The sequence below is a fragment of the Thalassophryne amazonica genome, chromosome 6, assembly GCF_902500255.1.
Source record: "Thalassophryne amazonica chromosome 6, fThaAma1.1, whole genome shotgun sequence".
In the NCBI taxonomy this organism is placed as follows: Eukaryota; Metazoa; Chordata; class Actinopteri; order Batrachoidiformes; family Batrachoididae; genus Thalassophryne; species Thalassophryne amazonica.
In genome coordinates, this window is record NC_047108.1 from 75,345,120 (window position 1) to 75,468,286 (window position 123,167).

The window sequence follows — 123,167 nt, forward strand, 5'->3', positions numbered from 1 at the left end:
AACTTGTTTCAAATGAAATCTGACATGAGTTTTACAAACATAGTTATGCTTTGTTTTGCTTTTAAAGTCTGTGCACCTCCTCTGGCTGTGTAAAAACGGGACCTGTGGCGAGTTGAAAAAACAAAACAACTAACGCTTTGCTTTTTTCCACGTTCGCCCTGTTGATGTATCCCATAATCTCTTGTGCGCCAGAGAGGCGCTGCAATCAAAACGACATGGCGAAACCACATGATAACAAATTGCACTTGCTAAAACATATATTCTAATATTCCACATGAAACTTCATAAACCCAAACTGAATATCAGACATCTTATACACATTGCTCTGGAACAAACAGCACAAGCAGTGTTGTAAAGGACAAAACATAATGTGCAAGTGATGCCATGGATCATGTAATATGTGCTTACGGAGCCATACTAGATGGCAACTTCCGCATTGCATGAAGGGCAAATGATTGAACCTTAAGGCCCCTTCACACATAGCACGCGTAAGTAGGAATCAGGGCGAACCATGGCGAAACACCCGAATGAGTGAACCACGAAAACATCGAGCTGATGTCGGGAGGGACACACAGTCGGTCAGGTGTGAACGATCCCGCTGTGGCGATTTGGTGCACACGCACCAGTGTACACCTAACCATCACAGCAGGAACACAGTGCAAAATTAATAAAGTAAAAAATACATGCCACCCACGGGATTCGAACCTGCAATTTCCAAAAGCTTTGATTAACAAACAGAAACTTTACCACTGCATTACTGCTGTCCAGTAACATGAGCGTAAGATGCCTTAAATCAACAAGGAGATAAACGGATTTAAAAAAAAAGAGAAATTAGACAATGAACGCAGTGAAAAAGGTGCTGTAATTGCTCCTGTTGTGGAGGAAAAAATAAAACAACACACCCTAAGAAAACATTGCATTTTACTGAATCCCTCTTATCGAACAGACAATACAAGTATGATCTGTCTGTTCCTCTATAGATGACCCGTGATCATAGATGTACAGTCATGATATGACATGAATGAAGAAGTGTGCTCTTATCATGTCAGTATCTACTGGACCGGTGTGTCCAGTCCTGCAGGACAGACACCGCTTCATGTGGAACAGAGCTCACATGGGTGACATGAAATTCAGATCACCCGCCGCTTGTTATAACCTGACGGTTCATTTCACCTGAGGTAGCATATCAGTGTGCAGGCCGTGCACTCGCTCGTTACACCCGGTCACAACAGCAATATATCTTTTTATGTATGTCCATGTGAGGACAGCAAGCAGACACACGTGTGTCACAGTGGACAGTTGTAAGGTCTTGTCCGTCCAAACACGGTACGTGTTCCCCAGCCGTAATGTCCATAACCACAGCTCTCAACAGCTGCTGTCGGCAGCCACGCCCCAGCTGTCAGTTCAGCGCACAGACCAATGTGTCACTCTCGTCTATGTTATGTGATCATTGTTTTTTAGTTGTTATGTAATTGTGTATGTAGGTTGTGTAGTACATATTAATATATCTTTCCTGTCTGTGATCTCTGTGTTTTTAATGTGACACGTTGTGTGCACTGAGCCGTCATTTGTAGCAGTCAGTGAGTCTCTGGTCGGCAGCTGGGAGGCGGCTCGCAGGTCAGAGTGCTGTGTGTGTTCTGACCTGGCTGTCCGGCCCCCATGTGATCATGTCTGTACATACATATCGGCATTTTATACAAGTGTGCCCGCCCCCGGCACACCACATGTGCTGCTTTTTTGCAACTCCACACTCGTGGGGGCACTTAGACAAATTTCACATGCAGCTCGAAAGTGATCGTCTGCTTACTGTTTTCATGTTCAATCAATCAATCAATCAATCAATTTTTTATATAGCGCCAAATCACAACAAACAGTTGCCCCAAGGCGCTTTATATTGTAAGGCAAGGCCATACAATAATTATGTAAAAACCCCAACGGTCAAAACGACCCCCTGTGAGCAAGCACTTGGCTACAGTGGGAAGGAAAAACTCCCTTTTAACAGGAAGAAACCTCCAGCAGAACCAGGCTCAGGGAGGGGCAGTCTTCTGCTGGGACTGGTTGGGGCTGAGGGAGAGAACCAGGAAAAAGACATGCTGTGGAGGGGAGCAGAGATCGATCACTAATGATTAAATGCAGAGTGGTGCATACAGAGCAAAAAGAGAAAGAAACAGTGCATCATGGGAACCCCCCAGCAGTCTACGTCTATAGCAGCATAACTAAGGGATGGTTCAGGGTCACCTGATCCAGCCCTAACTATAAGCTTTAGCAAAAAGGAAAGTTTTAAGCCTAATCTTAAAGGTAGAGAGGGTGTCTGTCTCCCTGATCTGAATTGGGAGCTGATTCCACAGGAGAGGAGCCTGAAAGCTGAAGGCTCTGCCTCCCATTCTACTCTTACAAACCCTAGGAACTACAAGTAAGCCTGCAGTCTGAGAGCGAAGCGCTCTATTGGGGTGATATGGTACTACGAGGTCCCTAAGATAAGATGGGACCTGATTATTCAAAACCTTATAAGTAAGAAGAATAATTTTAAATTCTATTCTAGAATTAACAGGAAGCCAATGAAGAGAGGCCAATATGGGTGAGATATGCTCTCTCCTTCTAGTCCCCGTTAGTACTCTAGCTGCAGCATTTTGAATTAACTGAAGGCTTTTTAGGGAACTTTTAGGACAACCTGATAATAATGAATTACAATAGTCCAGCCTAGAGGAAATAAATGCATGAATTAGTTTTTCAGCATCACTCTGAGACAAGACCTTTCTAATTTTAGAGATATTGCGTAAATGCAAAAAAGCAGTGCTACATATTTGTTTAATATGCGCTTTGAATGACATATCCTGATAAAAAATGACTCCAAGATTTCTCACAGTATTACTAGAGGTCAGGGTAATGCCATCCAGAGTAAGGATCTGGTTAGACACCATGTTTCTAAGATTTGTGGGGCCAAGTACAATAACTTCAGTTTTATCTGAGTTTAAAAGCAGGAAATTAGAGGTCATCCATGTCTTTATGTCTGTAAGACAATCCTGCAGTTTAGCTAATTGGTGTGTGTCCTCTGGCTTCATGGATAGATAACGCTGGGTATCATCTGCGTAACAATGAAAATTTAAGCAATACCGTCTAATAATACTGCCTAAGGGAAGCATGTATAAAGTGAATAAAATTGGTCCTAGCACAGAACCTTGTGGAACTCCATAATTAACTTTAGTCTGTGAAGAAGATTCCCCATTTACATGAACAAATTGTAATCTATTAGACAAATATGATTCAAACCACGCAGCGCAGTGCCTTTAATACCTATGGCATGCTCTAATCTCTGTAATAAAATTTTATGGTCAACAGTATCAAAAACAGCACTGAGGTCTAACAGAACAAGCACAGAGATGAGTCCACTGTCCGAGGCCATAAGAAGATCATTTGTAACCTTCACTAATGCTGTTTCTGTACTATGATGAATTCTAAAACCTGACTGAAACTCTTCAAATAGACCATTCCTCTGCAGATGATCAGTTAGCTGTTTTACAACTACCCTTTCAAGAATTTTTGATAGAAAAGGAAGGTTGGAGATTGGCCTATAATTAGCTAAGATAGCTGGGTCAAGTGATGGCTTTTTAAGTAATGGTTTAATTACTGCCACCTTAAAAGCCTGTGGTACATAGCCAACTAACAAAGATAGATTGATCATATTTAAGATCGAAGCATTAAATAATGGTAGGGCTTCCTTGAGCAGCCTGGTAGGAATGGGGTCTAATAAACATGTTGATGGTTTGGATGAAGTAACTAATGAAAATAACTCAGACAAAACAATCGGAGAGAAAGTCTAACCAAATACCGGCATCACTGAAAGCAGCCAAAGATAACGATACGTCTTTGGGATGGTTATGAGTAATTTTTTCTCTAATAGTTAAAATTTTGTTAGCAAAGAAAGTCATGAAGTCATTACTAGTTAAAGTTAATGGAATACTCAGCTCAATAGAGCTCTGACTCTTTGTCAGCCTGGCTACAGTGCTGAAAAGAAACCTGGGGTTGTTCTTATTTTCTTCAATTAGTGATGAGTAGAAAGATGTCCTAGCTTTACGGAGGGCTTTTTTATAGAGCAACAGACTCTTTTTCCAGGCTAAGTGAAGATCTTCTAAATTAGTGAGACGCCATTTCCTCTCTAACTTACGGGTTATCTGCTTTAAGCTACGAGTTTGTGAGTTATACCACGGAGTCAGGCACTTCTGATTTAAAGCTCTCTTTTTCAGAGGAGCTACAGCATCCAAAGTTGTCTTCAATGAGGATGTAAAACTATTGACGAGATAATCTATCTCACTTACAGAGTTTAGGTAGCTACTCTGCACTGTGTTGGTATATGGCATTAGAGAACATAAAGAAGGAATCATATCCTTAAACCTAGATACAGCGCTTTCTGAAAGACTTCTAGTGTAATGAAACTTATTCCCCACTGCTGGGTAGTCCATCAGAGTAAATGTAAATGTTATTAAGAAATGATCAGACAGAAGGGAGTTTTCAGGGAATACTGTTAAGTCTTCTATTTCCATACCATAAGTCAGAACAAGATCTAAGATATGATTAAAGTGGTGGGTGGACTCATTTACATTTTGAGCAAAGCCAATAGAGTCTAATAATAGATTAAATGCAGTGTTGAGGCTGTCATTCTCAGCATCTGTGTGGATGTTAAAATCGCCCACTATAATTATCTTATCTGAGCTAAGCACTAAGTCAGACAAAAGGTCTGAAAATTCACAGAGAAACTCACAGTAACGACCAGGTGGACGATAGATAATAACAAATAAAACTGGTTTTTGGGACTTCCAATTTGGATGGACAAGACTAAGAGTCAAGCTTTCAAATGAATTAAAGCTCTGTCTGGGTTTTTGATTAATTAATAAGCTGGAATGTAAGATTGCTGCTAATCCTCTGCCCCGGCCCGTGCTACGAGCATTCTGACAGTTAGTGTGACTCGGGGGTGTTGACTCATTTAAACTAACATATTCATCCTGCTGTAACCAGGTTTCTGTAGGGCAGAATAAATCAATATGTTGATCAATTATTATATCATTTACCAACAGGGACTTAGAAGAGAGAGACCTAATGTTTAATAGACCACATTTAACTGTTTTAGTCTGTGGTGCAGTTGAAGGTGCTATATTATTTTTTCTTTTTGAATTTTTATGCTTAAATAGATTTTTGCTGGTTATTGGTGGTCTGGGAGCAGGCACCATCTCTACAGGGATGGGGTAATGAGGGGATGGCAGGGGGAGAGAAGCTGCAGAGAGGTGTGTAAGACTACAACTCTGCTTCCTGGTCCCAACCCTGGATAGTCACGGTTTGGAGGATTTAAGAAAATTGGCCAGATTTCTAGAAATGAGAGCTGCTCCATCCAAAGTGGGATGGATGCCGTCTCTCCTAACAAGACCAGGTTTTCCCCAGAAGCTTTGCCAATTATCTATGAAGCCCACCTCATTTTTTGGACACCACTCAGACAGCCAGCAATTCAAGGAGAACATGCGGCTAAACATGTCACTCCCGGTCCGATTGGGGAGGGGCCCAGAGAAAACTACAGAGTCCGACATTGTTTTTGCAAAGTTACACACCGATTTAATGTTAATTTTAGTGACCTCCGATTGGCGTAACCGGGTGTCATTACTGCCGACGTGAATTACAATCTTACCAAATTTACGCTTAGCCTTAGCCAGCAGTTTCAAATTTCCTTCAATGTCGCCTGCTCTGGCCCCCGGAAGACAATTGACTATGGTTGCTGGTGTCGCTAACTTCACATTTCTCAAAACAGAGTCGCCAATAACCAGAGTTTGATCCTCGGTGGGTGTGTCGTCGAGTGGGGAAAAACGGTTAGAAATGTGAACGGGTTGGCGGTGTACACGGGGCTTCTGTTTAGGGCTACGCTTCCTCCTCACAGTCACCCAGTCGGCCTGCTTTCCCGGCTGCTCGGGATCTGCCAGAGGGGAACTAACGGCGGCTAAGCTACCTTGGTCCGCACCGACTACAGGGGCCTGGCTAGCTGTAGAATTTTCCACGGTGCGGAGCCGATTCTCCAATTCACCCAGCCTGGCCTCCAAAGCTATGAATAAGCTACACTTATTACAAGTACCGTTACTGCTAAAGGAGGCCGAGGAATAACTAAACATTTCACACCCAGAGCAGAAAAGTGCGGGAGAGACAGGAGAAGCCACCATGCTAAATCGGCTAAGAGCTAGTAGCTCCGCTAAGCTAGCGGATTCCTAAAAACACGCAAAGTCAATAATGTGTAAATAATTTAGAGGTGATTCAGCAGAAGGAGAGTGAGTGCAGTGAGAGCCAACCACCAGTAGAGGCAAGCAACCAGCACAAATGGCCACACATTTTCTGAGTGCCAAGCGAATGGTGTTGGATGTTCATGTGTGTCACCTGGAATTTGGCCGACACCTGTCACGAAAGGGATCGAATGGGCTCTCACAGGGCACACTCTGTCTTTTGGATGCTAGTGTGTGTGAATAATTGTAGCGACAGGTGTACGAGGTGTTGGAGGCAGCTCTGATTTTTCACGAATGGCATGCAATTCCTTCTTTGTGTGCTAGTCGGCCTCAATTGTGTTATGTTTGAAGGGGCCCTTATGTTTAGCAGGTGTGCTCTTTCACTTTCTTTACGTCTGTCTACACAAATTATACCAACATGATGTTTCATTGCTGTGCATATGATTGCATGAGCCATCAAAAGAAGGGCTCCAGAGTTCATTTTTATCATTTTCCCGCTGATAAAGAGCAGTGTGAATAGTGATAGTTTATAAGTTCTCTGTCGTGTCTTCATGCAATTTTGCTGGACTATGATTTTTCTGGATTAATTTGTCTCTCAACGAGCACTTCTTTCTACAATCAACCTCTAAACCAAAGGTAAGGTGTACAAGTTCATCCATGAATTGCCGGTCATTTGAGCGTCTTTGTAGTTTTTTAACTCCATCTTGTAAAGTTGGACTTTTCTGCCACACGTATTTGATCCATGATCGAAATGTAATCAACAGGCGCACTGCAAAAACTTTTAAAATATGGCGGGAGAGGATGGAGTGAAAGTGGAAAAGTGACAAATGACAGCCTTTTACAGTGTCTGATCCAGCAGGTGCATGTCAGACTGTGGGTCCTGTGTCTGAGCACGGTTTGGAAAAAATAAACGGCCAAGATTTTAATCATGGAAATACGAGGGCTGTCAATAAAGTAACGGTCCTTTTTATTTTTTTCAAAAACTATATGGATTTCATTCATATGTTTTTACGTCAGACATGCTTGAACCCTCGTGCGCATGCGTGAGTTTTTCCACGCCTGTCGGTGACGTCATTCGCCTGTGAGCACTCCTTGTGGGAGGAGTCGTCCAGCCCCTCGTTGGAATTCCTTTGTCTGAGAAGTTGCTGAGAGACTGGCGCTTTGTTTGATCAAAATTTTTTCTAAACCTGTGAGACACATCAAAGTGGACATGGTTCGAAAAATTAAGCTAGTTTTCAGTGAAAATTTTAACGGCTGATGAGAGATTTTGAGGTGATTCTGTCGCTTTAAGGACTTCCCACGGTGCAAGACGTCGCTCAGCGCTCTCAGCCGCCGTCGTCAGCCTGTTCAAGCTGAAAACCTCCACATTTCAGGCTCTATTGATCCAGGACGTCGTGAGAGAACAGAGAAGTTTCAGAAGAAGTCGGTTTCAGCATTTTATCCGGATATTCCACTGTTAAAGGAGATTTTTTTAATGAAAGACGTGCGGGCGGATTGCAGCGTCGGCTCGCAGCCGACGCAACGCTCCACCACAGGAAAAACACCTCTGTTGGAAGCCTTAAGGACAAGTTGGAACATGTTCTGCTGTTAAACAATTTCTCATATACTCACTCCACTGAAAGCCATCAAAAGCCGCCTGGATTTTACAAATGGTTATCAACACGGAGGTGTTTTTCCTGTGCCGCCGCACCGCGTCGGCTGCGTCCCGACGCGCGGATCCGTCCGCACGTCTTTCATTAAAAAAATCTCCTTTAACAGTGGAATATCCGGATAAAATGCTGAAACAGACTTCTTCTGAAACTTCTCTGTTCTCTCACGACGTCCTGGATCAACAGAGCCTGAAATGTGGACGTTTTCAGCTTGAACAGGCTGACGACGGTGGCTGAGAGCGCTGAGCGACGTCTCGCTCTGTGGGAAGTCCTTAAAGCGACAGAATCACCTCAAAATCTCTCATCAGCCGTTAAAATTTTCACTGAAAACCAGCTTAATTTTTCGAACCGTGTCCACTTCGATGTGTTTCACAGGTTTAGAAAAAATTTTGATCAAACAAAGCGCCAGTCTCTCAGCAACTTCTCAGACAAAGGAATTCCGACGAGGGGCTGGACGACTCCTCCCACAAGGAGTGCTCACAGGCGAATGACGTCACCGACAGGCGTGGAAAAACTCACGCATGCGCACGAGGGTTCAAGCATGTCTGACGTAAAAACATATGAATGAAATCCATATAGTTTTTGAAAAAAATAAAACGGACCGTTGCTTTATTGACAGACCTCGTACAGTGCCCACTTTCCTCGAATCAGTGCGTGTGAGTGCTGAACTTTAATTCTTTATCTCTGTTATTGGACACATCCAGACTACTCTGTCCAGTACATTTGAGGGTTTTTTACTGGAAATGCATTGCGGTTGAACAGGACGTTTTGTCTGATGTGAGGGAAAATCCATTATACAAAATCCATTATATACAGTTTTTATTACATGGAAAACCATACAAAAGTAATGAGTCGAGCGAATATCTGGTTTATACGATGACAGTTTAGGCAAGTTTTGCTGTAGTTGCTCTGGCTTCTATTACTGAGATGTGATCAGTAACCCAACTGATGATCACATTCTGCACCCATCCAGTCGTGAAGAAGCTGTAGGTATCCAAACTTTATATGCCTTCAGGGAATATATGAAAGTGATTATGCAACTGGAAAAAAAGGATGCATAATTTGCACATCTAAGAGAAAGATGAGAAAATTCTGTTATTTGGACACCTTCTGACTATGTACAACTGATTTACATATTTAGATCATGTAAATCCAACAGACCTTTTTTCAGTGCATACCAAATCTCCGTCGTGTAGCCTCTACCCCTCCAGATCCCCGATGTAGTGTTGGAATGGGCGGTCTGGAAAGAGTGTTCCCGTGGAGTTTTGCGTGTGCGCGTGCGCGCGTGTCTGTACGAGAGAGAGAGAGAGAGAGAGAGAGAGAGAGAGAGAGAGAGAGAGAGAGAGAGAGAGAGAGGTGTCCGTGCTCGCTGTTGTGACCGTTATTGTGGCAGCTTTGGGACGCAGCAGGACCTCAGAGCTTTTACAGTCATCCAGGCGTCATGGGGAAGGTGGAAGGAGGGATGAAATGTGTCAAATACCTTTTGTTCGTCTTCAACTTCATATTTTGGGTAAGTGCGCGTCCGCTGCGGCTGGTGATGGTGGAGCAAGCGCGCGGAGCAAGTGCAACCAAGTGCGCACGGCTCTCGGTCCGCACATGACTTCATTGTGTAATCTTAGAAACAATTGCTCAGATCCTTTCCATCCTTTCTCTGTGTGTGTGTGTGTGTGTGTGGTGTGTGTGTGTGTGTGTGTGTGTGTGTGTGTGTGTGTGTGTGTGTGTGTGTGTGTGTGTGTGTGTGTGTGTGTGTGTGTGTGTGTGTGTGCGTGTGTGTGTGGAAGCTATATAGTCCTGCGTGGGTTCTGCGTGGCGCGGAAAAGGCGACAGCCAGAGGTTTACTTTTGGCTCACCGCGCTCAAATCAGATTTTCCACAGAGGAAAAACCCGCCCCCTTTTCCCCGGGAAAGCGTGTTTTTCAAAGGAAGACTGAATGAAAAGACAGAGAGAGAGAGAGAGAGAGAGAGAGAGAGAGAGAGAGAGAGAGAGAGAGAGAGAGAGAGAGAGAGAGAGAGAGAGATCACGGAAACAAACTCAGCATTTCGCGTTTTGTGCCACAGCCTGATTACGTAAGAACCGCTGATTGATAAAAGGAAGTTAATGAAGTCATCGTCCAACTTAAACCTGCTGCACTCACCAGCATCAGCTGTGCAGCGTGTGCAGCGTGTTTAATTTTTTCTTATTCCTTATTTCAGTTTGTTGTCACTTGTGCTGGTTTGTCTGTTGTAAAAGTTTGTCCGGCACTTTGCAGAAATTTTACAGAGAGATGTGTGTCATTTGACCTTTTTAAGTACACACTCTGTGATGTCATAAAGCTTCATAAATATCCAGCTTTTGTTCCTCTCGTCTTTGTTCCACTGCCCAAAAGAAAGAGTAGGGGGGAGTTTATATGAGGGTGATTCTTTAACTACGGGCACTATTGGCATTGTAAATGTAATTTCCACCACACCATTGCCTGACAATATAAAGTGCCTTGGGGCAACTGTTTGTTGTGATTTGGCGCTATATACATGTGCTCTGATGTTACTGTTTATCTCCATAGAAACTACCCACACAATCTTTCATACAAACTTTTTAAAGGGACATTATTGTTGTGGTGGAAATTACGGCAATAGTGTGGGACAATTACATTTTGTTTAAAAAAATCACAACAGTTGTATGACATTGAATACCCCAGTTATGTTTTGATTATTTTACTGATATTTTATTCAGAGATATTTTAAAACATTAGAAAAAACATTTGTTTACTATTCATTTTTATCATTGAAGATCATAAGTCTGGGTGTGGGACAAGCACAAAACGGCAATATTTGCATATAATGATGCTGAAAAAAGGTGAAAAAGTCATCATAGACTACTAGGACAAATTTCTTCAAACACTTTCATTGTAAAGATAACTATAAAAGTGTGAAATTTCCACTTTTTTCTTTTTTCATAAAATATGATCAAGGGACATAAAAGTGCCCGTAGTCTAAGAATCACCCATGAACACCTTACTCTTGTTGTTGCTGTTCATGTGTTTGTTTGCTGATGTTCAGACTGAAAAAGTGATTACCGAAATGAATTGTGAAGAGATGGTGTTTGGGTCAAGGAAGACTTTTGCTAATTTGTTGATGACCTCACTTGGTCTCAAAATATTTACTTTTCATTTTAACGTCTGCAGATGTAGGCTTTCCTTTTATCTTATTCATAGCATTTTCTCATGTTCAGCTGAGCCGCTGGGATGGGCTGTCCCACACAATTAGCATTTTTGAGATAATGGTATTTACAGCATTACCAAAATATTCCTGGAGGGGATGCCAAAATAACCTCATGAATCAGTATCATACTCATAATAACCTGGATGGCAGCATTGTTTCCCTCACAGGGGTAACCAGGTGCAGCTAACTGAACTGTCTAGTTAGCTAAGAAGCTAGTCGCTAGTTGCTATTGTCGACTGTTCTTAAATTTGTGAGATACAATTTGGTGTAACAAGATGTCAATCCAATCCACTTTATTTATATAGAACATTTAACAACAAAGACGCTCCAAAGTGCTGCACATAGAATCACCATGGATGCAATTTGGTGGGGTATGGGGGGGACATGTCCCCCCACCTTTTCAACCAGGGGGACAGAATATGGTATCCCCCCCCCCACCACCACCACCACCACCACCTTCTGACATACAGTAGTGTTCAGAATAATAGTAGTGCTATTTGACTAAAAAGATTAATCCAGGTTTTGAGTATATTTCTTATTGTTACATGGGAAACAAGGTATAGATTCAGTAGATATCACACGAATCCAACAAGACCAAGCATTCATGATATGCACACTCTTAAGGCTATGAAATTGGGCTATTAGTAAAAAAAAAAGTAGAAAAAGGGGTGTTGATGCTACAAATTCAAAACTATTATGTTCAAACTGCTTTTTTAGCAATCCTGTGAATCACTAAACTAGTATTTAGTTGTATAACCACAGTTTTTCATGATTTCACATCTGCAGGGCATTAATTTTGTTGGTTTGGAACCAAGATTTTGCTCATTTACTAGTGTGCTTGGGGTCATTGTCTTGTTGAAACACCCATTTCAAGGGCATGTCCTCTTCAGCATAAGGCAACATGACCTCTTCAAGTATTTTGACATATCCAAACTGATCCATGATACCTGGTATGCGATATATAGGCCCAACACCATAGTAGGAGAAACATGCCCATATCATGATGCTTGCACCACCATGCTTCACTGTCTTCACTGTGAACTGTGGCTTGAATTTAGAGTTTGGGGGTCGTCTCACAAACTGTCTGCGGCCGTTGGACTCAAAATGAACAATTTTACTCTCATCAGTCCACAAAATATTCCTCCATTTCTCTTTAGGCCAGTTGATGTGTTCTTTGGCAAATTGTAACCTCTTCTGCACGTCTTTTATTTAACAGAGGTACTTTGCAGGGGATTCTTGCAAATAAATTAGCTTCACACAGGCGACTTCTAACTGTCACAGCACTTACAGGTAACTCCAGACTGTCTTTGATCATCCTGGAGGTGATCAATGGGGGAGCCTTTGCCATTCTGGTTATTCTTCTATCCATTTTGATGGCTGTTTTCCGTTTTCTTCCACGTCTCTGTTTTTTTTTTTTTTTTTGTCCATTTTAAAGCCAACCCAACTATGCAGACTCAGAATCGAATTCCCATACCGGATCGGTACAACGTCCGCCACCGGTGCTATTGCCCAACAGGGTGCCAGTGGAATTTGGGCTACTGCTGGGCGAAGACGATGAAGAAGAGGAGGAAAACATTGCCACGAACAGCGGGAGAAGAAGAAAACTAGAAGGGTGGAAATGAGAGTGGGGACTTTGAATGTTGGTAGTATGACTGGTAAAGGGAGAGAGCTGGCTGATATGATGGAGAGGAGAAAGGTAGACATATTGTGTGTGCAAGAGACCAAGTGGAAGGGAAGTAAGAGCAGGAGCATCGGCGGTGGGTACAAGTTGTTGTACCATGGTGAGGACAGGAAGAGAAATGGTGGTGGGGTCATTTTAAAGGAAGAGTATGTTAAAAGTGTGTTGGAGGTTAAGCGAGTGTCTGACAGGGTGATGAGTGTGAAGTTGGAAATTGAAGGGGTGATGATGAATATCATCAGTGCATATGACCCACAGGTAGGTTGTGAGATGAAGGAGAAAGAAGATTTCTGGAGTGTGTTAGATGAGGTGGTGGAGAGTGTGCCCAAGCATGAAAGAGTGGTGATAGGAGCAGAATTCAGTGGGCATGTTGGTGAAGGGAACAGAGGTGATGAGGAAGTAATGGGTAGATGTGGTATCAAGGATAGGAATGGGGAAGGACAGATGGTAGTTGATTTTGCAAAAAGGATGGAAATGGCTGTGGTGAATACCTACTTTAAGAAAAGGGAGGAGCACAGGGTAACATATAAGAGTGGAGGAAGGTGCACACAGGTGGACTACATTCTTTATAGGAGATGCAAGCTAAAAGAAATCACAGACTGTAAGGTGGTAGCAGGAGAGAGTGTCACTAGACAGCATAGGATGGTTGTTTGTAGGATGACTTTAGAGGTAAAGAAGAAGAAGAGAGTGAGAGCTCAACAAAGGATCAGATGGTGGAAGCTGAAGGAGGAAGACTGTTGTGTGAAATTTAGCAAGCAGGTGAGAGAAGCACTAGTTGGAGAGGAAGCAATTTTGGACAACTGGAAAAGTACTGCAGATGTGGTGAGGGAGACAGCTAGGGCAGTACTGGGTATGACATCTGGACAGTGGAAGGAAGACAAGGAGACTTGGTGGTGGAATGAAGAGGTCCAGGAAAGCATAAGGAGAAAGAGGTTGGCAAAAAAGTTTTGGGATAATCGGAGAGATGAAGAAAGTAGACAGAAGTACAAGGAGATGTGGCGTAAGGCGAGAAGAGAAGTGGCAAAAGCAAAGGAAAAGGCATATTGCGAGCTGTACAAGAAGTTGAATAGTAAGGAAGGAGAAAAGGACTTGTACCGATTGGCCAGACAAAGGGACAGAGCTGGAAAGGATGTGCAGCAGGTTAGGGTGGTAAAAGATGCACATGGTAATGTGCTGACAAGTGAGGAGTGTGTGCTGAGAAGGTGGAGGGAATATTTTGAAGAGTTGATGAATAAAGAAAATGAGCGAGAGAAAAGGCTGGATGATGTGGTGAGAGTAAATCAGGAAGTAAAAGAGATTAGCAAGGAAGAAGTGAGGGCTGCTATGAAGAGGATGAAGAGTGGAAAAGCAGTTGGTCCAGATGACATTCCAATGGAGACATGGAAATGTCTAGGAGACATGGCAGTAGAGTTTCTAACCAGATTGTTTAATAAAATCTTGGAAAGTGAGAGGATGCCTGAGGAGTGGAGACGAAGTGTGCTGGTTCCTATTTTCAAGAACAAGGGTGATGTGGAGAGCTGCAGTAACTACAGAGGCATAAAGCTGATCAGCCACAGCATGAAGTTATGGGAAAGAGTAGTAGAAGCTAGGCTTAGAAAACAGGTGAAGATCTGTGAGCAGCAATATGGTTTCATGCCGAGAAAGAGCACTACAGATGCAATGTTTGCTCTGAGAATACTGTTGGAAAAGTACAGAGAAGGACAGAAAGAGTTACATTGTGTGTTTGTGGACTTAGAAAAAGCTTATGATAGGGTACCAAGAGAAGAGTTGTGGCATTGTATGAGGAAGTCTGGAGTGGCAGAGAAGTATGTTAGGGTAGTGCAGGACATGTACAAAAATATTGTGACAGCGGTGACATGCGCAGTCGGAATGACAGACTCATTCAAGGTGGAGGTGGGATTACACCAAGGATCAGCTCTGAGTCCTTTCTTGTTTGCAGTGGTGATGGACAGGTTGACAGATGAGATCAGACAGGAGTCCCCATGGACTATGATGTTTGCAGATGACATTGTGATCTGTAGTGAGAGTAGAGAGCAAGTTGAGTCTAGTCTGGAGAAGTGGAGATATGCTTTGGAGAGAAGGGGAATGAAAGTCAGTAGAAGCAAGACTGAGTACATGTGTGTGAATAAGAGGGAGCCCAGTGGAATAGTGCAGTTACAAGGAGTAGAAGTGGTGAAAGTATATGAGTTTAAATATTTGGGGTCAACTGTTCAAAATAATGGAGAGTGTGGTAGAGAGGTGAAGAAGAGAGTGCAGGCAGGGTGGAGTGGGTGGAGAAAGGTGGCAGGAGTGATTTGTGACCGAAGAATATCAGCAAGAGTGAAGGGGAAAGTTTACAAAACAGTTGTGAGACCAGCTATGTTGTATGGTTTAGAGACAGTGGCACTAACAAAAAGACAGGAGGCAGAGCTGGAGGTGGCAGAGCTGAAGATGTTGAGATTCTCTTTGGGAGTAACAAGAATGGACAAGATTAGGAATGAACATATCAGAGGGACAGCTCAGGTTGGACGGTTTGGAGACAAAGTCAGAGAGGCGAGATTGAGATGGTTTGGACATGTGCAGAGGAGGGACCCAGGGTATATAGGGAGAAGGATGCTGAGGATGGAGCCGCCAGGCAGGAGGAGAAGAGGGAGACCAAAGAGGAGGTTCATGGATGTGCTGAGAGAGGACATGCAGGTGGTTGGTGTGACAGAGGAAGATACAGAGGACAGGGTGAGATGGAAACGATTGATCTGCTGTGGCGACCCCTAACGGGAACAGAAGAAGAAGAAGATTAAAGCATTGGAGATCATTGCAGATGAACAGCCTATAATTTTTTGCACTTGTGTATAAGTTTTCCCCTCTTCAATCAACTTTTTAATCAAACTACGCTGTTCTTCTGAACAATGTCTTGAACGTCCCATTTTTCTCAGGCTTTCAAAGAGAAAAGCATGTTCAACAAGTGCTGGCTTCATCCTTACATAGGGGACACCTGATTCACACCTGTTTGTTCCACAAATTTGATGAACTCACTGACTGAATGCCACACTACTATTATTGTGAACACCTCCTTTTCTACTTTTTTTTACTAATAGCTCAATTTCATAGCCTTAAGAGTGTGCATATCATGAATGCTTGGTCTTGTTGGATTTGTGAGAATCTACTGAATCTACTGGTACCTTGTTTGCCATGTAACAATAAGAAATATACTCAAAACCTGGATTAATCTTTTTAGTCACATAGCACTACTATTATTCTGAACACTGCTGTATATGTGTGTACTTGAAACATGCAATGCCAGTCTTATGTGCAAACCATGTCAGAATAGTATCTTTGTTTCTGCAAGTTTGTATTTTTAGCAGCATTGACTTGTTTACAACACCTGTTTCTTGTTTGTCACATTCGGAATTTTCTGTGACTGCATTTGCCCAGATTTGAAACCAAAAATAGTTGCCTCTAGGGACTAGTGTCTACACATAAGTATCAATGGACCATATGCTAATTTACTAAATTCTGAAAGTTAGAAAAGGAAATCAGAAAAGCTATCTGGGACCTCAGAAAGCCCATCTGCAATTATTGCCTGACCTCCAAAATCAGTCTATGCAAGCGAAATTATGTTCAGGATGAGTGTTGTCATTAGTGCCACTTCGATAATTAAATTCATGATAAGTAATTTATCCTAAACTTATGATATGTTGTTTTTTCAAACTTATGCAAAAACAAATCTTGAGAAAAAAAATACAGTATGCGATAGTTAATAATTATTAAGAGCCTGTTCTTTCATATTTATGAATACATTTTACCACATTGCAGTTGTTTTTTTTAATGAAAACTCAACCTATCATTCTTTTTGAGTTCTACACATGTGGTGATACCTTATTTACACCAGGATGTTAATAAAATCAATACTGGCTATTCTCAGAATAAAATACTTATATCCTCAGTTTCAAATTGCATAAGTTAAATGGTGTCCACTTTATGGTCTTCTGAAAACATTAAAATTACTGTTCTGGATGCTCAGAATGCATCTGAGCTTATCTAGAAACTGTTGGCTTCTGGGGGCCTATAGCGGCCCCCAGACCCCTGGCCTATGGGCTTCGGCCCTGCGGGCCTCACACTTTGTCCCCCCCAATTTCTAGTTCTAAATTACACCTTTGAAAATCACGATAGATAAAACCCCAATAGTCAAGAAATAATTAAAAATAAGAAAATTAACAATAAAAATAAGTAGAATATGCAAGATAAATAAATACATACAGCATACAAAAGATAAAAACAATAAAATCTACCAAAATAAAAACAAAACCAATAAAACAGAGGACCACATAACTCACGCAGTGTTAAAAACCAGATAATAAAATTAGGTCTTCAGACGAGACTTAAAACACTCCCCTGTGGGGGCTGTTTGGACATGGAGGGCAGAGCGTTCCAAAGTCTGGGGCCATCCACAGAGAAAGCCCTGTCCCCCCTGGTTTTAAGTCTCGTCTTAGGTACCACGAGTTGGAAATGGCCCTCAGATCTCAGAGCACGCACTGGAGAGTAAATTTGTACGAGGTCAGTGATGTATTGAGGGGCCATTCCATTCAAAGCTATAAAAACAAACAATAAAATCTTAAAATCAATTCTAAGATTAATAGGAAGCCATTGCAAAGATGCAAGAATTGGGGTTATGTGATCATGCTTCCATGCCCGTGTTAAAAGTCACGCTGCAGCGTTCTGGACTAACTGCAAACTGGAAAGAGCCCGTTGGCTGATGCAGAAATAAAGTGTGTTACAGTAGTCCAGACGACTTGAAATAAAAGAGTGCACAACTTGTTCAAAAAGGTTAAAAGACAAAAACGGTTTTACCTTTGATAAAAGACGAAGATGATAAAAGCACGATTTCAAAACACCATTGATTTGTTTATCAAATTTAAAATCGCTGTCTATGGTGACGCCAAGGCTGGTGACTTTGGGACGTACAAAATCCTTGAGAGGTCCCAAGTCAATGAGGGCACTTCCAAACAGCATAACCTCTGTCTTGCCCTCATTAAGTTTCAAAAAATTCTGTGACAACCAAGCCCTGACGTCACACAGACAGTCGAGTGGGGTGTCAGGGGGCAAAGGCTGTTTGTAGCGATAGGCATGTAGATTTGACAATCATCAGCATAAAAAATGGTAGGCCACGTCATGTTTTTTAAAAATCTCTCTGAGTGGGAGGAGATATAGAGCAAAGAGGATGGGTCCCAGGATAGAGCCCTGGGGGACTCCACAATGAAGATGGGCTGAAGACAAGGTCATGTGTAATATTTCAATAATTTAATGAGATGGAGAAAAAACAAAATGTTAGCTTTAAGGAAGCCAGCCACGTGTGCGCTACTCACATGAATGGAGCTAATTGTTGTTTCGGGTTAGAGTTAAAGGAGGTTTTAGGTAGTTACTTATTAGGTTTTAGGAACATTTTGCAGTTTGATCAAGGTTTCTCCAGCCAATGAATGCCTGGTTACACATATGTCCCCAGAAGAGACAAACCATAGCTGATGTGTGTATGTGCGTTAGCTTTCATAAACTTTAATGCTCTTGGTTCTCCTGGTGCAAGTTGTACACTGTACATGTGTGAGAGCGGCAGAGCAGGAAAGAGACTTTTCCACTCAGCATCTGTGGAGTGGATCAGGCAGTACGTGCGGTGTGAATGGCTCCATTGTGACAGTGGGACAATAGCACAACTTTAGTCTGCTTCTCCTGAGTGGCAAAACTTCTCAGAGTCCAAAATGCTGCAGCTCCTCCAGTCCCACTTGGGTGTTGTTTGGTTTCACTAAGTGCGGTCATATGGAGAAACAGAAAGGGGGAATCATAGACCACAGACAGGTGCAAAATATTAATTTCACAGACGGCAGGATTTTGCTAGACAAAACAGGAACTGTGGCAGAGAAGAAAAGGGTCAATGGGAGATTGAGAGGCATATCTATGTGTGTGTCAGCCACACTCACACGCTTAAAGAGGGACAGCTGGTATGATTTTGACCCAGATAAAGATGGATAAGTAGAAGGATATTCTGGGGGTGCTGTTTGTGTGTATTTTACATGTTGCCCTTGATCAAAGAACTACAACGGCGTTTTAGGGCCACATTGAATTTTTTTTTTTTTTTTTAGACTTTGAGAAAAAAGTCATAATATTACAAGAATAAAGTCGTAATTTTATGAGAAAAAAAACCTCATAATCGTGAAAGAGAAAAAAGCTTGATTCCGGAAATGAAACACTGACAGCTCACAGAACAGCCTCCGTGACTCGTCTCTGTTGCACCGCATCCACGTCAAATTTCTATAAAACGGTTTTGCTTGTTCATAAACCCAAGTTTGAGGCACTGTTTAGTTAACTACTTCTAAGGCTGTTTCCAAAAAAACCTTCTAAGGCTGCTTCCACATGATAGCGTTAGCCTATGTTAGCTGTGCTGATGTGTGTCGACCGGGAATCTTGTTTTTTCTCATAAAAATCCGACTTTATTCTCATAAAATTACAACTTTATTCTCGTAATATTACGAGTTTTTTCTCATAATATTACAACTTTATTCTCGTAAAATTACAGTTTTATTTTCAAAGTCTTAAAATTCTGACTTTATTGTTGTAATATTACGACTTTATTCTCGAAGTTTAAAAAATAATTCAATGTGGCCCTAAAATGCCATTGTAGAGAACCACCAAGATGTTCTTGCAGTTTTAGGAGTGTCCTGTCTTTGTGTGAGTTGTGTCCATTCCCTGTATTTTTTCATCCAGCTGAATGATAATCACCCTCCATCCTCACACTCTGTTAATAATGAAACCATCCCAAACCCCGCCAGCCTGCGGCTTCTGTTTACTGCTGATGGACTGAGAGGTGATGTGTGTTTGGTGAAAGTGGGTCATAGTGTCTCCTGAGTGGACAGGAGAGCAGAAACAGACTGTTCAGGTCATAATAATCTGAACCTTTGACGTTGATAAAGAGGGAATTCCAGTTTTAAACTCCTCCCAAACGTGGTGGCAGAGGCCTTTTGAATTTTTAAACCAATTGCTTCACAAAATGATTCACAGTTCTGAAACGCTACAAACAGTAAATGAAACAATGGTTTCATTAGAAATTCAAAACACAAAGTGAACCAGTGCTTTCAATGTTTCTTTTTTTGGAAACATTTGAAAATGAATGAATCAGCAGCATTGAAAAAAAAATCAGTTTTCAAAATTCTCAAAATAGTAAATGAAAAATTTACTTCTAAAAATAATTCCCTGCTTCAAAACTGTTAACACGAAAGGTATCAGAGGGGCAATGCATGGCCTGTGCTTGCACAAAAATGTTTTTCTGACAATAATTATTATAATTATATATAATAATTTCATGATTCCATAAAAAATACTGATGGGTGTAAGGTTTCTGTAGCCATTTTGATTGCAGAGATATCCTGGAAAATGGACTTTTGCTTCAAAAGTTAATCATCTCAAACATTCCTCGCATGTTTGATGAAAAGTCTGCTCACCAGTTTTTGAGTTGTTTTCCTCTCAGACAGACATGAGCGAGTGCAGTACCCTGCAGTCCCGATGGCTCGCTCCATGAATACTGTAAATTAAACAACCTGATCTCATGCCAAGTTGGAAAAGTGGTTTAATTTATTCGTTTGTCATCACGAAATGTATTACATTTTCATGACAGTATCACAAAATTATTTGGTGATGGTATTTTAAAAATAGTGTCTGAAAGTTGACTGTGTCACAAAAATGTGATGCAATTCATGACTATCGCAAAAATAAATAAATGTGAGACTCAGCTAAATTAAATGCATGAATCAGAAAATATTTATTTCTAAACGCTCCAAACAATCGTATCAGAAAATGATTCGTTGTTTTGACATACTTAAAATGAATGAACAAAATGTTGAAGAAAATGGTGTATTTATTTTATTTAATTTTTTGAAACACACAAAATGTGAAACTGCTTCTGAAAAAAACTGTTTGAAACACCAAATGAAACAGTGACTTCAGAAACACCCAAAGCTCGAGAATCATCAGTGACATTTCAGAAGTACAGCAGCAATTTGGTGTCAGACAAATTCTAAATTAAAAAAAATTAAATACTTCGATACATGAATGATGAAGACAAGCATTAAATAAGTAACTGTTACCTTCATGCATGCCAACAGGTCAGTATAGAAACAAATCTCATCAAGCAAACATTTGGGTGTTATTTCAAGAGCACATATAAAATTTATTTGTAGAAGGTACGCCAGTGCATTTACTTTCTTCATAGACTTAAGTCTTTTGGATCCAGCTGCCAGACCCCCCCCCCCCCCCCCCCACCCTGTGTGTTTTTAGATCATTGATGATTGTACACTGTAGCATGCCATCCTTGTCCAGCCTACTACTGCATCTGCAAAATGTAAAATAAAAGTAAATAATCAAATTCTAATTTTTTGCAAAGGTTATTGTCCACCCGGCACTGCACACTTTTCAGGAAACTCTCAAGAGTACTAAACAAAAATCAGTGTGTTGGTAATTGACACCTACAGTAGTGTTCAGAATAATAGTAGTGCTATGTGACTAAAAAGATTAATCCAGGTTTTAAGTATATTTCTTATTGTTACATGGGAAACAAGGTGCCAGTAGATTCAGTAGATTCTCACAAATCCAACAAGACCAAGCATTCATGATATGCACACTCTTAAGGCTATGAAACTGGGCTATTAGTAAAAAAAGTAGAAAAGGGGGTGTTCACAATAAAAATAGTGTGGCATTCAGTCAGTGAGTTCGTCAATTTTGTGGAACAAACAGGTGTGAATCAGGTGTCCCCTATTTAAGGAAGAAGCCAGCACCTGTTGAACATGCTTTTCTCTTTGAAAGCCTGAGGAAAATGGGACGTTCAAGACATTGTTCAGAAGAACAGCGTAGTTTGATTAAAAAGTTGATTGGAGAGGGGAAAACTTATACACAGGTGCAAAAAATTATAGGCTGTTCATCTACAATGATCTCCAATGCTTTAAAATGGACAAAAAAAAAAAACAAAAAACAGATGCGTGGAAGAAAATGGAAAACAACCATCAAAATGGATAGAAGAATAACCATAATGGCAAAGGCTCACCCATTGATCAGCTCCAGGATGATCAAAGACAGTCTGGAGTTACCTGTAAGTGCTGTGACAGTTAGAAGACCCCTGTGTGAAGCTAATTTATTTGCAAGAATCCCCCGCAAAGTCCCTCTGTTAAATAAAAGACGTGTGCAGAAGATGTTACAATTTGCCAAAGAACACATCAACTGGCCTAAAGAGTAATGGAGGAATATTTTGTAGACTGATGAGAGTAAAATGTTCTTTTTGGGTCCAAGGGCCGCAGACAGTTTGTGAGACGACCCCCAAACTCTGAATTCAAGCCACAGTTCACAGTGAAGACAGTGAAGCATGGTGGTGCAAGCATCATGATATGGGCATGTTTCTCCTACTATGGTGTTGGGCCTATACAGTGAGGAAAATAAGTATTTGAACACCCTGCGATTTTGCAAGTTCTCCCACTTAGAAATCATGGAGGGGTCTGAAATTTTCATCTTAGGTGCATGTCCAATGTGAGAGACATAATCTAAAAAAAAAAAAAATCCAGAAATCACAATGTATGATTTTTAAATAATTGTATGCTACTGCTGCAAATAAGTATACTCAACAAAAATATAAACGCAACACTTTTGGTTTTGCTCCCATTTTGCATGAGATTAACTCAAAGATCTAAAACTTTTTCCACATACACAATATCACCATTTCCCTCAAATATTGTTCACAAACCAGTCTAAATCTGTGATAGTGAGCACTTCTTCTTTGCTGAGATAATCCATCCCACCTCACAGGTGTGCCATATCAAGATGCTGATTAGACACCATGATTAGTGCACAGGTGTGCCTTAGACTGCCCACAATAAAAGGCCACTCTGAAAGGTGCAGTTTTGTTTTACTGGGGGGGGGGGAAACCAGTCAGTATCTGGTGTGACCACCATTTGCCTCATGCAGTGCAACACATCTCCTTCGCATCATCCGTGAAGAGAACACCTCTCCAACGTGCCAAACGGCAGCGAATGTGAGCATTTGCCCACTCAAATTGGTTACAACGACGAACTGGAGTCAGGTCGAGACCCAGATGAGGACGACGAGCATGCAGATGAGCTTCCCTGAGACAGTTTCTGACAGTTTGTGCAGAAATTCTTTGGTTATGCAAACTGATTGTTCCAGCAGCTGTCCGAGTGGCTGGTCTCAGACGATCTTGGAGGTGAACATGCTGGATGTGGAGGTCCTGGGCTGGTGTGGTTACACGTGGTCTGCGGTTGTGAGGCTGGTTGGATGTACTGCCAAATTCTCTGAAACGCCTTTGGAGACGGCTTATGGTAGAGAAATGAACATTCAATACACGAGCAACAGCTCTGGTTGACATTCCTGCTGTCAGCATGCCAATTGCACGCTCCCTCAAATCTTGCGACATCTGTGGCATTGTGCTGCATGATAAAACTGCACCTTTCAGAGTGGCCTTTTATTGTGGGCAGTCTAAGGCACACCTGTGCACTAATCATGGTGTCTAATCAGCATCTTGATATGGCACACCTGTGAGGTGGGATGGATTATCTCAGCAAAGGAGATGTGCTCACTATCACAGATTTAGACTGGTTTGTGAACAATATTTGAGAGAAATGGTGATATTGTATATGTGGAAAAAGTTTTAGATCTTTGAGTTCATCTCATACAAAATGGGAGCAAAACCAAAAGTGTTGCGTTTATATTTTTGTTGAGTGTATTTGAACACCTGTGAAAATCAATGTTAATATTTGGTACAGTAGCCTTTGTTTGCAATTATAGAGGTCAAATGTTTCCTGTAGTTTTTCACCAGGTTTGCACACACTGCAGCAGGGATTTTGGTCCACTCCTCCATACAGATCTTCTCCATATCTTTCAGGTTTGGAGTTTCAGCTCCCTCCAAAGATTTTCTATTGAGTTCAAGTCTGGAGACTGGCCAGGCCACTCCAGGACCTTGAAAAGCTTCTTACGGAGCCCCTCCTTAGTTGCCTTGGCTGTGTGTTTGGAGTCATTGTCATGCTGGAAGACCCAGCCATGACCCGTCTTCAATGCTCTTACTGAGGGAAGGAGGTTGTTTGCCAAAATCTCGCAATACATGACCCCATCCATCCTCCCTTCAATACGGTGCAGTCGTCCTGTCCCCTTTGCAGAAGAGCACCCCCAGATTATGATGTTTCGATCCCCATGCTTCACGGTTGGGATGGTTTTCTTGGGGTTGTTCTCATCCTCTAAATATGGTAAGTGGAGTTGATTCCAAAAAGCTCTGTTTTGGTCTCATCTGACCATGCAACCTTCTCCCATGCCTCCTCTGGATGATCCAGATGGTCACTGGTGAACTTCAAACAGGCCTGGACATGTGCTGGCTTGAGCAGGGGGACCTTGCTGCCCTGCAGGATTTTAAACAATGACAGCATCATGTGTTACTAATATAATCTTTGTGACTGTGGTCCCAGCTCTCTTCAGGTCATTGACCAGGTCCTCCTGTGTAGTTCTGAGCTTTTTCAGAATCATTCTTACCCCACAAAGTGAGATCTTGCATGGAATCCCAGACCGAGGGAGATTGACAGTCATCTTGTGTTTCTTCCACTTTCTAATAAATAGTCATAACAGTTGTTGTCTTCTACCAAGCTGCTTGCCTGTTGTCCTGTAGTCCATCCCAGCCTTGTGCAGGTCTACAGTTTTGTCCCTGGTGTCTTTAGACAGCTCTTTGGTCTTGGCTATGGTGGACAGGTTGGAGTGTGATTGATTGAGTGTGTGAACAGGTGTCTTTTATACAAGTAACAAGTTCAAACAGGTGCAATTAATACAGGTGAAGAGTGCAGAATAAGAGGGCTTCTTAAAGAAAATTAACAGGTCTGTGAGAGCCAGAATTCTTGCTGGTTGGTAGGTGATCAAATACTTATTTGCAGCAGTAACATACAAATAAATTATTTAAAAAATCATACATTGTGATTTCCGGATATATATATATATATATATATATATATATATATAAATATATAAATATAAATATATATATATATATATATATATATATATATTTTTTTTTTTTAGATTATGTCTCTCACAGTGGACGTGAGACCTAAGATGAAAATTTCAGACCCCTCCATGATTTCTAAGTGGGAGAACTTGCAAAATCACAGGGTGTTCAAATACTTATTTTCCTCACTGTATATCGCATACCAGGTATCATGGATCAGTTTGGATATGTCAAAATACTTGAAGAGGTCATGTTGCCTTATGCTGAAGAGGACATGCCCTTGAAATGGGTGTTTCAACAAGACAATGACCCCAAGCACACTAGTAAACGAACAAAATCTTGGTTCCAAACCAACAAAATTAATGTTTTGGAGTGGCCTGCCCAATCCCCGGACCTAAATCCAATTGAGAACTTGTGGGATGACATCAAAAAAGCTGTTCCTGAAGCAAACTAAGAAATGTGAATGAATTGTGGAATGTTGTTAAAGAATCTTGGAGTGGAATAACAGCTGAAAGGTGCCACAAGTTGGTTGACTCCATGCCTCGCAGATGTGAAGAAATCATGAAAAACTGTGGTTATACAACTAAATACTAGTTTAGTGATTCACAGGATTGCTAAAAAAGCAGTTTGAACATAATAGTTTTGAGTTTGTAGCGTCAACAGCAGATGCTACTATTATTGTGAACACCCCCTTTCTACTTTTTTTTACTAATATCCCAATTTTATAGCCTTAAGAGTGTGCATATTATGAATGCTTGGTCTTGTTGGATTTGTGAGAATCTACTGAATCTACTGGTACCTTGTTTCCCATGTAACAATAAGAAATATACTCAAAACCTGGATTAATCTTTTTAGTCAATAGCACTACTATTATTTTGAACACTACTGTACATTCAAAATAAATATGCATTGTTTGTCATTAATGTTTTTCCTTTTTGGATGTTTATGGAAAGTGTAATTTATATTCATTTGCATTTTCTGCCGGTGGCAGCAGAATAAGCAGCTCATCCCACACTTCCCCATCCTGGGCCAAGTCCTGTCACTCTTCCCAGGGGATCCCTCCAGTGTGTCCCGGGTCTTCCCCGGAGCCTCCTCCCAGTTGGACGTGCCTGGAAGACCTCCTTAGGGAGACAACCAGGGAGCATCCTCACCAGATGCCTGAACCATCTCAACTGGCTCCTTTCATTGGGAAGAAGCAGTGACTCTAATCAGAGTCACTCCCGGATAGTCGAGTTTCTCATCAGGAGTGTAAGCCCAGATACCCAACGGAGGAATTTAATTTCCGCAGCTTGTATCAGTAACTTATTCTTTTGGTCATTACCCAAAGTTCATGACCATAGGTGAGGATCGGAGTGTAAATTGACTGGTAAATTGAGAGCCACGCCTTCTGGCTCAGCTCCTTCTTCACCATGATGGTCTGTCTGGTACAGTGTCCATAAAACATCAGCCTCCACCCCAATCTGTCTATCGATCTCCAGCTTAACCCACTTGTGAACAAAACACCAAGATACTCCTCCGCTTGGGGCAGTAGCTCTCCCCTGACCCAGAGGGGACAGTCCACCCTTTTTCTAACAGAGGACCATGATCTTAGATTTGGAGGTGCTGATTCTCATCCCAGTTGCATCACACTCAGCCTCAAACCTGTTTAGTGCACTCCCTTATGATGCCAACAGAATGACATAATCCACAAAAAGCAGAGAGGACACTGATATCTTGTGTCATTTATATTTTATTTACTTAGCAGCAGTCCAATTGATGCTAAATGAATTTTTGTCTTTAATGATAAAGATGCATCATATCATATCATATTGAATTGTATGTGATACAAATAACTGTATGTATTTGAAAATTTATGTCACATCATCACAATGCAAAGAGACACACATAAAGCTTTAATATTAAGCTGGCAAAATATACTGCAGCCAAAACACTTGCATGTATACTGATATGGAGGAATTAATGACACATTTAAGTAATTATTTAATGGTGTATTTATTGATTTAAGTTTGGCACTTTTACTCCTCCAATTTCAATTCATTAATGACACATTTAAGTAATTGTTCTCCAGGTTTAATTAATTAATGACACATTTAATTAATTAATGACACATTTATGTAATTATTTAATGATGCATTTATTGATTTAAGTTTGGCACTTTTACTCCTCCAATTTAAATTAATTAATGACACATTTAAGTAATTGTTCTCCAGGTTTAATTAATTAATGACACATTTAATTAATTAATGACACATTTAAGTAATTATTTAATGGTGTATTTATTGATTTAAGTTTGGCACTTTTACTCCTCCAATTTAAATTAATTAATGACACATTTAAGTAATTATTCTCCAGTTTTAATTAATTAATGACACATTTAAGTAATTATTTAATGATGTATTTATTGATTTAAGTTTGGCACTTTTACTCCTCCAATTTAAATTAATTAATTACACATTTAAGTAATTATTCTCCAGTTTTAATTAATTAATGACACATTTAATTAATTAATCACACATTTAAGTAATTATTTCATGATGTATTTATTGATTTAAGTTTGGCACTTTTACTCCTCCAATTTAAATTAATTAATGACACATTTAAGTAATTATTCTCCAGTTTTAATTAATTAATGACACATTTAATTAATTAATCACACATTTAAGTAATTATTTCATGATGTATTTATTGATTTAAGTTTGGCACTTTTACTCCTCCAATTTAAATTAATTAATGACACATTTAAGTAATTATTCTCCAGTTTTAATTAATTAATGACACATTTAATTAATTAATGACACATTTAAGTAATTATTTAATGATGTATTTATTGATTTAAGTTTGGCACTTTTACTACTCCTATTTAAATTAATTAGTGACACATCTAAGTAATTATTTTATGACATTTATTTATTAGATTTTGGCACTCTTATTCCTCCATATGCTGATAGTTGCAAATAATAATAAATAATAATAATAATAATAAACTGTGCTTAAGAAGCTGTGAATATCTTGCCTGAGTCTGGCTTGTGCACTGTAATTTCACTCACTGCCCCATTTAGGTAAAAAAAACAAACAAGAAATAAAGGTTTTGAGTTCAGCAATGAGGGAAAACATTGCCTCATAGTGAGACATGTATTTCTAGGCAAACTCATTTTCCATGAATTTTCCCTGAGCTTTCTGCTTGGCATTAAAACAACTCATATTTTGGTGTGTTGTGTCACCTGTCAGACAAAATAAGCAAGTTACATAGGTGTTTGTCTATTTTGATTTGAATATCATAAAAAGCTTGTGTTTGTTGTTTTGCTCATTTTCTTTGATTATTAGATCAACCAACCATCAAATAGGGCAGAGGTGAAAACTATACACACCTCCAGAGAAGGAGCAGAGGCTATGTGATTATGCCAGGTTGTTTAGTTTTAGAAGATATGCTGAAAAGAAATAATGATATTTTGTGGTCATTCTGATTTGAAACAGGAATTTGTATTCATTTTTTATTATTTGTGAATCAGGCTTTCATTTGAGCTCTTCTCCAACATTCTTACCGAATGCCATCATAAAAAATTCCTTCTTTCATCACATCATCGGCTTTCCTTCCATCTGTTCTTTAGCATTCTTGCCTTATGACATTCTTTAATAGTAAGATGTGTTTTTCTTGCTTTATGATGCCATCAAAAACCTTTCCTCAAATTTCTCTTTTCCATTGTGAGATAGTCTGATTTAAGCTCTTCTTCTTTGAGCTCATTCTTCTTTGATGGCATCATAAAAATCTATTGGTTCACAATGAAATTATCCCGCCCACAATTCCATCACCTTGATTTATGTTCTCCTTCTGCCCTTCACTTTTAATTTGTCCTTGCATATGTTTGTTTGTTTGTTTGTTTTCCAGACATTGCATCCTGAAAGTATTCACAGCACGTCAGTTGTTCCACATTTTATGTTACAGCCTTATTCCAAAATGGAGTAAATTAATTTTTTCCCTCAAAATTCTATACCCCATAATGACAACAACAAAAAAAGGATTTTGGCAAATTTCTTAAAAATAAAAACTAAAAAATCACAAGTACATAAGTATTCACACAGTTTGCTCAATACTTTGTTGGTGCACCTTTGGCAGCAATTACAGCCTCAAGTCTTCTTGAATATGATGCTACAAGTTTGGTGCACCTATCTTTGGCCAGTTTTGCCGATTTCTCTTTGCAGCACCTCTCAAGCTCCATCAGGTTGGATGGGGAGCATCGGTACACAGCCATTTTCAGATCTCTCCAGAGATCTTCAGTTGGATTCAGATCTGGGCTCTGGCTGGGCCACTCAAGGACATTCACAGAGTTGTCCTGAATCCACTCCTTTGATATCTTGGTTGTGTTCTTAGAGTCTCTGTCTTGCTGAAAGATGAACCATCGCCCCGGCCTGAGCTCCAGTGCCGGTTTTCATCCAGGATGTCTCTGCCTGGTTTCCTCCAAACATGATGTCTGGCATTCATGCCAAAGAGTTCAATCTTTGTCTCATCAGACCAGAGAATTTTGTTTGTCATTGTCAGATGGGCAGCCAGCTCTGGGGGGAGTCCTGGTGGATTTGAATTTCTTCCATTTATGGATGATGGAGGCCACAGTGCTCATTGGGACCTTCAAAGCAGCAGAAATGATTATCTTTCCCCAGTTTTGTGTCTCGAGACAATCCTGTCTCAGAGGTCTACAGAAAATTCCTTTGACTTCATGCTTGGTTTGTGCTCTGACATGTACTGTCAACTGTGAGACCTTATATGTAGACAGGTGTGTTTCTTTCCAATTCATGTCCAATCAGCTGAATTTACCCCAAGTGGATTTCAATTAAGCTGTTGAAACATCTCTAGGATGATCAGTGGAAACTGGATGCAACTGAGCTCAATTTTGAGCTTCATGGCAAAGGCTGTGAATACTTACGTACATGTGATTTCTTAGTTGTTGTTGTTGTTTTTTTTTTTAATAAATGAGCAAAATAAAAAAAAATCAAACCTTTTTCACTTTATTATTATGGGGTATTGTGTGTAGAATTTTGAGGGGGGAAAACAAATTTCATCCATTTTGGAATAAGGCTGTAACATACGAAAATGTGGATGAAGTGAAGCGCTGTGAATAGTTTAAAGATGCACTGTACAATGTACATAAGACACAAGATTATTTCTGACTATTTTAATTAAATTGTCAAATACCACTTAGTCCAATTAAGGGTCGCGGGGGGCTGGAGCCTATCCCATCAGTCATAGAGCGCGAGGCGGGTTACACCCAGGACAGGATGCTAGTCTGTCGCAGGGCCACAAATAGACAAACAAACACATAAACACCCACACACACACCTTACTGACAATTTTAAAGATTCCAATCCACCTAACCCGCATGTCTTTGGATGTGGGAGGAAACTGGAGCACCCGGAGGAAACCCACGCAAACACGGGAAGAACATGCAAACTCCACACAGAAAGGCCACGGGAATTGAACCCACAACCTTCTCGCTGTGAGGCAACAGTGCTAACCACTAAGCCACCGTGCTGCCCATTGTCAAATACCCTTAGATATAAAACAATGAGTCTACATTTTTATTCCTCTTATAAAATAAATATTTTATGATATATAACATGACAATTCCACCGTCTTTTTTTCAACACTACACCTCTTTTTTGTGGAATTTCCCTCATAAAACAAAATTTAACTGCACTGTTAAAATGTACCGTAAAAGAAAATAAAGCCATAACCAGAGATTTCATCTTCATTCTAGAAATATCCAGATATATAAACTTTAAATATTATAATAAATATAGATAAAAACCCATAAATGATCAAATTTATGAGCGATATATTACAGTATGTGCAACTTTAAAAAAATATGATGGTTCATCTCTTTAGTCTCTCCTTTCCTCTCTTCATTCACTTTCATTGTGTCTCTTTCACATCTTTTGTGTGCCAAAAGCAGACAGTGGGTTGTTGTCATCTGCGTGAGGTTGTGGAGGAGATGAGCAGTGGGTGAGGCGGGGAGACGTGTACTGTAAAAAATCTGTGTGAAATTAACAGTGAAATGCTGTAAAATCATGGCATACAAATTTGTAAACCCATAAAACGATTTGAATAAAAGTTTTTCTTATTCAGTCACTGTCTGAATCCACTTATCGTGATTATTCATTCATTCAGTCATTTTCTCTACAAGCTTACTCCATTTAAGGGCCAAGGTTACGGGGTGGAGCCTGTCCCAGCAGTCATAGGGCATGAGGCAGGTTGAACCGTGAACAGGATGCCAGTCTGTCGCAGGGCCACATACAGACACACAAATACATTCACACATGCATACACACCTACTGTTGATTAAGAATGACCAGTTCACCAGGTCTTTGGAAGTGGGTGTAAGCCTGAGCATCCAGTGGGAACCCCCGCAAACACAGGGAGAACATGCAAACTACACGCAGAAAGGACCAGATCAGAAGGGAGGCAGCAGTGCTAATCACTAAATCCATCCATCCATTCATTTTCTATACCCTTTTACTCCAATTAAGGGTCATGGGTAGGCTGGAGCCTATCCCAGCAGTCATAGTGCATGAAGCAGGGTACACCCTGGACAGGATGCCAGTCTATCACAGAGCTCCACATAGACAAACACATTCACACCCACACGCACACCTACGGACAATTTAAAATTTCCAATTCACTTAAGCTGCATGTCTTTGGATGTGGGAGGAAGCCAGAGCACCCGAACCCACACAAACACAGGGAGAACAGAACATGCAAACTCCCCACAGAAAGACCGCAGGTGGGATTATTATTATTATTATTATTATTGAATAAAGAGTGCAAAACGTTCATACACTGTAATTCGACAGCATTTATCATGCTTTAAAGCCAAATGACTTTAATGTCATTTCAACATTAGAATAAAAATTTTATCAACCCACTGTGCTTTAATTTCAAACTCAACTAGGTCTGCTTTTTCCACTCACTGAGGAGTGGAATGTGTTTTTGTTCTTTAACCAGACAAAGTAATAATGGGAATGGTTCATTACCGAGTGCGCTGTAGACCCGCCCACAGTTTATGAACACATGGTGGCACAGTGTGCTTGGCTCCTGAACCCCCTTCTCTTTGTCACAGAAAAGCCCAGTCGGCATGTGAATTTATATCAAATCTGTGTTTTACAGAAATTTTACAGAAATAATTGGTTTAAAGGCAGTGTAATGATATTAATTAATCACAAAAGGCTGTAGGATTTACTAGATGAAAATGTAAATGACAGCAGTTTTATAGTGTAAAATCTATATGTTCCTCTGGAATATTATATTTTTTCTGTATTTTTCTGTTAAAAACAACAGTTTTTTGTTTTAGTTTTTTTTTACAGTGTGGAGATAAGTAGGGGTAAAGGGGGTGGGTGTGCCTGGTGTCACACAGGGTAATGATGGCAGACAGGGTGATGGTTGGGGCGGGGGGTGGGGTGGTGGAGTAATTCAGGGGCTTGTGTAAGTAGCAGAGGGGTTAACGGGGCCTTTGGGACACTCAGGTTTTGTGGTTACAGAGTTGAAGTGTACTTAGCCTGTCACATCTGTTTTAGCACGGCTCTTTAATACAGCCATAATACTAATTGGGTTTGGCTGAGGTGTTGGTTTTCAACTGTGAAAACAGCCACCTGCTCCTCCATACAGCATCAACACCATCCAGTCTAGACTGACCACAGATCCTTTGTATGTTTGCACAGTTTAGTGCAGCGACCCTGACATGGCAAACAGTCCAAAGAAAGGTGACCAAAATTAATAAATAAAAATAAAACCACTTTCTTTCATGTGCTTCGGGATTTTTTTTTTTTTTTCAGGTTTGGTCTCTTCATCTGAACTGGGCACACTAGATGCAACTAGTCCGTGAACCTGTAGTCAAGCCTGCAAAACCTCTCGTATAACTGAAATGTAAATTCAGTTATTAAATTCACAAACAACTTGAGCGTACTCATGGAGGACATACCTCCACCAAGACCCAACACTCAAAGCGCAAGTTACAGTGCTGTTCCACCAATGCAGGAAAACAATAAAAACCGGTAGCCAATGATGTTCATCCCCAAAATATGAGATATGTTTTCTTTTGTGTTAATGTTAGCAATTTGACAAGGGTTTTGTTTATTGTTTTTATTTATTTATTGTGAAAAATTTCTTATGCCAGTTACACATTAGAGTTTATGGAGTCATGAGGTCACTGGCGATGCCGACAAAGGTCCAGTGGCCTGGTGCTTCCCGTCTTACTGTATAGATGTGAAACTTGGATAATAACCAGTGATCTAAGACAACAACTGGGTGCACCAGATCTCTTCAGTGTCGTGATCGGCCCCGTGTCTAGGTCTTTGTCATGGTTTTGTCCCGTGTGTGCTTCCACGTTGTTCATTTACCCACTCTTTGATTATCTGTTTGTTTCAATTTAGTCATTGGGTGGATTTGCGCATTGTATAATTTGTGGATTTACCTCTGTCTATTTCTATTTGTTTATTTTACTGCATTGTCTTGCACCTGCATGCCTCATCTTTGTCTCTTTCATTCACGCCTCTATTTCTGTCTGCTTAGTATTTATTTTACTGCACTCTCTTACACATGCGAGCCTCGTCTTTGTCTCTTTATTCCACACCCCTTCCTGAACTTTCTCACACACCTGTCCTCACTCTCCTTAATCACTACGAGGTCTGTCAATAAAGTAACGGTCCTTTTTATTTTTTTCAAAAACTATATGGATTTCATTCATATGTTTTTACGTCAGACATGCTTGAACCCTCGTGCGCATGCGTGAGTTTTTCCACGCCTGTCGGTTATGTCATTCGCCTCGGAGCACGCCTTGGGAAGGAGTGGTCCGGCCCCCTCGTCGGATTTTCATTGTCTGGAAATGGCGGAATGAAAAGGACTTTTTTTTCCATCAGAATTTTTTCAGAAGCTGTTAGAAACTGGCACCTGGAAACTATTCGAAAAATTTATCTGGCTTTTGGTGAAAATTTTACGGGCTTCACAGAGAATAAGGTCTGTTACTACAGCTTTAAGGACCCCTTTAAGGACCCTGTGGATACGAGACCGTCGTGTGCTCTTTCTCTGGTTATCACAAGAGCTGGACATCAGCCATTTTCTGGCAGATTTCACTTTTAACAAGAGATTTTGTCATGGAAAGCCGTGCGGAGGCTTCGCGCGTAATGACCGATTCGCTTTGGAAGCGAGACAAAGGAACACCTCCGTTTCGGCGTGTCAGAGGACAAGTTTGGACATGTCCAGCGCTCCACAATTTCTCTGATACTTACTGGACTGGTAAGCATTGAAAGCCGAGATAGACATGACGCCAAGCGTCCTTAAAGGGGTCCTTAAAGCTGTAGTAGCAGTCCTTATTCTCTGTGAATCCCGTAAAATTTTCACCGAAAGCCAGATAAATTTTTCGAATGGTTTCCAGGTGCCAGTCTCTAACAGCTTCTGAAAAAATTCTGATGGAAAAAAAGTCCTTTTCATTCCGCAGACAATGAAAATCCGACGAGGGGGCGGGACCACTGCTTCCCAAGGCATGCTCACAGGCGAATGACGTCACCAACAGGCGTGGAAAAACTCACGCATGCGCACGAGGGTTCAAGCATGTCTGACGTAAAAACATATGAATGAAATCCATATAGTTTTTGAAAAAAATAAAAAGGACCGTTACTTTATTGACAGACCTCATACACTTTCTATCTAAGCCTCACCTTGTTCATTCCCTCTCCACCAGTTTCTTGGGCTTTTAGCATTGTGTCTCAGCCAGTGGTGCAGTCTGTGTTCTGCTGTGTATGACCTTGATTTGTTTTTGACCTCACTTTTGCCACAGCCTTTAGTACTTGGACTCAGTGATTTTGAACCCTGCTCGTTTTTTGACCATGCATCAGCCTCGTGTCTGCCAGATAACTTTGCATCGCTGACTGTCTCCTTGTGTACTGTGCCTGTTTCAACAAGATAAACCCTTTTTTATTACTCCATCTCCTGAGTCTCTGAATCTGCATTTTGTGTCTACCATTCTGCTTGTTCCACGTCATGAACCGTGACATTCAAAAAAAATTTTTTAATCATGGTTAGTGCCAGTGTGAAGCCATTTGTCAAACAACACTTTGTTTTACTCTTCTTAAATCATAATGACAAAAGAAACTAACCAAATGTCCCTTACTGTTTACATACCTTGGTGATTTTGGCCTGAAAACATGCACACAAGTCGACACAAATGGGTTTGAATGGCTACTAAAGATAACCATCCTCACATGTGATCTGTTTGCTTGTAATTACTGTGTGTGTATAAAAATGTCAGTGCGTTTCTGTGCTCTTAACAGACCCTTGCATTTTTCATCCAGTGCTGCCCTGATATTTCTGAATTACAGGGAAAGCAAAAGAATTGTCAAAGAAAAGGTAATTGAACTGTATTAAACAAGAAAGAGGCATCCAAGGGACTGAGAATGCCAATCAGCAGTGTTCAAACTTTAAGTGGAAAATGAGAGATTCTTTTGGGAAAACATGCATGCAGTAGGCACTTAATATTTACTGTAAGGGCCAATTTTGGTGTTCTGCTATTAAATACTCCCCCACCTAGTCCCACTAACACAATCCTCTGAGCCTGCTAATGGATATCCTGCTCACAATCAAACATAGATAAAGGAATGAAAACATGACCTCCTTGGTAGAGATGAGAGATAAGAATACACTAGAATGCAAATCATACCATATTGATGGAAATATGTGATATTGAAGTTTTTTTTTGTAGCTTTCTGAATTTCTTTGGAAGCAGCAACTGTGTTGTGACAAACAGGAAAGCGTTTTTTGAAAATCAGCAAAAATGACAATTCTAGTAGTCCATTTTAAAACATTGTGAACAATCAAGCTCCTGAGTGCTTTGATTTTTTTTTTTTTTTTGACAATGGCTTTGTTTGTAAGAGTCCCTTTTTTTTTGAGAAGCTAGTTTTGTAAATGATTGCAGGAAAGTCAACCATCCCATGAGCTTAAATCACTTGTATGCTGATAATTGCAACGGAATAACGCTATGAACCAACGTTTTTAATAGTTTACATATTAGTGGTACAAAGTGTCTGGAAAAAAATTGGATAGGTATGCATTTTTAATATGCTAATTGGTATTATGCTGCATCGGTCTGTTTATAGAAGCTGATCTTGATCTGTTTGTTTATGGATGATGTAGTGCATGGTAAATATTTTCTATATTTTTAGGTGCAGTATCACCACAAATATGTTACCGGTGTTCATAACATTCACAACTACATTATCCAGTTTTGTTGTTCATGAAAAAATGTGATTTTGAGTTGATGTAGCGTACCGCGGTAGTTCCCATTTTGACACTATTTTAGTTTGAACAGTGCTGCTCAAAGATTGCATGTATTGGGTAAGGTTATGGGGAAACCACAAACTTGCTTGCCTTTTTTTGTGAGGAAAGGTTTAGTGGCCTTAACTTTGCAGACGTGTCAAGAACCCTTGGCAACAATCACCATCAGTTACTGCCCATATTGTGAGGTGGGAAGGGTGTACCAAGGGGTGTCTGAGGGCCACACCCAGAGATCCCCAAACATATTCCACAGGGTCCCTAGTCAGCCACCAACCCTCTAATCATGGGAGATGTAAAGAGTCAACACAAGGCACTGATGCGGAGTTGTCAAGGTGGAGCCATCTAACCAGAGCACATGGTGTCGTAATGTCATTAGTGAACATAGACATCACAGAACATAAATGGAAAATAAACAAATAAATGTACTGGAAAGTAAAAACCATGTGTTAGCAGTGATCTGACCACTTACACTTTAAAACGTGAGGCATAATTGAGGGCCCCTTTACACATAGTAGTTGTACGAATAAGTACAACTCAAGGTGGAACAGTGTGTATAAGTGAACGAGCCGGCGGGCAGGTGTGCACAATGCCGCTACAACGGTTTGTGCACGTGGGTACACAGTGCGACCAGCTGTGCGATGTGGTTGACCCATGGTCACAGATGTACAGTCATGAAATGACATGAATGAAGCAGTGCGCTCTTATCATGTTTGCATCTACTGGCGGTATGTCCAGCCGGCCCACACGCGCACGTCCTGTGGATGGCGTGCCACAGGACTGACACCGCATCATGTGGAACAGATCTCACGTGGGTGATGTGACATTCAGATCGCCTGCGTGCTATGATCTGATGGTTCGTTTCACCTGAGGTAGTCTGTCAATGTGTACACCGTGAGGTTGCTGCAGCCCATTGCAACAATGATATATGTTTTTATGCATGTCCACATGAGGACAGCAAGCAGACATACGCATGTCACAGTTCATGTCCGTCCAAAAACGGTAGGTGTTCCCCAGCCATGATGACCAGAACCACAGATCTCCACAGCCGCTCCTGTGAGCGGCTACACCCCCTGTCATTTCAGTGCACACACAAATGTGTCACTTTGTCTGTTTACAAAGCCACACTCGTAGGGCACTTAGACAAATTTCACATCCAGCTCGACACTGATCATCTGCTGACTGTTGTCGTGTTAACGGTGCAACTGACCACACATTTTCTAAGTACCAAGCAAGTGGTGTTAGATGTCCGTGTGTCTCACCTGGAATTTGTCCGACACCTGCTGTGAGAGGTTTTGATGGGCTCCCACAGCGCACACTGTCTTTCAGCCACTGGTGTGCGCAAATAGTTGTAGCAACAGGTGTACGAGGCATTAGAGGCAGGTACGATTTTTACATATATTGCACACAATTCCTGCTTTATGCGCAATTCGACCAAATTCACACTATGTATGAAGGGGCCCTAATTCTTTGATTTAGTGTGATCTGGAGAAAGTCAAAAGTAACTTGATACAAATAAGATATTTGTTTGTAAAAATGACTACAAGTTATACAAAACAAAACTGATATATACTCAACAAAAATATAAACGCAACACTTTTGGTTTTGCTCCCATTTTGTATGAGATGAACTCAAAGATCTAAAACTTTTTCCACATACACAATATCACCATTTCCCTCAAATATTGTTCACAAACCAGTCGAAATCTGTGATAGTGAGCACTTCTCCTTTGCTGAGATAATCCATCCCACCTCACAGGTGTGCCATATCAAGATGCTGATTAGACACCATGATTAGTGCACAGGTGTGCCTTAGACTGCCCACAATAAAAGGCCACTCTGAAAGGTGCAGTTTTGTTTTATTGGGGGGGGATACCAGTCAGTATCTGGTGTGACCACCATTTGCCTCATGCAGTGCAACACATCTCCTTCGCATCATCCGTGAAGAGAACACCTCTCCAACGTGCCAAACGGCAGCGAATGTGAGCATTTGCCCACTCAAATCGGTTACGACGACGAACTGGAGTCAGGTCGAGACCCCGATGAGGACGACAAGCATGCAGATGAGCTTCCCTGAGACGGTTTCTGACAGTTTGTGCAGAAATTCTTTGGTTATGCAAACCGATTGTTTCAGCAGCTGTCTGAGTGGCTGGTCTCAGACGATCTTGGAGGTGAACATGCTGGATGTGGAGGTCCTGGGCTGGTGTGGTTACACGTGGTCTGCGGTTGTGAGGCTGGTTGGATGTACTGCCAAATTCTCTGAAACGCCTTTGGAGACGGCTTATGGTAGAGAAATGAACATTCAATACACGAGCAACAGCTCTGGTTGACATTCCTGCTGTCAGCATGCCAATTGCACGCTCCCTCAAATCTTGCAACATCTGTGGCATTGTGCTGTGTGATAAAACTGCATCTTTCAGAGTGGCCTTTTATTGTGGGCAGTCTAAGGCACACTTGTGCACTAATCATGGTGTCTAATCAGCATCTTGATATGGCACACCTGTGAGGTGGGATGGATTATCTCAGTCTTTTTCAAACATACCCTGTTAAAGGACGTTGGCTTTTGTTTCTCTTACTTTAAACCTTTTATTCCAGACAGAGTTTTCCCAATATACTTATTCTGAGCAGTATAAAAATAAGCTAAGTCTTGAAATTCTACTTTTTCATTTAATAAACAGGATGTTTATGTGGTAACTTGCTTTGTTTGCAGTTGTGGTGCTGTTAAACTTTTTTTTTTTTCTGACAGCAGTTCCCCACCTACAGTAAACACGTAATACATAGACGTGCAAGTAAACTCTATAAAGTGTATAATGATATGACCTCATCTCACACCTCCTCCACCACATCATCACACAGACCAACAGGTCTAGCACGCCTCTCTGCTCTAACCCAGCACAAAGTCTCCATATGTACAAAGCTAGATAACCTCATTATAAACAACTAATCCTAAAAACTCCACAGTTTTGATGTCACAGTCCTGTTCCAGTAGTGTCTAAGCTTTGATACCTCATAGTGTTTGTATATAAAGAAGGTAGTAGTTAAGTGGTGTCAACAGGGAGGGTGAGGGTGATCTGCCTGTGATGAAACATGATAGTGGTGAAATAAAGGAAATTACTGAATGATAAAAGTCAGAGTGAAGTTGGTAAACAGGAAGTAAGGAAATTAAATTAAGACTAACACATAGAACCTTCCACTACATAAAGAGCAAGTTAAAAATGATCTTCATTAATGGGAGAGCCTCAGCTCTCTATGCTCTGTATTTTTTTTCAATACACAAAGCATATTTTGGTTTGAGATTAGAGATGAATTTCAGAAGAAAATTTATGTTTTGTTTTTGTTGTTGTTTTGATTTTGTTTTTTCCTTGCATTTGTAATTTGCAATGTTAAAAGACATGTTGCACAGAAACCATAATAACTTAGATTTAGAATGTTAGTGTCATTAGATTATAAACTGGGATTGCTTTGTGCACTTCTGTGACTGATCTCAAAGTATATGGCATTCGCAAACAAACAGCTAGAGAGACTGCTGAAAACAAATTGTGAGTACTCACTTTTCTGAGTGTTCCTGACAGCATTTACTTAGGTTTGAGAAAACATCCCAGCATGTTGTTGAATGGAATGTAGCTGCTAACGTTAAGAACGGAGGCACAGAGATTGCAAATGATTGCAACTTTGCAATCATTTTGATTGCAAGTTTTACATAAGTGTGATGTCATGTTATGATGACTCATTTTTAAAAGTGATAACTGTTCATTTAATGCAGTAGCAGCCCCTCTCCACTGTGCGTGTGCATGTCCATTAGTCATAAAAGCATCATGTTAAAAACAACCTCTGCTAGAGACCCAGCTTTATGCATGGTTATAAGTGTTGTCATCGATGTAACTGTGAAAATTCTAAGAAATGCATCTCTGTGATCAGGCAGCCTGAAAAACAGCGCGAGTACTGCGTGCATGTTCATGGCAGTAGCTATAATGGGGTTAAAACAGTGTGCTGCTCCAGTAGACAGCAGACTCTGCACACACTGAGATCCAACAGACTCTCTCAACATAAAATAAAAATAACGAAGTCTACCAGCTCCACTGAGGAGAACAAAATACAAAAGGAAAAATACTGAAGAGGGCACTCACCAACATGCACATCACACACGAATCATGCACAATTGTCATTTGCAGAATACTGTCCAGTTCCACACCATCAAAGAGGTCATGACTGGCACCGTCACACATGGGTGGCGCAGGTGTGTCCAACCCACTGACCTTGAGCCACAGCTGCTGGACTCTCTCAGCCACTCCCAAAAGTGGTTTCTCTCTCCGATCATCTCCACTATTTTGGCATGCTCCAGTGGTAGCTTTGCTGTCAGCTCCTCACAAAGTTCTCTCACGATTCTGGCATGTTGGACAGGAAGTCCATTATCTCCTGAAAATAATGTATTCTGCCTTCAGAAGAAGACTAGAGCATGCGCATAGGCCGTGTAAGCGCTAATCAATTTAGCACAAAAGCTACAGCTTTCCAATGCGACACGCAGAGTAAAATAAACCCTTTTAGGAGAAAGAGGGTCCACGCTGATCATCTGAAATAGCTTACTGTGCATTTAAAGTGAAGCAGTGTGTTGCTGTTTTAAAAAAAACAGTTTTGTCCGCTAGATGCTGTCCGCTCTATGTGGGGAATGACTATTCGGCCGGCTGCTGTCTCTCTGCTCGGTGTGAGGGGCTCAGGGCTCCCCTCACACGGGGCGAGTCACACTGACAAACAGTCTCTGAAAGATCCTCTTTCTTCTGTGTTTGGCACAGACACGCGTGTTTCGCTCTATAATTTTCGCTGTTGTGGGCAACACACAATGCTTCACAAACACGGTAACTTAAATAAAATAATAATAATAAAAAAACTGACTGGGAGGCTCATGTTCAGCCTCCAGCTGAAATGCATCTGCTGAATCGCAGAGAAAGAGGGATAAAAAAAAATCACGCAGGGACCCAGCGAATTTTACAAGTTGGGGAAAACAAAAAACAGAAAGCCACATCCCATCACCATTTCAGCAAAATGTCAAGACTTTGGCTGAGCTCCTGACACTGGGAAAGATCCAAAACTTGTAAAGATGTGAAAAAATAATTACCCAGGAAAACAGGGATACAACTAAATTTGACAATCTGCGTGATGGTGCAGTGACATTGTGCCATTGCTTTGGGAGAGCCCTGGACTGTTGATGTTTAAAAACGCAAAAGTACTTTCTATCCGACTACTCGATTAATCGATAACTTGATAACTAAAATAATCGATAGCTGCAGCCTAGTTGGGACGTTGTGTAAAAGTTAAAACAGAATACAATGATTTGCAAATCCTCTTCAACCTATATTCAATTGAATACACCACAAAGACAAAATATTTAATGTTCAAACTGAAAGTTTTGTTTTTGTGCAAATATTTGCTCATTTTGAAATGATACCTGCAACACGTTTCAAAAAAGCTGGGACAGTGGTATGTTTACCACTGTGTTACATCATCTTTCCTTCTAACAACACTCAAAAAGTGTTTGGGAACTGAGGACACTAATTGTTGAAGCTTTGTAGGTAGAATTCTTTCCCATTCTTGCTTGATGTACGACTTAAGTTGTTCAACAGTCCGGGGACTCTGTTGTTGTATTTTGCGCTTCATAATGCGCCACACATTTTCAATGGGCGACAGGTCTGGACTGCAGACAGGTCAGTCTAGTACCCCCACTCTTACTACGAAGCCATGCTTTTGTAACACGTGCAGAATGCGGCTTGGCATTGTCTTGCTGAAATAAGCAGGGACGTCCCTGATAAAGACATTGCTTGGTTGGCCGCATGTGTTGCTCCAAAACCTGGATGTACCTTTCAGCATTGATAGTGCCATCACAGATGTGTAAGTTGTCCATGTCACGGTGACTAACACACCCCCATACCATCACAGATGCTGGCTTTTGAACTTTGCGCTGGTAACAATCTGCATGCTCTTTTCCTCTTTTGTCCAGAGGACATAACGTCCATGATTTCCAAAACCATATGAAATGTGGACTCATCAGACCACAGCACACTTTTCCACTTTGCGTCTGCCCATTTCAAATGAGCTCGGGCCCAAAGAAGGCGGCGGCGTTTCTGGATGTTGTTAATGTATGGCTTTCGTTTTGAATGGTAGAGTTTTAACTTGCACTTGTAGATGTAGCGATGAACTGTGTTAACTGACAATGGTTTTCTGAAGTGTTCCTGAGGCCACGTGGTAAGATCCTTTACACAATGATGTCGGTTTTTAATGCAGTGCCACGTGAGGGATCAAAGGTCACGGGCATTCAATATTGGTTTTCTGCCACTTACATGTAGAAAGTTCTCCAGATTCTCTGAATCTTCTGATTATGTTATGGACTGTAGATGGTGGAATTCCTTGCAATTGAATGTTGAAAAACATTGTTCTTAAATTGTTGGACTATTTTTTTCATGCAGTTCAAAGTGGTGATCCTCACACCATCTTTGCTTGTTAACGGCTGAGCCTTTTGGGGATGCTCCTTTTATACCAAATCATGACACTCACCTGTTTCCAATTAACCTATTCACTTGTGGAATGTTCCAAACCAGGTGTTCTTTGAGCATTCATCAACTTTCCCAATCTTTTGTTGCCCCTGTCTCAGCTTTTTTTAAAATGTGTTGCAGACATCAATTTAAAAATGAGCAAATATTTGCACAAAAACAATAAAGTTTATCAGTTTGAACATTAAATATCTTGTATTTATGGTGTATTCAATTGAATATAGGTTGTAGAGGATTGTATTCTGTTTTTATTTACATTTCACACAATGTCCCAACTTCATTGGAATTGGGGTTGTACACTGTAAAGGTAATTTGTCACTTTATTTTGTTTTGTTCAATCAGAATTTGTAGTTTTCTATAAATTAGTGTTTAAAATAGATTGCTTATGTATTTTTAATAAATTTGCAAAAATCTTCTTTTTTTTTTTTCTTGCATTTCCATTTTGGAATAAGTAACACAAGAAAATGTGGGGAAAGTGCAGTGCCGTGAATACTTTCTGGATGCACTGTAAAAGGTGCTATGTTGCTCTTTCGCCTGGTAGTTCAACATTGATACGGCAGATTGTTATTTTACTTGTGCAACTTCAGATCTTCTAGGAGAATGAACCTAATTTGAATGTGTTGATGGTGGGAGAAAGCCAGAAGTCTCAAAAGAAATGCATGTAGACATGTAGAGAACATTCAAACTCAACACAAAAGAAACTGGACATTGCTGACTTTGAACCCAGGACACTTTTGACATTATAATAGTTGTTTTCCCATGCAGGCACCCACGGTAAACCTAAAATATACAGAAGTACAAAAACATTATAGGCTAAAGTGTATAATGACATGCAATCTCATCTCACACCTACTCCACCAGGTTCTCATATTCATCTTTTGATTTACAGTGTGTCACAAAAACAAAATAGTTCCCCTTGTTGCTCCCAAAGCCTTTGGAGAAGACTGTTAATGAATAGATTTTTTTTTCTCTTTCCAAAAATATGCACAAATAAATGGTGTAGTGTTTTGAAGGCCAAACCAGATGTTTTTATATTGAATTACACTCAGGTTGGAGAATAATCCGCATTTTAGCATCTCTCTGTCTTTGGGAGCATCTTTGTTCTGAGAAAAAGGAAACACTTTCGTCAAGATCAACTGACCGCCTACAGTGCTGGAGTCGGTTTTCCATCAAGCAAAAATATTGCTGGGTGTATATCAATGGTTTAGATGAAGGAAAATTTGTGCAACACATAACCACATTTCCAAACAAATAGAAGAGCCTGTTAAAACTCAAGGTGCCACAGTGCTGCCCACAGCTGAGTGGGTGACTTTTCCCTTACTGGGAATCCAGAGTTTATCCTGAGCTTGTTTGGTTATTGTTGGTGTGATCTACTGTCTGTAACACACACGCGATGCACCCATAATGGAGGCAGACTGCTGTTGCACACATTTCCACTTTTAGCCTCTCATATTCTTTGCAAAAATTAGTGAATTCACACTGCTGTCAAAGAACAAGGGTGGAGGTCCATGGTAAAAATACTGTGACCACAATTTGCTTTATTCATGTGGAAAATCTGATTGTCCATTGTTCCTATGGGTCCATAAATGTTAATAAAGCCATTTAACGAAACAAAGGCTGGATAGTTCATGACAACGACCAACCCGGAAGTAAACAAAACTGTCACACCTCTCTTGGCAACGGCACACGCGAGAGCATTATGCCCGTGAAAACCATTGACTAAGGTAAGACGGCTAATCTACAAGTTTAATCGTCGATGTGAAACGGTGATTAGACGGATAGTGTTTCTCGACTAACTGTCGTTGACTTAGGAGACTGAAAGATTAGACTGCTCTATGAAACTGGGCCCATGTGTTCCTGGAGGTTAAGAAGGTGAGGCCAGTTAAAACCATGTGGCCGTCACTGATACCCATCTCCTATAATGAAACAGCTGAGAGAACAACCTCAGCCATGAGAGGGGCCTGGACTGCATCTCAACCAACAAGAAAAAAAAAAAAAGAACCACAATACAGCTAATTTTAATGACTGCTGTAGTTCTACAGAGGGGAAGTGTGGGCAATCATGGGGCCACAAGACTCTCAGCAATGTATGATTGCAGACCATTTGTCGCCACAGAATTTTTTATGTATTTATTTTTTTAATTTGAATTTATCTATTTTTAATGCTGGGTTGCAGTCATGCAGTAAATCCTAATTGCAATTCTTTCTTTCCTTTGTCCTTTTAGCTGATGGGGTCTTTTGTCCTAGCAGTGGGTCTGTGGCTGCGTTTTGATCCAGAAACCGTGTCTCTGCTTGCTGGCGATGCTGCTCCTGATACCTTCTTCATTGGTGGGTAACACAGCAAGTCTCAGGTCATATCTGCATTACCTGTACCCATTTCAGGTCTTTTGGAGGCTTTGTTCAAGTCAGCCTCTTGCATGTGTGGTATCGTGTTGTATACATGGTGTGGAGAAAAGATTTTAAACCTGTAAACTGCAAATAGTTAAGATGCCTATTCAACAGCTGTTCATCAGATACAGTTGCCAGGAGTTTGTTGAATCAAAGGGGGGTGTGTGTTGACAGTTTTTTTTTGTTTGTTTGTTTGTTTTTTCTCTCAACTTTATCGGCTTCTGAATTCTTTTTCAGAAAATTTTCACAGAACATGGGTTATCACTGCTATCCACAATTTGTCATTGCTTTTTGGCACTTGGTGTTGGGGTTTGGTCCAGGCTTGGGTTATGGGTTGGTCTTTGTGTCTTTTATTTGAGCTCTCTTGACCTGTTGTGTCCTGTGTGGATGCGTGCTGGTGTGTGTCCCGGCTGTCCCTGTATGAATGTAGGTTCACCTGTCATCCTGCTATTTGTGTGTGAGCCCCTTGTGTGTCCCTTCATGTGCACTTACTGTTCTGCTGTTGTCTGTGTATGATGTGTGTGAGCACACCCACCCCTTAGGTCTATGAATGCATGTGTTACATGTCCCCCGTTTCATGGGTGAGTCATGTGTGTGCACGTGTGGCATTGTCATTGGCATTTTAAGGTTCTGCTACTAACCTATAAAATTATTAATGGACTGGCACCCTCCTACCTAGCTGACCTAATTAAACCTTACGTACCGGCCCGGGCTTTACGTTCTCAGGGTGCAGGACTACTTTGTGTCCCTAGGGTGAATAAGAAGTCTGCGGGTCACAGAGCTTTCTCTTATCGTGTGCCTGTTCTGTGGAATGATCTCCCTGCGTCAATAAAACAGTCAGATTCTGTGGAGATTTTCAAGTCCAGACTTAAGACGCACTTATTTTCCCTTTCATATTGCTAACATACTGGTACATTTTTATTGTACGCTTTTTACTCTTTTAATTCATTTTATTAGTAATTGGAGCGGGCTGCGGCCTCAACTTTCCTAAATTCTGGGTCTTTTAGTGAAGTTTAGGGCTAGTGGCCAGCGATCACCTTAGTATTTCTCTGTTTTTCTTGTTGTTTAATGCTGACAAATTATACAGTATTTCTTGTCTTTCTGATGCCTGATTCTGTTTTTTCTCTCTGTTTAAGGTGCAGCTCCATCCAGAGATGGGAGTTGTGTTCGTGTTGGCGATCCTCCTGTCCTGTGCGCCAATTGCATTTCTTGTATATTCATCCGTGAATTGTTCTGTGAATTGTTCTGTAATTTATGTTTGTAGCATGGCCCAAGCAGAGGATCACCCCTTTGAGTCTGGTCTGCTTGAGGTTTCTTCCTCAGAGGGAGTTTTTCCTTACCACTGTTGCTCTGGGGGTTGACAAGACAGAGCTGAAAACGGTGTCACGTAGGTCACTTGCGTCCCCCCGTATATTTGCTCTTAGTTTGGCTGGTGATATAAAGTCAGTTGGAAAACTTTGCCCTTACTGAGTGTTGTGCTTTAGAGAAGAATACAGTGAACAAGGCTGACATAGTATTTCCCTGTTTGCCATCACTCGATGTTTGCATAAATCACCAACTTCACAAATCAAATCAAATCAATTTTATTTATATAGCGCCAAATCACAACAAACAGTTGCCCCAAGGCACTTTATATTGTAAGGCAAGGCCATACAATAATTACGGAAAAACCCCAACGGTCAAAATGACCCCCTGTGAGCAAGCACTTGGTGACAGTGGGAAGGAAAAACTCCCTTTTAAGAGGAAGAAACCTCCAGCAGAACCAGGCTCAGGGAGGGGCAGTCTTCTGCTGGGACTGGTTGGGGCTGAGGGAGAGAACCAGGAAAAAGACATGCTGTGGAGGGGAGCAGAGATCAATCACTAATGATTAAATGCAGAGTGGTGCATACAGAGCAAAAAGAGAAAGAAACACTCAGTGCATCATGGGAACCCCCCAGCAGTCTAAGTCTATAACAGCATAACTAAGGGATGGTTCAGGGTCACCTGATCCAGCCCTAACTATAAGCTTTAGCAAAAAGGAAAGTTTTAAGCCTAATCTTAAAAGTAGAGAGGGTGTCTGTCTCCCTGATCTGAATTGGGAGCTGGTTCCAGAGGAGAGGAGCCTGAAAGCTGAAGGCTCTGCCTCCCATTCTACTCTTACAAACCCTAGGAACTACAAGTAAGCCTGCAGTCTGAGAGCGAAGCGCTCGGGGTGATATGGTACTATGAGGTCCCTAAGATAAGATGGGACCTGATTATTCAAAACCTTATAAGTAAGAAGAAGAATTTTAAATTCTATTCTAGAATTAACAGGAAGCCAATGAAGAGAGGCCAATATGGGTGAGATATGCTCTCTCCTTCCAGTCCCTGTTAGTACTCTAGCTGCAGCATTTTGAATTAACTGAAGGCTTTTCAGGGAACTTTTAGGACAACCTGATAATAATGAATTACAATAGTCCAGCCTAGAGGACTGCATGAATTAGTTTTTCAGCATCACTCTGAGACAAGACCTTTCTAATTTTAGAGATATTGCGCAAATGCAAAAAAGCAGTCCTACATATTTGTTTAATATGCGCATTGAATGACATATCCTGATCAAAAATGACTCCAAGATTTCTCACAGTATTACTAGAGGTCAGGGTAATGGCATCCAAAGTAAGAATCTGGTTAGACACCATGTTTCTAAGATTTGTGGGGCCAAGTACAATAACTTTGGTTTTATCTGAGTTTAAAAGCAGGAAATTAGAGGTCATCCATGTCTTTATGTCTGTAAGACAATCCTGCAGTTTAGCTAATTGGTGTGTGTCCTCTGGCTTCATGGATAGATAAAGTTGGGTATCATCTGCGTAACAATGAAAATTTAAGCAATGCCGTCTAATAATACTACCTAAGGGAAACATGTATAGAGTGAATAAAATTGGTCCTAGCACAGAACCTTGTGGAACTCCATAATTAACCTTAGTCTGTGAAGAAGATTCCCCATTTACATGAACAAATTGTAATCTATTAGATAAATATGATTCAAACCACCGCAGCACAGTGCCTTTAATACCTATGGCATGCTCTAATCTCAGGAATAAAATTTTATGGTCAACAGTATCAAAAGCAGCACTGAGGTCTAACAGAACAAGCACAGAGATGAGTCCACTGTCTGAGGCCATAAGAAGATCATTTGTAACCTTCACTAATGCTGTTTCTGTACTATGATGAATTCTAAAACCTGACTGAAACTCTTCAAATAGACCATTCCTCTGCAGATGATCAGTTAGCTGTTTTACAACTACCCTTTCAAGAATTTTTGAGAGAAAAGGAAGGTTGGAGATTGGCCTATAATTAGCTAAGATAGCTGGGTCAAGTGATGGCTTTTTAAGTAATGGTTTAATTACTGCCACCTTAAAAGCCTGTGGTACATAGCCAATTAATAAAGATAGACTGATCATATTTAAGATCGAAGCATTAATTAATGGTAGGGCTTCCTTGAGCAGCCTGGTAGGAATGGGGTCTAATAAACATGTTGATGGTTTGGAGGAAGTAACTAATGAAAATAACTCAGATAGAACAATCGGAGAGAAAGAGTCTAACCAAATACCGGCATCACTGAAAGCAGCCAAAGATAACGATACGTCTTTGGGATGGTTATGAGTAATTTTTTTCTCTAATAGTTAAAATTTTATTAGCAAAGAAAGTCATGAAGTCATTACTAGTTAAAGTTAAAGGAATACAGCTCATTAAAAAATAAACTGTCTATGTTGGCCACAAAAGTTAAGAATGGCTGCAAGGTTGCAAAGAACCACAAGCTGATGCTTTGTAGAAACAGCAGATTTTCTCCTAATGCAAATAGTACATGACATCTTTAATCCAGTGTCCATATGTCAGACATGAAGAGTCCTTCCTTTTACACAAGCTAAGCTTTGTAGCCAGAAGTGATTAGGAGGTGATAATATCAACCTGAGACCTGCTAACAGTATCATCCTCAGGAGTTACCACAAAAATTTCTCCAATTATAGATGATCATAGATGGTGCAATAGACGATCTAAAAAACTGAACAGGTTTTTTGTATTAAACCCCAGATACTTCAGAATTTCATACATGACCAAAATATGTGATACAAAGTAGCCAAACACTGTTTACAATGATCACATTTAGGATCGAGAGTACTTTTAACTGTAGTTAATTTGACTTTGGATCAGTGGAGATGGAGTACAACCTTAAATTGAACACCAGTGTGTCTGAGACAAATAGAGGGTGAATATATTCCTTGAATAGCTTTGTGCCACATATCCTCATATCCACTGATACCTGCTCTACAGTATCTTCGTTCCCTTTTCTGTTTAGAGGCCAAAGCTGCAGGATTATAAACAAAAAGTAGCTCATAGAATGTGCTTACTGGCTTTTATCTGTGTTACACAAGAAGAGCGATGGAGGAGGACAAAAAAGGAAATGGCTGGAATGGGAAGTTATAAAACATCTGAGCTGCCAACATCTGTAAAAGTGTGTCTGAGGAATGTCAAGTCTCTCAACCACCTGGTCAAAAGAGGCACAAATGACGTCAGTACAAAGACAAGGTGATGCCACCTTCTGACCATTTATCAAATGCTGCATCCATTCTGGAGGGAATGAACATATGGTTCTCGGCAATTGGTGCAGTAAGTGGAGGGTCATTAAGTTTGAACTTACATCTAAACTGGCTGCAAAAGTGAGGGAAGCCACCAAGACACACATGAAGGAGTTATGAGCTTCTCTGGCCTTGATTAGGAAAACTGTGTGTAGTGCAACATTTGTATTTTGCACCACTGTTTACACAGCTCCATGATGTAGCAGAACAGAGACGGAGTTTCATCCAAGAGGTCAAATCAAGGCTTGAGTCTCCCATGTGCCTTCTGGAAAAGAGTCATGAAATTTCATATCGTCATTTTATGAAAAAAATAAATAAATTTTCAACAGTAAAGGAGCAGATCTATAGAACAGAGTGTGAAAATATTTTGTTCACAATCAGTTTGAGAATGTAAAGGAAATTGTGTATTCTGTGCCAGAACAGGGACAACAATCTTGACAAGTGACATACAGTGCACTTGAAAAGTATTCACAGCACATCACCTTTTCCGCATTTCATGTTACAGCCTTTTTCCAAAATGGAGTAAATTCATTTTTCCCTCAAATTTCTACTCAGAACAACTCAAAGCTTTTTTTTTTTCTTTTTTAAGAGAACAGCCTTAGTTAGGGAGGTGACCGAGAACTACATGGTCACTCTAACATGGTCACCCTAACCCTAATTTTTGCAAATTTATTATAAATTTAAAAAACTAAGTATTCACACTTGTTGCTCAGTATTTGTTGATGTACCATTGGCAGCAATTACATCCTCGAGTCTTCTTGAGCATCAGTGCACAGCCATTTTCAGATCTCTCTCCTGTCCTGAAGCCACTCCTTTGATATTTTGGCTGTGTTTAGTGTCATTGTCCTGCTGAAAGATAAACTGTCGCCCCAGTCTGAGGTCAGAAGCGCTCTGGAGCAGGTTTTCATCCAGGATGTCTCTGTACATTGCTGCATTCATCTTTGTCTCAATCCTGACTAGTCTCTCAGTTCCTGCTGCTGAAAAACATCCCCACACAACCCAGTCTCACAGCAAGTCGCGATTCAGCAGCACGAAATAAACATTAATCTGTTGGTTCGTGATATTGTGACGAAAAGTGCCTCATTTTCGTCACGGCAGCACAAATTCATTCTAATTCATTCTGTGATGGCTGCATGAAATTAAAAGTGAAGCGGGGGGTCAGGGGTGGTTATTGTTAGGGTTGGGGGAAGGAGTAGGATTAGTAATAGTGAGAAAAAACACCCCCTCACAAAAATTTGACTTATTTTGTCACGGGAGCACAAAAAAAAATGTGAGCCTGATGTTCTATCTTTGTCTCATCAGATCAGAGAATTTTTTTTCTCATGGTCTAAGAGTTCTTAGGGGCATTTTGGCAAACTCCAGAGGGGCTGCCATGTGTGTCTTACTAAGGAGTGGCTTCTGTCTGACCACTCTACCATACAGGCCTGATTGGTGAATTGCTGCAGAGATGGTTGTTCCCCTCTTTCCACAGAGGAATGCTGACAGAGTGGCCACACTGTAAAAATTTTTTTTTTTTGGCTTTTAGTTCCTTTAACTTATTTTTTTTTTTATTTTTTATTCAGGTCAACTAAATTTTGCCAAAAAGTTGAGACAACTAGAAATGTTACGTTTTGATCCATTCAACGAGTGAAATAGTACAGTCAACTCAGAAATATGTGATTGGCCATCTTGTCCAATAAGTTGGCAGGTTTCGCACATGCTCAGAACACCGCCCCTGCACAGTCCCCTTTGTCAACCTGTGCCTGCATCCACTCCATGCATCCACTGCCGTAATCCAGCATTGCAAATTTTCTTTGCCTCATGGTGGATTAAAGGAGAGAATTTTATCTCTGCACTCTGCAGAACTACACCATCAACAAATGGAATCCTTTTGAATGCATAATACAACATACACATTGTGTTCTGCTACACTTCAGACCACTGACTCCATGGAGACACCAGCAGTGATAAAAGGAGTGGATGTTGGCCTACTGACCATCACAGAGCAAAATGTGGAGATGACAGCCCAGAACATTGTGGCTGTTGCAGTAATCCTGGAGGAGCGCATTGTTTTGCGTGAGTTGCGAGATGTACCAAACGGCTTTGCGATGCTGATTGGACTACTTTACTGTGTCAGCATTGATTATCCTAAGGGACTGAAGTACACCTTTTACTACAACTACTAATACTACTTACAATAATTTTGACAAGTAAAATGTTTATAGAGAATTTAAATGTTAGAATTTAATAGTTACATTTATAAACAATGTTGGTTAGAAATTACAAGTTTTACTGTTACAGTGCTGTCAACAGTTAAATATGAGGTCAAGAAAGAATATTTTACTTTTTATAAAACAAGTATTTATTTTCATTGAAGTCAAGAAAGGGTGACTATAAAGTGAGTTTTGGCAAAACAGGTGTCATTGTCATGTTGAGGTGGCAGAGGGTTGTTGTCGGCAGCTGGGGAAAGTAACTAAAAAAGTAACTACAACCCCTGGCAAAAATTATGGAATTACTGGCCTCGGATGATGTTCATTCAGTTGTTTAATTTGTAGAAAAAAAGCAGATCACAGACATGACACAAAACTAAAGTCATTTCAAATGGCAACTTTCTGGCTTTAAGAAACACTATAAGAAATCAAGAAAAAAAGATTGTGGCAGTCAGTAACGGTTACTTTTTAGACCAAGCAGAGGAAAAAAATATGGAATCACTCAATTCTGAGGAATAAATTATGGAATCACCCTGAGAAATTTTCATCCCCCAAACTAACACCTGCATCAAATCAGATCTGCTCGTTGACATTGACCCTATGTGTCATTTTGCAAGGAATGTTTTTGCAGTTTTTGCTTTATGGCAAGATGCATTATCATCTTGAAAAATGATTTAATCATCCCCAAACATACTTTCAATTGTCCAAAATATCAACGTAAACTTGTGCATTTATTGATGATGTAATGACAGCCATCTCCCCAGTGCCTTTACCTGACATGCAGCCCCATATCATCAATGACTGTGGAAATTTACATGTTCTCTTCAGGCAGTCATCTTTATAAATCTCATTGGAAAGGCAGCAACAAAAGTTCCAGCATCATCACCTTGCCCAATGCAGATTCGAGATTCATCACTGAATATGACTTTCATCCAGTCATCCACAGTCCACGATTGCTTTTCCTTAGCCCATTGTAACCTTGTTTTTTCTCTGTTTAGGTGTTAATGATGGCTTTTGTTTAGCTTTTCTGTATGTAAATCCCATTTCCTTTAGGCGGTTTCTTACAGTTTGGTCACAGATGTTGACTCCAGTTTCCTTCCATTCGTTCCTCATTTGTTTTGTTGTGCATTTTTCGATTTTTGAGACATATTGCTTTAAGTTTTCGGTCTTGACGCTTTGATGTCTTCCTTGGTCTACCAGTATGTTTGCCTTTAACAACCTTCCCATGTTGTTTGTATTTGGTCCAGGGTTTAGACACAGCTGACTGTGAACAACCAACATCTTTTGCAACATTGCGTGATGATTTACCCTCTTTTAAGAGTTTGATAATCCTCTCCTTTGTTTCAATTGACATCTCTCGTGTTGGAGCCATGATTCATGTCAGTCCACTTGGTGCAACAGCTCTCCAAGGTGTGATCACTCCTTTTTAGATGCAGACTAACGAGCAGATCTGATTTGATGCAGGTGTTAGTTTTGGGGATGAAAATTTACAGGGTGATTCCATAATTTTTTCCTCAGAATTGAGTGATTCCATATTTTTTTCCTCTGCTTGGTCTAAAAAAGTAACCGTTACTGACTGCCACAATCTTTTTTTCTTGATTTCTTATAGTGTTTCTTAAAGCCAGAAAGTTGCCATTTGAAATGACTTTAGTTTTGTGTCATGTCTGTGATCTGCTTTTTTTCTACAAAATTAAACAACTGAATGAACATCCTCCGAGGCCGGTGATTCCATAATGTTTGCCAGGGGTTGTAGTAATCTAACTTAGTTACTTTTACAACTGAGTAATCAGTAAGGTAACTAAGTTACTTTTTCAAGGAGTAATCAGTAATCAGTAACTGGATTACTTTATCAAAGTAACTGTGGCAACACTGCATATGACACACATGGATGTTCTCAGAGGTGTCAAGTAACGAAGTACAAATACTTCGTTACTGTACTTAAGTACACTTTTTAGGTATCTATACTTTACTCCTTTACTTATTTTTCTGCCTACTTCTGACTTCTACTCATTACATTTTCACACAAGTATCTGTACTTTCTATTCCTTACATTTTTAAAACAAACTTGTTACTTGTTACTCTTGGCGGCTTCAGTTTTTATATATATATATATATATATATATATATAATATATATATATATATATATATATATATATATATATATATATATATATGAGGGCTGTCAATAAAGTAACGGTCCTTTTTATTTTTTTCAAAAACTATATGGATTTCATTCATATGTTTTTACGTCAGACATGCTTGAACCCTCGTGCGCATGCGTGAGTTTTTCCACGCCTGTCGGTGACGTCATTCGCCTGTGAGCACTCCTTGTGGGAGGAGTCGTCCAGCCCCTCGTCGGAATTCCTTTGTCTGAGAAGTTGCTGAGAGACTGGCGCTTTGTTTGATCAAAATTTTTTCTAAACCTGTGAGACACATCTATGTGGACACGGTTCGAAAAATTAAGCTGGTTTTCAGTGAAAATTTTAACGGCTGATGAGAGATTTTGAGGTGATTCTGTCGCTTTAAGGACTTCCCACGGTGCGAGACGTCGCTCAGCGCTCTCAGGCAGCGTCGTCAGCCTGTTCAAGCTGAAACCCTTCACATTTCAGGCTCTATTGATCCAGGACGTCGTGAGAGAACAGAGAAGTTTCAGAAGAAGTCGGTTTCAGCATTTTATCCGGATATTCCACTGTTAAAGGAGATTTTTTTAATGAAAGACGTGCGGACGGGTCCGCGCGTCGGCTCGCAGCCGCCGCGACGCTCCGCCACAGGAAAAACACCTCCATTGGAAGCCTTAAGGACAAGTTGGAACATGTCCTGCTGTTAAACAATTTCTCATATACTCACTCCACTGAAAGCCATCAAAAGCCACCTGGATTTTACAAATGGTTATCAACACGGAGGTGTTTTTCCTGTGACGCCGCACCGCGTCGGCTGCGTCCCGACGCGCGGACCCGTCCGCACGTCTTTCATTAAAAAAATCTCCTTTAACAGTGGAATATCCGGATAAAATGCTGAAACTGACTTCTTCTGAAACTTCTGTTCTCTCACGACGTCCTGGATCAATAGAACCTGAAATGTGGAGGTTTTCAGCTTGAACAGGCTGACGATGGCGGCTGAGAGCGCTGAGCGACGTCTCGCACCGTGGGAAGTCCTTAAAGCGACAGAATCACCTCAAAATCTCTCATCAGCTGTTAAAATTTTCACTGAAAACCAGTTTAATTTTTCGAACCGTGTCCACTTCGATGTGTCTCACAGGTTAGAAAAAATTTTGATCAAACAAAGCGCCAGTCTCTCAGCAACTTCTCAGACAAGGAATTCCGACGAGGGGCTGGACGACTCCTCCCACAAGGAGTGCTCACAGGCGAATGACGTCACCGACAGGCTTGGAAAACACACGCATGCGCACGAGGGTTCAAGCATGTCTGAAGTAAAACATATGAATGAAATCCATATAGTTTTTTGAAAAAAATAAAAAGGACTGTTACTTTATTGACAGCCCTCGTATATTTCACGTCATGTGCGCCTGTAATCAACTTTTTCTGCAGCGCGGCTTTGCTTTGAACCGTGAACCAATTGAAGCAGTGGTTCGCAGATTGAAGCAATGCTTCAACCTATTGCTTCGTTTATTCTTTCTTTCGCTTAATTTTCCCCCGCTAAAACCCTAAAGAGCATACTTCTGTGAGTATTATTTACCTTTTCTATGTTAAACCGCCTGTTATGGTCTTCTGAAACAGTTGATAGATGTATTTTATAACTTAAAAACGGGAGCGATGCTAACGTGTTAGCATGTCTATGGTATTTTCATGTTAAAGTTAGCATTAAGCAATTGCAGCTCTCATCACGTTCAGGTGCATTTGTTTTCAAATGTAATATTTGTAAATTTATTTTTGTTTATATCTTAATAATCTGATGATTATTATATACCATTTTAGAGAAAGAGGCAAAAAGAACCTGCATAGACACACAACAGAAAATATAGAAGCAACTAACATGAACATAAATAAATAAATACATACATACATACTACATAATAAATGTTTCCTGTGAACCCCGAGTGACTCTCACACCTCCATTTCATCCCTGTCTTATTTAATGACAGTTTGTTTCGGTCAAACCCTATTTTCAGTTTGTTAATTTCTTCAGTGATTCTCCTCCAGAACTATCTGCCAAACTAGAAACTGCTGCATCCTAGTAAGAGCAGAATACTACTGGAATGAATTTAAATAAGGAAAGTTGGGGTTTTTTCTCACTAAATGGATGCTACACTCACTGCAGTTTATTGTCTGGAATAGTCCCAGATTGCATTTCAGAGCTTCTAGAATTGAAACATTTTCGTGCAGGTGGTGTTGGGGGGTAGTTTGGGTTTTGGGTCTTGGGCCACATGTAGAACAAATCAGTTTTTAAATTAAGCCTTTCAATTCATATAGTGGCATCTACCTTTTTTTTTTTTTTAAAGGTTACTTTATACTTTACTATAAGTAGGTTTTGGGCACTACGAGGTCTATTAGAAAAGTATCCGACCTTATTATTTTTTCAAAAACATATGGATTTGAATCACGTGTGATTACAGCAGAATGCTGAACCCTCGTGGGCATGCGAGAGTTTTTCACGCCTGTCGGTTACGTCATTCGCCTGTGGCAGTCTTTGAGTGAGGAGTCGTCCACCGCTCGTCGATTTTTTCATTGTTTAGGAATGGCTCAGAGACTGTTGCTTTGTTGATAAAAATTTTTCAAAACTGTAAGGCACAATGAGTGGACACCATTCGATAATCAGCTGGTTTTCGGTAAAAAATTTAACGGCTGATGAGAGATTTTGGTTGGTAGTGTCGCTTTTAAGGACGGTCCACGGCGCTGATGGCGATCTGCGCTTCGAGGCGGCAGCGTCTCGCCGTTTCAAGTTGAAAACTTCACATTTCAGGCTCTGTTGATGCAGTAAGTCGTCAGAGAACAGAGAACTTTCAGAAGAAGTCGGCATGAGGAGTTTATTCGGACATTCCATTGTTAACGGTCATTTTGTAATGAAAGAACGTGCGGGCAGAGTCGCATGTCGGGCTGGACCGACCGCGGGGGGGTCGCGGCAGGAAAAACACCTCCGTTGGAAATCTTAACGGGCAAGTTGGAACATGCCCAAGCTGTTAAACAATTCTCAGTTACTCACTTGTTGAAAGCCATTAAAAGCCGCCTGAATTCTACAAATGGTTTTCAACACGGAGGGTTTTCCTGTCGCGGCGCACACAGATTTGCCGAGTCGTCACGGAAACGACTCGAGGAATTTGCGCGACGTTTTCATTTAAAAAATGCCTTAAACAGGGAATGTCCGCATAAATTCCTCATGCCGGGCTCTTCTGAATCTTCTCTGTTCTCTCACGATGTCCTGGGTGAATAAGCCTTAAATTAGGATGTTTAAGCTCGAAACAGGCCGACGACAGCGCCTGGAAGCGCTGCAGGAGTCCCGCTCCGTGGGAAGTCCTTTACACCGACAGAAACACCCCATAATCTATCATCAGCTGTTAAACTTTTCACAGAAAACCATCTTAATTTTCGATAGTGTCCACTTGGATATTCCTCACAGTTCCAGAAAAAAATTTTGAAAGCAACGCGCGCGTCTCGAGCAGCGTGTGAAACAAAGGAATTCAGAGAGAGGGCGGGACCAATCTCACTCAAGGCCTGCCACAGGGAAATGACGTCACGACACGCGTGAAAAAACTCACGCATGCGCACGAGGGTTCAAGCATGATTGGTGTAATCGCATGTCATTCAAATCCATATAGTTAAAAAAAAAATAAAAGGGTCGGTTTATTATCTAAGAGACCTCGTACTTTTTCACTTTTACTTGAGTAAAGAGGTCAAGTTGATACTTCAACTTTTACCAGAGTGTTTTTAAACTGCAGTATCTATACTTCTACTTAAGTAACAAATGTGTGTACTTTTGACACCACTGGATGTTCTGCACAACAAAGTAGCCACCTATTTCCACATTAGTTAAGCCATACCTGTTTCCAGTACATTTTCAAAGAATTACAAAGAATGTGAAAGAAAAGTTTTAGTTTTGTGCAAAGTTTTGTTTTATGCTGGAGTTACAGGCACACACACAGCCTCAGTAACTGTACATGCAGACAGGGACTGTAATGAGCAGCAAGAGCAGTTGGCTGCCATTCATTCTCAGTAGATGCTGGCATCGTAGGGCGCTGGGCTCCAAGGTGCTCTATAATGCCAGTGTCCATTTAGAATGAATGGCAGTCAAGTGCTCTTGCTGTGATGGTCCCTCTCTGTGTATCCCCAACCCACACACTGACACGTGGTAAGAGACAATCTGTTGTTTTGTTCTGTTTTTAGTTATGTTAATGATTTAAAAAGATGTTTTAAGAATAACTTGAAATGAATGTTTACTGAATAAATTGTTTCAGAAATTAATTGGTTTTACTTTATGCTCTACTTGGTAGCCTATTGTTTTCAAACAAAGTAGTTGAAGATTGCCTTTCTCAACACAGGATTTGTGTCAGATTCAAACCCTGACAGCTGCAGTTAAGAGTAAGCCTTTGATATTGCTGTAAAAAAAAAAAGAAAAATCCCAAGTTGACTTAACTTAAAATAATGTGTAACCTTGCTGCCTTAAAATTTTGATTAAGGCTAGCAAATTATTTCAGGTAATTTCAATTCACAACTAAGTTGAAATTACTTGATATACCTTGTGAGCCTGATTTAAAAGTGAGTTGAGATTACTTGAGTATCGCTGCTGATGGAACATAAATATTTGTTTATTTGACTAAAAAGAAAGTTCCCAGAACAAAGTAATAAGTCATGTGAACTTGGTCTTTAAAGTTGGAGACACTTAGTTGTGAGTTGAAATTACTTGCTATAACTTGTTGGCCTGATTTAAAAGTGAGTTGAGATTACTTGACACTAAGTTGTGAGTTCAAATTACCTAAAATAATTTGCGAGCCTTAATCAAAATTTTAAGACAGTGAGGTTGCAAATTATTTTAAGTTGAGTCAACTTGGAATTTTTTACAGTGCATCTGGTTCTTGGTCACCTCCCTGACTAAGGCTGTTCTCCCCGATCGCTAAGTTTAGACAGGCAGCCAGGTCTAGGAAGAGTCCTGATAGATCCAAACCTTTTCCATTTACAGATGATGGAGGTCACTGTGCTCATTGGGACCTTCAAAGCAGCAGAAATGTTTCTGTGCCCTTCCCCAGATTTGTGCCTTTAGATAATCCTGTCTCAGAGGTCTACAGACAATTCCTTTGACTTCATGCTTGGTTTTTGTTCTGACATACACTGTCAACTGTGGGACCTTATATGTAGACAGGTGTGTTTCTTTCCAATTCATGTCCAATCAACTGAATTTACCCCCAGTGGACTCAATTAAGTTGTAGAAACATCTCTGAGATCAATTTTAAGCTTCATGACAAATACTGTTGTTTTTTTAACAAATTTGAAAATATCTATTAAAAAAAACTTTTTTTCACATTGTCATTATGGGGTATTGTCAGTAGAATTTTGAGGGGAAAAAAAGGAATTTCATCCATTTTGGAATAAGGCTGTAACATAAAATGTGGAAAAAGTGAAGCGCTGTGAATACTTTTCGGATAAACTGTATATTTTTCAGTTTGCTCCATAATTCTGCGATAAAATGCCAGAACCAAACCCCGGGCGCATCCACGGGAAGCCCAGTTTTTAGACCTTCCTGCGCCGACTGCCCGCATTGCGGTCGACGGTCTCCGGCGATGGGGTTGCCTGCAGCCTTCTGGGGGCTTCCCAGGCCGCTGGCCAAAAAAGAAAGAAAAAACCTTTGGACTACAACCTCAGATCAGATCAACACCACAAACATATTAAAGAAATGCCGATTTTATTACGTTCTTGGCGGACATAATCGGAGCGAGTGTGTGTGTGTATGTGAGACAGAGAGAGAGGAAAAGAAATTCATAGCGAAGCATCAACTTTTACTTCTTGCTCCGATGACCAGCGACGATATGTACTTTGTCAGGATATGTTGTTGCTTGGGACGATATGTGCCGACGACAATATGTGCAGGTGCCTTTGAACAGTGAATATATCTTTTTGGCAACAATATATGCACTGCGACAATACATGCCATAACAGCAGCGTTATCTGCAAAGAGCAAGACTCCTCGTGTGAATTCTCTGATCTTTGTCTTGGAGAGCAAGTGAGCAATGTTGAAGAGGTGACTGTCTGATCTTGTATGAAGGTATTTTGATATTGGAGTCCACCGAATTGATGTGTTCTGTAAAGTCCTCGACCTCCTGTTGCTTGATTTTAACCCATGTGTCATCGACATATCTGAAGCAGTGACTGGGAGAGATGCCCGTGAACGATGTCAAGGCTGTCTTCTCCACTCGCTCCATGTTATTCCCAAATGCATGAAGTAAAAGGCACTAGAAGCAGGCCACACAGCAGAAAAGATCCAGCACAGTTACCTTAGGAGGATTTTGGGTCTTAGAATTAGAAGGCTTCATTTTAAAATATTAGACCTCCAAAAAATCTTGATAGTCTTTACAAAAGGTTAGAAACCTTAGTGGGGGAAGAGGCCTATAATAAGATCACAAAGTTCATAGTTAAAATTCAAATGGCTGAGCATTTAAAAAGTAAGGAGAGGCAAATCAGGAAGTTTCACAACCTTTTAGTGCAGAAAAGGTGTACTTTCAGTGGGAGTAGTTTTAAAGATACACCCAGACAAATTAGTGACAACAGGGAAAATTGGGTAAAGAATCTGTCCGACAGGGTTCTTACACAGACAGAAAAGGATGTGCTCACCAAAGGACTAAATTTCTCAGTGACTCCTAAACATATTCCGACAGTAGATTACATCACTGCAGTAGAGTCAGCCATTAAACACAACAGTTTGGCAGAGTCAGAAGCTGGGGACCTCCGACTAAGAGTCACAGCAGCGCTTAACAGTGCTAAGCTCCGTCCAACATCACAGGAGAAGAACAGAAAGCTTTGGCAGCACTGCAGAAGGACCAAAGCATCCTTATCCTGCCAGCGGATAAAGGCAGATGCACGGTGGTCCTGAACACATCGGACTACGAGGCCAAGATCAACAACTTGCTCAATGACTCCAGTACATACGAACGTCTGAAGAGAGACCCCACGAGCGGCTATAAGAAGAAAATCATTAGCTGCCTCCAAAACCTGGAGAAAGAGGGACTCATCGACAGGCAGACATACTACAGACTGTACCCTGGGGACGCCACTCCGTGCATCTATGGACTGCCCAAAATCCACAAACAGGACGTGCCACTCAGGCGTATTGTATGTAGCACAGATTCCATCACGATGAGGAAGCTTCTGTGATTTGAAGCGAAACGTCCTCACGTCAAGCAACCCAGTCCAGTCGAAGATTCAAGCTTCTCTGCTATTTACACCCATTATCTTCATCACATCCTAGTGACATTCACTGAGAGGCACAGGAGGCACAGAATAGAAAAGTCTGTTCGACTTATGATTATGATGATTATGTACATCAGTTGCACATAATCAGAATTTGTCCAAATAACATAAATGTCCAGCCCAGTCTCTCATTTTTTTTGTTGTTTTTTTGTTCTCCCATCACAAAATTAGTCAAATTTTCGTGACAGGGTTTTTTTTTTTTAACTCACTATTACTAACCCTACTCCGAACCATAACCCCCGCAGCACTTTTCATCCCCCCGCAGCACTTTTCATTTCGTGCAGCCATCACGGAATTAATTAGAATAAATCTGTGCTGCTGTAACGAAAATGGGGCGCTTTTCGTCACAATATCACATACCAATAGCTTAATGTATATTTCGTGCTGCTGAATCACGACTTGCCGTGAGACCTAATTGAGAAACATAAAACAATTTATTAGGACATTCTGATCATGTGTAGTGAAGGCAGACAACAACGTGACTAGAACCACACTGCACCGTGACTGCAGTCTTAAACTCATGACATGCTTCCTGCTTTTGTTCAGTGCTACGAAATGTAATACGCGCTAAAAAGGATGGGTGGACTCAAAATGACAAAGTGGACATTGAAGGATGTTCTTTCCTGCAGCAGGTGCTTTGGGTATACAACATCTGCAGAAGTGAAACCAGTGACACATCTATGATTCATGTAAGTCTGTGTCAAACTGTAGACTTTTTAGTGTGAGTGTTGTACCTGCAGGTCTCAACACTCATATTATATGAGAGAGAAAGCCTTAAGTTAATGACTTGGTAAGGCTCATTTTTTCATAATGAATTATGTAATGTTTTGATAAAGGGAATATAAGGAACATTGTACTCATTAATGCCCACAATTTTAGAATGGAATGTCCAGTATACGTTTGATGTCCTTGTCCAATACCTTTGGCTGTGTACTTTTAGCTGCAGTGACAGGAACGCTCAAAGTCAGTCAGACTTCATGCATTGTACTCTACAATACATTCAGATACAGCTGTGTTCAAAATAATAGCAGTGACTTTTAAAAAGTAAGGAAAGCTCAAAATCATTAAAATGCCTTTTTTTGATACACACAAATGCATTGGGAACACTGCACATTCCATTCCAAATCAAAAGCCAGAGCTATTGGACTACATTTCTAGGGTTTTTCCTCAGAAACAGCATTTGTGATGTCAACCCACAAGTTTACAATTGGATTGACATTCCGGGATTGGGCTGGCCACTCCATAACATTAATTTCATTGGTCTGGAGCCAAGATGCTGCTCACTTGCTGGTGTGTTTGGGGTTATTGTCTTGTAGAAACATTTCAAAGGCATTTCATCTTTGACATAAGACAACAAGACAAGTGTTTTCATGTATTCAAACTGATCTATGATGCCTGGTATGCAGTAAATAGGCCTGACACCATAGTATGAGAAACATGATGCTTGTTCCACCATGCTTCACTGTCTTCAGAGTGTACAAGTGGCTTGAATTCAGTGGCTTGAATCCAGTGGCTTGAATCCAGTGCCTCGTACTGTGGCTTGAATTCAGTTTTTGTGGGTCATCTGACAAACTGTCTGTGGCTCCTCGACCCAAAAGAACAATCTTGCTTTCATCAATCCATAAAATGTTGCACCATTTCTCATTGTCACTGTGTTTTAGGCAAATTTTAACTTCTTACACACGTTGTTTAAACAAAGGGAGTTTGCGGGGGCTCACATCCCATCACCATTTCAGCAAAATGTCAAGACTTTGGCTGAGCTCCTGACACTGGGAAAGATCCAAAACTTGTAAAGATGTGAAAAAATAATTACCCAGGAAAACAGGGATACAACTAAATTTGACAATCTGCGTGATGGTGCAGTGACATTGTGCCATTGCTTTGGGAGAGCCCTGGACTGTTGATGTTTAAAAACGCAAAAGTACTTTCTATCCGACTACTCGATTAATCGATAACTTGATAACTAAAATAATCGATAGCTGCAGCCTAGTTGGGACGTTGTGTAAAAGTTAAAACAGAATACAATGATTTGCAAATCCTCTTCAACCTATATTCAATTGAATACACCACAAAGACAAAATATTTAATGTTCAAACTGAAAGTTTTGTTTTTGTGCAAATATTTGCTCATTTTGAAATGATACCTGCAACACGTTTCAAAAAAGCTGGGACAGTGGTATGTTACCACTGTGTTACATCATCTTTCCTTCTAACAACACTCAAAAAGTGTTTGGGAACTGAGGACACTAATTGTTGAAGCTTGTAGGTAGAATTCTTTCCCATTCTTGCTTGATGTACGACTTAAGTTGTTCAACAGTCCGGGGACTCTGTTGTTGTTTTGCGCTTCATAATGCGCCACACATTTTCAATGGGCGACAGGTCTGGACTGCAGACAGGTCAGTCTAGTACCCCCACTCTTACTACGAAGCCATGCTTTTGTAACACGTGCAGAATGCGGCTTGGCATTGTCTTGCTGAAATAAGCAGGGACGTCCCTGATAAAGACATTGCTTGGTTGGCCGCATGTGTTGCTCCAAAACCTGGATGTACCTTTCAGCATTGATAGTGCCATCACAGATGTGTAAGTTGTCCATGTCACGGTGACTAACACACCCCCATACCATCACAGATGCTGGCTTTTGAACTTTGCGCTGGTAACAATCTGCATGCTCTTTTCCTTTTGTCCAGAGGACATAACGTCCATGATTTCCAAAACCATATGAAATGTGGACTCATCAGACCACAGCACACTTTTCCACTTTGCGTCTGCCCATTTCAAATGAGCTCGGGCCCAAAGAAGGCGGCGGCGTTTCTGGATGTTGTTAATGTATGGCTTCGTTTTGAATGGTAGAGTTTTAACTTGCACTTGTAGATGTAGCGATGAACTGTGTTAACTGACAATGGTTTTCTGAAGTGTTCCTGAGGCCACGTGGTAAGATCCTTTACACAATGATGTCGGTTTTTAATGCAGTGCCACGTGAGGGATCAAAGGTCACGGGCATTCAATATTGGTTTTCTGCCACTTACATGTAGAAAGTTCTCCAGATTCTCTGAATCTTCTGATTATGTTATGGACTGTAGATGGTGGAATTCCTTGCAATTGAATGTTGAAAAACATTGTTCTTAAATTGTTGGACTATTTTTTTCATGCAGTTCAAAGTGGTGATCCTCACACCATCTTTGCTTGTTAACGGCTGAGCCTTTTGGGGATGCTCCTTTTATACCAAATCATGACACTCACCTGTTTCCAATTAACCTATTCACTTGTGGAATGTTCCAAACCAGGTGTTCTTTGAGCATTCATCAACTTTCCCAATCTTTTGTTGCCCCTGTCTCAGCTTTTTTTTAAAATGTGTTGCAGACATCAATTTAAAAATGAGCAAATATTTGCACAAAAACAATAAAGTTTATCAGTTTGAACATTAAATATCTTGTATTTATGGTGTATTCAATTGAATATAGGTTGTAGAGGATTTGTATTCTGTTTTTATTTACATTTCACACAATGTCCCAACTTCATTGGAATTGGGGTTGTACACTGTAAAGGTAATTTGTCACTTTATTTTGTTTTGTTCAATCAGAATTTGTAGTTTTCTATAAATTAGTGTTTAAAATAGATTGCTTATGTATTTTTAATAAATTTGCAAAAATCTTCTTTTTTTTTTTTCTTGCATTTCCATTTTGGAATAAGTAACACAAGAAAATGTGGGGAAAGTGCAGTGCCGTGAATACTTTCTGGATGCACTGTAAAAGGTGCTATGTTGCTCTTTCGCCTGGTAGTTCAACATTGATACGGCAGATTGTTATTTTACTTGTGCAACTTCAGATCTTCTAGGAGAATGAACCTAATTTGAATGTGTTGATGGTGGGAGAAAGCCAGAAGTCTCAAAAGAAATGCATGTAGACATGTAGAGAACATTCAAACTCAACACAAAAAGAAACTGGACATTGCTGACTTTGAACCCAGGACACTTTTGACATTATAATAGTTGTTTTCCCATGCAGGCACCCACGGTAAACCTAAAATATACAGAAGTACAAAAACATTATAGGCTAAAGTGTATAATGACATGCAATCTCATCTCACACCTACTCCACCAGGTTCTCATATTCATCTTTTGATTTACAGTGTGTCACAAAAACAAAATAGTTCCCCTTGTTGCTCCCAAAGCCTTTGGAGAAGACTGTTAATGAATAGATTTTTTTTTCTCTTTCCAAAAATATGCACAAATAAATGGTGTAGTTTTGAAGGCCAAACCAGATGTTTTTATATTGAATTACACTCAGGTTGGAGAATAATCCGCATTTTAGCATCTCTCTGTCTTTGGGAGCATCTTTGTTCTGAGAAAAAGGAAACACTTTCGTCAAGATCAACTGACCGCCTACAGTGCTGGAGTCTTTTCCATCAAGCAAAAATATTGCTGGGTGTATATCAATGGTTTAGATGAAGGAAAATTTGTGCAACACATAACCACATTTCCAAACAAATAGAAGAGCCTGTTAAAACTCAAGGTGCCACAGTGCTGCCCACAGCTGAGTGGGTGACTTTTCCCTTACTGGGAATCCAGAGTTTATCCTGAGCTTGTTTGGTTATTGTTGGTGTGATCTACTGTCTGTAACACACACGCGATGCACCCATAATGGAGGCAGACTGCTGTTGCACACATTTCCACTTTTAGCCTCTCATATTCTTTGCAAAAATTAGTGAATTCACACTGCTGTCAAAGAACAAGGGTGGAGGTCCATGGTAAAAATACTGTGACCACAATTTGCTTTATTCATGTGGAAAATCTGATTGTCCATTGTTCCTATGGGTCCATAAATGTTAATAAAGCCATTTAACGAAACAAAGGCTGGATAGTTCATGACAACGACCAACCCGGAAGTAAACAAAACTGTCACACCTCTCTTGGCAACGGCACACGCGAGAGCATTATGCCCGTGAAAACCATTGACTAAGGTAAGACGGCTAATCTACAAGTTTAATCGTCGATGTGAAACGGTGATTAGACGGATAGTGTTTCTCGACTAACTGTCGTTGACTTAGGAGACTGAAAGATTAGACTGCTCTATGAAACTGGGCCCATGTGTTCCTGGAGGTTAAGAAGGTGAGGCCAGTTAAAACCATGTGGCCGTCACTGATACCCATCTCCTATAATGAAACAGCTGAGAGAACAACCTCAGCCATGAGAGGGGCCTGGACTGCATCTCAACCAACAAGAAAAAAAAAAAAAGAACCACAATACAGCTAATTTTAATGACTGCTGTAGTTCTACAGAGGGGAAGTGTGGGCAATCATGGGGCCACAAGACTCTCAGCAATGTATGATTGCAGACCATTTGTCGCCACAGAATTTTTATGTATTTATTTTTTTAATTTGAATTTATCTTTTAATGCTGGGTTGCAGTCATGCAGTAAATCCTAATTGCAATTCTTTCTTTCCTTTGTCCTTTTAGCTGATGGGGTCTTTTGTCCTAGCAGTGGGTCTGTGGCTGCGTTTTGATCCAGAAACCGTGTCTCTGCTTGCTGGCGATGCTGCTCCTGATACCTTCTTCATTGGTGGGTAACACAGCAAGTCTCAGGTCATATCTGCATTACCTGTACCCATTTCAGGTCTTTTGGAGGCTTTGTTCAAGTCAGCCTCTTGCATGTGTGGTATCGTGTTGTATACATGGTGTGGAGAAAAGATTTTAAACCTGTAAACTGCAAATAGTTAAGATGCCTATTCAACAGCTGTTCATCAGATACAGTTGCCAGGAGTTTGTTGAATCAAAGGGGGGTGTGTGTTGACAGTTTTTTTTGTTTGTTTGTTTGTTTTTTCTCTCAACTTTATCGGCTTCTGAATTCTTTTTCAGAAAATTTTCACAGAACATGGGTTATCACTGCTATCCACAATTTGTCATTGCTTTTTGGCACTTGGTGTTGGGGTTTGGTCCAGGCTTGGGTTATGGGTTGGTCTTTGTGTCTTTTATTTGAGCTCTCTTGACCTGTTGTGTCCTGTGTGGATGCGTGCGTGTGGTGTGTGTCCCGGCTGTCCCTGTATGAATGTAGGTTCACCTGTCATCCTGCTATTTGTGTGTGAGCCCCTTGTGTGTCCCTTCATGTGCACTTACTGTTCTGCTGTTGTCTGTGTATGATGTGTGTGAGCACACCCACCCTTAGGTCTATGAATGCATGTGTTACATGTCCCCCGTTTCATGGGTGAGTCATGTGTGTGCACGTGTGGCATTGTCATTGGCATTTTAAGGTTCTGCTACTAACCTATAAAATTATTAATGGACTGGCACCCTCCTACCTAGCTGACCTAATTAAACCTTACGTACCGGCCCGGGCTTTACGTTCTCAGGGTGCAGGACTACTTTGTGTCCCTAGGGTGAATAAGAAGTCTGCGGGTCACAGAGCTTTCTCTTATCGTGTGCCTGTTCTGTGGAATGATCTCCCTGCGTCAATAAAACAGTCAGATTCTGTGGAGATTTTCAAGTCCAGACTTAAGACGCACTTATTTTCCCTTTCATATTGCTAACATACTGGTACATTTTTATTGTACGCTTTTTACTCTTTTAATTCATTTTATTAGTAATTGGAGCGGGCTGCGGCCTCAACTTTCCTAAATTCTGGGTCTTTTAGTGAAGTTTAGGGCTAGTGGCCAGCGATCACCTTAGTATTCTCTGTTTTTCTTGTTGTTTAATGCTGACAAATTATACAGTATTTCTTGTCTTTCTGATGCCTGATTCTGTTTTTTCTCTCTGTTTAAGGTGCAGCTCCATCCAGAGATGGGAGTTGTGTTCGTGTTGGCGATCCTCCTGTCCTGTGCGCCAATTGCATTTCTTGTATATTCATCCGTGAATTGTTCTGTGAATTGTTCTGTAATTTATGTTTGTAGCATGGCCCAAGCAGAGGATCACCCCTTTGAGTCTGGTCTGCTTGAGGTTTCTTCCTCAGAGGGAGTTTTTCCTTACCACTGTTGCTCTGGGGGTTGACAAGACAGAGCTGAAAACGGTGTCACGTAGGTCACTTGCGTCCCCCCGTATATTTGCTCTTAGTTTGGCTGGTGATATAAAGTCAGTTGGAAAACTTTGCCCTTACTGAGTGTTGTGCTTTAGAGAAGAATACAGTGAACAAGGCTGACATAGTATTTCCCTGTTTGCCATCACTCGATGTTTGCATAAATCACCAACTTCACAAATCAAATCAAATCAATTTTATTTATATAGCGCCAAATCACAACAAACAGTTGCCCCAAGGCACTTTATATTGTAAGGCAAGGCCATACAATAATTACGGAAAAACCCCAACGGTCAAAATGACCCCTGTGAGCAAGCACTTGGTGACAGTGGGAAGGAAAAACTCCCTTTTAAGAGGAAGAAACCTCCAGCAGAACCAGGCTCAGGGAGGGGCAGTCTTCTGCTGGGACTGGTTGGGGCTGAGGGAGAGAACCAGGAAAAAGACATGCTGTGGAGGGGAGCAGAGATCAATCACTAATGATTAAATGCAGAGTGGTGCATACAGAGCAAAAAGAGAAAGAAACACTCAGTGCATCATGGGAACCCCCCAGCAGTCTAAGTCTATAACAGCATAACTAAGGGATGGTTCAGGGTCACCTGATCCAGCCCTAACTATAAGCTTTAGCAAAAAGGAAAGTTTTAAGCCTAATCTTAAAAGTAGAGAGGGTGTCTGTCTCCCTGATCTGAATTGGGAGCTGGTTCCAGAGGAGAGGAGCCTGAAAGCTGAAGGCTCTGCCTCCCATTCTACTCTTACAAACCCTAGGAACTACAAGTAAGCCTGCAGTCTGAGAGCGAAGCGCTCGGGGTGATATGGTACTATGAGGTCCCTAAGATAAGATGGGACCTGATTATTCAAAACCTTATAAGTAAGAAGAAGAATTTTAAATTCTATTCTAGAATTAACAGGAAGCCAATGAAGAGAGGCCAATATGGGTGAGATATGCTCTCTCCTTCCAGTCCCTGTTAGTACTCTAGCTGCAGCATTTTGAATTAACTGAAGGCTTTTCAGGGAACTTTTAGGACAACCTGATAATAATGAATTACAATAGTCCAGCCTAGAGGACTGCATGAATTAGTTTTTCAGCATCACTCTGAGACAAGACCTTTCTAATTTTAGAGATTGCGCAAATGCAAAAAAGCAGTCCTACATATTTGTTTAATATGCGCATTGAATGACATATCCTGATCAAAAATGACTCCAAGATTTCTCACAGTATTACTAGAGGTCAGGGTAATGGCATCCAAAGTAAGAATCTGGTTAGACACCATGTTTCTAAGATTTGTGGGGCCAAGTACAATAACTTTGGTTTTATCTGAGTTTAAAAGCAGGAAATTAGAGGTCATCCATGTCTTTATGTCTGTAAGACAATCCTGCAGTTTAGCTAATTGGTGTGTGTCCTCTGGCTTCATGGATAGATAAAGTTGGGTATCATCTGCGTAACAATGAAAATTTAAGCAATGCCGTCTAATAATACTAAGGGAAACATGTATAGAGTGAATAAAATTGGTCCTAGCACAGAACCTTGTGGAACTCCATAATTAACCTTAGTCTGTGAAGAAGATTCCCCATTTACATGAACAAATTGTAATCTATTAGATAAATATGATTCAAACCACCGCAGCACAGTGCCTTTAATACCTATGGCATGCTCTAATCTCAGGAATAAAATTTTATGGTCAACAGTATCAAAAGCAGCACTGAGGTCTAACAGAACAAGCACAGAGATGAGTCCACTGTCTGAGGCCATAAGAAGATCATTTGTAACCTTCACTAATGCTGTTTCTGTACTATGATGAATTCTAAAACCTGACTGAAACTCTTCAAATAGACCATTCCTCTGCAGATGATCAGTTAGTTTTACAACTACCCTTTCAAGAATTTTTGAGAGAAAAGGAAGGTTGGAGATTGGCCTATAATTAGCTAAGATAGCTGGGTCAAGTGATGGCTTTTTAAGTAATGGTTTAATTACTGCCACCTTAAAAGCCTGTGGTACATAGCCAATTAATAAAGATAGACTGATCATATTTAAGATCGAAGCATTAATTAATGGTAGGGCTTCCTTGAGCAGCTGGTAGGAAGGGGTCTAATAAACATGTTGATGGTTTGGAGGAAGTAACTAATGAAAATAACTCAGATAGAACAATCGGAGAGAAAGAGTCTAACCAAATACCGGCATCACTGAAAGCAGCCAAAGATAACGATACGTCTTTGGGATGGTTATGAGTAATTTTTTCTCTAATAGTTAAAATTTTATTAGCAAAGAAAGTCATGAAGTCATTACTAGTTAAAGTTAAAGGAATACAGCTCATTAAAAATAAACTGTCTATGTTGGCCACAAAGTTAAGAATGGCTGCAAGGTTGCAAAGAACCACAAGCTGATGCTTTGTAGAAACAGCAGATTTTCTCCTAATGCAAATAGTACATGACATCTTTAATCCAGTGTCCATATGTCAGACATGAAGAGTCCTTCCTTTTACACAAGCTAAGCTTTGTAGCCAGAAGTGATTAGGAGGTGATAATATCAACCTGAGACCTGCTAACAGTATCATCCTCAGGAGTTACCACAAAATTTCTCCAATTATAGATGATCATAGATGGTGCAATAGACGATCTAAAAAACTGAACAGGTTTTTTGTATTAAACCCCAGATACTTCAGAATTTCATACATGACCAAAATATGTGATACAAAGTAGCCAAACACTGTTTACAATGATCACATTTAGGATCGAGAGTACTTTTAACTGTAGTTAATTTGACTTTGGATCAGTGGAGATGGAGTACAACCTTAAATTGAACACCAGTGTGTCTGAGACAAATAGAGGGTGAATATATTCCTTGAATAGCTTTGTGCCACATATCCTCATATCCACTGATACCTGCTACAGTATCTTCGTTCCCTTTTCTGTTTAGAGGCCAAAGCTGCAGGATTATAAACAAAAAGTAGCTCATAGAATGTGCTTACTGGCTTTTATCTGTGTTACACAAGAAGAGCGATGGAGGAGGACAAAAAAGGAAATGGCTGGAATGGGAAGTTATAAAACATCTGAGCTGCCAACATCTGTAAAAGTGTGTCTGAGGAATGTCAAGTCTCTCAACCACCTGGTCAAAAGAGGCACAAATGACGTCAGTACAAAGACAAGGTGATGCCACCTTCTGACCATTTATCAAATGCTGCATCCATTCTGGAGGGAATGAACATATGGTTCTCGGCAATTGGTGCAGTAAGTGGAGGGTCATTAAGTTTGAACTTACATCTAAACTGGCTGCAAAAGAGGGAAGCCACCAAGACACATGAAGGAGTTATGAGCTTCTCTGGCCTTGATTAGGAAAACTGTGTGTAGTGCAACATTTGTATTTTGCACCACTGTTTACACAGCTCCATGATGTAGCAGAACAGAGACGGAGTTTCATCCAAGAGGTCAAATCAAGGCTTGAGTCTCCCATGTGCCTTCTGGAAAAGAGTCATGAAATTTCATATCGTCATTTTATGAAAAAAATAAATAAATTTTCAACAGTAAAGGAGCAGATCTATAGAACAGAGTGTGAAAATATTTTGTTCACAATCAGTTTGAGAATGTAAAGGAAATTGTGTATTCTGTGCCAGAACAGGGACAACAATCTTGACAAGTGACATACAGTGCACTTGAAAAGTATTCACAGCACATCACCTTTCCGCATTTCATGTTACAGCCTTTTTCCAAAATGGAGTAAATTCATTTTTCCTCAAATTTCTACTCAGAACAACTCAAAGCTTTTTTTTTTTTTCTTTTTTAAGAGAACAGCTTAGTTAGGGAGGTGACCGAGAACTACATGGCACTCTAACATGGTCACCCTAACCCTAATTTTTGCAAATTTATTATAAATTTTAAAAAACTAAGTATTCACACTGTTGCTCAGTATTTGTTGATGTACCATTGGCAGCAATTACATCCTCGAGTCTTCTTGAGCATCAGTGCACAGCCATTTTCAGATCTCTCTCCTGTCCTGAAGCCACTCCTTTGATATTTGGCTGTGTTTAGTGTCATTGTCATGCTGAAAGATAAACTGTCGCCCCAGTCTGAGGTCAGAAGCGCTCTGGAGCAGGTTTTCATCCAGGATTCTCTGTACATTGCTGCATTCATCTTTGTCTCAGTCCTGACTAGTCTCTCATTTCCGCTGCTGAAAAACATCCCCCCACACAACCCAGTCTCACAGCAAGTCGCGATTCAGCAGCACGAAATAAACATTAATCTGTTGTTTCGTGATATTGTGACGAAAAGTGCCTCATTTCGTCACGGCAGCACAATTCATTCTAATTCATTCTTGGATGGCTGCATGAAATTAAAAGTGAAGCGTGGGGTCAGGGTGGTTATTGTTAGGGTTGGGGAAGGAGTAGGATTAGTAATAGTGAGAAAAACCACCCCCTCACAAAATTTGGACTTATTTTGTCACGGGGAGCACAAAAAAAAATGTGAGCCTGATGTTCTATCTTTGTCTCATCAGATCAGAGAATTTTTTTTTCTCATGGTCTAAGAGTTCTTAGGGGCATTTTGGCAAACTCCAGAGGGGCTGCCATGTGTGTCTTACTAAGGAGTGGCTTCTGTCTGACCACTCTACCATACAGGCCTGATTGGTGAATTGCTGCAGAGATGGTTGTTCCCCTCTTTCCACAGAGGAATGCTGACAGAGTGGCCACACTGTAAAAATTTTTTTTTTTGGCTTTTAGTTCCTTTAACTTATTTTTTTTTTTTTTTTTATTCAGGTCAACTAAATTTTGCCAAAAAGTTGAGACAACTAGAAATGTTAAGTTTTGATCCATTCAACGAGTGAAATAGTACAGTCAACTCAGAAATATGTGATTGGCCATCTTGTCCAATAAGTTGGCAGGTTTCGCACATGCTCAGAACACCGCCCCTGCACAGTCCCCTTTGTCAACCTGTGCCTGCATCCACTCCATGCATCCACTGCCGTAATCCAGCATTGCAAATTTTCTTTGCCTCATGGTGGATTAAAGGAGAGAATTTTATCTCTGCACTCTGCAGAACTACACCATCAACAAATGGAATCCTTTTGAATGCATAATACAACATACACATTGTGTTCTGCTACACTTCAGACCACTGACTCCATGGAGACACCAGCAGTGATAAAAGGAGTGGATGTTGGCCTACTGACCATCACAGAGCAAAATGTGGAGATGACAGCCCAGAACATTGTGGCTGTTGCAGTAATCCTGGAGGAGCGCATTGTTTTGCGTGAGTTGCGAGATGTACCAAACGGCTTTGCGATGCTGATTGGACTACTTTACTGTGTCAGCATTGATTATCCTAAGGGACTGAAGTACACCTTTTACTACAACTACTAATACTACTTACAAATAATATTTGACAAGTAAAATGTTTATAGAGAATTTAAATGTTAGAATTTAATAGTTACATTTATAAACAATGTTGGTTAGAAATTACAAGTTTTACTGTTACAGTGCTGTCAACAGTTAAATATGAGGTCAAGAAAGAATATTTTACTTTTTATAAAACAAGTATTTATTTTCATTGAAGTCAAGAAAGGGTGACTATAAAGTGAGTTTTGGCAAACAGGTGTCATTGTCATGTTGAGGTGGCAGAGGGTTGTTGTCGGCAGCTGGGGAAAGTAACTAAAAAAGTAACTACAACCCCTGGCAAAAATTATGGAATTACTGGCCTCGGATGATGTTCATTCAGTTGTTTAATTTTGTAGAAAAAAAGCAGATCACAGACATGACACAAAACTAAAGTCATTTCAAATGGCAACTTTCTGGCTTTAAGAAACACTATAAGAAATCAAGAAAAAAAGATTGTGGCAGTCAGTAACGGTTACTTTTTTAGACCAAGCAGAGGAAAAAAATATGGAATCACTCAATTCTGAGGAATAAATTATGGAATCACCCTGAGAAATTTTCATCCCCCAAACTAACACCTGCATCAAATCAGATCTGCTCGTTGACATTGACCCTATGTGTCATTTTGCAAGGAATGTTTTTGCAGTTTTTGCTTTATGGCAAGATGCATTATCATCTTGAAAAATGATTTAATCATCCCCAAACATACTTTCAATTGGTCCAAAATATCAACGTAAACTTGTGCATTTATTGATGATGTAATGACAGCCATCTCCCCAGTGCCTTTACCTGACATGCAGCCCCATATCATCAATGACTGTGGAAATTTACATGTTCTCTTCAGGCAGTCATCTTTATAAATCTCATTGGAAAGGCAGCAAACAAAAGTTCCAGCATCATCACCTTGCCCAATGCAGATTCGAGATTCATCACTGAATATGACTTTCATCCAGTCATCCACAGTCCACGATTGCTTTTCCTTAGCCCATTGTAACCTTGTTTTTTCTCTGTTTAGGTGTTAATGATGGCTTTTGTTTAGCTTTTCTGTATGTAAATCCCATTTCCTTTAGGCGGTTTCTTACAGTTTGGTCACAGATGTTGACTCCAGTTTCCTTCCATTCGTTCCTCATTTGTTTGTTGTGCATTTTTCGATTTTTGAGACATATTGCTTTAAGTTTTCGGTCTTGACGCTTTGATGTCTTCCTTGGTCTACCAGTATGTTTGCCTTTAACAACCTTCCCATGTTGTTTGTATTTGGTCCAGGGTTTAGACACAGCTGACTGTGAACAACCAACATCTTTTGCAACATTGCGTGATGATTTACCCTCTTTTAAGAGTTTGATAATCCTCTCCTTTGTTTCAATTGACATCTCTCGTGTTGGAGCCATGATTCATGTCAGTCCACTTGGTGCAACAGCTCTCCAAGGTGTGATCACTCCTTTTTAGATGCAGACTAACGAGCAGATCTGATTTGATGCAGGTGTTAGTTTTGGGGATGAAAATTTACAGGGTGATTCCATAATTTTTTCCTCAGAATTGAGTGATTCCATATTTTTTTCCTCTGCTTGGTCTAAAAAAGTAACCGTTACTGACTGCCACAATCTTTTTTCTTGATTTCTTATAGTGTTTCTTAAAGCCAGAAAGTTGCCATTTGAAATGACTTTAGTTTTGTGTCATGTCTGTGATCTGCTTTTTTTCTACAAAATTAAACAACTGAATGAACATCCTCCGAGGCCGGTGATTCCATAATGTTTGCCAGGGGTTGTAGTAATCTAACTTAGTTACTTTTACAACTGAGTAATCAGTAAGGTAACTAAGTTACTTTTTCAAGGAGTAATCAGTAATCAGTAACTGGATTACTTTATCAAAGTAACTGTGGCAACACTGCATATGACACACATGGATGTTCTCAGAGGTGTCAAGTAACGAAGTACAAATACTTCGTTACTGTACTTAAGTACACTTTTTAGGTATCTATACTTTACTCCTTTACTTATTTTTCTGCCTACTTCTGACTTCTACTCATTACATTTTCACACAAGTATCTGTACTTTCTATTCCTTACATTTTTAAAACAAACTTGTTACTTGTTACTCTTGGCGGCTTCAGTTTTTATATATATATATATATATATATATATATATATATATATATATATATATATATATATATATATATATATATATATATATATATGAGGGCTGTCAATAAAGTAACGGTCCTTTTTATTTTTTTCAAAAACTATATGGATTTCATTCATATGTTTTTACGTCAGACATGCTTGAACCCTCGTGCGCATGCGTGAGTTTTTCCACGCCTGTCGGTGACGTCATTCGCCTGTGAGCACTCCTTGTGGGAGGAGTCGTCCAGCCCCTCGTCGGAATTCCTTTGTCTGAGAAGTTGCTGAGAGACTGGCGCTTTGTTTGATCAAAATTTTTTCTAAACCTGTGAGACACATCTATGTGGACACGGTTCGAAAAATTAAGCTGGTTTTCAGTGAAAATTTTAACGGCTGATGAGAGATTTTGAGGTGATTCTGTCGCTTTAAGGACTTCCCACGGTGCGAGACGTCGCTCAGCGCTCTCAGGCGGCGTCGTCAGCCTGTTCAAGCTGAAACCCTTCACATTTCAGGCTCTATTGATCCAGGACGTTGTGAGAGAACAGAGAAGTTTCAGAAGAAGTCGGTTTCAGCATTTTATCCGGATATTCCACTGTTAAAGGAGATTTTTTTAATGAAAGACGTGCGGACGGGTCCGCGCGTCGGCTCGCAGCCGCCGCGACGCTCCGCCACAGGAAAAACACCTCCATTGGAAGCCTTAAGGACAAGTTGGAACATGTCCTGCTGTTAAACAATTTCTCATATACTCACTCCACTGAAAGCCATCAAAAGCCACCTGGATTTTACAAATGGTTATCAACACGGAGGTGTTTTTCCTGTGACGCCGCACCGCGTCGGCTGCGTCCCGACGCGCGGACCCGTCCGCACGTCTTTCATTAAAAAAATCTCCTTTAACAGTGGAATATCCGGATAAAATGCTGAAACTGACTTCTTCTGAAACTTCTGTTCTCTCACGACGTCCTGGATCAATAGAACCTGAAATGTGGAGGTTTTCAGCTTGAACAGGCTGACGATGGCGGCTGAGAGCGCTGAGCGACGTCTCGCACCGTGGGAAGTCCTTAAAGCGACAGAATCACCTCAAAATCTCTCATCAGCTGTTAAAATTTTCACTGAAAACCAGTTTAATTTTTCGAACCGTGTCCACTTCGATGTGTCTCACAGGTTTAGAAAAAATTTTGATCAAACAAAGCGCCAGTCTCTCAGCAACTTCTCAGACAAAGGAATTCCGACGAGGGGCTGGACGACTCCTCCCACAAGGAGTGCTCACAGGCGAATGACGTCACCGACAGGCTTGGAAAAACACACGCATGCGCACGAGGGTTCAAGCATGTCTGAAGTAAAAACATATGAATGAAATCCATATAGTTTTTGAAAAAAATAAAAAGGACTGTTACTTTATTGACAGCCCTCGTATATTTCACGTCATGTGCGCCTGTAATCAACTTTTCTGCAGCGCGGCTTTGCTTTGAACCGTGAACCAATTGAAGCAGTGGTTCGCAGATTGAAGCAATGCTTCAACCTATTGCTTCGTTTATTCTTTCTTTCGCTTAATTTTCCCCCGCTAAAACCCTAAAGAGCATACTTCTGTGAGTATTATTTACCTTTTCTATGTTAAACCGACCTGTTATGGTCTTCTGAAACAGTTGATAGATGTATTTTATAACTTAAAAACGGGAGCGATGCTAACGTGTTAGCATGTCTATGGTATTTTCAATGTTAAAAGTTAGCATTAAGCAATTGCAGCTCTCATCACGTTCAGGTGCATTTGTTTTCAAATTGTAATATTTGTTAAATTTATTTTTGTTTATATATTAATAATCTGATGATTATTATATACAATTTTAGAGAAAGAGGCAAAAAGAACCTGAATAGAAACACAACAGAAAATATAGAAGCAACTAACAATGAACATAAATAAATAAATACATACATACATACATACATACATAAATAAATGTTTCCTGTGAACACCGAGTGACTCTCACACCTCCATTTCATCCCTGTCTTATTTAATGACAGTTTGTTTCGGTCAAACCATATTTTCAGTTTGTTAATTTCTTCAGTGATTTCCTCCAGAACTATCTGCCAAACTAGAAAACTGCTGCATCCTAGTAAGAGCAGAATACTACTGGAATGAATTTAAATAAGGAAAGTTGGGGTTTTTTTCTCACTAAATGGATGCTACACTCACTGCAGTTTATTGTCTGGAATAGTCCCAGATTGCATTTCAGAGCTTCTAGAATTGAAACATTTTCGTGCAGGTGGTGTTGGGGGGTAGTTTTGGGTTTTGGGTCTTGGGCCACATGTAGAACAAATCAGTTTTTAAATTAAGCTTTCAATTCATATAGTGGCATCTACCTTTTTTTTTTTTTTAAAGGTTACTTTATACTTTTATACTCTAAGTAGGTTTTGGAGCACATACGAGGTCTATTAGAAAAGTATCCGACCTTATTATTTTTTCAAAAACCATATGGATTTGAATCACGTGTGATTACATCAGACATGCTTGAACCCTCGTGGGCATGCGAGAGTTTTTTCACGCCTGTCGGTTACGTCATTCGCCTGTGGGCAGTCTTTGAGTGAGGAGTCGTCCACCCGCTCGTCGATTTTTTTCATTGTTTAGGAATGGCTCAGAGACTGTTGCTTTGTTTGATAAAAAATTTTTCAAAACTGTAAGGCACAACTGAGTGGACACCATTCGATAAATTCAGCTGGTTTTCGGTAAAAAATTTAACGGCTGATGAGAGATTTTGGTCTGGTAGTGTCGCTTTAAGGACGGTCCACGGCGCCTGATGGCGATCTGCGCTTCGAGGCGGCAGCGTCTCGCCGTTTCAAGTTGAAAACTTCCACATTTCAGGCTCTGTTGATGCAGTAAGTCGTCAGAGAACAGAGAACTTTCAGAAGAAGTCGGCATGAGGAGTTTATTCGGACATTCCATTGTTAACGGTCATTTTGTAATGAAAGAACGTGCGGGCAGAGTCGCATGTCGGGCTGGACCCGACCGCGGGGGGTCGCGGCAGGAAAAACACCTCCGTTGGAAATCTTAACGGGCAAGTTGGAACATGCCCCAGCTGTTAAACAATTTCTCAGTTACTCACTTGTTGAAAGCCATTAAAAGCCGCCTGAATTCTACAAATGGTTTTCAACACGGAGGTGTTTTTCCTGTCGCGGCGCACACAGATTTGCCGAGTCGTCACGGAAACGACTCGGCGAATTTGCGCGTACGTCTTTCATTTAAAAAATGTCCTTAAACAGTGGAATGTCCGCATAAATTCCTCATGCCGGGCTCTTCTGAATCTTCTCTGTTCTCTCACGATGTCCTGGGTGAATTAAGCCTTAAATTAGGATGTTTTAAGCTCGAAACAGGCCGACGACAGCGCCTGGAAGCGCTGCAGGACGTCCCGCTCCGTGGGAAGTCCTTACACCGACAGAAACACCCCATAATCTCTCATCAGCTGTTAAACTTTTCACAGAAAACCATCTTAATTTCTCGAATAGTGTCCACTCGGATATTCCTCACAGTTCCAGAAAAAATTTTGATAAAGCAACGCGCGCCGTCTCGAGCAGCGTGTGAAACAAAGGAATTCAGCCGAGAGGGCGGGACCACATCTCACTCAAGGCCTGCCCACAGGGAAATGACGTCACCGACACGCGTGAAAAAACTCACGCATGCGCACGAGGGTTCAAGCATGATTGGTGTAATCGCATGTCATTCAAATCCATATAGTTAAAAAAAAAATAAAAGGGTCGGTTTATTATCTAAGAGACCTCGTACTTTTTCACTTTTACTTGAGTAAAGAGGTCAAGTTGATACTTCAACTTTTACCAGAGTGTTTTTAAACTGCAGTATCTATACTTCTACTTAAGTAACAAATGTGTGTACTTTTGACACCACTGGATGTTCTGCACAACAAAGTAGCCACCTATTTCCACATTAGTTAAGCCATACCTGTTTCCAGTACATTTTCAAAGAATTACAAAGAATGTGAAAGAAAAGTTTTAGTTTTGTGCAAAGTTTTGTTTTATGCTGGAGTTACAGGCACACACACAGCCTCAGTAACTGTACATGCAGACAGGGACTGTAATGAGCAGCAAGAGCAGTTGGCTGCCATTCATTCTCAGTAGATGCTGGCATCGTAGGGCGCTGGGCTCCAAGGTGCTCTATAATGCCAGTGTCCATTTAGAATGAATGGCAGTCAAGTGCTCTTGCTGCTTGTGATGGTCCCTCTCTGTGTATCCCCAACCCACACACTGACACGTGGTAAGAGACAATCTGTTGTTTTGTTCTGTTTTTAGTTATGTTAATGATTTAAAAAGATGTTTTAAGAATAACTTGAAATGAATGTTTACTGAATAAATTGTTTCAGAAATTAATTGGTTTTACTTTATGCTCTACTTGGTAGCCTATTGTTTTCAAACAAAGTAGTTGAAGATTGCCTTTCTCAACACAGGATTTGTGTCAGATTCAAACCCTGACAGCTGCAGTTAAGAGTAAGCCTTTGATATGTGCTGTAAAAAAAAAAAGAAAAAATCCCAAGTTGACTTAACTTAAAATAATGTGTAACCTTGCTGCCTTAAAATTTTGATTAAGGCTAGCAAATTATTTCAGGTAATTTCAATTCACAACTAAGTTGAAATTACTTGATATACCTTGTGAGCCTGATTTAAAAGTGAGTTGAGATTACTTGAGTATCGCTGCTGATGGAACATAAATATTTGTTTATTTGACTAAAAAAGAAAGTTCCCAGAACAAAGTAATAAGTCATGTGAACTTGGTCTTTAAAGTTGGAGACACTTAGTTGTGAGTTGAAATTACTTGCTATAACTTGTTGGCCTGATTTAAAAGTGAGTTGAGATTACTTGACACTAAGTTGTGAGTTCAAATTACCTAAAATAATTTGCGAGCCTTAATCAAAATTTTAAGACAGTGAGGTTGCAAATTATTTTAAGTTGAGTCAACTTGGAATTTTTTACAGTGCATCTGGTTCTTGGTCACCTCCCTGACTAAGGCTGTTCTCCCCGATCGCTAAGTTTAGACAGGCAGCCAGGTCTAGGAAGAGTCCTGATAGATCCAAACCTTTTCCATTTACAGATGATGGAGGTCACTGTGCTCATTGGGACCTTCAAAGCAGCAGAAATGTTTCTGTGCCCTTCCCCAGATTTGTGCCTTTAGATAATCCTGTCTCAGAGGTCTACAGACAATTCCTTTGACTTCATGCTTGGTTTTTGTTCTGACATACACTGTCAACTGTGGGACCTTATATGTAGACAGGTGTGTTTCTTTCCAATTCATGTCCAATCAACTGAATTTACCCCCAGTGGACTCAATTAAGTTGTAGAAACATCTCTGAGATCAATTTTAAGCTTCATGACAAATACTGTTGTTTTTTTAACAAATTTGAAAATATCTATTAAAAAAAACTTTTTTTCACATTGTCATTATGGGGTATTGTCAGTAGAATTTTGAGGGGAAAAAAAGGAATTTCATCCATTTTGGAATAAGGCTGTAACATAAAATGTGGAAAAAGTGAAGCGCTGTGAATACTTTTCGGATAAACTGTATATTTTTCAGTTTGCTCCATAATTCTGCGATAAAATGCCAGAACCAAACCCCGGGCGCATCCACGGGAAGCCCAGTTTTTAGACCTTCCTGCGCCGACTGCCCGCATTGCGGTCGACGGTCTCCGGCGATGGGGTTGCCTGCAGCCTTCTGGGGGCTTCCCAGGCCGCTGGCCAAAAAAGAAAGAAAAAACCTTTGGACTACAACCTCAGATCAGATCAACACCACAAACATATTAAAGAAATGCCGATTTTATTACGTTCTTGGCGGACATAATCGGAGCGAGTGTGTGTGTGTGTGTATGTGAGACAGAGAGAGAGGAAAAGAAATTCATAGCGAAGCATCAACTTTTACTTCTTGCTCCGATGACCAGCGACGATATGTACTTTGTCAGGATATGTTGTTGCTTGGGACGATATGTGCCGACGACAATATGTGCAGGTGCCTTTGAACAGTGAATATATCTTTTTGGCAACAATATATGCACTGCGACAATACATGCCATAACAGCAGCGTTATCTGCAAAGAGCAAGACTCCTCGTGTGAATTCTCTGATCTTTGTCTTGGAGAGCAAGTGAGCAATGTTGAAGAGGTGACTGTCTGATCTTGTATGAAGGTATTTTGATATTGGAGTCCACCGAATTGATGTGTTCTGTAAAGTCCTCGACCTCCTGTTGCTTGATTTTAACCCATGTGTCATCGACATATCTGAAGCAGTGACTGGGAGAGATGCCCGTGAACGATGTCAAGGCTGTCTTCTCCACTCGCTCCATGTTATTCCCAAATGCATGAAGTAAAAGGCACTAGAAGCAGGCCACACAGCAGAAAAGATCCAGCACAGTTACCTTAGGAGGATTTTGGGTCTTAGAATTAGAAGGCTTCATTTTAAAATATTAGACCTCCAAAATAATCTTGATAGTCTTTACAAAAGGTTAGAAACCTTAGTGGGGGAAGAGGCCTATAATAAGATCACAAAGTTCATAGTTAAAATTCAAATGGCTGAGCATTTAAAAAGTAAGGAGAGGCAAATCAGGAAGTTTCACAACCTTTTAGTGCAGAAAAGGTGTACTTTCAGTGGGAGTAGTTTTAAAGATACACCCAGACAAATTAGTGACAACAGGGAAAATTGGGTAAAGAATCTGTCCGACAGGGTTCTTACACAGACAGAAAAGGATGTGCTCACCAAAGGACTAAATTTCTCAGTGACTCCTAAACATATTCCGACAGTAGATTACATCACTGCAGTAGAGTCAGCCATTAAACACAACAGTTTGGCAGAGTCAGAAGCTGGGGACCTCCGACTAAGAGTCACAGCAGCGCTTAACAGTGCTAAGCCTCCTCCGTCCAACATCACAGGAGAAGAACAGAAAGCTTTGGCAGCACTGCAGAAGGACCAAAGCATCCTTATCCTGCCAGCGGATAAAGGGCAGATGCACGGTGGTCCTGAACACATCGGACTACGAGGCCAAGATCAACAACTTGCTCAATGACTCCAGTACATACGAACGTCTGAAGAGAGACCCCACGAGCGGCTATAAGAAGAAAATCATTAGCTGCCTCCAAAACCTGGAGAAAGAGGGACTCATCGACAGGCAGACATACTACAGACTGTACCCTGGGGACGCCACTCCGTGCATCTATGGACTGCCCAAAATCCACAAACAGGACGTGCCACTCAGGCGTATTGTATGTAGCACAGATTCCATCACGATGAGGAAGCTTCTGTGATTTGAAGCGAAACGTCCTCACGTCAAGCAACCCAGTCCAGTCGAAGATTCAAGCTTCTCTGCTATTTACACCCATTATCTTCATCACATCCTAGTGACATTCACTGAGAGGCACAGGAGGCACAGAATAGAAAAGTCTGTTCGACTTATGATTATGATGATTATGTACATCAGTTGCACATAATCAGAATTTGTCCAAATAACATAAATGTCCAGCCCAGTCTCTCATTTTTTTTGTTGTTTTTTTTGTTCTCCCATCACAAAATTAGTCAAATTTTCGTGACAGGGTTTTTTTTTTTTAACTCACTATTACTAACCCTACTCCGAACCATAACCCCCGCAGCACTTTTCATCCCCCCGCAGCACTTTTCATTTCGTGCAGCCATCACGGAATTAATTAGAATAAATCTGTGCTGCTGTAACGAAAATGGGGCGCTTTTCGTCACAATATCACATACCAATAGCTTAATGTATATTTCGTGCTGCTGAATCACGACTTGCCGTGAGACCTAATTGAGAAACATAAAACAATTTATTAGGACATTCTGATCATGTGTAGTGAAGGCAGACAACAACGTGACTAGAACCACACTGCACCGTGACTGCAGTCTTAAACTCATGACATGCTTCCTGCTTTTGTTCAGTGCTACGAAATGTAATACGCGCTAAAAAGGATGGGTGGACTCAAAATGACAAAGTGGACATTGAAGGATGTTCTTTCCTGCAGCAGGTGCTTTGGGTATACAACATCTGCAGAAGTGAAACCAGTGACACATCTATGATTCATGTAAGTCTGTGTCAAACTGTAGACTTTTTAGTGTGAGTGTTGTACCTGCAGGTCTCAACACTCATATTTATATGAGAGAGAAAGCCTTAAGTTAATGACTTGGTAAGGCTCATTTTTTCATAATGAATTATGTAATGTTTTGATAAAGGGAATATAAGGAACATTGTACTCATTAATGCCCACAATTTTAGAATGGAATGTCCAGTATACGTTTGATGTCCTTGTCCAATACCTTTGGCTGTGTACTTTTAGCTGCAGTGACAGGAACGCTCAAAGTCAGTCAGACTTCATGCATTGTACTCTACAATACATTCAGATACAGCTGTGTTCAAAATAATAGCAGTGACTTTTAAAAAGTAAGTAAAGCTCAAAATCATTAAAATGCCTTTTTTTGATACACACAAATGCATTGGGAACACTGCACATTCCATTCCAAATCAAAAGCCAGAGCTATTGGACTACATTTCTAGGGTTTTTCCTCAGAAACAGCATTTGTGATGTCAACCCACAAGTTTACAATTGGATTGACATTCCGGGATTGGGCTGGCCACTCCATAACATTAATTTCATTGGTCTGGAGCCAAGATGCTGCTCACTTGCTGGTGTGTTTGGGGTTATTGTCTTGTAGAAACATTTCAAAGGCATTTCATCTTTGGCATAAGACAACAAGACAAGTGTTTTCATGTATTCAAACTGATCTATGATGCCTGGTATGCAGTAAATAGGCCTGACACCATAGTATGAGAAACATGATGCTTGTTCCACCATGCTTCACTGTCTTCAGAGTGTACAAGTGGCTTGAATTCAGTGGCTTGAATCCAGTGGCTTGAATCCAGTGCCTCGTACTGTGGCTTGAATTCAGTTTTTGTGGGTCATCTGACAAACTGTCTGTGGCTCCTCGACCCAAAAAGAACAATCTTGCTTTCATCAATCCATAAAATGTTGCACCATTTCTCATTGTCACTGTGTTTTTAGGCAAATTTTAACTTCTTACACACGTTGTTTAAACAAAGGGAGTTTGCGGGGGCTCCTTGTCCATAGCTTGGCTTCACATAGGCATCTTCTAATTGTTCACAGGTAATTATAAGCCTTCTTTGGTCACCTGGAGCTGATCATTGGCTGTGTCTTTGCATATTCTTCGATCCATTTGAATGTCCAGTTTTCCATTTTCTTCCACTCCCTACTGGTATTCTTGCCATTTTAAAGCCTTTGAGATTCAGTTTAATTAATTTATATAGTGCCAAATCACAACAAAGCTGCCTCAAGGCGCTTCACACAAGTAAGGTCTAACCTTACCAACCTTACCCTCAAGCAGACCAGACTCAAAGGGGTGACCTTCTGCTTGGGCCATTCTACCAAAAAGGTTTACAATACAGAACACAACAACAATTGATGAGAGTCCATGCAGGTGTCCAGCCCAACCTCAATGGGGGGAGGGGGGGTGTCATGGAGCCACTCGTTGGATCTGTTCCTACAACAGAGTCCATTCTACGTCAGCCACAGAAATCAATCCAGCACGTGGATCCAGCCACATATCAGACAGAGAGAAAAAGAAAACAGAATCAGTCAGCCAGAAAAACTAAATTCAAGTTATAATTCATCAGCAACAGGAAAGCAGATACTAAAGTGATCACCGGCCACTCGCCCTAAGCTTCACTAACAGACCCAGACATTAGTTAAAGTTGAGGCTGAGATCTGCTCTGTTTATTAATAAAATGAATTTAAAAGGGTAGGAATCAAGGGGAGGTGATGGTCTAGTGGTTAAGCGTTGGGCTTGAGACCAGAGGATCCTCTGTTCAAATCCCAGCCTGACCAGAAAATCACTCAGGGCCCTTGGGCAAGGTCCTTAATCCCCTAGTGTATTGGGCGCCTTGCATGGCAGCAGCCTGACATCGGGGTGAATGTGTGGCATTGATGTGTAAAGCGCTTTGAGCGTCTGATGCAGATGGAAAAGCGCTATATAAATGCAGTCCATTTAAGCATAGTAACATACTATACCACTGGGTTCACCATACAAAAGAGAGAATAAATGAATTTTAAGTCTGGAATTGAAAGTCTCTACAGAATCTGACCTTTTTGTGGAATGACCTCCCTGCGTCAATGAAACTGTGTCCCTTGGGTGAATAAAAAATATGTGGGTCACAGAGCTTTCGCTTGCCTCTATGTAGACCTGCGCCCTGAGAATGCAGAGCCCAGGCCGGTACGTAGAACTTGACTAGGTCAGCTAAGTAAGGAGGTGCTAGTCTGTGAATAATTTTATAGGCTAATAGCAGAACCTTAAAATTTGATCTCAAAGGGACAGAAAGCCAGTGAAGAAATGCCAAAATCGGTGTAATGTGGTCAAACTTTCTGCTTCCTGTCAGAAGTCTGGCAGCAGCATTTTGAACCAATTGGAGACCACTTGTGCTGGGCCGCAGTAAACCAGAAAATAGAACATTGCAGTAGTCCAATCCAGAAGAGACAAATGCATGAATCCGGGTCTCAGCCATAGACAGAATGGGATGAATCTTCGCTATATTTTGTAGGTGAAAGAAAGCAGTCCTTGTAATATCCCTAATATGTGGGATTATTTTAGCTGAGCAGCCTATCATTTTCTGCATGTTTTTTATGTTTTCCCCTCTTGAATCAACTTTTTAATCATTGTACGCTGTTCTTCTGAACAATGTCTGGAATAACCCATTGTACTGAGATTTTCAGAAAGAAATGCACAACAACCAGCATGTACAACATTTGCTGCCTTCATCCTTCAGGGGAGGTCATGGTCAAGTGGTTAAGGCATTGGGCTTGAGACTAGAAGATCCTCGGTTCAAATCCCAGTCTGACTGGAAAATCACTAAGGGCCCTTGGGCAAGGTCTTTAATCCCCTGGTGCTCCCGGTGTGTAGGGGGCACCTTGTATGGCAGCACCCTCACATCGGGGTGAATGTGAGGCATTAATTGAAAAGCATTTTGAGCATCTGATGCAAATGGAAAAGCGCTATATAAATGCAGTCCATTTATCCTTAAATAAGGGCCACTGAAAGAAAAATACAGACACTGCTATTTTTTCAACAACCCAATATTCCTTTTTCTTATTTTCTGTAAAGTAATACATTTGATAATTTTTTCTTGATGTTTTGACTTGGAATAGAATGTGTAGTGTTCCCAATGCATTTGCATGTGTGGAAATAAAAGTTGTTATAAGGATTTTGAGCTTTACTCATTTTTTTAAACACACACACACACACACACACACACACACACACACACACACACACACACACACACACACACACACACACACACTATTATTTTGACACAAACCACAATTTAAAAACTAGTTAATAATTAGAATAATTTGAACAAATAATAAAAGTACATTAAATACAGAAACTAAACACCAAACAACAAAATAATTAAATAAATAACCCCACCATCAGCAACTGTGGCCAGCCAAGACAAAATGTGTTTTTCAGGCTAGATTTAAAAATGTCAATTGACCTCCAACTTTATTTTTCACAGACTTCCGGTTTTCTCCTCGTCCATTGTTGAAAGGATAATAAAGAAAACTCGCATGTTGCTCGTGGGGATCCACAGGCTCTAGATTGGGTAGTGTTTATAAAATAGGGAGCTGACATTTTTCAAAGGTGGTAATAAATTATGCAAAGTTTCTATAATGAGTTGGAATGGTGTGTGAGTCCAGAATGCTTTTAGAATCTTATACCTCAAAAGGATTTAGAAGAAGAACTCAGCACTTTTATTTCCTGCTAATTATGTAATTTTTTAATGTTAATTTACTGCCTTAATGTATTTAGTTTCTTTCTCTTCCTCCTCCACCTGCGTCTCATTGTGTCTGAGACAGTCCCCTTGTTTCCTGCACTCCTCTGCCTGATCATTTGTGTTCCATGCCTGCGTTTCTAGCTTTCATGTCCCAGTGTCCTTGTCCCTCATCTTTGCCATGCTGTGTTCCAACCTGTTGCCTGTCTGTTGACCTCATGACTTCTCATGTTTTAGACACTGTCACTTTGTGCAGCCTGCTATACTGTGTACTGAATCCAGCCTGAACTACAGCTAAAGCTTTTTGAACAGTCCTTGCTGTGTCTGAGTCCTGCATTTGTGTCCTGCCTTGTTCAGGCTGTAATTATGACACAGATGCCACTTCACTTTTAATATATAGATGATTTACTGCCCCCTGCTGGAATGACATGTGAGTCCAGAATGTAATTATCAATGTCCATTATTCAGTGTTGTTAGCTAATATCCATAGTTTCTCCAAAAATATTAGTCCTATCAACGTTCCGTTTTGGCAGCATTCATACTTTACCCAAAATACATAAGCATAACAAACAGCAAATGTCAGCTCTCCCTAGTTTGTCTGTGATCAAAGTTATACAAACACACAAGCATCCATGTACATAAATGCCACTTCACTTTTAATATATTGTGGCGAGCTGCACGGAAGAACAAAAACCGAACCAGATCTTTTGTCTTTTCTGCATTCTACCCCAAGTAGATGCTTTTATTTTTACGTACCCCCAAATGGAGACAGTGGCGGAAGACATGAAGCACACTGCACTTCCCACTCATGGTAATGGCAACATAACACTTAACTTAACTGACTAAACCAGCTGGACTACAAAAAGACAATAAAACAATAACACTAACAACACTGTTAAACATGAACTCCAATAACATTTAAAACCCCAAAACTCATGGTGCATTGCAGCACAGCATCCATTGTTCACTGTTATCCCTAATTTCTCCAAAAATATTAGCCCTGTCAATTTTCCATTTTCATAGCCTTCATCCTTGACCTATAAGACATAAGCTTACCAAATGGCAAATGTCAGCTCTCCCCGGTTTCCTCCAGTGATCAATCCCGGTGCATGCATGCACACATACATACATGGACACAGAGGCCACTTGGCTGTTATAATATAGAAGAGTGATGATGATGATGATACCCTGAATGTTCCAGAATTAATTCAAATTTTATTTAAAAGAAAAAAGTTAGTTTTAAGCACACATCAAACAAGAATGGGAAAGAATTCCACCTACAAAGCTTCACCAATTAGTGTCCTCAGTTCCCAAACGCTTATTGAGTGTTGTTTAGAAGGAAAGGTGATGTAACACAGTGGTAAACATACCACTGTCCCAGCTTTTTTGAAACGTGTTGCAGGCATCCATTTCAAAATGAGCCAATATTTGCACAAAACAATAAAGTTTATCACTTTGAACATTAAATATCTTGTCTGTGTGGTGTATTCAATTGAATATAGGTTGAAGAGGATTTGAAAATCATTGTATTCTGTTTTTATTTACATTTCACACAACGTCCCAACTTCATTGAAACTGGGGTTGTGTGTGTGTGTGTGTGGGGGGGGGGGGGGGGGGTGTTGTAAACGGTACACTGCATCCATCCATCCATTTGCTGTACCCGATTACTCCAGTTAAGGGTACACAGCAAAATCACTAGTGTTAAATTAATATCAGAAAGTGTTTACATCTGTGTACTCTTTAGTCAGAAATTAACACTTTCAAAGACACTTCCAAGAACCGTGAAACATTTGGCGAGTGAAAGAAAAAGATACCAAGAGAGCGCACTAAAGTTGAGAAAACTACGGCAAGAACACAGCCAGCACCTACAGCTATTAAAAAAAAAGGTGGTAGATGAATCACACACAACTGTTATGCTGGAAAACACAGACACAGTGTGGGGCATACTTCTTCCTTTTTTGTGTGGTGCATTGCATGTGTAGGGCTGCCACATGCGGCCCACCTTCCCTTTGTTTTCGTCCGCTTTGGAAACTGAGAAGCTCTCTAGACGTAATAAATTACTTTTGAGAGATGGATCTCCATCCAGATTAATTTGTTGCCCTTCAAAGGAAAGAATTTGGGTACCTCTCTTTTTAAGAGGAAAAAAGTAAATTAAAAAAACATTAGCATAAATCCCTCTGAAGGGCTGCTATTGTCACACTATGCAGCTGTATTCCTGAAACACTGCAAATGAAGAGCAACTATTTGGTCATTTTTGGGGTCCCCACAGCAGATCAATTGTTTCCATCTCACCCTGTCCTCCTTACCTTCTTCTGTCACACCAACCACCTGCATGTCCTCCCTGAAGCACATCCATAAACCTCCTCTTTGGCCTCCCTCTTCTCCTCCTGCCTGGTGGCTCCATCCTCAGCATCCTACTCCCTATATACCCTGGGTCCCTCCTCTGCACGTGTCCAAACCATCTCAATCTCACCTCTCTGACTTTGTCTCCATACTATCCCACCTGAGTTGTCCCTCTAATATGTTCATTCCCAATCCTGTCCACACTCCCAAAGAGAATCACATCTCCAGCTCTGCCTCCTCTCTTTTTAGTTAGTGCTACTGTGCTTTTTTGTACCGCTCTAAGCTGTACAACATAGCTGGTCTCACTACTGTCTTGTAAACTTTCCCCTTCCCTATTGCAGATATTTCTTGGTCACAAATCACTCCTCCCACCTTTCTCCACCCACTCCACCCTGCCTGCACTCTCTCTTCTTCACCTCTCTACCACACTCTTCATTACTTTGGACAGTTGACCCCAAGTATTCAAACTCATCTACTTTCACCACTTATACTCCTTGTAACCGCACTATTACACTGGGCTTGCTGTCATTCACACACATGTACTCAGTCATGCTCCAACTGACTTTCATTCTCCTTCTCTCCAGAGCATATATCCACATTTACAGGCTAGACTCAACCTGCTTTCTACTCACACTACAGGTCACGGTGTCATCTGCAAACATCATAGTCCATGGAAACAACAGTCTTATCTCATCTGTCAACCTGTCCATCATCATTGTGAACAAGAAATGACTCAGAGTTGATTATTGGTGTAATCCCATCTCCACCTTGGATAAATCTATTATTCCTACTCACCGCTGTCACACTGTCCTTGTACATGCCCTGCGCTACTCTCACATACTTCTCTGCCACTCCAGTCTTCCTCATACAAACACACAATGTAACTCCTTCAGACCTTCTCCAAACGTCTTTATCAGTACTCGCAGAGCAAACATTGCATCTGTAGTGCTCTTTCTCGGCATGAAACCATATTGCTGCTCACATATCTTCACCTGTTTGCTAAGCCTAGCTTCTCCTACTCTTTCAAATAACTTGATGTGGTGTTGGGGAAAGTGTAGTGACACGGACCCACAACAGGGGGCGCAAATGAACGGTCAATAGATGAGCCAAAAGGTAACAATTTAATGTTGTGAATGTGCACAACGAATATACAGACAGTCTCAGAATCTGATTATAGTCAATCCACAAAGGTGACGTGTGGGCAGGCTCGAGGATAGAAGACGTCTGTCCTGAGAAGAGCCGGAACCACACGATTTCTACCGCCACAGAACCCGGTGAATACTGGAGCCGCCAAGTTCCGAAATCCCAGGTGATCACCGTCCCCGACTGCCGGATCTGGTACTGCTGGCGAGGAGCACAAACAATGAGATGTGGGTGTGTGCACACCCAGTAACAAAAACAGTCAGATGGTGGAAAGGCACCTCCACCTCTAATCACACACTCGCGCAGCGTCTGAGTAACCACTTATCTGGTGGGAAGTAGAACGAAACAGTCGCGGCCCACGCCGGTCCTCTGGGTAGACAGCTGCAACAAAGTAGCTCTTGAAATCACTTATTACAATACGCAGGCAGAGAAAGTTACCTTCACAGGTAGATGATATCTCAGCAATGAGGTGGAGATGACGTCTGGTCTTTATGGAGTGAGATGATGTAGTGTAGATGGGTGACAGCTGTCAAGAGATAATGAGTGACAGCTGTCACCCCCGGTTGTGTCCGTGGCGGCAGCACCCTCTCGTGCCTGAAGCCCGCACTTCAGGCAGGGCACCCTCTGGTGGTGGGCCAGCAGTACCTCCTCTTCTGCCGGCCCACACAACATGTGGTGGCTGATCATCTTAATGCTTTTTTATTATTGTTATTTATTATGGTTTCCCACAAAAATGAAAAATAATTTTGTATTATATGAAATATATCATTGTAATATAGAGTACCATAACCATGACCATGCAGGTGAAAGACCCGTGCTTTATCCTTTCAGACACTTTTCTCTTGTTTTTTTATAAAAAGAAATATACTGTTACCATTTGCGCTTCTAATTACAACCCCAGTTCCAATGAAGTTGGGACATTGTGTAAAATGAAAATTTGAAAACTGAATGTAATGATTTGCAAATCCTCTTCAACCTACATTCAATTGAATACACCACAAAGACAAGATATTTAATATTCAAACTGAAACTTTATTGTTTTTGTGCAAATATTTGCTCATTTTAAAATGGATGCCTGCAACACATTTCAATAAAGCTGGAACAGTGGTATGTTTACCACTGTGTTACATCACCTTTCCTTCTAACAACACTCAATAAGCATTTGGGAACTGAGGACACTGATTGTTGAAGCTTTGTAGGTGGAATTCTTTCCCATTCTTGCTTGATGTACAACTTCAGTTGTTCAACAGTCCGGAGTCTCCGTTGTTGTATTTTGTGCTTCATAATGTGCCACCCAGTTTCAGTGGGCGACAGGTCTGGGCTGCAGGCAGGCCAGTCTAGTACCCGCACTCTTTTACTACGAAGCCACGCTGTTGTTAACACATGGAGAATGTGGTTTGGCATTGTCTTGCTGAAATATGCAGGGACGTCCCTGAAAAAGACGTTGCTTGGATGGCAGCATGTGTTGCTCCAAAACCTGGATGTATGTTTCAGCATTGACGGTGCCATCACAGATGTGTAAGCTGCACATGCCATGGGCACTAACACACCCCCATACCATCATAGATGCTGGCTTTGCGCTGGTAACAATCTGGATGGTCTTTTTCCTCTTTTGTCCAGAGGACACGATGTCCATGATTTCCAAAAACATTTTGAAATGTGGAGCCATGGTTTGCTAAAGTGTTCCTGAGCCCACATGGTAAGGTCCTTTACACAATGATGTCAGTTTTTAATGCAGTGCTGCCTGAGGGATCAAAAGTCACGGGCATTCAATGTTGGTTTTCGGCCTTGCTGCTTACATGTAGAAAGTTCTCCAGATTCTCTGAATTTTTTTATTATATTATGGACTGTAGATGATGGAATCCCTAAATTCCTTGCAATTGAACATTGAGAAACATTGTTCTTAAACTGTTGGAGCTATTTTTTTTCACACAATTGTTCACAAAGTGGTGATCCTCGCCACATCTTTCCTTGTGAACGGTTGAGCCTTTTGGGGATGTTCCTTTTATACCCAATCATGACACGCACCTGTTTCCAGTTAGGTGTTCTTTGAGCATTCATCAACTTTCCCATTCTTTTGTTGCTCCGTCCCAACTTTTTTGAAATGTGTTGCAGGCATCCATTTCAAAATGAGAAAATATTTGCACAAAAACAAAAAAAGTCTATCAATTTGAACATTAAATATTTCGTCTTTGTGGTGTATTCAGTTAAATATAGGTTGAAGAGGATTTGCAAATCATTCTGTTATGTTTTTATTTACATTTTACACAACGTTCCAACCTCATTGGAATTGGGGTTGTACATTGTGATAAGTTTTAGGTCCTATAATGAATTTATAATAATACTTTTGACAGATGTCATGTTTCTTTCTGTCTTTCTCAGTGGGGAAAACTTTTTTCTTTTTTTTTTTTACATATTTCCATGCAGCACCCTTTTCCTGTGAATACACACCTCTGTGTCAGGGGGAATATTCCTACCGCAAGCCTCCACGACCACATACAGTGTAGCGGTAGAGAGAGAAGAGTGTATGTGTATGTGTGAATCTGAATGTGGGCACACCAAAGTTTGACTTCAGAATACACCGTCTGTTTTTAAAATGCACTCACATTTTCATGATTGTTGTGCATCTGTGTTCCTTTAATCCTGGGGATGACTGTGAATAACAGGAAATGACTGTTTTACATTGAGTACTAATACATGAGGGGAAACTACAGGGCTGCTAACCACCTTTCACTCAGTCATCGTGCCCAGATGGAAAGAGAGCGAGTGGAGAAACTGAGATTGGAGACAGCTATAAAGGCATTTGGAAGAGAGCAATCATAGAAACAGATGGGAGGATGAGACAAGGAGGGGAAAGAAAAAAGAAAATGGAAACTTAAATGAAATGACAGTGTGGCTTGAGAAGCACTTGGATGTTTTGAAGATAAATGTGCTCAAAAGAGGCATTGAGGTGATTTAGACACACAGTTTCAACACGGTCCCAGACCTGTTTCAGTGTCAAGTTCATGGTGGAACAATGTAGTTCTATTATCTTGGAGATATGGAGACCAAAGAGACATGTTTGGATTTTTTTTTCTTTGAAGATAAGAGAAGGTAAACAGTGCAAATGTGTGGATGTGCGCGCTCATTCAGATGCTGTAAATTATTGAGGATTTCACCCACCTCCCCATATAAAACATGTCCTGCATGAATAAGTAATGCTGCGTTTACACATAACGACAGCATGTCACGAATGCCACGAAGTATGCATTCTTGGCCGCTGATCACAAATGTGATGATTTGGGGCAGAGGCGTCGAGTGTCCTCAGGAACTGCTGCAACCTGTTACCATGCATTACAATTAATGTCACATGTTGCTGGAGAATTATCAGGAACCATTATGCACGGTCAAGAATAATGTTGTGCGTAACAGTGCATCGTTAAGTTGTCACGTTGTGAATGAGGCGAATTGTCTCCACACACACACACACACCCATATTCATCCAACCTTCAGTTCCTGAACAGTTCAGATCACTCCAGTTTGCTCCTCAAAATCCGCAGCAGAAGAACTTTGTGACTGCATGCTTAGTTGGGCTCTGTGCCATTGAGTGGCACAGAGAGGAGGAGGAGACGGAGAGCCAGATGTGTGGCTCCACGCGGCTCTCGTCTCGCTCATTTTCCCAAATATCAGGCACAGCAGCAGCAGTAGGTGGAACACCTGCAGGAGCGCGCTGATGAGCATTGGAACGAGACTCGTCACTGGCGTCACTGTCCTTCTTCAGCACACTGCAGCAATGAAACCGAATCCGGTGCAGCATGGTTTAATTGTGTGCAAATCAGAGAAGAATGCTGTCACGCTCTGTTAAGGATCACCACTACTCAAGACGGATCAACACACTCAGTTGCGACCTCCACGGCATGAGGCGAAATGAGGGTGGTGCGTGACATTCATGGAACATTTTTTGACAGCCAAAAACATGCTCCGCGAAAATCACAAAAATCACGCACCAACACGCACTATTAAGAAACCACTTCAGATGCGTTAAGTCACGTTAAGAATGTCAGGAATGTGCCAAGAATGACGCATATATGACATTCGTCACACATCTTGCCTATGTGTAATCAGTCATGCTTGCACGAATGAAGGTTTTCACAGAGGCAGAAGGAAATATTTTGTGGCTTTGCTCAATGACCACAATTCACTTTCATTAATAAGATGGGAAATCTGACCTGTTCTTGATGTTGCTGAGTGAATTGAAAACTGTATTATCAAATCAAATCAAATAAATTTTATTTATATAGCACCAAATCACAACAAACAGTTGCCCCAAGACACTTTATATTGTAAGGCAAAAGCCATACAATAATTACAGAAAAAGCCCAACGGTCAAAACGACCCCCTGTGAGCAAGCACTTGGCGACAGTGGGAAGGAAAAACTCCCTTTTAACAGGAAGAAACCTCCAGCAGAACCAGGCTCAGGGAGGGGCAGTCTTCTGCTGGGACTGGTTGTGGCTGAGGGGAGAGAATCAGGAAAAAGACATGCTGTGGAAGAGAGCAGAGATCAATCACTAATGATTAAATGCAGAGTGGTGCATACAGAGCAAAAAGAGAAAGAAACACTCAGTACATCATGGGAAACCCCCAGCAGTCTAAGTCTATAACAGCATAACTAAGGGATGGTTCAGGGTCACCTGATCCAGCACTAACTATAAGCTTTAGCAAAAAGGAAAGTTTTAAGCCTAATCTTAAAAGTAGAGAGGGTGTCTGTCTCCCTGATCCGAATTGGGAGCTGGTTCCACAGGAGAGGAGCCTGAAAGCTGAAGGCTCTGCCTCCCATTCTACTCTTAAAAACCCTAGGAACTACAAGTAAGCCTGCAGTCTGAGAGCGAAGCGCTCTATTGGGGTGATGTGGTACTATGAGGTCCCTAAGATAAGATGGGACCTCATTATTCAAAACCTTATAAGTAAGAAAAAGAATTTTAAATTCTATTCTAGAATTAACAGGAAGCCAATGAAGAGAGGCCAATATGGGTGAAATATGCTCTCTCCTTCTAGTCCCCGTCAGTACTCTAGCTGCAGCATTTTGAATTAACTGAAGGCTTTTCAGGGAACTTTTAGGACAACCTGATAATAATGAATTACAATAGTCCAGCCTAGAGGAAATAAATGCATGAATTAGTTTTTCAGCATCACTCTGAGACAAGACCTTTCTAATTTTAGAGATATTGCGCAAATGCAAAAAAGCAGTCCTACATATTTGCTTAATATGCGCATTGAAGGACATATCCTGATAAAAAATGACTCCAAGATTTCTCACACTATTACTGGAGGTCAGGGTAATGCCATCCAGAGTAAGGATCTGGTTAGACACCATGTTTCTAAGATTTGTGGGGCCAAGTACAATAACTTCAGTTTTATCTGAATTTAAAAGCAGGAAATTGGAGGTCATCCATGTCTTTATGTCTGTAAGACATTCCTGCAGTTTAACTAATTGGTGTGTGTCCTCTGGCTTCATGGATTGATAAAGCTGGGTATCATCTGCAATTCTTTATAATAATACTGCCTAAAGGAAGCATGTATAAAGTGAATAAAATTGGTCCTAGCACAGAACCTTGTGGAACTCCATAATTAACCTTAGTCTGTGAAGAAGACTCCCCATTTACATGAACAAATTGTAATCTATTAGATTATGGTCAACAGTATCAAAAGCAGCACTGAGGTCTAACAGGACAAGCACAGAGATGAGTCCACTGTCTGAGGCCATAAGAAGATCATTTGTAACCTTCACTAATGATGGTTCTGTACTATGATGAATTCTAAAACCTGACTGAAACTCTTCAAATAGACCATTCCTCTACAGATGATCAGTTAGCTGTTTTACAACTACCCTTTCAAGAATTTGTGAGAGAAAAGGAAGGTTGAAGATTGGCCTATAATTAGCTAAGATAGCTGGGTCAAGTTATGGCTTTTTAAGTAATGGTTTAATTACTGCCACCTTAAAAGCCTGTGGTACATAGCCAATTAATAAAGATAGACTGATCATATTTAAGATCGAAGCATTAATTAATGGTAGGGCTTCCTTGAGCAGCCTGGTAGGAATGGGGTCTAATAGACATGTTGATGGTTTGGAGGAAGTAACTAATGAAAATAACTCAGACAGAACAATCGGAGAGAAAGAGTCTAACCAAATACCAGCATTACTGAAAGCAGCCAAAGATAATGATATGTCTTTGGGATGGTTATGAGTAATTTTTTCTCCAATAGTTAAAATTTTATTAGCAAAGAATGTCATGAAGTCATTACTAGTTAAAGTTAAAGGAATATTCAGCTCAATAGAGCTCTGACTCTTTGTCAGCCTGGCTACAGTGCTGAAAAGAAACCTGGGGTTGTTCTTATTTTCTTCAATTAGTGATGAGTAGTAAGATGTCCTAGCTTTACGGAGGGCTTTTTTATAGAGCAACAGACTCTTTTTCCAGGCTAAGTGAAGATCTTCTAAATTAGTGAGATGCCATTTCCTCTCCAACTTATGGGTTATCTGCTTTAAGATGCGAGTTTGTGAGTTATACCACGGAGTTAGGCACTTCTGATTTAAGGCTCTCTTTTTCAGAGGAGCTACAGCATCCAAAGTTGTGCTCAATGAGGATGTAAAACTATTGACGAGATAATCTATCTCACTCACAGAGTTTAGGTAGCTACTCTGCACTGTGTTGGTATATGGCATTGGAGAACATAAAGAAGGAATCATATCCTTAAACCTAGTTACAGCACTTTCCGAAAGACTTCTACTGTAATGAAACTTATTCCCCACTGCTGGGTAGTCCATTAAAGTAAATGTAAATGTTATTAAGAAATGATCAGACAGAAGGGAGTTTTCAGGGAATACTGTTAAGTCTTCAGTTTCCATACCATAAGTCAGAACAAGATCTAAAGTATGGTTAAAGTGGTGAGTGGATTCATTTACATTTTGAGCGAAGCCAGTTGAGTCTAATAATAGATTAAATGCAGTGTTGAGGCTGTCATTCTCAGCATCTATGTGGATGTTAAAATCGCCCACTATAATTATCTTATCTGAGCTAAGCACTAAGTCAGACAAAAGGTCTGAAAATTCACAAAGAAACTCACAGTAACTACCAGGTGGATGATAGATAACTACAAATAAAACTGTTTTTTGGGACTTCCAGTTTGGATGGACAAGACTAAGAGTGAAGCTTTCAAATGAATTAAAGCTCTGTCTGGGTTTTTGATTAATTAATAACCTGGAGTGGAAGATTGCTGCTACTCCTCCCCTCGGCCCTTGCTACGAGCATTCTGACAGTTAGTGTGACTCGGGGGTGTTGACTCATTTAAACTAACATATTCATCCTGCTGTAACCAGGTTTCTGTAAGGCAGAATAAATCAATATGTTGATCAATTATTATATCATTTACTAACAGGGACTTAGAAGAGAGAGACCTAATGTTTAATAAACCACATTTAACTGTTTTAGTCTGTGGTGCAGTTGAAGGTGCTATATTATTTTTTCTTTTTGAATTTTTATGCTTAAATAGATTTTCACTTGTTGGTGGTGGTCTGGGAGCAGGCACCGTCTCTACGGGGATGGGGTATTGGGGGGGATGGCAGGGGGAAAGAAGCTGCAGAGAGGTGTGTAAGACTACAACTCTGCTTCCTGGTCCCAACCCTGGATAGTCACGATTTGGAGGGTTTAATAAAATTGGCCAGATTTCTAGAGATGAGAGCTGCTCCATCCAAAGTGGGATGGATGCCGTCTCTCCTAACAAGACCAGGTTTTCCCCAGAAGCTTTGCCAATTATCTATGAAGCCCACCTCATTTTTTTTTTTTATTATCAAAGTAGTAATGATAATGTCAATTGTTGAATCGAACAGTTGTGCCAGTGGCATTGGTGCTCCTGCATCATTTTGCTCACATGTGGGTGGCAGTCACCTAGATCGCACTATGGGAAACACTCCCTTCAACCAAGCAGTCCACAGAAAAATGAATTCATTATTATTTTACCAGTATTTTATTAATCCTATTTAGGGGAGTAATTTGATCCTAAAAAACATGCTCTTGTCACTATAGTGCTCTCTTTCATAAACCTGTGTCATATCTGTGACATGCTTTTTTTTCAGCTTCTGACACAGCGCCACCTAATTAAGACACACATCCACAAAACAAATGTGTGGCAGTGCATCATGGAAAAATCCGTCAGTTTGTGTCTGGTATGTCAGGGTGTGTTGCATAGTCAATTGTGGTAGGTGAATTCACCCCTTAATCCAGTAACACTGTGAAAGTATTTCATTACCTCTTCCAGTGTCAGTGCATGAATGCACATCTGAATGTGTAGTGTTTGTGCATGACTCAGATGTGCCTGTGGTTTTAGTGAAGATGGGTGGCCTCTGTCAGGTCCTCTGAGAATAGTGCTACACATGGCTTTGACAGTAAGAGTGTTGCATCAACAGTTGCTGTGCATCTTGTTTCCATGGCATTATGACTTTTGGAATTGTGGAATAACGTCAATTTGTGTAACTTTACAACCAAAGTAAAGCAAAACTATGAAGTCATGGTGTCATATCCTCCTGACTACCAGGACATTATATACTGTGGGTGTGTGCGTGTGTGTGTATATATATTTATATATATTCTCTCCCTCTCTCTCATGTAGGTGGCTCTCTGGGTTAGGAGTTAGATTACTCATTTATACATCAGTGTATGGTTACAGAAGGGAGGGGTGTTGTTTCAAAAAATTTGGAAATCTATAAATGTTTGCATGGAATATGTAAATATACACGGAATAAACCATAGCAGGATCAATTTTGGGTCATTTGTTTCCAAAAACCCATATGGAAGGAGCCAGTGAAGATACCGGGTTCAAAAATCGCCAAAAATATCGATGAAAATGTCATATCTTGAGAACCGCTGCACCTAAAGACTTGAAATTTGGCTCCAAATGTTGCTTGACCCCAAATTTATATTCAGCTTCTATAGTAACAATAAGCCTATCTGGTGGGTTTTTTTTAAAGTAATTGACAAAAAACCTAATTTCGATCAATTGTAACAAACAAAATCTATGTAGTTTTTATTTAAGGAACATCAGTTGAGTGTAATCATCACATGTAAAGAATGACATGGCTACAATGAACTAATTATAAGCAACAGAGTGGTTTTCTACGTCAACAGCACATATACGACACACGCGTTACCTTAAATTTTCAAACGCTCCGTCCATATGGGTTTTTGGAACCTAATGACCCAAAATTTATCCTGCTATGGTTTATTCCATGTACACTCAACAAAAATATAAATGCAACACTTTTGGTTTTGCTCCCATTTTGTATGAGATGAACTCAAAGATCTAAAACTTTTTCCACATACACAATATCACCATTTCCCTCAAATATTGTTCACAAACCAGTCGAAATCTGTGATAGTGAGCACTTCTCCTTTGCTGAGATAATCCGTCCCACCTCACAGGTGTGCCATATCAAGATGCTGATTAGACACCATGATTAGTGCACAGGTGTGCCTTAGACTGCCCACAATAAAAGGCCACTCTGAAAGGTGCAGTTTTATCACACAGCACAATGCCACAGATGTTGCAAGATTTGAGGGAGCGTGCAGTTGGCATGCTGACAGCAGGAATGTCAACCAGAGCTGTTGCTCGTGTATTGAATGTTCATTTCTCTACCATAAGCCGTCTCCAAAGGTGTTTCAGAGAATTTGGCAGTACATCCAACCAGCCTCACAACCGCAGACCACGTGTAACCACACCAGCCCAGGACCTCCACATCCAGCATGTTCACCTCCAAGATCGTCTGAGACCAGCCACTCGGACAGCTGCTGAAACAATCGGTTTGCATAACCAAAGAATGTCTGCACAAACTGTCAGAAACCGTCTCAGGGAAGCTCATCTGCATGCTCGTCATCCTCATTGGGGTCTCGACCTGACTCCAGTTCGTCGTCGTAACCGACTTGACTGTGCAAATGCTCACATTCGCTGGCGTTTGGCACGTTGGAGAGGTGTTCTCTTCACGGATGATGCGAAGGAGATGTGTTGCACTGCATGAGGCAAATGGTGGTCACACCAGATACTGACTGGTATCCCCCCCAATAAAACAAAACTGCACCTTTCAGAGTGGCCTTTTATTGTGGGCAGTCTAAGGCACACCTGTGCACTAATCATGGTGTCTAATCAGCATCTTGATATGGCACACCTGTGAGGTGGGATGGATTATCTCAGCGAAGGAGAAGTGCTCACTATCACAGATTTCGACTGGTTTGTGAACAATATTTGAGGGAAATGGTGATATTGTGTATGTGGAAAAAGTTTTAGATCTTTGAGTTTGTCTCATACAAAATGGGAGCAAAACCAAAAGTGTTGCGTTTATATTTTTGTTGAGTATATATCTCCATATTCCATGCAAACATTTTATAGATTTCCAAATTTTTTGAAATAACACCCCTCCCTAGTTACAGGAATGTGCTTCAAGGTCTGTGTCCTTGGACAAGACACTTCATCTGCATAGTCTCAGTCCACGCACATGTAACTGAGTTGGACTGGCATTTCATTCAGGGGGAGTCTTATATGTTCATCCAAGTCACAAGTCATAATTTGAGGATAAGAACTAGGGCCAGTGGGCCTACATATACTGTAAGAGTCTAACAATGAATTATGGCATGATCACCTTCTCATAGTACTAATTATACAATGGCTGAGTGGATCCTTGTCATTTGATTGGTGCTTTGTATGTCATGTGACATGGATTATTCATCCCATTTGTGTTGCATTGCATTTAGAGTGCAAATTTGGTTCCATACATTTGGTACCATCTACACACACACACACACACACACACACACACACACACACACACACACACACACACACACACACACACACACACACACACACACACATACACTTGCACGCACACACACAAAACAAATCCACTGCGCTGTAAGCCATCTGGAGGATGTTAGCAGGACGTTAGGATGAAAAGCTGGACTTTTTTTTTTTTTTGCTGCACTGAGGAAGTAGTCTTTTTTTTTTTTTTTTTGGTAGTACACGCGTGCACAAGCGCTATCCTGGGATGCGGGACAACGACATTGGGACAACGATTTGATTGAACTAACTGCCGCAGAGCCGGCCCAAGGCATACGCCAACTACGCGGTCGCTTAGGGCCTCCACGCCACCAGGGGGCCCCGAGAGCACCCAGACGTTGTGATAAAAAAGTAAATATATACATGAAATTAAAATAATATTGAATAATTTAAACGAAATTGTATTACACCCGAAAAAAATAAATTCATTTTGACAAAATACCAATACTAGGTTAATTGATGCCTCCTGTTGGCTGCTGCCACCGTTGGGCAAATTTAGATGCACCGCTTGGTTCAGGTGGTCGATGACTAATTGTGAGGAAGGAAGTGAGTGCAAGTCATGTCTCAGAAAAGAAATTATCCCTCTGGAGCGGAGAAAAGAAAAAAGAACTTGGAGAACTTGGAGTGTGCAGACCTCTCCTTTACACCAGGGCTTTTGATTGGGGAACATCCGCACTTGTTTGCTGACTGTGACGTTGTCAGTACAGGTGTTGATGTAGGAGAGTACCGTGGTGGTGAAAGCCTCCAGGTTCTCATCCTCGAAGATGTCCCAATTAGTTATTTTAAAGCAATCCTGCAGCTGTGATGTGGCATCTTCAGGCTAAGTCTTTACAGTCTGAAATGATTGGAGTTTTTCTTCTGAGGGGGGAGTATGCAGGGGTGAGTAGTATGGATAGGTGATCTGACTGACCTAAGTGTGGTAATGGTGTAGACCTAAAGCCCTTGCTGATGTTAGAATAGACTTTATCAAGTATTTTAACTCCCCTTGTAGCACATTTAATGTGCTGTGTGAATTTGGGAAGGACCAGTTTAAGATCTGTGAGGTTAAAATCCCCAGTTACAATGTGGGCAGCATGAGGGTATTTGCTCTGTTGTTTGCTGATAGTGCCATTCAAAATATCTAGAGCAGTGTTAAGGTTAGCATCTGGTGCTATGTAAACAGTGGTGACAATTACTGCAGAAAACCCACGCGGAAGATAAAATGGTCTGCATTTAACTGTGAGGTATTCTAGGTCAGGGGAACAATGTGTATCAATGATCTGAGCGTTGGTGCACCAGCTGTTATGGAGGTAAATACATAACCCCCCTCCCTTCCTCTTACCGAAGTTTATGTTTCTGTCACAGCGGAATAGCGTGTGGCCTGCTAGCTCCATGCTAGCATCTGGGACTGACGAGTGCAGCCAAGTTTCAGTGATCACCAGCAAGTAGCAGTTCGTAATAAGTTTGTCTGAGGAAATCCAAAGCTTCAGTTCAACTATTTTATTCACAATGGATATGGCATTTGTGAGTAGCATACTGGGCAGTGGTTGCTTGAGCGGTCGTTTTTTAGCCTTGTAAAAATTCAAGACCGGCAACCCCGCTTCTGCTTCCGGTATCTTCTCCACCTTCGATGCTTGTTGGAGCCGATAACAATCCACGGAGAGCCCGGTGGTCTGGTGATCTCGTCCGGTATGTTATGAAGGTGCTCAAAGTCACTCGTGACTGCTTGCTCGTGCTGTAATCCAATTTGTAACAGCTCGTGTCGCCTGTAGTGATATTTCCCATTACTAATTCGGCAACTGACAAGTAAACATAAACGTAAAAATACGTTTAAGAAGCACCAAAAGTGATAGCCTTTAGCCACTGTGACTGTGCACGCTGCCATCTTGGTAAGGTCTCCTCCCTGATTAATGAAAGATTACACAAAGGAATAATAATAATTTATTTAAATAAATAAATCTATTTCTGCAAAAAAGCAACATCTTATTGTCAACAAATAACCCAAGCAACAAAATAGTTAAATTTTTTAGTACAATGTAACTAGATGTAAATAAATGTGTGGAAAAACTGCTTCTTGTCAATGCAGTTATGTCCATTTGAGGAAGTTTTAAGAATTGAATAATTAGACATTGTTAAGTTGCAGCTTTCAACAGTGCTCATTTGTAAAATCCATCAAAATGTAAAAAATAAAAGATGTCACAAGTGGTGACCCGGGTACTTCAGCATTGCCACAGTGGATGCAGTAGGGATCTGCATTGGGATTTGGCACAATTTCTTTTTTTAAATTAAACTTTTTTAATTTTTTTAACACAGGATATACATGATGACTTTGCTGTTATAGAGGCACAAACAATTACACTGGCATTAAGATGCTTATACTGTATATGACCATATGCATACATAGATATACATATACACACTCCTGGACAGATACACATAAATGTAAAATTAAATTATAGTTACTTTAAGTAAGACCCTTCAGCTGCTCCCTTGTTTTGGGGGCACCACAACAGATCTGCATGTTGATTTGGCACGTTTTACACCAGGTGCCCTTCCTGACACAATTCCGTATTACACAGAGAATGGGCAGAGGTTGGTATTGAACTGGAAACCTTCTGAACTGAAAAGAAGCACACTTAACTGCTTGGCTACCACCCCTGCCTAAAAGTTACTCTAAGTATAAAGTAGAGATTTGGTAAATTAAACTTGTGTCTTTATCCACTCTGTACTTTCCAAAGAGTATATTCAAAGTGTATCATATACACCACCCCTTATTCAAGGGTGGTCCTGTGTAGCAAGAAACTACAAAACTCTCCTAATTATTTCCAAAACAATATACAAAGAAAATCAGAACAATGTACACCTATAAGAACTGAGATGGAAAAAAGAAGGGGGGGGACCCTGAACCTTTAGAGCTGTTTGGAACATAGGGGTGCTAATGTGCTGCATTTCCAAAGTTCCTATCTAAGGGCCCCTTCACACATAACATGAAAGACGCAGAAACCGGAAGAATGTCCGCGAACCAAAAACGAAATGGGGAACCACAAAACATTCCACCTGCTGTCTGGAGGGATGCATGGTCACACAGGCGTGCACGATACCACAGCAATGGTTTTGTGCATGCTCCTGTTCGCCCGCACGAACACAGTGCAAGCACATGAAAAGTCGTACACACAGCAGCTGAGCAAAAAAATTAATGAAACACCACAATTTATAATACTTAATTCCTTTTGTAAAGAGCGGATTTAGCCCCCGCCTAGACGTAAACCGTGAAGTAATGAAATGATGTGGATTACTGTTCTCTCTTTTATGTTTTACATGAATTACCTGATTTGCTCTTCTCATGAAAAGCCAACTAGCTCCCATCTCATGAAGAGCCGGGCGCTCACGACATGAACACATCAGCGGCATGGCGTGTCCAGCAAGCAGTCATCCACTGCAAATGTCATATCTGTTTTAATTATTACAATGTGGAAGAATCCCGCAGATGCACATGCCTTCCGGCAGTTTCCTGCATGGCACGATATTAACCACCCTTGCGGTGCGCTGATGCACCGGTCAGCTGAAGCAATATGTTTTAATTTATTCCCACATGAGGACAGCGTGCCGACGTCCACGCCTCACAGTACAGTTACAGTTGTGCTCAAATGTTTACATACCCTGGCAGAAGTATAGTTTTTTTGCCCATTTTTCAGAGGATATGAATGATAACACAAATCTTTGTTTCACTCATGGTTAGTGGTTGGGTCAACCATTTATTGTCAAACAACTGTGTTGCATTTTGCATCACTACTCTTAGCTTCATAGTGGAGTAGAGCAGAGAAGGATTTTCTTTCAGCAAAACAGATCAAATCCAGGCTTGCATCTCAGATGTACCTTCTGGCAATTTGTACTTGTAGTTAAACTTTCAGGTCTTCTTTTTAAGAAAATCCTCCTCTATACCACTTCATCATGAAGATGGATAACTGGTGATACAAAATGCAAAGCTTGCACTGTGCATAATTTTTCCAATCACAGCCACGTAAGCCTATAACTTCTTCTGGGTTGTCTGGGTGTCTTGGTGGCTTTCCTCACTCGCCTACTTCACTCAGTTTTTGAGAACTGTCTACTCCATCCAGGGTTTTCATGTATCCCATAATCCCTTTCACGCCAAAGAGTCGCTGCAGTCAAACAACATAGAGAATCCACATGATAACAATTGTAAATGAATGTTATACGGCAAAAATGTATTTTTTTATGCTTTTCGTCATGTTAATAAGAGACTGCTGCATGATACCCCTACTTGCTAAAATAATTATAACGCATAATCCGTGTCTGCTACGTTTAATCTGCGAGGAATTTAATAAGCGGAAACCGAATTTCAGACATATTATATATATTAGTCTGGAACAAAGAGGACAGTGTTGTAAAGAACAATAATCAAGACGTTAAAGAGCAAACTTCACTTTCCCTCAGAACGACATGAACAGGAAGCGAGCGGAGCTCACATCAGCTCCCATTGAAAATAACGGAGAGACAGCCTGTGATTCTCGCATGTTTACATAAAACAAATGCAATAACAACATCTATAAACCCAGAGAATATATTCATGAGAGTTTTAGGCACAATATAAAAATTGTTTTATGTTGCAATGTTAATGGTGTTGTCTGTGTGTAGTGGTTAAAGTGCAGCCCGATCACAGCAGCTCAATGCAGTTGTCAATGTTACTGAGATCTCGCAGCGCGGCGATCTCTCCGAGGTTTTGCGGGATTTGAAACCTGAAAAGGGTGGATGCAGATTTACCATAGAGTGCCATACTGTTTGTATTTCTTCGTAATTAATGTAAATAAAGTCCAAAACATATTCAGTGGCAGCTATACCATCAGAGACCCTCGTCCACAACTACCACAAAAGACTCCAAGCTGTCATTGATGTTAAATGGGGCAATACACAGCATTAAGAACGGGGTATGTAAACTTTTGATCAGGTTCATTTGGGTAGTTTCTGTTAGTAAACACTGTTGTTTGCCAATAAATGGCTTCACCCAACCACTAACCATGAGTGAAACAAAAAGTTTTTGTGTTATTGTTCATATTCTCTGAAAAATGGCCAAAAAAAAATAAATAAATAATCTGCCAGGGTATGCAGGTGCTCACCAGCTATGACACAGTTACCTGTGTGTGTGTTGCTAGGTTACGCCACACTCGTGTTGCACTTAGACACTTTTCACAGATAGATTGAATGTGGTCGCCTGCTGTCTACTCTCGTACCAGGAGCGCGAATAGCCCCACCTTTTCTAAGTGTTAGATGCTCGTGTGTGACACCTGGAATTTGACCGACACCTGCCAAGAGGGGCATTGAATGAGCATGCGCAGGGCATTTGCTGTCTTTCGGACGCTTGTGTGCACGAATGGTTGTGGCGCCAACTGTACGAGGCGTTTGAGGCGGCTCTGATTTTTCACAGGTGGCATGCAATTCCTCCATCGTGTGCCAGTCGGCTTCAGTAGTGTTATGTGTGAAGGGGCCCTAAGGGTTGTTCTATTGTAATGCTTTTATATGATGCAATGATCCCATGGTGTTACACCAGCACGTCTCTTTGCATTCTGGAATAACATCAATTTGTCAATTTAACATCAATTTATTGTCGACATGCCCCCCTGCTCTTATCTCCTTACACGTGTGGTGGAGAGCATCCTGACCCAGTCCACTGTGTGGTACGGTCACTGCTCTTCAGTGGACAGGAAGGCTCTGCAGCTCGTGGTGAAAGCTGCACGGAGGATCATCGGGCGTAACCTTCCTTCCGTCACTGTCATTTACATCAGCTGCTGCAGGAGCAGGGCCTCCGGTATTATGAATGGCCCCACTCACCCCGTCCATGGACTGTTTGTCCCTCTGCCTTCAGGGAGGAGGCTGCACAGCATCACCTCCCATCTGCGGTCCAGCTTCTTCCTGGAAGTTATCAGACTGATCAACAAAACGTTATACACCTAATGTAACACTGCTAAATGAGGATTGAGTGCAATGTGATCACAGTTCACTTTTTGCAATTCACCACACTGGTTCTTTTGTTTAACTCACTTTAAGTGTAACTTATTTTAGTTATGTTTAACTTATTGTGTATTTCATTTGTATGTACTTTTTTTTTTTTTTTTTACTTTCATGCCTTCACTGGGCCTTGAGTACCCAGTTTCATTACTTTCGTGTATTACATGCTGGAATGACAATAAATGATCCTTGCCCTTGAATGTGTGTAAAAAATATGCACATTACTGTATATGTGTTTATTCATATATATATATATATATATATATATATATATATATATATATATATATATATATATACAGAACTTGACCTGCACCTGAACACTGAAGACGTGCAGCGCTGAAGCAGTTGAACATTCCACAGAGGACAGTTACAGAGAGTTTCTGATGTTATTCATCTTCACTACTGACTGAAACATTGTTCAGTCTGTGGTCAACCTCCCTATGTTTCCCTCAGTGCTTCAGTGTTTCCCATTTTTATTTTCGCTTTGCCTGTGTTGAATCCTGTCTTGTTAAATCCACTCCAGGATTTAACAAGCAAAACTGTTTTCAGTCCCTGACACTTTGTCACATGTGACAGAAGCTCCATCGGACGTACAATTTTCCAAAAGAACTTATCCAATAAACATGTGTAATTAGGTCTGTTTTCAGAAGAACTTTAACAAATGCTGGATTTTAACTGAGGTCACCAGTTACCATGACAATGTCACCTTCACAGTAAAAGTTTGCTGAGCTGCTTCTGTTACTTTTACGGTGACACATGAAGTTATAAATTTAACTTTATTGTGTACAGCAGTAGAGGCAGGCACAATTGTTCACACCAGCTCTTACTTGACATTGATCATTGAGTGCACTTTGAAAATTTCAGGTGTGCTGGCCTCCAGCTTTGCACCATCAGCCTGTTTGGGAAATTTTACAGAAAATTTAAAATAAAGATAAATAAAGTTCCTTTCTTTATGGCATCTGGTGGTGCTGTAGACAAATGCCCCAGCAGCCAGGCCAAAAAAAGGCACCAGACTTAAATAAACTCATTTAACACCGGAGTTGACGATGGCAACACACCCATGCAGACTTGTATCAATGCAAAATTTGATAAAGTTACTGGATCGGATATCACAATTTTTTAAAACAACAAATCTGACCCAATCATAGTCTTTGACTATGCGTCGGAGACATGTTGTGGGTTTATGCATGTTCTCCTTTATGGGAGTAGAATATTTCGTTCACAGGTTCAGTTGTTTTATAAGATGTGTATGTTAATAAAGTGCATCCAGATATATGTAGTTATTTAGAGTAGTTGTTTTATGACATGGAAGATGGTATCTGATTGGTATCACCAGATACTGAAGGCTTCAGTATTGGTATCGTATCAGTTTATATGATGCCAATATGAAAAAGTGGTATTGTGCCATCCCTACTAATATGCAGACGGTTGCATGCCAAGTTTCACATCACTGCTGTGGGCAGTGGCAGACAGTAAGGTACCATTTTCTCTTGTATTTTGTTGAGGTTCACCTGACAGCGGTGGTAAATTTAATCAGTTAGTGGAGCAGATAACTGTAACAATCGTTCATTTCTGGAAACAAGCACCAAAAGTTGCACACATACTCCTTAGACGTTGAAACAATCAATTTGTCACTTGAATTTTCAATAGGCAGCCAGATAGATGAAGAATTGAAGAATTACACAGGGGTCAAACTTAAAAGATACTCCAGTCATATTGAAAACTATACCACATTATTTGCCTAATTATAAAGATTCCAAAAAGGCATAGTTTAGACAATCTGTGACTGAATGTTATGGGGTAAAAACAGCAACAATGGTGACAAAGGTCAATTTCAGTTTGTTCAGGGCTCAAAAGTTAAAGTTGCTCTAATTTTGGTAAAAACTGGTAATAATTATTGATTGAGTTAATGGAGTTTTAAAAAGGAATAGTTTGCACCATGTGTCATGCTTAGTTATCATGTTATGGGGTAACATATGTCACATATCATTGAATCCAACATTGGCATTGTTTGACCTTTCCATTTTCCATTGTTTGGCATATTCCATTTATTAATCCTATTAGCTCAAACAATAATTTGCACCACTTTTTACCAAAATTGGAGCAACTTTAACTTTTGACCCCTGTACAAACTGAAATTGACTTTTGTCACCATTCTTAATTCTTGCTGTTTTTACCCTATAACTCCATAACATGCAGTCATAGATAGTCCAAGCTATTACACTTTTGGAATATTTATGATCAGAGAAATAATGTGGTATAGTTTTCAATACGATTGAAGCACCTTTTAATTTTGACTCGTGTGTAATTCTTCAATTGACCCCTATCTGGCTGCCTATTGAAAATAAAAGTGGCCAATCCAGTTTTTTTTCAAAAGAATAATGTTTAATGAGTATTTGTGCCAAATTTGGTGCTTGTCACCATTTGAAAGATTCCACTCTGTCAATATTCTGTTATCTGCTGTACTAAATCAGCTTCTTTCACCAATACTGCACAATGAGAGGCTGAGGGTACAAAGGGCTGCATGTCTTTCTGTTAAAAAGCCTCTTTCTTACCCATAACTGAATTTGCATCGTCCAAAAGTGATGCTGACACGCAGCATTGCTTTTGTGTGGTCTTTAGTCAGTACCTATCACAGATAAATGCAGGCTGCAAAATAAGGTGTAAAACACCAGTGTTGTTGTTGCCATTTGTTAGCCTCAACACAGAACTCGTCTCAATGTTGCTGTCACCCACCGTTTTTGGTTTACTTTCTCTGTTGCCCTTTGCTGCTCCCTCTTGGTTGTTGTGTGAATTGCAACTGCTTGTGCACCAGTTGAGCATGTATCAGAGAGTTAATGGGGCTTAAGTGAAGTAGTACATTGATGGGGTTTGGGGAGCTGGTTTGCTGTTGAACAATTACAAAATATTGTCACTTTGAGTGTTGGAACCTTTGGAGAAGAAAGTGTTCAGTGCATTCTGTGATGGATTTCTTTCCATCTCTCTAGGCGTGTATATTCTGATAGGTGCTGGCAGCCTGGTGATGCTGGTCGGCTTCTTCGGCTGCTGTGGTGCTGTTCAAGAATCTCAGTGTCTGCTGGGTTCAGTGAGTACAAATGCACAGAGAAAGATCATCTGAAAGGGAACTACTGTCCTTCTGGTATGGACGTCTGGTTACAATAAAGTATGTATACCTGCATGTATGTTTTTATCCATTTTCAGTTCTTTGCCTGTCTATTGATCATCTTTGGCGCTGAGGTGGCAGCAGGGGTGTTTGGGTTCTTAAACAAAGACAAGGTACACAATATTTCAAGTCTGATTAAGTTGTTCACATTTTTGATGACTACGATGAACCTATATTTGCCCCATTTCAAAATCTCGTCTTCTCTTACAAAGATAATCGAGGATGTCCAGAACTTCTACACAACAGCTTATAATGCCAACAATAATGGCACACTCATAGCCTCATACCAGAAAGTGGTACATACAATATCTGTTTTTTGATTACTTCTAATTATGTTACTGCTATGCTGTACTCTATAGTATAATGTTCTTTTTACCTCTTTTAGCTCAATTGTTGTGGAACCAGAACTACCCCTTGTCCGGATCCCAAACCAGACACTAAGGTATGACGTCAGCCGATGTAATGGAAACGACAGAGACTATAAAAAGATGACACACCTTTGGACTTGTTTTAAAAAATAACAATAACCAATCTGGCTTTGTTTCATGTACACATACACACCCACAGTCCAACACCTTGCGACTATCTGATCAGAGGAAATAAGTGGCTGGGGACTTCATCCTGGATAGTGGTTTTGGCACTATCCAGGATGAAGCAAGGAACTTCCAGCAGAAGCTGTCCCCAAGGAACAAACTGAAGTGAGTATAGTACCTCAGACAGCAGAAGACAGAGGGTCATGAGAAAGCAGAGGAGACATCATGGAAGACATGACCCCTCCATGGGAAGTTTGACCAGCAGATAACCAAGGTGGATGACATTAAGACAGCTTACCAATGGCTAGCAAAGGCCTGGTTGAAAGACAGCACAGAAGCACAAAGGTTCTGATCATGGCAACAGGACAGGTCTTGAGCACCAGGTTCGTAGAGGCAGGAGTCTATGCCATAGCAGACAGGACCGGTGATCTGACGAGATGTCATTCCTGGCGAGAGGCCAGCCCTCCGCAACTGTGCATGCACACACATGCGCAGTTCTCTCTATCCAGACTTTCACCCCCCCACCCCCGTCAGGTTGACACGTCTCTCTTTACCACGTTGAACTCCCTGACCTAGCAACTGAGGAATTAAAATACAACAGCAATAAGTGTCTTTTCAAGTTTAAGAAGTTAAAATTTGCATGTGCACGCTGTATTTATAGCACAATATTGTGACGGGACGTGCAATTCCACAAAACCGCATGTCTCGACAGAACACCGGAAGTGTTGCTTGTGTAAAGACGGCCATGAGGCAGCGCAGTGTGCAATGTGCGAACTGGGACAGCGTACACTGAGAGGCATAACCAAGTACGTTGCTGGCATAATGTACAGTAACATCTGTGCCAAATATGGACTGGAAGTACCAAAGGTCAACTGGGAAACACCCTAAAGATGGATGAGAAGAGCAGAGATAAGGTGCTGTTGGACTTGAAGTTCCACACAGACAAATAGGTGTTGGACAACCAACTGGATGTAGCTGTGGTTAGCAAGGCGCAGAAAAGGGCAGCTTTGGTAGATGAAGCAATTCCAAGTGAAATGAACTTCAGAAAGAAAAGGCATAAGCAGATAGAGAAGTACGGGGGACTGAAGGAAGAACAAGAAACAATGTGGAAGGTGAAGGCCACAGAGGTTCCAGTGGGAACAGGAGCTCTCAAGGCTGCGAACCCCAAACTGGGAGAGTAGCTCAGGCATTCACTCACTAATTAATCGTGTGTATGTGTTGCTGATTGCAATGAAAATTCACATCAACTGATGAACAAAAAACAAAATGTAAAAACCTAGAAAAACAAAACTAAAACACCATCACAGCTATCAAGAAATGACAGTATAGTCATCTACGGTTAAAAAAAAAAAGGCCTGTACACATCTAGTTCAACACAACTGGCTTCCTTTTTCCCTGCAAATGTCCAGGAAAGCTCACATTGCACTGCAGTTTAGTGCACAATTGTATGTTTTACCTACTTATCATACTGTGAAACTTTGGTTCACTGGAGTTCGAAAGTGCTTGACTCCTCTTATTGTCGGTCTCCAGGACTGTGAGTCGGGCATTAAGGAGTTCTTCAACAGTAAACTTTACATCATTGGTTACATGGGTATCGGCATTGCTGGAATCATGGTGAGTCAAGATCCCACAAGAGGCAAACAGGCACAGGTGTGTTTGTGACTTTGACAGAACTTTCTTTTTCTCTCACCAGATTATTGGGATGATCTTCAGTATGGTGCTATGCTGTGCTATTCGAAACAGCAGGGAGGTCATCTAAAGCCGCAGTCACACGGCACTAACGAAGGACCCCGAAGCCAAAATGAAACAAGAAATCTGGACGTGCGTTGACTTTCAGAGGCATCGTTTAAACGTCATCCAGCTTCGTTCCTGCAGCTGGCGCTTCATCAGAATTTGCAAGCTGTTGAAAAATGTGAACGAATCCCGACGACAACCTCAATTCATCCGTATTCTGTTTTGCTGTCTGTCTTGATGGTTCCTTTCTCGTTTCATTTTGATTTCGTTTAAAGCATCAAGGTCGACGTTCGCTTCGTTTTTCTCTCATTAGTTTTGGTTTTGTTCCTTTATGCACTCTTGATTCGCAGCCTTTTCGGTGATGGGAAAGGTGCAGGATCATTTGTCCACCTTGTCTCAACGATTTGTGATTGTGTGATTTTTTTTTTTTTTTTTTTTTTTTTTTTTTTTTTTTTTTTTTTTTTTTCCCCTTCGTTCAGCTATCACAGCGTGTCTGGGCCCTAAAGTGGAGCCGTGACCTTTAATCTCTTCCTGCAATTAATCCTGAAAGACTGTACAGCTTGTACAGTCCATCATCCACTCAGACCATGAAGCAGACCAGGTGAAAAAAAAAACTCCTCACTATGGTGCTCATAACACTCTTCATTCTCTCCATTCCCTATTTGTTTACTGTCACAATCAAATGAAAATACTCAGTCCAACATTCATTGGACTCATATTGGAAGCTGCACAGTTGTTCCTTATATTTATTTCTCCCTTCAAAAGTCTTCAAATTACTTCCCCTCATGGCCCCTTGCTGTACATGAACATTTTTAAACCAGATACCCTGGCATTAGTGTCAGTGCTGCTTTGCACGGCCCTGACTGACCCCCGGGCTGTGGGAAACGTTAGCTGGAGAGAACTGTGGATGCGCACACACACACACACACACACACACACACACACCTTGAATTAATAAAACATGCACACATTTTCCTTTTTCTCTGGCAATGATCATTTGTGAGCACATTTTCCTTTAATTGAGCCCTCATTTAATAAAATGTGAGCACATTATAGGCCTAAATTGAGCTCTCAAAATATGTATTTTGCGATCACATTAAGTCATTTTTGACATTTTCTCACCCTTCGCTGTTGCAAGCTTTTGTATGGAGATTTGGGCTATTAGTAGTTAGGGCCCTGTCCCACTGGCGTTTAGGAGGATTTGCATATGGATTGCGCACAAAATTGGCCCATATTCGCCAAACATCCGCAATATCCGTGTAACATGCCTGTATGAGTCGGATGTCATCCGAACACGCCCGTGATCATCCGTAGAGGCACGCATGTCCACAGCCAGGATATTTCAGTAGCTCAAAAATCTGAATGCGGATGACATCCGCCTTACATACTCCATATATACTCAGTTAATACACAATACATACTCACTCTATGCACTGTATATCTGCCGTTAATCGCTGATATCCGCAACTGATGGGGATTTGCGGCTTGGCAGCGGACTGGGACAGCCACATCACAAACTAAAATATGTTGTAGCGAATGCATACAAATTGGCCACGAATGAACCATTTTTATTACATCTGCTTTGCAGCTGATTTGCGGACAATCTGTGAATGCATAGCAAACACGTCACATAAACCCATAGTATTATATGTGGCAGAAAGTGACATACCTGCCAGTCAGTGCCGGGTCTGACTGTGTAGATCCATAAAGACGTAGCTTTTATTTAACACCAACAAAAAGAAGAGTTGCTGTTCAGTCACAACTCACGCTGAAGTCTTTCTGTGACACTCTTAAAAAAAAAAAAAAAAAAAAAAAAAAACACCTTCTCACACCCTGAGCGGCTTCCCCCCTCCCGCTCCCCAAACTCATGAACAGTTAACCCTCGCATGACAACACTCTGTGATCAACTTGTCCAAGTCCAGCAAATGCTCCAGAGCCTGTATTGTTGGTGTGAATAGTGATGGCGAAAGGCCCAAGTGAGCTTATTTTATGACCGCAATGCAGAGGCCGTGCACGCGCAACACGTGCGCGATGCATTCATAATACACCCGTAATACTGCCGTGATAATTTCAGTGTGTCGGATCAGTTTCCTCACTACATGCATTATATAACTGTGATTGTTCGCTATATATTATTAATATATCTGTAATTCATACCGGGACATTTGTCATTTTTGGCCATTTTTGTTGCTGACGACAACGAACGCCCACAATTTGTATTCTCAATTCATGTGCAATTAATCCTCTCCCCAGTGGGACAGGGCGCTTAAGTTGGAAAGATATTCAAAGATTCAAATCTCCGGAATCAATAACTTCAAAGCGAAATGCTGTTTTGAATCAAATGACACCTCTTTCCAAACGTAATACAGACAGCACATCATTTTTTCCCCAAAATGAGACATCCTCCCTTCTTTATGGATTACAGTGAACTTTTCAATACATTGCAAATACAAGAATAAAACATAAAAACATGTATAGCTATCATAAGGGCAAAATCACCTGTAGCAGATGAATAAACTTGCTTATCTCTACCAAACAGCTAGAGAGGAAGAGCGAAGCACTGTGATGAACTGAACAGTACACCAAAGTTAAAGTAAAATTTAAGAAGTAAGTCCTATATATAATATAAGCTCCGAGGCCCATGATTATCACCAAATTTTGTGGAATCAAGCAGATGAGAGTCTAGTACTCACTCCGGATGGTAAATGGACTGCGTTTATATAGCGTTTTTCCTTCTGCATCAGATGCTCAAAGTGCTTGGTCTGGGATGCCAGTCCAATGCAGGTTACATCACCAGCTGAAGCCAATAACCAGATACATTTGGGTGGACTGAGACAATGTACAGGGTGAACACAAAAACACTCCTTGGTTTCAAATATTTCTAATATCAAAAGTCACATGAATAATTTTACAATTTTCAAGAAGAATCTACAAAAGAGAAAAAAATCTTGAGTTGAAAATTATTCATGTGACTTTTGATATTATACATATTTGAAACCGAGGAGTGTTCTTGTGTTCACTCTGTAGATTAAATGTCTTATCCAAGGACGCAGGCAGATTGCATGAGCAGGATTGAACCCTAAGTCTACATATTGGCAGGCCAGCTCTTTACCACTCAGCTAGCTGCTCTATGAAAGTAGAACTGATCCAAGTATTTTCTGCATTTGCCACTCTTGTCTTAATTTGGAAGTATTGTATCCCCCAATTTCCAAAGCAGTTCCATACAGACAATACAGGTCCTTCATGTGCCTTTAAAAAAAAACAGTGTAGTATTTTGAACAGTAGGATGTCAGAATGTAGCACAAGAACCTACAAAGACAGTAGCTGTAGGTTGTGTATTTGTGTTTGCCGTTAAAATGTCACAAACATTCGAGGAGCAGTTCATAGGCTCCACTCTTCATTTTGGCGTGTTTTACTGTGTTTTCCCCGGTGCACTTCAAAAGATGACCATGTTAATTCCGTTGGTAATCTTCCTTCCGTTTTGCACACCGGTGTGGTGAATACTGTCATAACTTGGTTATTTACTTTGACTGCTGAGTTGCAGTGTTCAGTCTGAGAGGTGAGGCTGCACCACAGATCAAAAAGTCTGTCAGCTCCAAATGACATCCGAAACAACTCAGTCCACACTGGAAAACCTGATGAGGGAGTTCAAACTCAAGCTGTTTGAAGAAAAACACAGAAAAAAGTGTACACACATTCAAGCCTTTCATAGTTGATTTTGTGTTAATTTATTTTAAGAGCATTCCACACTTCTCAGGAAGACAGATGTTTGAAGTGTAATAAAGCTTTTAAATGTGTTTGTCTCTCGTCCGTCTCTCTGATGCGTATACATGTTTACAGTTCTTTGTATCGTGGTCATATTTGACAGGAATGGGCTTGAGGAAAAAGTAATAGATCAGTGACGACTGTAATGTGATTGAGATCCAAGTGACTTCCTCCTGGCGCAGAGTTTCACTCAGTCAAGTTATCCAGGCCTCAGTAAGCATGTCTCAAGATCAGAATGCTTGAGAAAAAAATAGCTAAAGGGGTGCAAACCTGTGCCAAAAATGCAACATGTCCTTCAAGAATATTACCTAGATTAGATAGAACTTTATTGATCCCTTGGGAAGACTCCCTCAAGGAAACTGACGTTCCAGCAGCACTGTAGAGCAGCACACAGGGTAAGAAATGTGAAAGTAAAAAAACAATTTGCAAATATAACTATAAATACACAAGTATAAATGCCAGAAATACTGCTCACTGCTGGTTTAGTGGCTACTCCTGTTCATCTCCTCCCTGTCCTCTGTCTTCCTGTTACTCCTCCTCCCCCAAGTGAGGAGTTGGCCATTCTGATGGTCTGAAGGACAAAGGAGTTTTCCAGTCCATTGGTCCTGCACTTGGGAAGGAGCAGTCTGTAGCTGAATTGTTTTGTCAGTTGTGTCAGTAGCATGGCCCAAGCAGAGAGTCAGCCCTTTGAGTCTGGTCTGCTTGAGGTTTCTTCCTCAAATCATCAGAGGGAGATTTTCCTTACCACTGTCGCCTGTGTGCTTGTGCTAGGGGTTGGTAAGGTTAGACCCTACTTGTGTGAAGCACCTTGAGGCAACCTTGTTGTGGTTTGGCGCTATATAAAGGAAAATAAATTGAAATTGAAGAGGCATCTCTACAAAACCTCTACGAACCTGCCACTCATATTTCATATTCTGTCTTCTGATCTTTAAATTTATAGCTCTTACTGAGTGGTGTCCTAATAAGAGGAACCAGCAGGGAGCTTCAGGCCTTTAGAAAGGCTGGATCCACCTCTGTAGCGGAGACAGTGTTGGTGGCCTGGGATGAGCAGCCGGTGGAAGCTGTATGTATAGTATTTGTAATTTGCCATGTGTTCAAGATGCAGTCTTTTTGCTGGAGACCCACACACACTTTGGATAAATACAACACATACCCTACCCAAAGTCACCTGACTTAAACTTATTTTTAATGAATCAGCACAAAACTGTATGTTAATAAACATTAAAAGTCTGCATATACTCGTACAGTAGTGTTCAGAATAATAGTAGTGCTATGTGACTAAAAAGATTAATCCAGGTTTTGAGTATATTTCTTATTGTTACATGGGAAACAAGGTACCAGTAGATTTAGTAGATTCTCACAAATCCAACAAGACCAAGCATTCATGATATGCACACTCTTAAGGCTATGAAATTGGGCTATTAGTAAAAAAAAAAAGTAGAAAAGGGGGTGTTCACAATAATAGTAGTGTGGCATTCAGTCAGCGAGTTAGTCAATTTTGTGGAACAAACAGGTGTGAATCAGGTGTCCCCTATTTAAGGATGAAGCCAACACCTGTTGAACATGCTTTTCTCTTTGAAAGCCTGAGGAAAATGGGACGTTCAAGACATTGTTCAGAAGAACAGCGTAGTTTGATTAAAAAGTTGATTGGAGAGGGGAAAACTTATATGCCAATGCTTTAAAATGGACCAAAAAAAAAAAAAAAAAAACATGCGTGGAAGAAAATGAAAAACAACCATCAAAATGGATAGAAGAATAACCACAATGGCAAAGGCTCACCCATTGATCAGCTCCAGGATGATCAAAGACAGTCTGGAGTTACCTGTAAGTGCTGTGACAGAAGATGCCTGTGTGAAGCTAATTTATTTGCAAGAATCCTCTGCAAAGTCCCTCTGTTAAATAAAAGACAAGTGCAGAATCAAATCAATTTTATTTATACGTATAGCGCTAAATCACAACAAACAGTTGCCCCAAGGCGCTTTATATTGTAAGCCAAAGCCATACAATAATTACGGAAAAACCCCAACGGTCAAAACGACCCCCTGTGAGCAAGCACTTGGCGACAGTGGGAAGGAAAAACTCCTTTTTAACAGGAAGAAACCTCCAGCAGAACCAGGCTCAGGGAGGGGCAGTCTTCTGCTGGGACTGGTTGGGGCTGAGGGAGAGAACCAGGAAAAAGACATGCTGTGGAGGGGAGCAGAGATCAATCACTAATGATTAAATGCAGAGTGGTGCATACAGAGCAAAAAGAGAAAGAAACACTCAGTGCATAATGGGAACCCCCCAGCAGTCTAAGTCTATAGCAGCATAACTAAGGAATGGTTCAGGGTCACCCGATCCAGCCCTAACTATAAGCTTTAGCAAAAAAGAAAGTTTTAAGCCTAATCTTAAAAGTAGAGAGGGTGTCTGTCTCCCTGATCCGAATTGGGAGCTGATTCCAGAGGAGAGGAGCCTGAAAGCTGAAGGCTCTGCCTCCCATTCTACTCTTATAAACCCTAGGAACTACAAGTAAGCCTGCAGTCTGAGAGCGAAGCGCTCTATTGGGGTGATATGGTACTATGAGGTCCCTAAGATAAGATGGGACCTGATTATTCAAAACCTAATAAGTAAGAAGAATTTTAAATTCTATTCTAGAATTAACAGGAAGCCAGTGAAGAGAGGCCAATATGGGTGAGATATGTTCTCTCCTTCTATTCCCTGTCAGTACTCTAGCTACAGCATTTTGAATTAACTGAAGGCTTTTCAGGGAACTTTTAGGACAACCTGATAATAATGAATTACAATAGTCCAGCCTAGAGGAAATAAATGCATGAATTAGTTTTTCAGCATCACTCTGAGACGAGACCTTTCTAATTTTAGAGATATTGCGCAAATGCAAAAAAGCTGTCCTACATATTTGTTTAATATGCGCATTGAATGACATATCCTGATCAAAAATGACTCCAAGATTTCTCACAGTATTACTAGAGGTCAGGGTAATGCCATCCAGCGTAAGGATCTGGTTAGACACCATGTTTCTAAGATTTGTGGGGCCAAGTACAATAACTTCAGTTTTATCTGAGTTTAAAAGCAGGAAATTAGAGGTCATCCATGTCTTTATGTCTGTAAGACAATCCTGCAGTTTAGCTAATTGGTGTGTGTCCTCTGGCTTCATGGATAGATAAAGCTGGGTATCATCTGCGTAACAATGAACATTTAAGCAATGCTGTCTAATAATACTGCCTAAAGGTATAAAGTGAATAAAACTGGTCCTAGCACAGAACCTTGTGGAACTCCATAATTAACCTTAGTCTGTGAAGAAGATTCCCCATTTACATGAACAAATTGTAATCTATTAGATAAATATGATTCAAACCACCGCAGCGCAGTGCCTTTAACACCTATGGCATGCTCTAATCTCTGTAATAAAATTTTATGGTCAACAGTATCAAAAGCAGCACTGAGGTCTAACAGAACAAGCACAGAGATGAGTCCACTGTCTGAGGCCAGGTTTGTAACCTTCACTAATGCTGTTTCTGTACTATGATAAATTCTAAACCCTGACTGAAACTCTTCAAATAGACCATTCCTCTGCAGATGATCAGTTAGCTGTTTTACAACTACCCTTTCAAGAATTTTTGAGAGAAAAGGAAGGTTGGAGATTGGCCTATAATTAGCTAAGATAGCTGGATCAAGTGATAGCTTTTTAAGTAATGGTTTAATTACTGCCACCTTAAAAGCCTGTGGTACATAGCCAACTAATAAAGACAGATTGATCATATTTAAGATCGAAGCATTAATTAATGGTAGGGCTTCCTTGAGCAGCCTGGTAGGAATGGGGTCTAATAGACATGTTGATGGTTTGGAGGAAGTAACTAAGGAAAATAACTCAGACAGAACAATCGGAGAGAAAGAGTCTAACCAAATACCGGCATCACTGAAAGCAGCCAAAGAGAACGATATGTCTTTGGGATGGTTATGAGTAATTTTTTCTCTAATAGTTAAAATTTTATTAGCAAAGAAAGTCATGAAGTCATTACTAGTTAAAGTTAAAGGAATACTTGGCTCAATAGAGCCCTGACTCATTGTCAGCCTGGCTACAGTGCTGAAAAGAAACCTGGGGTTGTTCTTATTTTCTTCAATTAGTGATGAGTAGAAAGATGTCCTAGCTTTACGGAGGGCTTTTTTATAGAGCAACAGACTCTTTTTCCAGGCTAAGTGAAGATCTTCTAAATTAGTGAGACGCCATTTCCTCTCCAACTTATGGGTTATCTGCTTAAGCTGTGAGTTTGTGAGTTATACCACGGAGTCAGGCACTTCTGATTTAAGGCTCTCTTTTTCAGAGGAGCTACAGCATCCAAAGTTGTCCTCAATGAGGATATAAAACTATTGACAAGATAATCTATCTCACTCACAGAGTTTAGGTAGCTACTCTGCACTGTGTTGGTATATGGCATTGGAGAACATAAAGAAGGAATCATATCCTTAAACCTAGTTACAGCGCTTTCTGAAAGACTTCTACTGTAATGAAACGTATTCCCCACTGCTGGGTAGTCCATCATAGTAAATGTAAATGTTATTAAGAAATGATCAGACAGAAGGGGGTTTTCAGGGAATACTGTTAAGTCTTCAATTTCCATACCATAAGTCAGAACAAGATCTAAGGTATGATTAAAGTGGTGGGTGGACTCATTTACATTTTGAGCAAAGCCAATCGAGTCTAACAATAGATTAAATGCAGTGTTGAGGCTGTCATTCTCAGCATCTGTGTGGATGTTAAAATCGCCCACTATAATTATCTTATCTGAGCTAAGCACTAAGTCAGACAAAAGGTCCGAAAATTCACAGAGAAACTCACAGTAACGACCAGGTGGACGATAGATAATAACAAATAAAACTGGTTTTTGGGACTTCCAATTTGGATGGACAAGACTAAGAGACAAGCTTTCAAATGAATTAAAGCTCTGTCTGGGTTTTTGATTAATTAATAAGCTGGAGTGGATGATTGCTGCTAATCCTCCGCCTCGGCCTGTGCTATAAGCATTCTGGCAGTTAGTATGAGTCGGGGGTGTTGACTCATTTAAACTAACATATTCATCCTGCTGTAACCAGGTTTCTGTAAGGCAGAATAAATCAATATGTTGATCAATTATTATATCATTTACTAACAGGGACTTAGAAGAGAGAGATCTAATGTTTAATAGACCACATTTAACTGTTTTAGTCTGTGGTGCAGTTGAAGGTGCTATATTATTTTTTATTTTTGAATTTTTATGCTTAAATAGATTTTTGCTGGTTATTGGTGGTCTGGGAGCAGGCACCGTCTCTACAGGGATGGGGTAATGAGGGGATGGCAGGGGGAGAGAAGCTGCAGAGAGGTGTGTAAGACTACAAGAAGAGGTTACAATTTGCCAAAGAACACATCAACTGGCTTAAAGAGAAATGGAGGAATATTTTGTGGACTGATGAAAGTAAAATTGTTCTTTTTGGGTCCAAGGGCCGCAGACAGTTTGTGAGACGACCCCCAAACTCTGAATTCAAGCCACAGTTCACAGTGAAGACAGTGAAGCATGGTGATGCAAGCATCATGATATGGGCATGTTTCTCCTACTATGGTGTTGGGCCTATATATCGCATACCAGGTGTCATGGATCAGTTTGGATATGTCAAAATATTTGAAGAGGTCATGTTGCCTTATGGTGAAGAGGACATGCTCTTGAAATGGGTGTTTCAACAAGACAAGGACCCCAAGCACACTAGTAAACAAGCAAAATCTTCGTTCCAAACCAACAAAATTAATGCCTCGCAGATGTGAAGAAATCATGAAAAACTGGTTATACAACTAAATACTAGTTTAGTGATTCACAGGATTGCTAAAAAAGCAGTTTGAATATAATAGTTTTGATTTGTAGCATTAACAGCAGATGCTACTATTGTGAACACCCCCTTTTCTACTTTTTTTTTTTTTTTTTTACTAATAGCCCAATTTCATAGCCTTAAGAGTGTGCATATCATGAATGCTTTGTCGTGTTGGATTTGTGAGAATCTACTGAATCTACTGGTACCTTGTTTCCCATGTAACAATAAGAAATATACTCAAAACCTGAATT

At 40.6% G+C, this 123,167-nt stretch overlaps 1 protein-coding gene across 2 annotated transcripts; it reads left to right on the plus strand.

Annotated features, from left to right (window-relative positions):
• The first annotated feature begins 9,212 nt into the window (after positions 1 to 9,212).
• On the plus strand, positions 9,213 to 113,928 carry LOC117512445 (tetraspanin-2-like). 2 transcript variants are annotated; one of them, XM_034172523.1, is made up of 9 exons: positions 9,213 to 9,413; positions 44,862 to 44,964; positions 110,871 to 110,968; positions 111,085 to 111,159; positions 111,259 to 111,342; positions 111,432 to 111,488; positions 113,110 to 113,193; positions 113,273 to 113,340; positions 113,820 to 113,928. In XM_034172523.1, exons 1-8 carry the CDS (start codon positions 9,345 to 9,347, stop codon positions 113,336 to 113,338), a joined length of 636 nt encoding a protein of 211 aa, XP_034028414.1. In that variant the 5' UTR covers positions 9,213 to 9,344; the 3' UTR covers positions 113,339 to 113,340; positions 113,820 to 113,928. The 2 variants fall into 2 exon arrangements, with proteins under 2 accessions (XP_034028414.1, XP_034028413.1); XM_034172522.1 differs by lacking the exons at positions 9,213 to 9,413; positions 44,862 to 44,964 and adding an exon at positions 66,678 to 66,780 and having other exon boundaries at positions 113,273 to 113,334; positions 113,814 to 113,928.
• The last annotated feature ends 9,239 nt before the right edge of the window (positions 113,929 to 123,167 follow it).

Coding starts and splice junctions, on each gene's coding strand:
- LOC117512445 (XM_034172523.1), top strand. CDS start 9,345: ATGGGGAAGGTGGAAGGAGGGATGAAATGTGTCAAATACCTTTTGTTC. Junction 44,965..110,870: donor TCCTGATACCTTCTTCATTG/GTGGGTAACACA, acceptor CCATCTCTCTAG/GCGTGTATATTCTGATAGGT. Junction 111,160..111,258: donor GGTTCTTAAACAAAGACAAG/GTACACAATATT, acceptor TCTCTTACAAAG/ATAATCGAGGATGTCCAGAA.